Source organism: Rhipicephalus sanguineus, chromosome 5 (genome assembly GCF_013339695.2).
Source record: "Rhipicephalus sanguineus isolate Rsan-2018 chromosome 5, BIME_Rsan_1.4, whole genome shotgun sequence".
NCBI lineage: Eukaryota > Metazoa > Arthropoda > Arachnida > Ixodida > Ixodidae > Rhipicephalus > Rhipicephalus sanguineus.
The window spans coordinates 12,174,652-12,281,228 of NC_051180.1; the positions used below are offsets into that span (position 1 = coordinate 12,174,652).

Sequence of the window (106,577 nt, forward strand, 5' to 3'; positions counted from 1 at the left end):
CAGGTGATAGTATAGGGAAAAGTCACAGCAATGAAAAAAAAAATACGTAAAAGATTTGCTAGGCAGAGTTCACATATAGTCCATTTACATAAAAAAGGGGGAAACACACACATACAAGGTACAGTCTCGTCAGATAACAGTATAGTTCACATAAATGTAATCACACGGACACTGCATATGCTGTAAATAACACGAAACGTCCAGTCACAAAACAGTACCGAAATTCGCAAATTCCAGTCACATGGATACAAAATGAGTTCGCACATGAAGCGACACATGCGACACAGTCAGGTCAAAATGTATGCATCAAATCAGCTTTTGAACGTTTTTCTCAATAATTTCCAAGTACGTCACTTCTTTCTAGGAACTTTTTGACTGCTAATAGTGCACGTTTTTGCAAGGTATGTATTGGCCATGGACCTAGGATTTTTCGTAGGCTGACGGGCCTACAATCCAGTGCCATTAAATCTCTTACTAGTTGTCTTTCGTCCTGATATCGTGGGCATTCTAATAAAATAGGCTGTATATCTAGTTGAAAGCTTTACACCACCAAGTTTTCTGTGGGGCCCCTTTGCGTCGGCAACTGTCAATCTATGAATAATGTGTGTAACATGTCTGCATCCAATCTCGATCTACGTGCTTTTCCTAGGTGCCTGAAAAGTGTTTCATATGCAATCCGCAGATCCGACAAAGTGAGCTTATGTGTCTAGATAGCCGCATAATAAATTTTTTCTTTTTTCTGCACGAAAATCAAGAGATAAGATCACAGAAGGGAAAACGTGTTTGCGGCGGTCTGTATATTCTTCTAGATGAAATATAAGCAACGAGAAAGACGCGTAGCTAGACTAGCTGGTAGCTTTCAGTGAACAGAGCAGTGACAGGCGCCAAGGACTTACGCACCGCGATGAGAACATAACTAACATCATTTATTTTTTAACGTTAAGGAGATATTCTCCCTTGCAATATTTTGTCGTCTCTGAAAACACATACGTGACACAAGTTGAAGTTCAAATGCATATCTGTGTCAACAAAACTGCATATACATCACTTTAAGGTGCCGTATGTTCCGACTCGAAACAAAGTTATCATTATCAACATTCAACATAAATGTTCCACAACTAAAAAAAATTTACTAAAAAGCACGTGTGACCTATAGTTTCCACGCGTTACTGGAATTGAGAAGTACTCGACGCCGCTTTTTACATTCTTGAAGTCATAATTCTTGCCTGATCGAAGCACCTCTAAAATAGCTAGGGCTGATCGCACAAGCTGGTATAACTCCTGACAAGTTTGCTCACAGCTTGCCTTTACCACAAGAATTAGTCTCCACCGTGAACCGTGCGGCTAGCTGACTTCTTCAGAAGCTTGGAGTGCTCGCAGCGAATAAATCCTCAAACAGGGTGGCCAGATGCAGCTGAACTGTACGCGCTGCCGAACAATAATAATTAGGTGTGAAATTCGGGACAGTTTTGAATATGTTCGTACCTTCTGCGGGACCCCCCCCCCCAAGCTACACACACACACACACACACACACACACACACACACACACACACACACACACACACACACACACACGCACACACGCACGCACGCACACGCACGCGCGCGCACACACACACGCACGCACACACACACACACACACACACACACACACACACACACACACACACACACACACACACACACACACACACACACACACACACACACACACACACACACACACACACACACACACACACACACACACACACACACACACACACACACACACACACACACACACACACACACACACACACACACACACACACACACACACACACAAATTCCCGTGCATCTTGATTTGGGTGCACGTTAAAAATGCCCTATGGCCTCTCATAGCCTCAATGTTGCTTTGGGACCGTTACACGTAGTCAATTAATTTTTTCACTTCTCACGATCGCTAAACAGCCCAGTTTATACGTGTAGGGATGTGGATTAATTCAAAGACTGACAAGTTTGAACTGTCGCTTCTAGGCAAGCACTCACGTGACGCGCGTGGCCTCGGGACAGGAGTGCACCTGCCCTTTTGACGTCGTGTTCCCTGTCTCGAACATTTGTCGGAACCGCAGAGCTGCGCTTGCAAGGCCGCACTGTCGTCACCGTATTCTGTCCACACACTCCCATGTAGCGGTCCTCCGCTGGGAGGCGACGTATCGGAAACCGCTCTCGTATTTCTGTTGCGTTTGGGGACTGCGTGGCTCAGTCGCGTAACTGGCGCGTGGCGGAACGCATTGCTTTTTGCGCGCGCAACTTGTGTGAAGGCCGTAGCAACGCGTCGCCCCGAATAAGACTGTCTTCCCGCAGTGACATTTCTAAAGGGACGGAGCACAACGCAAAGGAAACGGTCGCTTCACCTGTCCGAGAGACATGACTCGGAAACCATAAGGTGCCGTATTAACGAAGATTTTCGCCCGTAATTTGAGAAAGGAACGTTGCCTCCTTTAAGTCTAGTATCAGGATTGCTTGGAGCTCTATATTACGAAACAATTCTAGCGTAAGAAATCTTCTTTAGTGAATACGAGCCCAGAAGATTCTCCAGCGAGCTAGTGTGATTAGCAGGCTGCTCACAACTTCTTGTGGCAGACTAAACAAGGAGAAAACAGGAGCTCGAATAATCCATCACTGACGCCGTCATCAGAATCAAGATAAAGCAGAAATATATCGTGCGGGCACACAGACCTCACGGACGTGGCTTCATCTGAACGAAGACAGCGAAATAGGTGACACTTTGGCCTCAGCGACGCGTAGCCCACAAAGAGCGAGCATATCACTTGACAGCGCAGGGAAGATCTTCGTCGGGTCACGGCTGAGACACTGCCTAGCAGTCGACACCGTGATCCGTTGCCGAGAAGAGAGGCGACTTCGATAGCGCGCCCATTACCGCCACAGGACCGCACGTGCGGACACGGTCGACCTTGCTCGCGCTCGCTGAGCCCTTCGGCAGCTTCCCTTTCTCGAGTGACGGTGGTCCCCCGTATTTTGGCTCGTTCGTGGTGGCCGAGGCCGAGGAAAACAAAAACCTGTCTCGGCAGGTGTACTTTAAGCCCCATTGCTTTCGCGCGGCCCTCGAGTTTTCTCTCTTGGCATCATCGCCTGGGCGGTGGTGAACAGCGATCTCACGTCGCAGTCCCCAACTTGTCGCATACCTAAGCCTTGTAAGAGAACCGTGAAGCCCGGGCAGTGTCGCGTTTACACCGGTGTGTGCCCCTTGAAGCCTGCCCCATTCCCGCGAGCGAGGGCCTGCCCGCACTGCCCTCTCATCTGGTGGCGACGACCGACCGCACCGAAGGAGAGAAGGGGTTACCTCCGCAGCGAGCGCTCCTCCGTGAAACAACTTTCCTTCGCCGAACACGCAGAGCGCGCGCCCGCTTCAACCAAGTTCGCGCGAAGTAGGGACGGCTGCAGGAAGGGCTTCGCTCAAACGACACTCGAGTCCACGACCGCCGCCATCGCCGAGCAGCGAGAGTCATGCGGTGAGAAGAAAAGTGGCGCGCCGGACTCCCGCTTTCTGCCGTCTAGTGGGTCCGCAGCGGAGGAAGTCCCGGACAGCTTCTCGCAAGGGCCGTGAAATCGGCACACATTTTCTTGTTTATTCCGTGCCACGGGCGGCCACCAGTCTCCCGCCGCAAGTGTGTGCTCCGTGAAGACGACGAGTAGGAAGGCTGGACGCCACGCTGCTTGTGGCGGTCGTGCTTGTGGCCTGCCTCGGTGAAGACTACATCCACAGGGCTGCCTTGAGCTTGTCGAGAAACCAAGATGGATTCCGGCGCAGTTCTTCTCAACGTTTCCAAGTTGGAAAACGACGCGCCGCCAAAGTGTTTCGAAAACATGGCACTGGACGTCCCAAACGGAGTTATCGACGACGTAACCCGTAAGTGTCACGAATATTATCCTTGCGTGCGGCCCAGACACACTGCGAAAAGCATTCCCCTGCAGCGCTTTTCTAGAAGCACACCTGCAATTGAGAGCAGGCATCATGTTCGCGTCTGTACCGTAAAGGCACGTTCAGTTTTGGACGGTGTCAGAACGTCGTCTCAAAAGCATAATTAGTACGCGACGCTTCTTGGCCTTAAAGCTGAAGCTGCTCGTGCTGCTGCAATACACCAGTGGTAAGACTTAGCAATGACATCGAGTACAACCGCAGTGACACAATTATCGCTATTATATGCCGACTCGCTCGCGCCCGATCGTCCTGGATGGAAATACACTTAAAACATGCCTCGGTAAAACTAGGTTGCGACGTATTGCAATTGCTCTCACCACATCGATCACAAAGAAAGTTTTGGCAAACTTGCACCCTTATATGCTCAACGCATGGAAAGACTTTGGCTCCACTTCGGCCAGAGAGCCAACGATATTGACGCGTGGATTGTATCTCGCGTTCTACTTCCTTCGTAGAACTCTGCGCTGAACTTCGGCATGGTTTTATGTTTCACCAGGCGGCTCAGGCAAACGTCCTGCTTCACAACGAGCTTTGCTTCTATTTTCATAAACATCCGGGGATCCAAAGCGCGTGTCGCGGAAGTTCTGTTTCCTTGGTTGTCGATAGGGGAGCAGCCTCGCTTCAAGTTCTTGCACCGCAAGCTGAATAGCCCCGACAAGATATTTTTCAGTGCAGTTTCTTTTACAGCCTTTCTCTGCGTAGTTTGCCAAAATCTTCGACTTTTGCATAAATTTAACTAACAAGTCATAGTTACCATGCAGAAGGCAATAAATAACACTCTCGAATAGTCATTTTCTAATGTCTTCGACTGCATGCTTCAGAGCGCTGCTGCGGCGCTTCAACACTGCATGTTATAAGACAACATGGAACATATATTAGGATACTGAACTAGTCTGTAGTGATAATCTGGCCTCATTGTTGTTACTGGAGCCCACTTAAGTACGCATCAGCGCTTCATTGATGATTCAGACTAGTAGCACTTCAGTGCCGTCGGACTGGCAATACCGACAAGCCGAAGGTACCATAACAAAGTAGCGCATGGCGCGTCGGTGTGAAGAACACTATACTTTAAAAAATAATTATTCTAGCCAGAGCCAATCCTCTGCTGCAGTTTTTTCTCGATACGTCGGAATCATTAGAAGCCAGCTTGGTTAGAGGGAGAAAGAAAGAAAGCCTGATTGCAGGACAATCTGGATGGCGTGTGAACAGCGTTAAGCAAAGTGCGCGCGCAGTTTTAATGTCCAGCTAGAAAAATGAGGCTTCAAGGAAGCATTACAAGTGAAAATGGAATAGATTGTTTCATTGCATCGTGCCCTACATGTTCAGTTCTCCCTCTATCGTGATGAGACGCGACGATATCCGACACGCACGCATGTTTCCCCGACAAATGATAAATATATTAACATCAGCAGTCGTTCAATGTATACGCCTGGGAACGGGATGGGATATTCTGTCAGAATCCGCTACGTGGGTCAACTTTCCATTTCGAGATGAAGCACAGAAAAGGAAGGCGACGGCACAAAGCTAAACTAACAACTGAATTTTATTGCAGAAAAACGTCATTTAAAGACCTCCGGCAATCACCCGGTGCATGCCCGAGAGTCATAAAAAAAAAACACAAGCGAAGCACGACGCGAAACACGTAATCAAGTACCAAATCACCCGAAATGGCTCATTTTAGGAAGCCTCTTCAGTCGTGCACTAACTGGCCCAACTCTTGACATCGCTGCTTTCATTTCAGCGCTGACAGAACACTAGAGCACACTGGTACACGCCAATGCTCCAGGTCTGTCCAATCAGCGTGCGCTGAAATGGACTATTCCGTAAGATTACACTTACTGTATTCTTAGACCCCCCTCACCCTTTTTTTTTATGACGCCACACTGGCCCTACTGCATGCTACGATGTTATCACCTTCTGCTATGCTCGGTACCTTTCTATATCACCGCACGTGTGCAGTGTGAAGAATGTGCTTTTGAAAATTCAAGAGAGAAAGAGAAATAGAAGTTTAATTCAAGAACGGTGAGCACATGCCCGGACACAGGCACTGACTCATTCAATGCGCTATTATCCTTTGACACCGAAGGAAATATGTCACCCCGCAGTGCGAGTTAAACTGCGTTAACTTGTATTAACTCTAAATTAATGCATAGCGTGACAAGATAAATACGTAATGAGCGCATAGCCGCTCTTTCGATATCTAATTTTTTTTGTTTCGAGTTATGTGCCATAACCACTTTAAATACTCCTTGTGGACGCATTTCGTACGCGTGTGGAACGGCAAAAGACAGCCGAAATTTGCGAGAACAATTGCCATTAATCTATAGTCAATTTCTTCAAAGGCATTCCGTCCTGATCTTGGCGTATGGTTAGTTCGCATTTGCTCGCACCTACTACGCCTCAGAAAGTTCTGTCTCAAAACATAATTTCAGAACCAGCGTCTGTAGCAGCTGCATTTGACTCTTCATGAGTACCTGACGTTGATTTAGACTAAAAGAAAAAAAAAAGATATGATCTTTACCGAGTGACACGGAACAGACGTGGAAGCAAACAACTTTCCGCATTGCGCGCATTCCAACCACTGACGATATCAATTACCCCATTTAGGTATCGTGCGCAGTTCGGTGCTAGCACTATAGAATGAAATGGCGCATCAAGAAACTCGCATGTTTTAGGCCTTTAAAGGGCATCTTTCTTGAGTCTCCTGCATTTAGGACTCGTAGAAGCACACAGACAGATATAGGAGTATATCAACTATGAGTCTCCGACTCTGACGTAATATAATAATATCTGGTATTTTATGTGCCAAAACAACGGTATGATTATAAGACATGCCGTAGTAGATGGCTCTAGCACTCGGTTCTCTATAGCATGTCGTTTCGATCGAAATGTGACCGCAGCTGCCGGAATCGAAGCCGCGACTTTCGGGTCGGTAGCCGAGCACCGTACCACCGAGGCGGGCTATAGTTGTATATTCAGTTATATATATATATATATATATATATATATATATATATATATATATATATATATATATATATATATCTATATATATATATATATATATATATACTGAAACAGTAAAATGTGGCGTTTTTTTTCTCAAAAAGCCAGATCCAGAAACCGAAACTGGACTAAATTTCATGGGAACGTAAAGCACGCCTAAGTGCCCTTGACATTTAAAACGTTTGTAACTGCAGTGGGGCGATTCCTGATTCCGTGGACTCAAAAAAGCGGTTTCGAATCGAAAATGAGCCAAATCCTGCACCTGATTGAATCAAACCGAGCCAGATCCATTAAACCAGCGTTTGCGTCAACAATCGTGACCAAAACAACGAATGTGGTTGCATCCAATCTGTTTCATTTGTGACCTAGTTGCTTTATTATCGTGTTTTCGCTCCACAGTTTGCTTTTTTTTTGGGCGAGTTGGTACTTACTGAAGGACATGATATTGTAGTGCAAATTTCGAATGGAAAGAGCAAGATGCCGACTTTCCTATACTCCAGCCTGTCTTTAGTGCTTCTTTTCGAGTTTTCCGCTACATATCTTTCTTTCTCTGCGAGACAGTATAATTGGAATGGAAGACAACGGAATGAAGTTATTAGGCACCTTAAAAAAGAAGCGGTCCTGAACTAAAACCACATAAGAAGAAGAAGGGCTGAAGCATTTTTGGAGAGTCCTCAATAGATGCCACGGACGCGAAAACGCTGCCGACAGTCCAGGACAGTGTGCCTGCTTCCAGGAAGGGCCATTCGCTCTTCAAGTCTAGCCATTACGCCCATGAAAAAACTTGGAGCACGCTTGAGCTTCGCCTTCAAGAGTAGAACGCGATAGCGTAATGGAGCCCCGTGCGCATTGCCTTCCACTGTGCCGCAAAATAAAGGAACATTTGTTCGCGTAACACTGGCCGTTTCAAACTATACTAGAATGCCTAATGCAGGTGCAGTTGCGAAGTGCCCACTATACGCCATAACTCTTCCTTTTGCGGATTGGCGAAGTACCCAACTACGCGTCCGTAAGGCGCCACGCGCACCAGCGCAGCTACACAGTTTGTAGTTGGTGGGCAGCTTTAAACCGCTCACTCGTTGCGCTATTCACATGTTATGACACCTGGTGCGATTCTACGATTCTGCCACCCAATATTAAATGCGTTAAGGAGACTCCTCCCGCTACATCAAATTGTTAAAGCATTTTTTTTACGAAGTGGTTCCGCGCATTGGCGTGGCTCCGTAGTAGAACACTTCCTTGCCATGCAGAATGCCCGGGTTCGATTCGCACTCGGACCGAACTTTCTTATTATTTATTCATTTGCATCTATCTCGAATTTTCGCTCACAACCAACGACGCCGCCGCCGCCGACACCGGAAGGACAACACCGACGAAACAAGCACAAGATGGTGTTAATTACGTAGCAAAACATTGCTATATTGTTCGTACGCTGCCTTCTAGACTACTTTGGCGTAGCCAATTCAAGTCCGAATGAAATGTTCCCATCTATAAGAGCCAAACCCAAATTTTACTCATGAATACCGATTTTTGTGAGCTTTTAGCCGTAATATATGTTTGAAGTATTTTGGTGACAGGAGCACACTGGCGAAAAATTGTTGGAGCAGACCCGATCATATTGTCAATATCAAACAACTGCGTTTTTCTCAGTTTCGCTTAAAGTGGACTTGGCTCTTTTAGAAAAAAAACAACACTACAATTGAGGTTGTTCTTGAGTGCCATGGCGACTCCTGGTGACACGATGAGCATATCAACGCCAATGAGATGGTTGACTGCAGCTGCGATATTGATCCATGGATTGTATCACGCGTTCTGTACTTCCTAGCCTCTTCCTAAAGTTCTGTGCTGAACTTTTGCATGGTTTAAGGTTTCATCGCCACGACACTAACCGGGTGGTGGCTGTATGCTCGAACCAATTACCATCTCGCCATCTTGTGCATCGGCAGCCCTCATTTTCTCTTACCTTCTTCCACTTTGGCCAGAATTGACTTCATCTGGCAGCTCATATTACGTGACCAAAATAAGGAAGTTTTATATGAACCGGGGTTCTCAAATTCACCTTAGTAGTGGGCCGCAGTCACGCAATTTAGTCCCGCTAGTGCCAGGACAGGGAAGATTGGAGCGGGTGAGGGGGGCGGGGGTTGAGGTGTTTGAACAAGATGTCAGCTAACGTTGCCATAAGGCCTTTCCCATATCTTTAGTATGGGTCATTTCTGAAGGGGATTTGGCATCGTGTAGGATTCGAGGAACGTATCGATACCGATCTCTTCACAATAATGCTGCCACTCGCTATGAAAACAAAGAATAAGACACAAATAGTAAGATCACGAAAGTTATTGCTCCGTGAAGAGATTTTTTACAGGAGGCGCATACAGAATGTAAAGTTGGTGCAGAAGTGAGAACAAAGTAAAAAATACGTGCTCGAAAAACATATATATATATATATAATGAATATCGTTACGGACACTTGAGTGGTTAACTAAACGCGTTGATGTGATTGACTGGCATATATGAAGCTATAGCTATATTTACGCGACCGCTCTCCGAGCCGAACGAAAAGAAAGTACTTGCGTGGCGGTCTTCAAGCGTTATCAGTATGAGGAATCTTCGCAACGGCTGCTGTGCACACATTGCGTATAAAGCAGCCGTTGAAAAACAAGGAAGAGGGGTGCCCCAAGTCAAGGACCAATTGGTGCTTTGCGGGCGCGTCTCGTCGGTCGTTTTGCAGTGGATTCGTCATTTGACTCTTTGATAGCTTTTGCTAGCTACTTGCCATCGACATCAACCACAGCCACTATCATCGTCTCAGTCATGGTAATCATGCTATCCTTGCGCTGATCAAGCGCTATACTTATTCACATGCTAGAGCCAGTGAGTGAGAGAGAAGAACATTTAAAATACCCCGAGTGACATTTTCGACCATGGCAGAACAGATTGCCAATACGTGCGTTGCGATTAATAACATCCGCAGAAAGTACGCAATAGTGGGTTATTTTTAGCGATTCACAAGCCGCCCTCGCACTGTTACAAAACGATAATCGAAATTCTTTAAACGCTGTGTTGCTGTATGAGACTCTCAAAGAACATAACGAAGCGCGGTGACCCAAATAATTGCATTGCAATGGATACCAGGGCACTGCAATATTCCTGATAACATTGCAGCGGGCGCAGCTGCGAATCGCACAATAACGCAGAGACGATTCGCCTATCCTCTTTGACGCAGTGGAATCCGTCTCTGCTAGTGAGGCGGACCTCCTGTCGTCTCGGCAAAAACAGCTGGTTCGATCAACAATCAGAGAATTCGAAGTTATTTTTTATAGGCCCACGTATAAAACTATCGATTACGTCAAATCTGAACGAAAACAGAAAATTTGAAACATTAGTTCACCTCCTGCGGCTCGGTACAGCCTTTACGCGACACTTCCTATACAGGATAAAATGTGCCTCTAATCCAAAGTAAAAGAAAAAGCTCCCTTGGAATGCTATACGAAGTAAGGCTAGCAGCTAATTCTTTTAGCATCCGACCTGGCATAACTCGACAAAGCGATGTCGTGAGGTAATGCCGCCGCTGCAACGAGAGAAGCGACCCTCGTGCTGTCTATCGCGTCAAGCAAACTGAGCGGTTGGGGATACAGCACGTACAAAGGTATGAGCCGTCTAATAGTCCCTGTCAAGATAGAACGCGTGCGACCGTGCCCGACAGCTGAAAGTAGTTGCTACCGGAGCAACGCAGCACCCCCGCTAGAAACCCCCATGGCCCTTCCGCGCTACGGAAGACGCCCCGTGCGTTTCCTCTCCGCCTGAGCCGCGATCGTCGGCTGCCCTCGCACGCTTCCACTCGCACACAGAACATACGACGCGCGGGGCGATGTTATCGTCCTTGGACTTTACACGGAACCTCACGGCGGCAACAAAAATGCACCTTAGGTGTCAATAAAAACATTGCTCTAAACATTGCTTCGGCTAGTTCAGTTTCTAGTTTCTAAATTTATTACTCTCAACCAGGGGCGTAGCCAGAAACTTTTTTCGCGGGGGGGGGGGGGGGTCAAGCATCTTTAATGTATGTTCGTGTGTGCGTTTGTATGTGTGCGTGTATATATATGCAAGCAAAATTGAAAATTTCCGGGGGGTGGGGGTGGGGAAGTGGAACCCCCCCCCCTTACTACGCCCTTGCTCTCAACTTCGGTGTTTTATAATTTATCGCTCGCTATAAAAAGGCCGCGCTCCACTTACAGCCGAACCGCAGTTCCTCAGGAGGCAAGTATTGAAGGACCTTATGGCTGCAGGGGTCATGTAAATGGATAGATATACGATAGGCTTACGGAATTTTTTTTTCTTTATATAGTGCACTAAAACTAAAAATGTCAACATTCTGCAAAATGAGCGTGCGTGCCTCGTCGTTGGTGCTGGCTTTGGAAAGTGAATTTTTCGATGATGTATTACTGTCCTTGCTTCTTACTACTACAGAGTTTCGAGGCGCATTTATAAAACGAGTGCGCACATTTGACTCACAAAACCGCGCCTTGAAATAGCAAGCTTAAGGGAGTTTGCAACCGGTAGCTTTAATTATTCGACCTCGAAAGCGACGCGATTCCAGGGTCATTGTTTACAAGGAGAGCTGTCCGCGATTACTGTCTGCAAATGAACTCATTCATTTTTACGTGAAGACTAGAGGGCTAGAAGAATTCGTGCATTTTTTACGGGCTCTTTGATACTGCATTACGAGTACTACGCCTTCAAAGGAACGAAAAATCGAAAGCCCACAAATACTTGCATATAGCATGAAAAGTGACAGCCTTAAGTAATTAAAGCAGGTTGCTGATTATCCAATGAGAGCAACGAGAGTGCTGATATATCCAGTGTAATATGTAGTTGTATAGCGTAGGCATTTGCGCAATGCGTTTCATTCATGGGTACCTTCTTCCTCTGTGGGCCGCCTCAGGCAAATCCCCTGAAGTATAGCTCGTTGAAGCTATTCACCGGGGAAACACTCAAGGTATCGCGCTCTTCGAAGTCGGTAATACGTGACGTGCCTGCGCATGAAAGTACACTCACAACGCACGAGTGGATGATAAACGCTGGACCGTACACTCGCGCATGCCGCTGTTTTGTGACGAAAGTGAAGAACGAGGGGGAGGGGGTCTCTTTTCAGAGGACCAATACAAAAGAGTGCACGGAGACGGCAAGGTCACCTGAATGGGGGGTCTCAGCTTTCCCAGCTAGGAAAGGCACTCGGGGCTCAGGCCCCATAGCGCCCCCGTTTCCGGAGACCTTGTTTTGTTGCGCTAACAATTGAAAGTACGTGCGAATACACGTATATCACGGCGTGGTACACCGATACAATGCCCTATGGCACACTACGAGGTTGTCATGGTCGGAACGGCTGTCTAAAGCCAGAGATCGGGTGCTGCGAGTGTTTCGCTCCACAATATTAAACGCCTCACGACGTCTCCTTATGTCATTGTAAGGCGCACAATTTTGACCAGAGCGTATAAATCGGCGGAAAAATTCTTAAACTTGAGAGGGCCATTTACCCGATATACTATACCAAACACCGCATTGCTCTCGGCATGAATTATGTCATAAAACTACCCCCCCCCCCCCTTTTTTTTTACCTGAATGAAGGACTGAGCAACCGGCAGTATACCGTGTCCCTGCTAACGTTAACCAGACTCCATGAAAAAGAAGAAAAACCGGCAAAATATACGATCATGATACCTGTAAAGTAACCGGTCAGCTGACCTATTCGCCAGTAGCACAATTTTTATGTGCAAGTACTTGGGTGAATAAAATACATCAATAAAAGGATAAGGTAAACAGTAGTTTGCCTAATGTTCGCTGGTACACACTATATATTTTTTCACGTAGTCATAACTTAACTCAGTAGGTATACCTTAATCTGCCACTAAAAGCATATTTCATAATCGAAGCCATTCCGTCATGCTTCGTTAATGAAAATCTCGGAATTAGAATTTCAAACGAAAGAGATGACGGAATTGCGAATTATATTGTTTTTTTTTAATGTATGTGCGGTCAGGCTAGCCAGAACAGTGATCTATTAAAGAGAAAGGTATGCCTCTGTTTCATACGTGAAGAGGTTTGATAACAAGTTGCTCCCTCGCTTGACCACACTCGACAGACGAGCGCAATTTGCTGCACGCATTCCTCCAAACGCGAAGGCTGCCGTATAGAAGACGTTGGCACGAGATTGTTGTTATGAGAGCGAATGTGGGAGCTGCAGGTGCCCGACACAATTATCATAAGTATGAGGATCGGCGACTGACTTAGCCAAGGTCACGTTACTTTCGGGATAATTATTAAGGGGCAAGTTAGAGGCAGCACACATTGCCAGCTAGGCCAGCACGCTCGGAAATGTCGTTTATTTACGCGCCCTTGGATATTTGGCACGCACCAAAGAGGCGTACCGTCGACATGTTATGCTGTGTTTCATAGAGGCGACACTAGACAGGGAAGATCAGCGGCGGACTACCAGCTCGCAATGCCTCTTCAAGACGTTTTCGCCAACCACATAGCGGCGTGGGCTCGTCGGTACTTTACCAGGCCACATAGCACGCGTCAGCCGCAGGCGGCATACATGTGGCTACCGATAGATGTGTGCCCGTGTACCTTCAATAAATCATTGTTCGTTTTAGAAACTGGAGCAGTAAATAATAGAGTGATTCTGTTTTGATCATATTCCTCTCACCTGTGGTCCAAGTAGTATCACTATAGAGTTGGTGAGTCTCGAACAGAGTATGATAACAGATGAATGCTATCATGCAGAAGGTATACTTACATTATCCTCCGAGACAGGGATGCATGTCATGAGGGTAACAAATATTTAAGTTAATGTTATGTCAGTCAGACTTGTCAAAAGTTGACGGCAAGTATACGATTATGTCCTTTCCACGCAGTTTCACGTACATCCGACTTTATATGCGGAGCTATTATTTAAGGTAATACCTTCTGAATTCGTTCTGTAAGGCGTCGAAGGCAACACGGAAGCATATAATTTAAAAGAAAGTTGCGCCAGTTTTGATTTACCATGTGATATCGCCATCAGCTACAACTGTTAGATTGGCATGTGGACGGCTTAATGTAATTAACTATTTCGCGATGTATTGAAATTAGGCAGCTAACTGGTCGGCGATGAAATTTTCTTTTGTCAGTCTCTTAGTGAGCGAAAAGTAGCATTGGGACTCGGATCCTTTGTATGTATGTATGTATGTATGTATGTATGTATGTATGTATGTATGTATGTATGTATGTATGTATGTATGTATGTATGTATGTATGTATGTATGTATGTATGTATGTATGTATGTATGTATGTATGTATGTATGTATGTATGTATGTATGTATGTATGTATGTATGTATGTATGTATGTATGTATGTATGTATGTATGTATGTATGTATGTATGTATGTACGTACGTACGTACGTACGTACGTATGCATGTATGTATGTAGTATGTATGTATGTATGTATGTATGTATGTATGTATGTATGTATGTATGTATGTATGTATGTATGTATGTATGTATGTATGTATGTATGTATTTGTATGTATGTATGTATGTATGTATGTATGTATGTATGTATGTACTGGTGTGAAACAATCATGCATCATACTTATGCTACTTTGAGCATTATAAATCTTTCTGTGCGCCACGGCATTCTAGGACGGTTAACAGAATAAACTCGGAGAACGCTTGAGATTTCGCCTTCAGGAGTAGAACGAGATAGCGTCATCGGACTCTGTTCGCATCGCATTCTCAATCGCTAGCCTGCTTCGCTTCTCGGTGGACACCGTGCCGCAAGGAAAGGAACGTTTGTGTGCCCAACAGCGACTGCTTCAAACTATCCTAGAATGCCTACTGCACGTTCACTTGCGAAGGGCCCAGTATACGCTATAATTCTTCCTTTTGCGAATGTCCCACTATGCGTCCGTAAGGAAACACGCGCACCTGCACGCTTTGTTGATACAGTTGGTGATAATGATAATTAATTATGCCTGTACGCTTTGTAATTTTAAACTAACCACTCATTGTGTAATTCACGTGTTTTGACGCACTGTGCGATTCTACGCTTCTGCCACGCAATACTACATGTTTTAAGAAGTGTCCTCGCACTACATGACATTTGGGCAGGGTTTGTCCCCGCAACAATCTTAAGCACTATAGTGTATCTCTGAGGTAGAGCACCTGCTTGCCACACAGAAGTCCTGAGTTCGATTCCCACTCGATCAGAATATTTTTATTATTTATTTGCATCTATTTCGAATTCTCGCTCACGGACAACGCTGATTTTTCGCTCACAACCAACAACGCCGGCGCCGACACCGAATTTCTGCGAAACGAGCGCTTTAACGCTATTGCGTTAATACTTTCGCGTGCCTGTCAGACGCTCTGTTAAATGGACTGTCTACCATCCTTCATCGCTTTTCTGTTTTGTACCGCAATAGAAAGCACACCGGCTGAAGTGTCCAACTTTGCAGTGGTTTCTCTGGAGAGTGAGTAGAAAATTTTAAAACAGAATGTTTCGATCTGCGTTCGGTTTTCTTCCATTGGCGTGAAACATGCCCACAACACTGGTTGGTGGACGCCATGACGATTGTAGTGCCGGTAAAAATTAAAAACCGAAAGGACATGTGATTTCTGTAGGATTACTTTATTTTCGCTGAACACTAATGTAATGAATGTAACAGTCGTTTTCAGCAAGCTAGCGGTTAACTGAAGCCTTATTATACGATTACAGGAGCAATCGCAGTCTCTGCGTTTATTTTAGCACTGCTGCCGCAATCCAAGCAAAGTCGATTCATCAAAAAGAGGCAATAAATGCACGCCTTCACAGCCAGACATGTGAGGCATCCTAACAACAATACAGCGGCGCAGTACGACCAGCGCGAGGAGCCGCATGGCATAGCGCATGAGTTGAAACAGATGAAATCGAAGATGGATGGATGGATGGATGCTATGAGCGTCCCCTTTAAAACGGGGCGATGACATGTCTGCCACCAGGCTCGAAGAAAAAAAAAACACCTTCCTTGTTTCATGTTGGCCTAGTACCTTATCTACATTGATTAAATCTATGTTATTATACCAAAAAATATAAATTCACGGTCCATCTCTCTGCCTCTTAAGGCAGAATGACCTTATTTTTCCCCCATTATTTATTTTTGTTCTTTATCTCTACTTTTCTGCCACGAATACTCTAACCGTCTCTTACTTATTTCTATCGCGGACGTGTGCAGCTTTCCATTGTTGTCCCTAAAACCCAAGGCTTCATGTAGACTCGTGCCCACACGTATACCTGGTTGAATATCGCCACATACAATCAGTACATGTTCCATCGTTTCCTTAGTTCCCCCGCAGCATGTACATTGTTCTTCTTCGTTACTGAATCTCGCTTTATAACTACGCGTTCTAAGGCAGCCCGACCTTGCTTCAAACAGTAAAGCGCTTCCCCTTGAATTATCATAAAACCTTTCCCTCCTTATTTCGTTTTTTCCCTTCCGGTACAGCGCCGCAAGCAGCGCCACCGCGCGTCTTTTTGGATGCGTGAGAAAAAAAAAGCAAAAAATTACTCTCTGACGCAACCGAAAGTTGCCTCAAGTGCGTAAAATACAATTTCAAGTTATACATGTTTGTTTTTAAGCAGAATGAGTCTACCTGCGAGGCAGGCCCGTAGCCAGGAATTTTTTTGAATTTTTTTCGGGGGGGGGGGGGGCACTTGCTGAAAACCTTGACTGTTTGAGAAAAACGCCTATTTTCATTATTTATTTTCGGTAAAACACCATGTATCATAAAAATTTCACCCCCCCCCCCCCCCTGGCTACGGGCCTGCTGCGAGGATTTCTTGTCCTACTAGTAGGTTGACCACATCGCTCTGGGTGGTGCTAGCGGTCATTCTTTCACGATTTTCACCATCAAATTAAAAATATATTTCCTTTTTTATGGGGCAAAAGCATGCTCGTTGCCGCCGATGTGACGAACGATCTTCTCATTTTCACCACAATCAGAAAATTTTTTCCGAGCGGTAGACAGTTCCTTCAAGTTTCAAACTATTATTCACAGGATGGTCTCATACACGGCAGTTTGTACGCGTTCCACATACATGTCACCCAAGTCTTGCGTGGTTTCGAAGTTTCCGGTGTTGCAACGCGTGGCATTAGACATTGTGCGAACGGTCCGGTTCTGAAGGACAAAGGCGGCGTCTAGCGGACACGTACGGAGAACGTAGTGCAGGGGCTCCCTGTCAAGGGCTCAAGGCGCCGTTGTCAAGGCCAAGGTCATAGAACGCGTCATCGGCACCGAATGGAAGCCATGCTCGCCTCAAACAACCGTTGCTTCTTGAGTTATGCCTCGTGGTATGTTGATTCAAGTAGGACGACGACTACAAAAAAGCACGAAATAAGATACGTTGTTTTTTTCTTTTCCCTCTTACTATAGTTCTTTATTTTTTGTAGTCGGTGTCTAATGTTCAACTATTTATCACGCACACGGCCGACGAGATCAAGTGGCTTCCATAAAACGCACACTTAATTAAGCTTTCTCTTCGTGTCGTTTCAGTGCGCCGTCTAAGAATACAAACATAGAAGCGTGTCACGTGACTCCTCTCGAGGGTTAAACGTGAAAAAGGAAAAGTAATGAACTAAGATAGCAATCGTTGTTGTTTGAATGCAGCGCACGGTTACTGGTGTTCCTTATCGCACGATTTTAGAAGGTATACCGCTTCAAGCATAGAATGAGCCACGTGGATATCTACACCGTCCTTTTAAGGCACACACGCACGTACCTAGAAAGAAATGCTGACACACTCCGGTGGTAAAGGCATGTTGCGCGAGTTCGCTCTAAACAGCGAGGCTTTGCACCGGTGTGTGCAACGGTTTGCAACGGGTGGATGCCTTCACGAGGCTAGTCCCTTATGAAACTCGACAATCTTACGAATGGTGCTCTTTGTTTCATTTTCTTTTTTCATTTGTATATGCTGTGAAAGTTTCTGTATTCTGTTGTTATTTGGCAAATCGCCGCGAAATATGGTCTTGGAGCTAGTAAAACAAAGTTTTGTGGTTTTGGATTTGCCGTAGAGACGACAGTTACTCGAATATCAAGAAACGCATTTTTACTTCCAGGCTTTGAGAGCCTGGAATACAGAAAAAAAAGAGAGCGAGAGAGAGAGAGAGAGAAAGAAAAAAAGTTACGCACACGCGCCAAGTTCATAACGCTCTTCTTTAAAACACTGTAGCATCATAATATTCATACCAGCTGATGGCCACTAAGGCGGGGATGGCAAGAAAGAGGTATTCTTTACAGATGAAAGCAATGATGACAGCACAACACGTGCTCATTTGAGTGCTCAACTGCTTAAAAGATTACTCATGGTTAATTCTTCCGCTTAACGACCTTTCACGCTTTTTTCTTTTTTGTACGACGAATCCCTGTCACATTATGACGGCTTCGCGGAACCTCAGCGTCTTTCGTGTGAAACCGCAGACCGCCTTAATAGGCGAAGCGCCTTCTTCTTCGGGTGTTTAAAAAGTCGGCGGCAAAACTTGTTGCGTATGCGTTACGACAGCAATACTCTTCAGGCGGATGAGGCATCTGTGCCTACATAATTACGTCATTGCTTCGTGCGATGGCTTTCTGATGGGCGCGCGATGTCGATGATTGGCGTGCCTCATAATCATACCGCGTGAAAGGTTTGAATGGACGGCGGCAGCTTTTCCTCGCTCACAGGACCCATTCCTTGTACGCTTGCGATCATATGCGTGTAGAATGCCTGTGATTTTTTTCTTGGTTATTTGTTAGTTGAGTATCGATTTCATAATTTAGGGATAGCCGGTTCTAACACCACGTTTTTACATTTAAATTAAAAATAAAAGAAACTGCTGCCCTCAGTCTGAAAAATATTTCCCTTTAGGTCTCTTAGGTGAGCACAAGGCAACGCATGACTTAATTGTTTGGTTATTTGATTACATTAAAAATGTTAATAATTTAGGTCGCTGGATTTTCACGAATACAAGAAATAACAATGAGCCTGTATTGGGGCCTATTTTATTCCTGTTGTATGTAAATTACATCAGCAATAACATTTCATCTACAGTTCGATTATTCGCAGATGACTGCGTAATTTATAGACGAATAACTACCACCTCTGATAGTGACGCTTTGCAATCTGACCTTGCGAAAATTGCAGATTGGTGTGAACAGTGGCAAATGGAGATAAATACTTCGAAAACTAAGGCTGTAGCCTTCACTAGAGCGTCTAATCCTAAGCTTACTTATTATTTGATAAGTGACACAGTCATTGCGCGTGCGCATACAATAAAATACTTGGGAGTTCATTTATCTTCTAACGTTTCATGGAGTGACCACATCGAAGCAATCTGTAGCAGTGCATGGAAAACCCTTGGCTTTATCAGGCGTAACCTTTACTTGGCAAACAAGTCTACTAAATTATTGGCCTATGCGACGTTGGTTCGCGCAAAACCAGAATATGCATCTTTTATTTGGAACCCGCACCAGTCTTATCTCATCAACAAACTCGAAGCAATTCAAAATAAAGCAACCCGCTTCATTACCAAAGATTATTCACGAACATCAAGCATAACTAACCTAAAAAAATCTCTGAATCTAAGCACCCTAGAAATAGAAGAATCATAGCACTTCTATCATTTCCACAAACTTTATCACTCATCATCGTCGTTCCGCGCATGCCACATCACGGCCGCCCATCGTATCTTTCCGCGCCTGGATCACCCGTTTAAAGTATAACCCGTTTTTGCTCGAACAAACTTCTTAAGTAAATCCCCCCTCTTTCTCGCAATATATCACTGGAAGAAGCTACCTGCCGACGTCGTTTCTTCTCAAAATCATGAAGATTTCATGAATAAACTTAAAAGTTATTTTAATGAAAGTTAATATTGTTCTTGTGCATATCTGTTTTGTTGTACTTGTTGTCGTCGTTCTTTGTACGCGGAATTTCAATGAACGGGAATTATCCTTTCTTTGCATCCTTTTCTTGTTTTGAACACTGCGAAAATTTTCCTTAAAGTTTCTGTTGTCCTGTTCTTTTCTTTTTTTTTCTTTTTAGTAGCACTTTCTTTATTTTCTCCGCGTAGCATCCCTGTTCTGTTAAGTAATAGTATCTCTACATATGTATAGCGTATGTGCATATTTATATTTATTTGTATCAATCGTTTGTATTTGTTATTCAATTTGTACACTGTACTTGTAACAGCTTTATTGTGTTATAACTCCCCTATGTAATGCCTACCCAGGCCTTTAGGGTACTTGAATAAAAAAAATAATCTTTACAACGTTGTTGTACTGCAGTGCAAACAACTTCGCAAAACTGGAATTCTTCAATGATTATCCAAAGCGAACGAAGCTCATATATTGTGCATAGCTGTGATATGCAAACACAGATATTCGAGGAAGTCACTCCAAATATTGAATCGAATGTGAAACATTTTAACATTTCTTAAGCCACATCAAATATGAAGCTTGCCTGGTGTCTGTTTCATATAAGAAACTGGGGTTATGAATATGTTGGCAGATATATGTATAATACCATTCACAGTTAGACGCCCAATAACCGAAGAGCCTATAAATGATAAGCAGCTTTATAAATGAACAGCGGCAACATATCAATAACGTTACCGAAATATGTAACCGGCTGCCGCGGTGCTACAGTGCTTACGGTGCTAGGCTGCTAACCGGAAAGACGCGGGTTCGATTCCGGCCGCGACGGTCGCATTTCGATGGAGGTGAAAGGCCAGAGACCTGCGTACTTAGATTTAGGTGCTCGTGAAAGAACTCCAGGTGGTCAAAATCATCTGCAGCCCTCCATTACGGCTTGCCTCGTGATCGTATCACGCTTTTTTTTAACGTAAAGTCCCAGTAATTATTATTTTAAATGCGTAACCATATATGTATACGCACAGTGTTGTGTTCTCTAAAGAAAGGTGTCTGCTGCAGCGCCATACATTTCTTTTAAGGAGTGTAAATATTATGACACACGTCAAATAATATATCGCAACAAAATCCTAGAACTACATATCTAAAAGCAAGTAATTATTATTGAATAACTGGAAATCACTTAGTCGATGGTATGTGCCGCACGCACTTCTTAAGGGACTATTGTCACTGTGTGACAAGCGCAGCTATCCTGTATATAAATCATTCGGAACAGTCTCTACGTCCGATTTTTTTGTCTCCCTCGTGAAGCCTGTAAATAAGTGTATTCTAAATAAACGAATACCCGACAACATACAATAGTGCGTTCTTGGACAGAAAACAAATCGATTACCACTGAATATTTGGTCCAAATTCTAGACTTAGAATATCTGCCCACGCCTAGATATACGATGCGTGATCCTGCCTATGGAAACGATTACAAAAAGACCGCGAGAAGTCTATCTGTTAGGACCGGGGCGTTCTTGTGCGCACGTTCTTTACGCTTCAGAGCGAGTATAAGCTCAGCTGAGAACTACTGAGGAAAGTTACGCAAACATCGCGGTTTGTGCGTTTATTGTGCGAGATGTCATGTCATACGTGAAAGGAAACAGCCCGGCGCCACGTCATCTTATAGTTGACGATAAAGGAAGCTTGTCGAAGGCAACAGCGAGCCATTGTCGGAGTCGCATTATTGCAAATGAGTTCTGCGGAACCCCGCAAGATGGCGGCATGGTTATGAAAGGGAGATTGACAACCACTCGTTTGTGATTTCCCTTTCATTGTCGGAGTTTGCGTGCGCTAGCTTTCCCACTGAAAAAACGGGATAACTTGGTGCCGCACTGCTCACTGATGGTCTTAACAATGCGCAGCGACGGTGGACTTCAAGACCGAAGTGAACGGCAACGGCCGCCACAACGGGTTCAGGAACTTCGAGAGCATCGACCTGACCTGGAGGAACCTGATATACAAGGTCAAGAAAGGCAAAGGTACACGCACTGCACAACGCGGAGACAAGCGAAAGCTTAGTAACCAGGAATGCGCAGAAGAATGAGGGCATGTCATGGACGAGGTTATGTTAGAGGAAGTGAAGGGTGCCCTTTCTTTCCTCCTCATGGCAACTCTTCCTCAACCTCCTCCCTTTTCTCATTCACAAAAACAATTATGCGTGGCTTTAACTGACATAACGTCAAATGTACAGCATAGCTGAGGGGAAGCCTCAGCGATGAAATGCAAAGTGATGCAAAGCTAGGCGAACGTGGACATGGTTTAGCACTGAAAGAACTTCCTCTTCGCTTGACCACCCGCGTGCCTCCAACCTGCAACTCACCTTCCCTTTCCACTCGCCTCCGCTATACTATACTGTACTCTCCGTCCTCCCCCTCAGCCTAACTTCCCTTTCCCACCCCTTGCTATACTAAACTATACATTCTATGCTGTGCTTTATCCTCTCTCCCTCCTCCTTTCCATCGTCCTCCGCCTCACTGCCCTTTCCCTACCCTTGATATACTATACTGCGCGCGGTTATGCTTCACCCCCTCCCCTACTCCTTTCCTTCTCACCCTCACTTCCCTTTACCACACCCTTGCTATACTACACAATATACATGGCTATGTTATGCTTTACCATATTCCTCATTTCATTATGATGATAGTTTTGCGCGGTCGCCCGGCACGGGCGGAATTCAAGCTTTAACATCTCCGCTGTTAAAGTTCTTGCGCTATAACTGCCCTTAAAAGCATATTCCAACCAATCTTGATTCCGGACATATCATCGAAAGCGGCCAGCCACAGTGAGAAGAACTTAAGAACGACGAGCTTAATAAATACGTCCCCTAATCTATATTGAATGACGTCCTGCCTCCGCAACCAACCTGGCCCCCAGGCCTTTCCGATATTCATGAAATAAGTGCACGCTGCACGCGTGCGTGAGTGGTGTTCCCCGCCCGTAGAGCTCCCGTTAATGGACCCTTCGCGCAATAAAAACTCACATGTTGCTCTTACTCGCTCCCGGTTCATATTGTACGATAAATTATAGTTCGATAAGTATCCTATGCCTAGATGTATGCGGTATTCAGCCCAGTTTTCTGAACAAAATATACACTGTAATCTGGAACGAAGAGGGTATCATGGGGAACAGCACAAGCTTACTTCTATATACACATGGCTAAGAAGGTCACGAAAGTGATGAGCACTCAAAGAGAAAATAATAATTGCTGACAAGTGACATTTGCGCAATACTTTGCATTATGTCATTAAATTCCTTTTCTGCTGTTTTTCAGCCCGAAAGTACTTAGTCAACAACATGAGCGGTGAAGCACGGTCCGGTACGCTGACTGCCATCATGGGTCCTTCTGGCGCAGGCAAGACGACGCTGCTCAATTTGCTCACGGGCTTCTAGTAAGTGGACTCACTCTTCTCATTCACTCGTTCTGGTTTCTCATTCAGGGATACCCTTCAAGCGGGTAGGGGCGACGTTTATGCATAGTATGAATTTGATGATAAACCATAAATGCACGAGTCATGCAGCTTGAATATGTTTGCCTACCGTTTACTCAGCCCACGCAATGTGGAATGAAGAGCCACAGAAAGCGCCTGTTTCAGTAGATTCGAAATGATCATCATTATAGACGCTTAGCCACGTTATTCCGTGGTGGGTAAGTACTGGGCGCTTCTCAATGCATTTCTTTGCCCTTAGTGCTTACGCTCCCCCTTTAAGCTTGATTAAGACGCCCCGAGATCAAGTGGATTTCCAATAAGAAGTGTCAGATAGACTTGTACGCTGCGTGGCGTTCTGCGAATAGATGAGCTTATTGCAAAAGGTCCCGCGATTAAGTCCATAGCCCAAATCTTAGGCCCGTATTCTGAAACGCTCCTTACCCATATGAGGGGGCCTTAACTGCTTGAGGACGCCTTATCGCGTATTCTGGAACGCTCCTTACTAAAGTTCCCTCACTGAGGCCCTCCTTGGTGCTCCCTCAAGTTAAGGTAGCTCTAGGGCTACCTTCAGGCCTCCTTACCTTGCTACTTGCACTGAAAGGGTGCTTCTCTGCAGTACTGTTTCAGCGACAGTCTGTCCGATTTTTTATTTTCGATCGATGCCTTGTACTTCTGCACAAGCCTGCTATAATCGTATCCTCGTCGTTGTTGGAAAATTACTTGCCAGGCGTATTTTCGAACGTGCGGCTGAACGGCTGCCAAAATTTTTCGTTAAGATTGCGCAGCGCGAAGAGGACAAGACATTTTACAGGAATAGAGAAAACAGAAAAGACTCAAGGAATGAGAAACGGTAGACCCCCTCTTCGCCCACCGTTCGTGCTGGCGTCTTCCAGAAATGACAGTTCTTGTTTGGATTATGCTAACGATGGCTTCTGATGCATGGGCATTCCCCCCACATGTCATGCGGGCTGCTTCCACAATGAGGCAGGTGCGGTCGTCCGGGTAAGAGGAAATCCCATTGGTTTTAGCAAACACGGGGGTGCAGCCGCATGCGCTACAATGTATGCCCAGGAAACCCTCCTTTCCTTTTCTGCGGATTATCTCAGCCACTAAGATTAGTAATCCGTCGTGATACAGGCGAGTGACCTGTGCCTGAAAGCTGGCGCCTACTCTGTCGCAGCATGACTATTTTAATGCGCTTGAGAAGCAAGACCGAACAATAACCCTTTTGGCAAGTTTACTGTGCGGAGTTGAGAACAGCAGGATTGCTTGTACGAGCCTGGTTCATATGTCCAGCAAACATGATCGCGTGTGAAATCGAGCTTAAGATCAAGGAACCCGACGGAATCCTAGAAGGGAATACCACGTGTTATGACGAGGAGCGATATACATTCTTCAAATATTCCGACCATTTGTGACAACTCAGAATGCAACCCCGAGGCGCCGCACTGTAAGACTACTAAAAATCGTCCTCATATATCTGAATACTTTCAGATATATGGCGCTGGCTAACAACATGAGCGCGAACTTGGCGCTGGCTAACAACATGAGCGTTTATTTCGTATGTGCACAAATATATACGCTTCTTGGGAAACGGAAATAAACAAAAGAGAGAGAGAGAGAGAGGGGGGGGGGGTTCAACGCATACGTCCCAACTAGTCCATGACGGTGCTATGATCACGTGCGGAGATACTTAATTTCCTTGTCGGTTAGTGCGATCGATGGTGTGCTTACACGTGATGGCCCAATGGAATGAATTGCGAGTGCTTCATATATTTCCCGGGCGCGGCTATCACGAGAATCTGCGCAAGATGCGCGTCTGATCAGAATTAGGACTTCAGCCACAGTCGGCACAGTGAATAACCAAATTGCTTCCAGTACGCGCCTTGAGGTTGATCTTCTGTTCTTGCAGACGGTCGTTGAGGTTCAGAATACGGGGTGTGATCACGTGCGCTCCCCCCCCTCCCCCCGAACAAGGAGCCATACCCATATATAGGAATCTGAATCGGATGGGCAAATTCTACGTTTTTCGTCGCGTGAACTAATTGATCAAAGAAGCTTCATAATAATGAGGGCAATACATTTCGAGATACAATTAACACGCGGTATTTATTAGGACACAGCGCTGTACATGCACACCTTTGTGTATACCGTATTTTTCGCCACGGTGCGACCTATCGGTTGATCGTTGGCGTTTGTGTTGCCTGTTACTCTTCTCTTATTTCCGTATCGGCAGGCCTTGATTACTTCCACGATGTATCTTTGCCAACTAGCTCACCTATTTGCCGCTTTAAGCGCTGTGCACACTACAGTGCGAACGTACCGAGTGCGTATAGCAGACGACTCGTGCTACTGTCTCAAGGAACGTTTAAGCGCGCAGAATTCCCTCTCGTTGCGCTTGGAGAGAAAAACTTGTTTCGCCACGGACTGCGAGTTGGAAGTGGTTTTGTGTCACTTCCGCAAACTTTTGTCCCACCCGCTTTTGTCCCGCCATCGTGGACTCCTTTTCGCTCGGCCAGCAGTTTGGCGCATCTTCATTACGTTGCGCAAGCGGCGTGACCTCGGCGCGCTCACGTATCGCCGCCTCCTCAAGTCCGGCTGCAGGTAGAAGTATACGTGACCGCGTGCGCAGCGCCCACGACCATGTTATGTACGCGTTCGAGAGAACCGGCTGGCGATCTACGCCCTACGTTATTGCTGCTTCGCTTGGGAGCCGTGAGAAAGCGCATCTGTGTCTGTCACGAGAGCGAAAAAAAAAAAAATAATAAAGCCAGGCCTGCGCGGAAAGCGCAGCACAGTCACAGCGAAAGCTGGAAGAGCGGCATTTCTATAGACTGTTGTAAACTCTCTTGGGGCTACTAATACAAATACACTAGCAAGGTACCCACTACGCCATAAATCACAATTTTTGTGAAGTTTGGAAGCACCTACAACGCCATTATTCGTTATTATGCACAGAATCGAGGTACCAACTACACATCTGTAAGGCATTACGTGCACTTTGTTGGCGCGCGACGACTGATGACTATGAAGAATTGTGGCTCAGCCCTTTGTAATGGGTTGGAAGCTTTAAACGGCTCACCAGTTATGTAATTCGCATTGTGTGATGCCCGGTCGCTATTTCACTTTGCCACCATGCTATATAACATACGTTGACGTGAGAAAGAGAGAGAGGGGGGTAAGAACTTTATTGAGACCCTGAGGAAATGGATCACGGGCTTATGGGTTTCCTTGGCAACCGATACAAGTGCACTTGCGAGGAAACCACTACACTATAAATCATCATAATTTCTGTGAAGTAGGGAAGCAGCCACTATGGCAGTTTTCTTAATTCTACGGGGAGCCGTTGCACACGCTAAACATGTAAGGCATTATGCGCACTTTGTTGATGCTGTGACTGATGACGATGAAGAATTATGGCAGAGCCCTTTGTAATGGGTTGGAAGCATTCAACAACCAACTCGGTGCGCAATTCGCATTGTGTGAGGCCTGGTTGCAGAATTCACGTCGTGTGACGCCTGCTTGCTATTTCACTCTTCTATCACGCTATGTTACATGTAGTAGTGTGGTTCCTTCCCGACATGAAGCCTGTATAGCGTCTTTTTGCAAAGCAGTTTCAAGCACGGGCATGGCTCTGCAAATGAAGAGAAAGAAAAACAGGAACGGCTCTGAGGTAGAACACTAGACTCCCACGCAGAGGGCCCAGGTTCGAACCACGTTCCATCCGGGAAAATTTTCTTATTTCTTTTTTTTTTCTTATTTAGCGTGATAATGTTTACGGACAACGGCGGCGGCGGCGGACAACTACGGCGCCGAAAACGACCGTTGAAATGACCTCATAACAGCTTTCGCTGTAAAAAAAAAAACACGGTTGATCCCTCCGTCATAGGAATCGGAATAACACAAAAGTAAAGCGTGCCCTTACAGAAGTAACTGAATGTTTACTGTACATTGATATAACAGAGTTTGCAAAATGTATATTGATGTCTAGCAGCTATAGCACCGTTTAACGTGGATGTGCACACTTTCATGATTGGTAGTACATCTCCATCCCGACGACTAACGTCCCTGCTAAATGATTAAACAAACCCTTGTGGTAGCTGTAGTAGTTAACGCAGGCCCGTAGCCAGGAATTTTTTTCGGGGGAGGGGGGGGGGGGGGAGGGCACTTGCTGAAAGCCTTGACTGTTTAAGAAAAACGCCTATTTTCATTATTTATTTTCGGTAAAACGCCATGTATCATTAAAATTTCGGAGAGGGGGGGGCGGGCCCCCCGCCCCGCCCCCCCTCGCTAAGGGCCTGAGTTAACGGTGAAAGCGTAATCAGAGAACTAGGGGTGATAGCCAGAAGAGCGTCGCATATTGAACGCAGAACTTGGTCGCCATCCCGCGGCGTGTTAAAATGTGATTGAACACCACGGCCGGACTCGAGGGAAACGCAAAGCGCGTCGTGCCGCCCCAGTAGCCCGGCCGCGATTTTTCTAGGAGCGAGCGCGTGAGCGGGGAACGCGGTATTATAGCTACGTGAGGCAGGCGCGCGTCGCAGAGCTATGAGCGAGGCCGACGCTTTTACGACGCTTGGCTAAGGTCGCCACCTCGCGGTGTGTTAAGGCATTGACAAAATTGAACTTCTATTGAAAACGCACCGAATGGGAGGGACGTAAAACGCGTTGCAGGTGCTAATCGCGGAAGCCACAGTAATGACGATTTACTTTACCGCTCCGAAAGGGCAACACCACCCCGCCGACCGAGAGAGTGGTAGATATAAAATGCGCGTTTGTAAAGCGCCTAGAGTCTGTGACCGTGGCGCAGTGGATAGCGTCGTGGGTTCGATGCCCGTTGACGGAACTTTTTTTCATTGCCATCTGATCGTGTATATTTTTTCGACGTCATTTCCGTGACGGAAATACGTCACTGAAGTCTTGGTGGACCCCGGCATAAAACACTTTTGTGTTAAAAAAAACGGTTAGCGCTAGCGTTTGCCTTTGCAATATACCAGAGACGGAGACACGCTTTAACAGTGAAGCTGTTTAAGGTGTCGGTAACTTGGGCTCCGTCGTGCAAAACTCCTCAGGTGGAATTATGCGCCACAGGGATCGGGCAAGCCCCACTACCGAGTACAGCAGGTGTGAGCGTTAAACGGAAACTCTGCTCCGCAAAGTGGAGCGCGTGAAACACGTGAAAGAAAGAGAGAGAGAAAGAAAGCGATGGAAAGAAAAAAATAGCGAGAAATAGAGGGAATAAAGACATAAAAAGATAGAAAGGCAGACAAAGACATAAAAATAGAAAGAGATAGATAGAAAGCAACAGACACGAAAAAGAGATAGAAAAACATAGCCAGACAGAAAGAGAAAGAGAGAAACTAAGAAAAAGAGAGAAAGAAGCAGAGAGAGAGAGAAGAAGAAGATAGAAAGAAAGAGGAATCGATAAATAGAGAGAGAAAAAAACAAATAAAGAAAGAGAGAGAAAGTTAGAAAAAGTGAGAAAGAGAAAGAAATAGACAGAGAAAGAAACAAACACAAAAGAGATACAAGGAACACAGAGAAAGAGAAAGAAAGATAAGAGGAAAATAAAGAGGAACAAGAAAGGCCACCCAGCTCCGCTCTTCCTTCAGGCTTGGCACCACTACTGCGAAGCTGCCATAATTTTTTTTAATGTGGCACCAGTAGCCATGAATGTGCATTACATTCGTATCATACAGGGTGTTTCAAGAAATGTGTCCAACCTTCTCAAAAAATCAGGAAAATGCGATACTTGCTCGGGGCTTTCAGAATTGCGTTTTCTGTAGCGGCAGGAATCTTAAGGTAGTTAAGGACATCATTTAGGACAGTAATTAAGAAAGTTACATTAACTTTTTAATTAGTGGAGTTAGGTGATTGTGTCAAATGGGAGAATTGAAGTTCTTCATGCGAGGAACCCATCCGAGCTTTGAGATTTCGAAAAAGCGTCCTCTGGTAATTGTTGTGGCGTAATGAAACTCAACGAAATGCAACGGCTTTCAACAGCGAAAGCCATCGAATTCGGTTTGAATTTTATTACTTCGTAATTATTACTAGAGGCAGCTTTTTCGAAATCTCAATGTTGGGATGGGTTCCTGGCACGAAGAACTTCAATTCCCCAATTTGACACAGTCACCTAACTCCACTAAATAAAAATTTAATTAATTTAACTGTCTTAATTACTGTCTCAAGTGACGTCTCTAACCATCTTAAGATGCCTAGCGCTACAGAAAAAGTCATTCACTCATTTTGGACGTCTCAGAAGAATATGGCAGTTGCGTTCTTCCATGTTTCTGTTTACATTTCACCATTGAATTTGGTTGAATTTCATTACTTCGTAATTATTACTAGATGCCACTTTCTCGAAATCTGAAAATTGGGTTGGGTTTCTGGAATGAAGAATAACTCCACTAATTAAAAAGTTAATTAATTTAACTTTTTTAATTACAGTCCCAAATAATTTCTTTAACCATCTTAAAATCCTTGCCACTACATAAAAACCAATTCTGAAGGCAGCAATTAAATATCGCATTTTCCTGATTTTTTTGAGAAGGTTGGACAGATTTTTTGAAACACCCTGTATTTGACAAGCATTAGCCGTGCATAAGTGGTGGCGTAGCGAGAAATTTTTTTCAGCGGGGGGGGGGGGGTCAACCATCCTTTATGCATGTTCGTTCATGAGCCTGTATGTGTATATACACACATGCAAAACTGAAAAGAATTCGGGTGGGGAGGGGGAAACTTGAAGAGCCAAACCCCACCCCCCTGGCTACGCCGGTGTCATGCATGTTGCCATAACTACTTGCATGTGTTCATGATTTCGATATCTCCAAGAACGCTACAGTATTGCGAGCGACGTAGTGTATATCAGCCTTGAAAAAAAGTTTTTGCGTAAAACTACTACTACCGACCAAAATTATGCGACAGTACGGCGCGAAACGAGGGATGCGTAAGTGCTGCAGCAGACGTCATTCAGAAGCTGAAGGAAGAAGGCGCCACTGTATGTCCTCGCGCCAAATACTAGCATATCCCGCTTAGAGAACAAGCTATGAGTGACTGGTACCTTCCCTGGATCTTTCTTCCCATAGCGACAAGGGCTTCAAAGGCGAGGTCCAGATCAACGGCTACGTGCGTGACCAGCCACTGTTCAACAAGCAGAGCTGCTACGTCATGCAGGAGGACCGACTACTCCCTGCCCTCACCGTTTACGAGGCTATCTTCATGAGCGTCGAACTGCGCATGCCCAACATGGCACCAAAAGACAAAGCGAAGAAGGTGAGCCGGGCATGGATGCTTCTTATCATACTGTCGTACAGGAAGATACACTCAAGAAAGTGAAATTGCACAAAGAAGCTGGAGTTGGCCGCGAGCTTAATTTGTCGGAATTGTAGCTTCACTTGGATGTGTAACTCTCACTTACAGATGCAAACAGTACATGTCCAGGATTCGATCCTGCGACCTTCGGGTCAGCAGTCGAGCACCATAACTTGACAACTGCAGCGGGTGGTGTATAAACTGGTGTCCTTTATCGCGATAGCAATTATATGGACACTCTCGATGGGTTTTTGCGCCGCCGTCGCCGTCATGTTCCGTATAAAGTCCAAATCGATAACATTCCCCCCTCGCATCGTATGTTCTACCAGTGGGTAAAAGCGCGCGAGTGGGGGCGACGAACGCGGCTGAAGCAGAGATGAAACTAGCAGGCCCATCTTCGTCGCACGGAGGGCGCATGCGATAATAGAGGTCTTTAGCTTGTGCGTATACTTTTTAACGTTACCGTGCTACCGGAACGCATGTTTTAGCAAAGTTTTAGCTCCACATACGTAAACCTTTACGTACTTACGTAAACGCATACGTTTACGTTTGCGCAAATCCTAAATGATGATGATAACTACATTTAAACTATATTTCGTTTAGATAACATTCAATCACCGCTGTGGCAGAATCGTAATAAATGTCTTTAGCGTGTATGGTATTCCGGTATACGCAAAGGGGTGTAGGAATAGCCTGTTACCGGGCGTTGGTATCGACATCTTTCGCACTTCGTGCAGCCACCACCATACACATGCGTAACCTCTGTGCTCTAAACGTGAAGAGGCTGGACGAAAACCGCTTTTCTCCCTAGAGCGGCCGTATTCTCTTACACCAGTCTTTTGTAGAGTTACGCGAGATCGGATCCAAAAGAGTTAGCTGCCAGCCTTACTTCGTATAACATTACAATTTGTTGCTGCATTCATTGCTTCGCCCTTGCGGTGAAACTATGATATATTTTTTTCGTCGGAGATCGTCAAGCGAAAAGAAAGTGAATCCCATTACTAGAAACTAGCAGCTCGAACCTACGCTTAGATAACTGAAATGTGCACACACACACACACAAAAAATGCATTGATTAGAATGCGGTACTTGTTAGAGTTGTCCACCGCACAACATGAAAACATGTTTGAAAATGCTTTTTTCGACACTGCTCGTCAGAAAACGGATGCGATAGAGACGGGAGAATAGGGAAAAGCCGGTAGGTTACCAGGCGCGCGTTCAATTTGCTACACGGAAAAAAGGGATCAAGGCACAAAAAGAAGAAAAGAAAAGAGAGAACAGGAAGAACGCTACTGTATCCTAAAGTGCATACTTTACGTCAAAGTTAGTCACTGAAATCTGTACAGGCCGGTTTCTGAGCTTGAGGCTTCTCAATATTAGCATGAGGCTACACTGCCCTGAAAGTGGTAAAGAAGCCGAATTCGCCAAGTTTTTGAGTCGGCACTGTCGACAGTACGGTCCTGATAACATCAGCATCAAGGATATTGCAGTGTCTACGATGTGTGGGAATAGTTATTTTTTCTTTTTTTAAAATAAGCTGCTAAAAGTTATCAGGATCAGTCTGCGCTTAGGCGCGTTTACACTAGAGCGACACGACACCGACGTAGACACGAGACAGACGCAGACGGTCGGCCGACGAGTCGCCCGCCGACGATGTCGCCGGACCGTCTGGTCACACTAGGCCGACGACGACGCCGCGCCTCCCCAAGACAGCATGTCGTAGTAGTGTCAGCGCGTGACTTTTTGACGCGGCGTCGCGCCCTCTTCCTATGGGGAGAGAGGGCCCACAGCTTCGTGTAGCCGCGCGCCCTCTCTTCTCATGGGTAGAGGGCGCGACGCCGCGTTAAAGTGAGCTTTAGCCGCGTCAAAAGGTCACGCGCTGACACGCAGCACCGCGTACGTGTGTTCAGCCCTTAACATGATGGCAGACCAAAAACACCAGCAAAACGCATCGGCAGACCTGTCGTCGGCAGGTCGTCGGGAGATCCGTGGCCGAGCGCGTTTACACTAGACACCGATTTCGGTCACGGTAGAGGAGTGAGGACTGCCTAAATGAGCAGCAGGTGGTCCCCCGTTTTAAACTTTTGCGCGCAAGTTTAGTCGGTGTCGCTGTGCGCGCCTTCTGTGTGACGAGAGAATCGGCCGACGAAAGGCTGGGAGCACGACAAGACGCGGATGGCGTCTTTCACAGACGATCGGCCGACTGTTGGCGTCGTTGCAGTGTAAATAGGACGACGACACGACAAAAGACACTCCCGGCGACAGTCGGCAGACCGAAATCGGCGTCGTGTCGCTCTAGTGTAAACGCACCCTCGAGAGTGTGACATAATTGTTATAATAACACGTAACCATATTAATAGCATGCAAGCAGACGCTACGAAAATTTGTTTTGATAGTGAAATGTGGCAATTATTTTAACGTGGTGCTGCTCACATGTCTTCAGCGTTCATGCCACACACGGCTTACCCAGGTTAGCATCATATTGAAGTTGACATGTCTTGCACTATACATGTTCAGCACAGCAGTTCAGCCAAACTTTATATTTCATGCCTCAGCGTTGAAGTGACGCAGACCTGTTTCAACATCTTCACGGCAACACCGACTTATATTTTCATAAAATATTTTGTTTATTGGACGAACATAGAGCATGATGACTGCTAAAACAAACCTAGGATAAAAAGTCATAGCCATTGCTCAATTCTTTCACACATACTGTAGTTAATCATATATTCCATGAATCGTTTAGTCGTTTAATAGTTTTATAAGCTAATACTTTAGAAGAAACTGTGTTAAAATCTTTATATTTTTATCACAACACAGGTAACTAAGGATAAGTAATTCAATGTGATATTTTGTATTGCACAAATGTGCGTTATCAGTGCGTCCACGGACCACTCATGTACAAGTACAGGCCCCGAAAACATGACTCGCTAGAGGGAAATGTGGTAAAATAATTCGTAAGAAATATTATTATGTCATAAAGTACCATTAATATTACTTCTCCTAAAGTTGTTTATCGAAGATTTTAAGATAACGTCTGTATGTCTGAGGACCATGTGTTCTTTTTTTTTCTTGTGTTTGAGAGTAACACCGAGGGTGGCATCTCGTACAGGAAATTTACGTGAGTACGCCTTCAAATACTTGCCTGCTGTGTTCTGGTCGGCGCTTGAAGATCTCTGCTGGTGGTTTGGACGCTTTGAGGGGCTCACTGCAAGCCGAAAAGAGGTCATTAAGTGGCACGAATGCGTGGGTTTTTGTTTTAATAATTTTTAATCGGGGAGTTCGTTCGTCTTCGGTGCACCTAACCGAAACGTGAGAGGCCAAGCTCGCCCTCGAGGATCTGGAAGACCAGCGACAACTCGTCGCCAGGTCCAAGAGGGTAGTCGAAGCCAGAGGGTCCATGAACTATAGGGAGCCCTCCCACCTCACGGTAATGCCGGGCGTCGCTCGGAACACTGTTTCGACAATAAACGTTCATTTCTCTCTTTCTCTCGGGGAGTTCGAAGATACTGCACGATAGACGCTGCATTCACAGAAACTTTGTAGCTGCGTGACTGTCATATTCTTAGCAAAGGAAATAATGAGAGAGACGGAGAGAAAGAGTTAGATTAAGACGCCATTTTCTTGTAAGAAAAACGATCCTTTGTTGTTCTTCCGAAACTTCCAGTCATTCATCCACCAGTTTTAGAGAACATCTTTCATAAACACTCTCATGTATACATTATTAAAATCTTAACTGTATTACTCTCAATCATATATTGAGGCTAAAAGGCACTCTGCAGCGCTGGTAGGAAGTTTTCGAGTTGGTTCATTTAGTGAGGCAGTGCCATGTTATCTGTGAGCACGGGAGCCTATGCGTCGAAACGCTACCAGATGGGAAATCAGAAAATGTTATGAATCAGTCCAGAAGTTCTCATCATTGCTAATGTGTTCAGACTCGTAGGTCAAGCTTATTATATTTCGCGTACCAATATCACTAGGACAACAACAAGGATAGGTCAAGAGGAAATCGCTGAGCCTCGCGACGCACTGCAACACATTGCTCAGCACAACACTGCCTTGTACTGCACTGGCACGACAACGCTGCACAAAGCACATCACCGCACAGAGAAGACTCCAAACTCTTACAATACATACAACATCAGTTGTCTGCATAATGTAGGTATGTATGTCATACGTTAGGTAACTTACTGGTTATGTCGGATCGAATGAACCAACTCTGACTAAAGCCTCCAATACACCACAGTGTGTATATAATTCAACGACCTTTTCGATCAGAGAAAGAAACGCTTAGTGTCACGATTAACGTTACGATATTCCGTTTACTCATTATAATTACTATTGTCCTTTCTTCCCGTAGGTTGAGCGATCGATTGAAGAGTGGGGTCTGGAGGTGTGCCGCAACACGCGTACAGAAAACCTCTCTGGCGGCCAGCGGAAACGTCTGGCCATCGCCCAAGAGTTGGTCAACAATCCGCCCGTTCTTTTCCTCGACGAACCCACTAGGTAAGCGCACCTACATTCATGTTCTACGCTTCTTATGGGCAAGTGAATCAGAGAAATACCTCTGGTACTATCGTTTTGTACTTCCTTTATACTTCCTTTATATTTCATTTTTTCAAATTTTTGGTGGTGCCTTCGTTTATCATCTTTTGTTCCCCTTACACCTTTCTCAAGAGCAGGGTATCCAGCCGGTGTTATTATTGGCTAACCTCTCTGGCTTTCCATCTACGGTTTCTCCTTTGAAGAAACTCATTGGAACAGTAGAGGCAGGCCATCTTCTGATGGCAAAAAAAAGAAAGAAAGACAAGCAGAACTTTCTCGGTTGAAACTGAGAATCATTAAACGGACCCTGAAACGGTTTTGACGATTTTGTACAAACACATTGGGCCGGTAGAGCAAGTCAAGTCCTAAGGATCATTTACAGATCAATTTAAGCTCTGTGCGTAAACTGTGTAATTTATTACAAGGCTTTAAAGCTGCGAATCGCCACCGATCACAGCGGCTCAGCCAAACGCGTTTTCAAGCCGCCCACTTCCATCCAGTGCGCGTCGTATTGGAAGCCCGACGTCACGCCGGCGGCTGATCTGATTGGATCCACAGTCCACGTAACAGGCAATTTTTTTTCGACATAACTGCGAACAAATGTTGTTCGTGATCTTTGAAACTCTTTATAATTTGTTTTCGTTAAAAACCAGTCACTGATAAAGCGAACAGAATCGCAATTTCACTGCATGTGATACCACGCGCTCCATGTTGACGTGAGCTGCGCGACCAGTGTGTATTGCAAGGTTTTTGTCTGACATCATGAATTGCCATTGCTGCGTTGTGGGCTGCAAGTCCAGCGATTGGCGACAAGTGAAATGCGACACCGTATGCCTTTGGAAGGCAGCAGGCTCGCCGCGTGGCTGCAGCGCATCGGACTCTCTGTATCGGATCGACAGCAGGATATACAGTGAAACCTCGGTGATACGATCACAGCTCATACGAATTTCGGGGAGATACGAATTTTTCGTTGGTCCCGGCCAAGGTCCATTGGCCTGCAATGTAATGGAGTACGGTTGTTGCGAACTGATTTTCACCCAGCGACATTTGATACGAACGTTCGCTACCACCCAGGTACTAAGAGGTGCTGTCCGTGCTGTCGCGCAAGACGCGCCAAGTACGTGCGAGCGCGAGAACGGGGCATGCGCGCCGCACCGCCAAATCATCAGAACTACGGTGCAAGAAAAACACTTTTCTTACGGTCAGAATAAACCTTCAGAGACGCGCCACGGCCTCCGAGTGTCGCGGGTCACAACGCACCTGCTTCACTAATTAAGTGCGCGCGTACGGGCCGCATATTTACCAGTGCTTGTATGATTGATCACATCTAAAAACTTAACTGACAATCATTCAGGATTTTTCCTGACGCTGTCGCAGCCTTGACAAACAACAAATGAAAATGTACGCCAGCTTTCTTTTGTCGCATGCTAATTTTCCATGCTTTCTGGTGATATGAATTTCGGATGATACGAATATTTTTGGTGGTCCCGTGATATTCGTATCACCGAGGTTTCACTGTACGCGTTTGCGGTCGCCACTTTAAGCCGGAAGACTACGGGCTCAGTTCCGTGTTTATGTAGTGATCCGGCCTCGGTCTGAAGAGGTATCCCCTCAAAGCCGACGCACTGCCGTCTTTGTTCCTTCCAGGTGGAAAGGTAAGTTCACAATCGATCCAGATCATGTGCTGTGTGTGCATAGTGGGCGGTTCGCACGTGGGCACTCACAAAATTATACGTAATCTCGTTAATTATAACTATAACGACTCCGTCTATTCAATGTAATGTGGCCAGTTTCGCAATAATTATATATACGCAGAATGTTCCTCACCGCTTTGCGATTTCCAGCACTGATTAAAAAGTGACAGGGTGCATGTGAATTGAAAACAGTGCATTTGAAACCTCTGCACAAGTGCGTACGTCGTAGGGCCAGCTGGAAATCCCCGGTTCAAGTGTACGGTATGCGGTGTCGTATATAATGAGCTCAAATTAAACCCCGCAATAATGCAACTCGTGTGCGACGACGTTGATATAATACTGCCCGGCGAGACTGGTAGGCGGATCACTGCTGCCGCCCTCAGCACGAAGCGCCGGATGGCGAAATGGCGTGTCACTGTATGGGTCGAAACCCATTTCGGCTCATTTGGCGCAACCGTTCTTCGAGGCCGGGGTCCATTCTCAGCAACTGCCTGGACTGCCGTGAAACAAAACACACGCTGCTCGGATGGCGCACGCAGGAGACGGACGATCAGCCGAGCCAGCGGCCCAGCGCCTGACCCACCGGTGGCTACTGCGCTGGCGTCGACTTACCGGAAGTAGACGACGCGACGGCACGCAAGCGTTCTCGCATGTCACATCGTGATTCAGAGCCTCTTGAAGGCGGAGCTTAGCCCCGAGCGCTCGAAGGAAGAGTTGAGGGTGAAAGTCGGAGTGGAGGAGGAGGGAAGCTATTTATTATACGTAGCTCTCTTAATAAAGGGTGTTTCGACTGAATTATGGTGCCAATGATTTGCCAGGCGACAAACCAGGCTAACCTCTCCGGGATTTTCATTAAAGATTATTGTCTCTCTCTTATCTCTCCAGTAATGGTCTTAGCAAAAACGAAATGTCAAAAATCCGTTTCAGGGGCCCTTTAAGATCATTACAACAGGAACTTTTAAGGCCGAATAAAGCAAGCTACCAGTTTCCACCAATCACTGCATAATCGCCAAAATCACCACCAAGATGGCTCAACACCAACGTTACAATATTATCGTTGCGGTCGGTATGTCGAAACTGGGCAGATGTAGCTGTTCATATCTAGGGGATGCGATAAAAAAGTTTTGGCACGCAATCCCCAAAGATTATTATAAAGGGGCTCTTACACGTAACTCTATTGTAGGTGTCAATGGTATCAAAAACAACCGCAGTATTGCCCGAAGGGCGAGATGGCGCTTGTTTTTCAATGACGAAGAAAAATAAATTCCCGTAATCTGTGAAAGTACAGGGAGGCAGAGAAATGTGCAAGAGATTAGTGAAAACTTAGCGCTTCACTGAAACACGTTAAAACGGATGTGAGTGAGCTCCAACATGTCGTCCATCGACAAGCCATGCCGCGGTGCCATCTTATGCTCCTACAAATTTAAGGGATAAAAAAAATGTGCACCATTATGTATGGATTTGACCGCATGGCAGCCAATTACATAAAACGTGTCATTTATAGCGACAGGCAATTTAGTACAGCTAAATAGGAAGATACGCTAATTGGTTGTCCAAACAGATCTCACAAGAACACTTGCTTCATTTTGTGTGGCAGAATGCATTATTTCCTCCGCTGATATTCTGCGTGACACACATTTAAATTCCACTCATATTACGTAAAATGCCACATCTATCGCTATTCAAAGAAAGTATACATAATGCTGCTGCTTTACTCAGCACTAACTTCATTCCCAAAACAGATCGCTAGTGGAGCTTGTTTGCTTTGGTCACAGCGGCGTGGAATGCGCTGATAGCGTTACTCTTTAAAACTGACAAAACTGTTTACCATCTTAAATTTAGCACGTAATCAATAGTGCTACGCTGAAGCGTATTCATGACTACGTCGACTTTTTGTAATTATAGCATTAAATGCTCACACATTTTTATTTATTTCTATTGTTGCTGGTGCACGAAGCTATTCTGCCAATTCACTTTTTGCTTGTCAGATCTTTCCAGCTGTGAGCGTAGTCACATGCCAATCTATAGATAGCAAAATATTACGCACGTCTAGCAGATAACCTTTTTCGGGTGGCTCTTTCTTGCATAACGTGCTCACGATCTCGCTTTCTTTCTAGCTGTGCATTATTAGGGGTTGTCATTTGCTGCAGCGCTCTTTTTTTTTTATAATGTAGCCGCTCTAACGTCCCCCTGTGTTATGACGTTTTCGCTAGAATGCACGGCACGAACGGATCAAAATAAACCTGTGGACACCTCGGCCCCGTCACTATTATATAAAGTTAGTTTCGCGTTTACTGCACGCTACGTCAGACCAGTGCATACACACACCAACTCAGCGGAAACGCTACTGTGATAGCATGCGTGCACACAACGCACAATACAGCAGCGCAATGCAGAGCGCTGCTGTGCATGCCTTTGCCACCGAACCGATTGAGCGAAACGTTGTAGGTGCTTCCACTACGATTCGTCATTTTTGCAGCCTATTGTATATCTCGTCTCTAGAAACCTTCTAAACGTATCCGCGAGTGGCGCATGTGCCGTCAATAGCGGTAGAGCACGACAACACCGACGGCGCGAATGCGCCTCGTGCGCGAGCAGTAAAAAAATTATGAGAAGTAATATGTAATAATCAAATAAAATAATTAAAAATTCAGTAAGAATTTATGCAGTCGCACTCAACGTGAAAGCTTTAGGAAGTGCGGAGCAGTGATTCGCCTGCGCTTCGGCGACGCTGGCGTTCGCGGGCAAGCATGCGCTGGCGTTGCAAACGTACAGCCTGCTCGGCGTCTATGGTGGGAAGGGAAACCTTCATTTGTGATGCAGTGGCACCTTCTCCCCTCCTTTCCCTCCTCCTCAACCTCACATCTCTCCTCCTCACCCTCACTTCCCCTTACCACCCCCTTGCTAGATTATGCTACACATGGCATGATGCTCTACCCTCCCCTCCTCCTCAGACTCACTTTCCTTTATCACCCCCTTATACGTACACGAATATGCTATACTTTACCCTCCGCCTCCTCATTTCCCTTCTCCTCACCCTTACATCGCCCCCCCCCCGACCCTCACTTTCCCGCCTGCTTGTTATACTATACTATACATGACTGTGCTATAAATGTCTATGATACACATGGTTTTGACTGGGTGCCGCTAGCGACGACATGAGATGACAGCATACGACAGCCTGTACCCCTAAAGTGCGGAGATGAAGGAGATGACGGCGATTTTCGTGATCGTGTAGTTTGTTTCTATTACATCATCAAGTGTTGCTCACGCAGCAGACACGTTATTAAGGAAACAGTGGTTACAATTTAGTCATCGCTAAAGTCTCCATAACAGTGCAACGATTTCTTTCAAAACGAGCTGTACATACTGATTTCAAGAAATGTTTAGCGCATAACAAACGCACGGACGACAAAAGGACGGACGCAAAACGAACGCTACGTGCCGTGTCCCTCCTTTTTTCGTCGGTGTGTTTATTGTGCGCTAAATATTCCTTGAAAGCACGTGCTACCACCAAGCCCGAATTCCAACCCTTGCACATATTGACGCTGCAGTGGCCTGGACAACGTGTCAAGTCTGATGTGCGTACAGATACTGAAGCGGTTGGCTTCCATGGGACACACTGTCATCTGCTCCATACACGCACCCAGTGCCAAGATCTTTTCGTACTTCGACATGGTGAGAGGTCTTCTCACTCGTCGCACGCTGTTTTAGCACGCCATTGTATTTATTTGTCCCATTTGTATGACGGGTTACTCTATGATGACACGCAAATATTGCTTTGAATAAGTGTGTGTCGGTTAGTTGACATTAAAGAGATACGCTTCTTATGTTTCGTGATTGAGTGGCTGTCGCTGAGATTTTCCGACGCACTTCGAACATATTAAGATAAGACAAAAATTAACGTGAAGAACGGCGCTAGATTTTTCGGCGTCCTTTCTGATCTGTTCTTCTTTCTGTGTCCTTCTAAGATGCCCACTCTTCCATCCTAACGATTGAAATGTATCAGACGTCTAAATTTCAAGCAGCTCGGCTTTGTGCGATAACTTCTGTTATCAGCCACAATAAATGGGGACGCGAGGAGGAAGTAAAAGCATGCCGTACTCATGAGCCATGACTCCTGTGTGGTGCAATACAAGTGCGGGCTTTGCGAAAATAATATTCTAGAGATAATCGATCGACTATTTACGGCTGGGTGTTACAAAAAGCCTTGCGTAACGCGAAGCTCCGGGATATGGGCCTTCTGAAACATTGAACCTTTACTTTTTATGGTACTATTATCGTGCACTGATAGTGAATTGCAGGGCACGAACTACCATACGGCTAAATAACGAAACTGAGTAGACCCCAAGTTATTCTGCTGAATAGTAATGGAACGCATGCGTGTGCAGTAAAGGAGCGATGCGTCATGGTTTGTATTTTTTTTCTTGTTGTGTTGCGAATGTATTTGTTTTAATGCTTCAGATTGCCACACACAACTGTCTAATTCGACAAAAGCGATATTGGCACGAGGAAATGCGTTAATGCTCGGTCTGAGACACAAACGAGCTTCAGTGTCACTAACTACTCGCGCCCTTTTCTTCGCAGCTGTACATGGTTTCTGCGGGTCGTTGCATCTACAATGGCAAGGTGGACAGTCTGTTAGGCTTTCTGACGAGGCATGGTCTGCAGTGTCCGCAGTTCCACAACCCTGCAGACTACAGTGAGTTGAACACACGAAGAGTAGACTCGTAGTGCCGTCATAACGGAAGGTACACAGTCGACGTTCACACTTCACATTTTCATGTTTTTAGCTCTAGTTTCCTAAGGAAGATATTATATTTAGAGCTAAAGAAAAGAACAATAATCTATCGGTAGATATGCTGAACACATTTCCGTTCAGTTTGTTCAGATACAACGTGTTGTTTTACTTAACCGTTGCGCAGGGAACGGAGTCAGCAATCTCTGCCGCGTGTAAAATAAAGTTGCACATCAGCCGCGGACGTACGCCGTTCAGTGAACATGGCTTCCGCGTTCCCGCCTTTTCTACAGCGTAATCTACAGATGTGAAAAGGAACGGACTCTGGCCGATGTGATGTGATGAGGTGCAGCACTAATTTGATGACCACGTCCAATTAGAACGGCGAAATCAGGCAAGGGCGTCCAATCAGAAGTGGCGAAAGCTGTTTGATCAGCGCATCCGTGGATCAGGGCCGAAAGCTCGGTTTCGTGTCCAAAGAACGCTATTCGCATTAATAATGCCCACGGTGCGTCTGCAAGTTACTTTTGGATGAGACTCGGAAACTTGGGAGTGACGCTGTCGGAGCAGCAATATATCGGCGAATAAACCATTTTTACCTCTTAGACTGAAAAGAAAGGAGAGAGGGAAAGGTTCAGTGAAAGGTTAACCGGGAGAACAATTTTCCGGTTTGCTACCCTACACTGGGGGAGGGGTAAGGGGGACGGAAAAGTAAGGAAGGAAAATGAAATTTTCTTTTCTGGTTCTCAATAAAGTTTATTCCTCCTCCTTGTCAGTATGCGGGTACACGAGAAGAATAGCTGATGTGACGACGCGCAAAAATATTATTTGCATAAATTTCTAGTTAAGATGAGTCAGTCTAATGCCTGTAATAGAAAGAAAGAAAGAAAGAAGGAAAGAAAGAAAGAAAGAAAGAAAGAAAGAAAGAAAGAAAGAAAGAAAGAAAGAAAGAAAGAAAGAAAGAAAGAAAGAAAGAAAGAAAGAAAGAAAGAAAGAAAGAAAGAAAGAAAGAAAGAAAGAAAAAGAGTCTTCGGGTTGGCTTAAGGCGCTGTTGGCCGTCATATTTTTTAGCTTGTGCTTCGTAATCAATAGGGTCAAGTGTTTAATGCAGCGCCGAACTAACATTGCTTCTTTTTTTTCTTCCGCAGTCAGCGAAGTGGCGTCTGGCGACTACGGTGACTACCGCGACATACTGAGCCGTGAGTTCGAACTGCCGATGCCCGACAGCAGCGAAGCCACTAAAGGCACGAAAACAAAGTACGGAGGTCTCATCATGACCAGCGAGGTGCGTGGAGCGATTGCTGTGTTCGGCAATGGCCGTTCCCTTCCCCCCTGTCTCTCTTTCTTTACATCCTTAATTTTCAAACCCCGCATCCTTGTATCCCTCCATCCACGTAGAATACGCCCGAATGTACATGATCGCAGCGGCCTCTTCGAAAGGCTGTTCGAAAGGCTATTCGAGAGGCTATTCGATTTTAATAACATACGTGTAATTTATATGACCAACGGACACGTAATATTTACTTAGCTTCACAAAATGTTTCCAAGGTTTTCTAAAATCTGGTGCTTAAACACGCAGTTGATCGCCCCACGTAGCGTGTGCCGTACTTTAATAGCACTGGCATAACCAGGGGGGCTTCAAACCTCCGGAAAAATTTTCAGTTTTCCATGTGTATACATACACGCACACATACAAACGCATGCACGAACACACACAACGGGTTGCTGGACCTTACTACTACTATTTAGGCTTACAGCGCACTCTGACACGCGGACGAAAAAGAGACACACGAAGATACTACTACTACTACTACCCCCCCCCCCCTCCCCCCGAGAACAATTTCTGGCTACGCCCCTTGTTAATGGTGACTAGCGTCTAATGTCAGGGTGATGTTATAAGAGACGTTGCAGGAAGAGAAATTTCCTTTCAGCGATTTCACAAGTAGGCTCATACTCACGTTGTAGATATTATAACTGCAAATTATAGAGACCATACGAAGACTGCCAATGGTAAGCAAGACGTAGTCGAAGGCAGCTGAACGCTATCGAAGCCATCGATAGGAAAGAACCGTTGTGTCAGGACCTTAAAAATACGATCATCCGTCCAATATATCGGCTGACTGAGTAAGCAAGTCGAACTGCATCCGTTCTTCTTGAGGCAAAAATTATTACCCCAAAAAATTAAATGCTTGGATTCAGTCATTCACTAACTAAGTTAACAAAACGTTCCTTTAAAATGTGGACACGGCTATTGTCATTTATCTCTTCTAAATGCACTTGCCATAGTTGAACAGCTCTCGATATTGTAATTTTTTGTAATTGGCATAATTTAAGACATTTAGCATAGCTAAGTATGGAGAGTACGAAACGTAATTTCCTCGACCATGTTATAATTCCGCAAATGATCCTGAATCACCACTGCTTACAAACGCCGATGTTTTTCAAACGTTTATGGAGAGAGAAATTATTTTTTCAAAGCCAATTCTTATACTACAGAAATAAGTGTTCGTTGTGTAAAAGTGGGGGCCATAGAAAACATGCATCCCCTTTCGTCCTTTGTCTGGGCTAGTAATACGTTAAAATCAATTTTAATTCCGCGTTATTTCTGCACAACGTTCTTTGTGTAGGATCAGAGATGTGGACAACGTAATATCAATTTCTTGTTGTTTGTTTTATCTACAGCAAAAGGCAGATGCCAACCGGATGTACTCTTTCAAAGTCAACCAGTTTCATCAGTTCCAGATTCTCCTTAAGAGGTGCTGGCTTTCGGTTTTTCGTAACAAGGTCAGTGTTTTATGATTTTGTGGTCAATATTAGCTCTGTTGTTGATATAGAAAGTATAACATCTTCTTCATAATTGCAGAACACCCGTGAGTCCGTCAGTTTATTACATCAGCAAGCATAGAAATATTAGAATGGGATAGTTTTATTATAACATCAATCTTGACATATGCTCAGGGAAACTGTAATTCATGCATGAAATTTTAGTCACTGCCTGTTTACAATAAGCCCATAAAATTGTATTTTGCGTCTTTGATCGTTATTCTTATTTTAAACTGTTGAAACGAAGGATGGTCGCGTCGGGAAGATGCATAATTAGTGATTTTGCTTAAATAGCACCACTAAATAGCAAAACGATTTTTCTCGCATTAGTAAAGTAGCCTTCCACGATACCAAAAACACCCCGCTTGCTGCGAGAAGACGCTTAGTAAGCGAGAAAACGCGCAAACAGAAAATACAGGTGGCGACGCCACTTTGGAATTCCCGCACCATTTGCCGTGACGTCACATACTTTTGACGGCGCCTGCTTGGGTCTACGTAGTTCGTAATCGGTTAAATCGAAGTACATTGTCCTCTGAGGGGGCCAGAGACTTGACATAACGAGTTTGTGGAAATTTCGTCGAGCCAGTGGCGCCAAAATACGTTAAATGCTCTTTGAAGTCCCTTACGTCACGAATTACAAAGCTCGGCGCGAAATTTAAAAAGGAAACTTTGAACTTGGTTTTCTCCTCTAATAATAAACCTATGGTGGTGAAATAAACTACACAAGAGTTCTCCGCGCACATTTTATCAATCTAAACCAATTCATTGTTTCTCTTTAGTGTCCCTTTAAAACAGTGCGTTACAGGGGTGCGGCGAGCGACAGACAGATGGACAACGCGTCATGGCGCATAAGCGTCGGCTTTCTTGCAGCACAGTTCTAGCATGAATTGTACCTGAGCAATTTTGCGTTTGTGCGCGTGCTAGACATGTAGAGAGAGACGTTAAGAGGAGGCACGATTATGTACAGTGCTGCCTTAAGTTTGCCGACATGTGATCAGTACATGCATCTGCGTGTTCACTATTGTTGGGCGCAGGTGGCTACTCCCCTGCGTATTGTAGCATACGTGGGTTTCGCGCTCATGTTGGTCATCCTGTACTACGACATCGGCAACAAGGCGAGCACGGTGACCCACAACGCCACAATGTTCTTCTCCATGTGCTGCATATGCGTCTTCCAGACCATCCTTCCCGCCGTCATAGTCTGTAAGTCTTGACATGTGCGCGAGACCGAGCACCATTTCCGGTCACAATACTGGGCGTGTATGCACTTCTATGCACAGCGAATGCACAAGAGAGCCAGTTATTTTTGTTTCAGACCAAAAAGCAGAGGAAACTAGGGGCGTTTTGAAGTTCGCACGTTTATCAAGGAAATCGGTGACCTCTTTGACAGCTTAAACCCCTTCACGTTTTTGCAGTTCCCGTAAACATCTCGGTACTGATGAGAGAGCAACGGAATTGTTGGTACAGCCTCAAAGTCTTCTACCTGGCGAATTACGTCACAGAGATTCCATTCCTGGTGAGTGATGGTGTTCATAATGGTGCACGTATAGCCGCCCTTTTAACAGCGGTGCTGTTTAAGCTTGCAGTAGCGCCGTTTGTCGCCCGCACAAAACTGGCGAAGCGGGGGAGAGCGAAGCTAAGAGAGGTGGAAAGACGAGAATAGGTATGCAACGCAACGGTAGGAAAGGTGTATGATGAGAGTAAATGCGTAATAAATCATAGTGTATAGTATAGCAAGGGGGTGGGAAAGCGAAGTGATGGTGAGGAGGATAGAAAAGAGAAGGATAGGATAAAGCACAGCATAGTCGTGTATAGTATATCATTCAAGGCTCCACGTGGCAAGCGGATGGGAAAGGGAAGGAGCGATGTGAGGGTGAGGAGGGAAAAGCAGAGAAAAAAGAGGAGGGTATACAGCATGGTATACATGGCATAGTATATCAAGGGGTGGGAAAGGAAGTTTAGGGTGAGGAGGGAAAGAGGGGAGAAAGTAAAGCATGGCCATGTATAGTAGTGTATATCAAAGGGTGGGAAAGGCAAGTGAAAGTGAGGGGGAGGAAAAGGGAAGGGGAGAAGGTACAGCATAGCCATGTATAATAATATCTGGGGTTTAACGTCCCAAAACCAAGATATGATTATGAGGGACGCCGTTGTGGAGGGCTCCGGAAATTTCGACCACCTGGGGTTCTTTAACGTGCACCTAAATCCAAGTACACGGGGCTCAAACATTTTCGCCTCCATCGAAAATGCAGCCGCCACGGCCGGGATTCGATCCCGCGACCTTCGGGTCAGCAGTCGAACGCCATAACCACAAGACCACCGTGGCAGGGCATAGCCATGTATAGTGTAGTTTAGCAAGGCGGCGAGAAAGGGAAGTGAGGGTGAGGAGCAGTGATGTAAGAGTGAGGATGATCAAAAAGAGGAGGGGAGAGGGTAACACATAGCCATGTATAGTACAATGTATCAAGGAGTGGGTAAGGGAGGTGAGGGTTGGGAGGAGGGAAAGAAGGAGGGGAGAGGGGAGCCATGTACAGTATATCACGTGGTGGGAGAGGGAAGTGAGGGTGAGGAGGAGAAGGAAGGAAGGAAGGAAGGAGGGGAGAGGGTAAATCATTGCACAGCCATGCATAGTATAGCATAGCAAGGGGTTGGGAAAGAGAATTGAGGGTGAGGAGGAAAAGAGGAGAAAGGAGGAGGGAGAGCGTAAAGCATAGTATAGCATAGTATAGCAAAGTGTGTGAAAGGGAAATGAGGGCGAGGAACAATGATGTGAGGGTGAGAAGGAGGCAAAGGATGAATGGGGGTATAGCATAGTTTAGTGGAAGAGGGAGGCGAGTTGGAGGCATGCTAGGGAAGGCCACCGGCTCAACTGTTTCATTAGTCTTCGCACCACTAGTGCGAAGCTACCCCAATTTTTTAGACCTCCGCTACCGAAGTGTACGTGAACTGTAATGAGAATTGCTTACAAGTTACCCTTCTATCTGCACTAAGTCCTTTCGCATAGTTCGCTATCTGCAGTACTTTTAAGCGTGCGTACCGGTTCTTACTGCAACCGAAAAGCGCTACATTCAAAGTTGTGTTTCATTGCATAAGGTGCCGAGACTAGATTTGTTGTAATCCTCCATTGCATACATTTGTACAGCTTAAATTAGTTTAGTAACAAATTCATGATACTGGGATAGTCGGTTCTGAAAAGCATACGTGGCGTATGCATGCACATCTAAACAAACAAACAAACATGAATCTCATTTTATTGGCAATACCTTGAATCGTGCAAATGAATAACTATTCACAAGATCTTTTGTAGCTCGAAGCATGGCCGAAGAAGGTAGCCTAAAAATCATTTCTAACACAATATATGTAGAAAGAAAGAAGATGGCTTTTAAGGGCTCGTTTTTCTTTGTTAGACACAATACTAATGAGAACTAACAGACAATAATGCCAATGAAAGTATAGGAGATGTTATTTGCAGTCCCTGCCGGCGGCAAGTTGTATTTTCGTCCACTTTACTTTCTTCCCATTTATATTCCAATTATTACAAATAACATCCCCTATACTTTCCTTGGCATTATTGTCTGTTAGTTCTCACTAATATTGTGTCTAACAAAGAAAAACGAGCCCTTAAAAGCCATCTTCTTTCCTTCATTCATAGCAAGGGTCTCGTTCTGGCAGACTTGACGCCTTCAGGTAGTATGCGAGGGATTCTTGGTCAGCTACCAGGTCGTAAAAAAAAAAAAGATCACCTTTAACGTGACGCCAACAGGCAGAAAAAGAGTGTTCCGCACTCGCGGCCATGGCTGCGATCGGCGCTGACTAACACTCCTAGGTTTAAATGCACATATATGCCCCATAAATTGGATGGGAGGATGACCACCGCCGTAGCTCAGTGGAAGAGCATCGGACGCGTTATACGAAGGTCGCAGGTTCGGTCCCTCTCAGCGGCAAGTTGTCTTTTCGTCCACTTTACTTTCTTCACATATATATTCCAATTATTACAAACAACATCTATACTTTCCTTGGCATTATTGTCTGTTAGTTCTCAACAATATGTGTAGCTGACTTCAAACTGTAGTGTCTTGTAACGCACACTAGTGTCAATGACTAACATTCAGGCTGAACATCAGCGCCGACTGTTAAGGTCATAACGTGTGTGGGAACGGGACCACGTGTGGGAGCATGTAAGAGGCCGCAGATTATTCATGAGTCCCAGCAGAATCTCTGGGACTCACACGGGGCTCATAGTAACGCGAAGGTGGCGTTATTCGGAACCGCCGTCATCCAGAAGATGAAATTCAGAGGTTGGTGCAACATGTGATTCCAGTTTTAAGGACAGAATAGCTTGCTAGACATGATCTAGTGTTACTTCTACGTCAACTCAGCACCCTGTTGTTAAATCACATTAACCCTTTTACCCTGCACCCTCTCTGAGCGCAGGTCATACCAAACGCTGTGTTGGTGGCTATCGTGTACTATCCGACGGCACAACCGAGGGAGCTGTGGCGTGTAGCAGGCGTCATGCTCTTCTGCGTCCAAATATGCGCGGTGTCGCAGGCCATGGGACTCATCGTGTCTGCAGTGTCCAAGTTGCAGGTGAGACGGCAGGGTTCCCAGCAAACTCTTTATAGAACGAGATAAGTTCAGAAAGGAGGAGTATATTTTGATAAATTCATGGCGTCGGTCTTAACTAACCATGCCTTCGTGCTGGCCAGGCAGCAGCAGTTTTCTCATCTTAATCGCTTGCGCAGATGTCGATGTACATCACTAGAGCTACAGAAGACGTACAAAGGGAAATGAAGCGTAGGCGGGGGTGGCGAAATCAGATTAAGTTGCGTAATTGGGAAGTCTCGTATAATGGACACCAGTGTTAATGTAAAACATGGGTGAGTGACATTTGCCTTTCAATGTAGCTCGGTGACGATTGTGGCCGTATCAGGGGCCATCATTGCTGCCCAAGTACTTCATACTCTTCGTTAGATGTACTTTGGTTCACTGTGCGTCAATGCGCCGATATTTTTCCCCCTGTCACACAGACGGCGGTGTTCCTGGCCCTGCCTATCGTGTCTCCGGCATTTTTCTTCTGCGGCTTCTTCGTGCCGGCCCACCTGCTGACGCACTACGCGCGGTGGTTAACGGACATCTCGTACATCTATTACGGCTACAACGGCCTACTGCTGTCGGTGTACGGCTATGGCCGACCGCCTCTGGAATGCGACCAGTTCATATGCCTCTACGAGGACCCGGCACAGTTCCTGGAGTTCGTCGGTGCAGCGGACAAGAAGTTTTATGTGCTGGTGCTCGCGCTGCTGGCTTACGAGGCCATATGCAGGACCATCGCCTTCATCCTGCTCAAGATCAGGCTAGCTAGGAAAGAGTGACGCGTTTCACTTTGTGCCGCTGCGAGGTGACTTTTCATGTGTGTGCGCGCGCTCGTATGTGTACATCATGGTGTGCGAACGTCGGGCATTTGGCTTTGTTTTTCGTTTGAGCTCGAGCCCCTTCGAAGCGGGAAGCACGGCTATTGGCCTGGAACACGGTGTCTGGAACTACCACCATCACAGTGCATTCCACGGGTAAAGAGACGCCGTTGAGGAAGCTACGTGAGCAGACGCGCTGGAGCGGAGTGTCAACCGATGGAAGTTGGTATCAAGACTACAACGCCAATTTACGCGGCAATTCATCGACGTAAAGCTGACATCACCCGATCTACGGCTACAAAGCCACATGAAGGTTTATCGCCTACTCCTTGCTGACGATCGAAATAGCGCTGAGTGAGCGCTGCTGTCGTTTTAGCGCTTCTGCAAAGTTGGCTTTGTCGTGAGCGCTCGCGTGGGCGCGTGACTTTTTGCGGATCTGGGAATTTAATCGTTTTTCTTACTTAAGCTGCATCAGTTTTTAAACAGTCTGTGCGAGTAATATACAACGTCGTGAAACATTTGTTATTGTTTGTAAAGATTGTATCACAGATCTTTTTGGTGGATTTTCGATAGGGTAATTGACGATGACATGCCCATGCACATTTTTTCTCTTCAAATGTTCATATTTCACGTTTATTTGACCACAGTTTGCTTCGTAACAATAACCAGTTTTTGAGTGAACGAAGAAAGAAACAGCAACGCCACTCGTTCATCTTGGTCTATTGCACTTGACAGCGACGACGCTCCTATTGGCTTTACACACTCTCCGTGAGTACTGTGGGGAAGGAACACGGCGCAATAGAAGACGGGGACAAAGGAGGGCAACGCACTGTGCGTCGTCCGTGTTCCTTCCGATGTTTCACCAACACGCCCAAGCTCCTACACTAAGAAGCGTAGAAGGAAACCATATTTAAGGCTTCACTAAATGTAGCATTGTACTGACAGAGATGGACTACGTTCTAAATTTTGTTGTTCTAGGCGAGCAAATCTCGGCGCTCACGACATTCGTCTTCTGGCTTTTACACCAGACCACTCGACTTCTAGTTTGCTGCACCAGAGCCACTTGTTCCATGATTACCGGATGGCCTACTAACTGCTGGCGATAGCATTATGTATACAGAGCTTAAACAGTAATCTTGCTATGCTAATTTGGAGCTTTTATGGAAGCACAAAAGAAGAAAAAGGTATTTCAGCGATCACTGAACAAGGCGAGTTCACAAGATAACCGCTGCTAAGCGTTGCACGAAAGTGCTACCGCTAAATGAGATAAACAGAGTAAGGTCGCTAAGGATGAGCAACACCACTGGAAGTGCTGAAAATGTGCTACAAGCGTAAGCCCTGAAGCAGCAAGAAACTTTATTACAGTGCGATACTTGCATATGCCACATGTCGAACTAGTCTTGCACTAAGCGCCCTTATTCGAAACGTCATTGCATGTACTAACGCTCATTCGAGTGATGAACACTAAGGAACGGAGAACATTTCACATCAATGTAAGCGCACGGACTTTATCAACCATATCTTGCACCACGGCTGACCACATGTGCTCATGCGACTGATTGCATGTGTCCGGAAAGGACAGCCTAGTTGTGGAATGCTTGCCCCAGTGCGGAATAAACTGCAGATCTGTGTTCTTGTACAGTAAACTGTGCGTGCTGATTTTCGCTTATCGGTGTCACTGTCTTCTGCATGCCACCTTAATGAAAATAGGGGTTGTGCTACCACCTCGTCCATATCATACCTCTGAACCAACCTCACCGTATAGAAACGCCGACTCCTGAGGTGGGTGGTAAGAACGATGAAAGGATGATTTTTTAAATGCGGACGCGTTGAAAAGCCCCTGTGGCAGATAATTCGGTGTCGGCGTCGGCGGCGTCGTCCGTGAGCGAAAAATCTCGATGGATGCAAAGAATAATAATCAGGGGTTCAAGCCGGAATCAAACCCAGGCATTGTGATGGGCGATCAGGCGATCCTACCACAGAGCTATGCCAGTACTTTTTCTTTTCTTTAATGCGTGAAATTATTGCCTTCAGCATTTGTCAACTATTCCCAATAGAAATCATAACTTTAGAATTACCCTCATGTGCACAAAACACAGTCGCTTGAAATCCAACTGGGTGGTTTAAAGGCACACCCATTACATCATCATCGGCTGCAGCATCACCAAAGTATGCAGGTATGTAGGTGTGCATATTGGCTTTCAGGCGCGTAGTGGGCACTTCGCTACTTCGCAAAAGGAAGAATTATGACGTAGTGTGCACTTCGCAACTGTACTTGCAGTAGGAATTCTAGGAGAGTTTTAAACGGCCACAGGCGTTCCTTAATATCATGAATCATTCGCAACTAGCGCAACTTTCTGTCGTTCTAAAACGTTCCTTTCCTAACGGCACGGTTGAGGCAGCAGCGTAGAAAGTTGGGCAAGTTGGTGAGGGTTAATGTCAAGCTGCGCGGTGGGACGGGACACGAACACGGAAGTGAGAACGAGCGCAGCTTGTCTCACTTCCTTCTTCGTGTGCCACGCAGGTTGGCCAAGACGGTTGAGGTGTCGACAGAGAAGTGAAGCGTGTCAATCGATGAGGAGGCGATGCGAACGGGGCCCGATTACGCTGTCGCATCCCACTCGTGAAGGCGAAGCTTAAGCGTCCTCCAACTTTTAAATGCGAAGCATTTCTTAGCGAACTTCTGCGACTTTGAGCGTATCTATCTATCTAGCCGCCTACGACTTTGTGCTCTCCTGGCCGTTTCGTTAATCGGATGTATACCAAAATTGGTGTGTCATAACATGGCCTTATTACGAACATAAATGACAGGTCATATCATGAAAATCATGATACGTATGTCATGAACAGCATGATTTACATTCCACGGCCTTTGGGCTCTTGCGGCCGTTCCCTTAATTTCATATATACCAAAATTGCCACGGCGTGACAAGAGTTCATGACGAACATAATGACATGTCCTAACATGCAAATCATGACGCGCATGTCATGTGCAGCATGATTTATATGACATGGTCGCGGGGCGCTCGCGGCCGTTTAAATGAAGGGATATATAATGAAAACTGGTATGACGAGACATTTCTGTATGCCGAACATAACTGACACGTGGTAATATGAAAATCATGACTTGCATGTCATGTACGACATGATTTACATGCCACGCTCATGGCGCACTCGCGGTCGTTTCGCTAGATTGATATACACCAAAATTGGTATTCTGCGATATGACTGTATGAAGAACATGAATAACAGGTGATAGCATGAAAACCATAACATCCATGACATGTATATCATGATTTACATGCCACGCTCATGGTGCATTCGCGGCCGTTTCGCTTGCACGATATACACCAAAATTGGTATTGCGCGACACGACCGTATGACGAACGTAAATGAGAGGTTGTAACATGAAAATCATGACATGCAAGTCATGTACGACCTGATTTACATGCCACGCTCATGGTGCGCTAGCGGCCGTTTCAGTAGATTGATGTACACCAAAATTGGTATTGCGCGACGTGACTGTATGAAGAGCATGAATAACAGTTGGTAAGATGAAAACCATGACATGCATGTCATGTTTGTCATGATTTACATGCCACGCGCATAATGCATTCGCGGCTGCTTCGCTAGCTTGATGTACACCAAAATTGGTATTGCGCGACGCGACTGCATGATGAACGTATATGAGAGGTGGTAACATGGAAATCATGATATGCATGTCATGTATGGCATGATTTACATGCTATACTCATGGTGCACTCGCGGCCATTTCGCTCGTTTGATATACACCAAAATTGGTATTGCGCGATGTGACTGTATGATGAACATAAATAAGAGGTCTTAACATGCGAATCACGTTATGCATGTCATGTACGGTATGATTGACATGCCACTGTCATGGTGCGCTTCCGGCCGTTTTGTTAACTGGATATATAATAAAATTGGTATGGCATGACGCGAGTGCGTGATGAACATAAACGACAGGTCATGCATTGTATATACCAGAATATGCGTTTCATTGGCATGGTGTATACTAGATTGTGCATGCATGCGTGCATGGCAAACATGCGATATATGGTGGACTAGATGCCATGGCATCAGGCCCGTAGCCAGGGATTTTTTTCGGGGGGGGGGGGGGCACTTGCTGAAAGCCTGGACTATTTGAGAAAAACGCCTATTTTCATTATTTGTTTTCGGTATAACACCATGTGTCATAAAATCTTCGGGGGGGGGGGGGTCGCCCCCCCCCCCCCCCTGGCTACGGGCCTGCATGGCAACGCGTCCGATGATTGAGGCATGGCATATCGAGAATAGTGGTAGCGCATGCGTGAGCCAACCGTCGATTAACTTGCATAAAGATGAAATCAAATGCCTTAACAGTTATCTTTCGCGTAGGCCCCCACGCGTGCGATGATTGAGGCATGGCATATCGAGAATAGTGGTAGCGCATGCGTGAGCCAACCATCGGTTAACTTGCATAAAGATGAAATCAAATGCCTTAACAGTTATCTTTCGCGTAGGCCCCCACGCGTGCCGGATGGATAGGTTCGCCTATTGCTTGGGCATGCGCAGATAAGTTTTCGTGCCTTCTTTCTTTTCCGCCGTTGTGCATCTATTCAGTTGTTAGTCGGCGTTCGTGGCGTCCTGACTTCTTTCTTGTGTCCGTGTTTGCACGCCCTGTCCTTTTAGAACCCCCACCCCACCCTACGTAGCCTTCAGCGCGCTCGCTAGTACGAAAGGAGAGAGAAAGCGCTTAAAACATGCGGCAAATTGCTTTAACTCCGCTCGTAATCGACGGATCCTAAAAACTTTTGCGGCAGTCGATTCGTGAGGCAGTACGCTATTTTAATGAAACCATACGATGATTACTTGGAAAAGTGTTGCAGGGTCCCTTTAAAGGTGCATGTTAATGCCCCTTGCAGACCACAAGCATAGTCTGCACGATCTGTGTGCTCACAATCACATTTTAACGCAGCGCAAGTTGAAAGACCGATTGCAATGTGCAACGGCAACGCAGTGTGCAGCGCTGCGGCAAGTGCAGCTGGAATAGCAGCGCCTCTAGGATTTCAACAGCGGAGCTATTCAAGCCGACCTTTAGAGCGTGCAGAGCGAACAGAAATGATCACCATCATGAACCGGCACGCGCACTCTTCGTCCTCTTCTTCATCTTCTGCTTCGCTCCCAGAACACGTGCGCCGATTGCTCCGGCGCGGGATGCAATAACTCTGATGGGCAAGAAGACGAGTGCAGAAAGAGAGGAAGAAAAGAAAGAGAGAGAGAAATAAATATAGAGAAAAAGAGAGATGCTTGGGGAAAAACTTTCTTGGCGAGGCGAGATTCGAACCCGCCTACGCACGATCCGAAGGCGAGCGCCTTAACCACTCGGCTATCCAGGCATGCTAGCAGAGCATGCCTGGATAGCCAAGTGGTTAAGGCACCCCCTTGTATAGCATAGTATAGCAAGGGTGTGGGAAATGAAATTTATGGTGAGGAGGACAGATTTTAGGGTGAGGAGGAGGGAAGTGAGGAGGGGAGAACGAATACAGAGAGAGATCACGAAAGAGATAGAAAGAAAGACAGAAATAGATAGAAAGAAAGGGAAGAAAGAGAGAAAAAGATAGAAGCGGAGAGCACGACTACAGAGAGAGCGAGAAGGAGAGAGAAAGAAAGACATAGGAACAAAGAGAAGTGGAAAATTACTGAGAAAGAAATGGAATAAAGAGAGAAAAAGATAGAAAGACAAACAGAGGAATAGATAGAAAGAAAGGGAGAAAAGAGAGAGAAAGACATAGAAAGAAAAGGAAAAGAAAAATATTGAGAAATAAAGGGAATGAAGAGAGAAAGAAATATAAAAACAGAGAAAGAAATAGAAAGACACATATAAAAAAGACAGAAGAAAAAGAGAGCATGCATATCCATGTTTAGCATAGTATAGCATGGGGTGGGAAAGAGAGAGGTGAGAGGATAAAAGCCTAGCCAAGCCAGCTGGGACCAGCTACGTGCCCACCAGCTCTGCTGTGACCCAGCCTCGTGCGAATTAGTGCAAGCTTTGCTAAGAGAGAGAGATAGAGGAAAGACAGGCAGGTTAACCAGGGGAAGCCTCCTGTCTGCTACCCTCTACTTGGGAAAGGGAAAGGGAATGTAAAAGAATAAAAGAGAAGAGTCTGTGACGACAGTAGGCGACAAAACAATGTCATGTCCGTCCAATACTACACAGCAACACTGTCTATCGAAATGAACAAGCACGCTCTTGATTAGCGCCTCCGAGACTGAAGGCTCAGCTAAAGGCCCGCCCTCTTTTGTCCTTGCTCCTCTTTGTTTTCATCGGTAATCTATGGGTAATGATAGGAAGGAAGGAAGGAAGGAAAATAACTTTATTGTGTCCTGCAGAACGCGACATAATTTTCATCGCTTGTAGGGGGCATCCATCTTTGTCCAGGGTCAGGTGCAGCGACACACAGCGTTCAACCTGTCCTCATCGCATGCTTTCCGCCACTGTTCGCTCGCTATCAGCTTTGACGTAACCAAACCCGTAGCCCATGTGCTGACCGCGCCGACAGGTGATTACTGAGGTCAAGGTTACGTGTACTTGCTCAAAAAACCGGTGCGAGGGTAAAATAACATGGTCTACACACTACGGTTGCTATTTGGATTGGAAGGGACATTCTATATCAAATGTGTCCCAGGTGTTCTTATCGCCATGTCAGAATTTCATGAAAAAAAAATGTCGCTTTTCACAGTCTCGCGCAGAGTCCTTCCCCAAAATATTTTCCTGAATAAAATTTTCTCGTCCCGTGACGCATTTTCAAGGTTCTCTGATATGTGTGAAACATGACCTTATGAAAGCTAATATAGATGTATTGGACCATATTATAACGTTTCGTGGGGCCGGCCGGCCCAGTCGGGCCCTGACATGTTGCTAGAATTATCGGCACACCCCAGTGATGGGCGTGATATGCGGTGAAACGTTGATGCAGAAATACGACAACTGTATTGCGGTTGCATTTCGAAAATTCATAACTCGCCCCATACAAGAATTGAAATGAGATAATGACAGAAATGTAATGTTAACAGGCGGGCCTATCAAATGCACTACTGTTCGTATTTTTGCTAGGACTAGTTCCGTACGAAAATCACGACTGAAAATGGACGTAAATATAAATTTGTTATGTTGAAGCGCTTTTGCAGAAATTGTGTGTGGTGTAATGTCTCGGAAGTATTTTATACTACGTAGTACCCATTGAAAACGGCGCATTCTATCAAAAACAGTAAGAAAACCTGTCGTATCCTCCTCCTTTACTTTTGCAAAATTTAAATAAAATTGACGGCACTTTATAAACAATTCGGCGCCGCATTTGCTGACAAACCATAGCGCATATGGAAGACCACTTAATTAACAATCCACGGGCGAACTTATGTTTCGCTCTGCCTAGAAAAAAAAAGTTATCTCATTTATTGTGGTCAGCGAAATATGAAAAAGCATCACGCAACGGGAATATTCTTTTTTTAGAAAAAAATTTTTTTGGGAAAACATTCTGCACAAGCTGGCACCTTGTTTTCGTGGATGGCATGCAGGGCTAGCAAGGTGCATAAGACCGTCCGTCACCCGAGTATTTCATTTCCCTTAAAAATAAATTCAGTACGCCCAACAGGCCCGCGAGGTGGCGGAGAGGCAAGACCTCGACGTCCCCACGTGGGAGACCTAAGGCCCGATCGGCGAAAGCTCTGCAGGACTATAGCTGTCACCGTTTACTGCTGAAGGGAATGAAAACCATGCTCATTAAAACGACGAGCTACAACATTTTAGTGCAGTTAATTTCTGTTGATCTATATAATCTGCTCACTATCGAAGCCTTGGCAGCAGCGACAAAACTAGAACCACAACACGGAGATTTATTCAGCAAGGCCTCAGCATCGTACTAACGCTCACGTAGAAAAAAAAACGAAGAAAAAGGAAAAACGGTCGTCGCGAGTGGAAAATAGATGCGATATTATAACCGCTCCCTGCTCGCATTAGTAAACAGTGCTAGTGCTTGTGACGCTCATACAGACTGCTTTAATATTTGAAGCTGCTTCATTACTGAAATAGAAAGGGCAGAGAACTGCATGCGCATTCGCTATACGTATTCGCTCGCCTCGTCCATTTTCTCTATAGATATGCATCACAGATTGTCTCCAGAGATCCTCAGAGTTCATCCGCGAGCTGGAGATGTGCTCTCTACAGCACAAGTACGTAAACAGCGCTAATGCGTAAAGCCGCGAATATGTAAAATACAAATACAGCGCAAATGGGCAAAGGCTCAGACAAGGCAAAAATACGATGCAGAAATTCCCGCCGCGACAAACAGGTAGCCCTTGCGACAGAAGCATTCTACAGCGGCAACAGCAACATCGCGGGTGGCAAAACCAGCATAAAAATATTTAAATTAGAAGAAGAAAAAAATAAAGAGACTAAACCCTTCGAATACTCAGGAATGATATATTCTCTCTCTTTTTTTATAAACTGTTCTGCATCCATGTAAATGGGAGCCATCGGCGTCAAGCTAAACTTTTCATTTATATATAGTTTACAAAGAATGGTAATTATAATTTCATCTTTCTCGTCAGCCAACTTAAATCCTGTGCAGGAGGAAGGCTTCTCCGAATGGCCTTTAATTTACCTTGTATTCTGCGAGCGGATTCTATTTTGTGCCTGCGAACGTCGTCATTTCTCCCCCAAACAGTCTGCCGCTCTCGGCCGCGTTTTCCGTCCCTTCGTGTCGATTACGTTGTCCGAACTCACCAACAGTTATTTGGCCTACGCATTACGAAACCCGCCTAGGTCGCGTAATTTAGCCATGATCAATATACTGCAAGGTGAGTTGTCGCCTTAACTCTACTCTCCATCTTTAAGTTACAAAACTTGCCTCCTTTGTTCACGGGAATGAAAAAAAAAATCCTTCAGAAGGTTCATGTGAGAATTCAGGCTATCCAGGCTAACGTCTCCGGGGGTATGTATTATTTGGATATTTTGCCATGTTTTATTCACAACCGCTTGCAGCTGAAAGATGCCTGTTTTTTAGCCTTCTACGAGACCCGAAGACAGCTGCGTGAAATATTCGCTTTTCAAGTTGGTTTTTAGCATTGCCTGACACGTCACGAACGTTGAAAACCGATTTTCACTTAACTCAAATCGTTAGATAATGAAACAAACATCTCCGTAAACTTGGACAATGTAACTGTATCTTCACGTGAATTGCGGCGAAAATAACCTGATAACCTTCTCTTCAGAGGAACACCTAAGGACGTGGGGCGAATCGTGATGATCACGCAGCATGCTATATTTTCATATTGTCTTAGGGTATTCAAAATGCATTAACCGGGTGCTTTCTGTCACAGCGGTGAAGAAATAAATGGTTTACAGACCAGACTAGTCTCAATTTTTTCGAACAACATTGTAAAGAATACGAGAAAACTTCTTCCACATAAAGTCACGTGAACCTGACTACTAGATGAATACATCGCATAATCGCTTCCGAATTGACAGTTAAAAGCATTGAAGTGAAAGTGCAGAAGGTTGAGCTTAACAACAGTCTTAATCTCTAAAGTTTTAGCTAAGTACGTGAAAGTGTGTTGCTCGACATTGATTTAAAAGGGGGAAAAATAGATTCAATAAACAGACTGTAGTAAATCATTTTTTTTATTTATGCCGTCAATTGTTCAGCAAGAACTGCTAATGACTGCAAAAAATTAGGCGTGGCTTTGCTATCGCAAACATCAATGACCAGCGGAGCTGAGAGGAAGCCTTAGCAGAGTCGTGCAAAGCTAGGGGAAGAAGAGCGTGGTTTAGCAAAGCAGGATCAAAGCTAAGCAAGGTTCTTCCTCTCCCTCGCCTTGACACTCCATTGCTTTACCCTCACCCCTTCCCTCACCCTTGCTACACCAGGCGAATGATATGCCTTCCTTCTCGCTATACACTTGCCCTCTCTCCCGAATTGGCCATGCTGCGAACATCGCTGCGCACGGACCAAGCTCGACTTTGACAGCTCCGCTGCGAAGGAAACAAAGAAAGGACAGAAGCAAACTCATTTCAGCTTTATCTCTCAAACGCAATTATATTCATACTGATCATGCGGTTTGCTCACGAGAAAATTCCGGTGATTTAGATGCACCTGGCACGCAGTAATTGGAGTAGAAGAGACTAGGCATAAAGGCATATACTACAGGCATAACTAACTCGTTCAGGCCAAAAGCTCATTTCATGGCCGCATTTGAAGAAAATTCGTGTCATGCAGCTCACAGCGGGTGCACAGAGACACCCCGTTATCCCCCCACCTTTCTTTCTTTCTTCTTTTTTTCCAGTAGCTGAACAGGACTCGGCAATGCGAAAAGTCTAAACAGTAAGCCACATCGGCCGTGAAAGTATAACGCGCCGGAATGACGCATTATCGTCCCTATCTATAGCGGTGCGTGGTGAACTGTTAAACTGGTTGTGTCCGTGTGCATAGACCGGTCGCGAACAGGTTTATCTACGTCCTTTCCAACGACGTTCCTTTTCTTCTTCTTCGCCGTAGTTTCTACAATTCCCGGGCGTTCCATTCCTGCGTTTAATTCTGCCCCTTTCCCGGCACGTGTACGACAGCGTGTTCGTTTTACCTCTGCATATTAAGCTTTCCAATGCCATTTATATATTCCTTGAATATTCTGCCACACTTAACGACCATCTCTTAATCTTTGTCCCTTGTTCTCAACCATGACGAACACACTATGTAGCTGAAGGCGTATCAATAACAATATAAAGCAATATTTCCGATATTTTGTCCTTGAAAACGAGAATTCAATACGTAGAGCCGTACACGAGTCAGTCCAATGGTGGCTTACACCGAATGCCCTTTTGATGAAGTGCAATCGGCGCCAATAGCAAACGCAAAATGGATAGGATGGAACGGGCGCACCACGCAATGCTTTGGAAGACGTGCGAGAAAAAACGCACGTGCAAAACAAGCAAGAGACATGGTGGGATCATTTGAACGGCGTGTGCTGACCTCGAATCAGACTCGGGGCGTCTCGGCGATGTCCCGCGACGGTCCTCCTCACCTCACCGTAATTTATTCAGGATGTGAAATCGTACAGAAGTATGCGCGAACACCTGGATCTCTAGCCAACATCTAGTTGGTATTCATTCAAAATATACTTAAGAAATACAAGCAGGGCATAAATATATACTCTGCAAGGAAAGCAAAATGGTAAAGCAACGTAACGTGGGTATAAGGGATCGAAAAAGAAAAAGGGACACTAAAGTTCAGGGTTACAGGGAATTCCTATGAAATATATTTTTGAAGAAGCATTGGGATTATAGAAGTTGGGATTATAGTTCATATCAACAGGAAGATTATTCCGCATAGTAGTTCCAGCACTACAAATACACGTGTTCACGCATACATTATCTCTTAGTGCGAGTAAAAGAAATTACAATGTTGTTGATCGCGTGTGTTGTACCCCGATGAGGCAACGCAAGAAGATTAAAAGGGATGGATGTTAACAATGCTCGCACGTGGTAGTAAAACTGTGTTAAAATTTAGTATCAAACGATAAGGCATTACACTTAGTGCTTGAAAATGAAGAGACTTAACAGTATGAACCGACAACGTCATGATTAGAACTACTATTTGTTTGCAGTGTTATGAAGATCAAGATCTATGCTATAGGTACGACCCTGAAACGCTACACAATATGACGGATGGCAATGAAACATACTGAAATAAATTAGCCGGAGTGTAGGCAAGTGTTGTCAGCATTGGACAAGTAGGTAAGAGGTTTAGGCTAACTTATTACCCAGTGCATCAATGCGTTGCCTCTCTCCAATGACAAACGTCAGCCAGCGTCACCTTCTCGGCTATAGACCCTCTGTATTGCTTTGTCTGAGTGCAGCGCCATCCGAGCGTTACGAGTGTAACTCTGTGCAGAGGCATGTACGTACCTACACAGTTAGACTGCTTGGATTCACTGCGGACGTATTGTGGCCGCTCAGGGACATTTGGATAAGCTACGTTCGCAGGTCATGTATCGTAGTGCAGTTGGCTGTGCTTCGTAGACGTTTAAGCACGCCATCTTGAAACGTAAGAGCAAACGGCTAGTTTAATCAGATAGGAGAAAGCAAAGGGGACTGTAGAAGACAGAAGACGCGGACAGTTGAGAAATCTAGGGCGTCAACTAAACAGAGAGCCTCGTCTGGGCCCGCTGAGCACCGAGCGGTGCTCAAGTATGTGTGACACAACGATGCGATACAAGATTGTGAGCGTGGAAACAAGCACTTCGTACTTATGTAAAGAGAAATATCTCAATTTTCGTTTGCTGCATTGGTTACACAAATCAAGCAAAATATGTCAGTTACCTTCAACGGCGTAAATTGTAGCGCAAACAAACTACAGTTTATCTCTCTGCTACAAAGCGTCGAAGAAAGCGCATGACAACGAAACTGCGGTAAAATAAAAAAAAGCAGAGGCAGGCGCTATCATGCAATGCGCCAAAGCTCAGACGCGTATATCTAAGCATTTTCTTGTGAAATTTATGCGGCTGTTGTGTTGCCATTTGTTGCGCAGTTAGTAAAATTAAGCAGTGCTCTGAGCCACGGGGAAGCAACCGGTGACAACGACAAGCTGTATGAGAAACCGCGGATGAGGTCCGTGACTTCTAATGAAGAAGAAGAGCACGCCCCTTCGCTCACCCTTCCCACTCTACAACGCTTACGCAAGAAAGAGGTCGCGGGATCGATTCCCAGCCACGGCGGCTGCATTTCGTTGGAGGCACAATGCTAGAGGCCCGTGTGCTATAGGTACACGTGAAAGAACCCTCCACTACGGCGTCTCTCATAACCATATCGTTATTTTGGAAAGTAAAACCCCAACAATTATTAACTCTTACGCAAGACAGGTGCCCGGCTGCGAGACCACGTGTGCCTGAAGAGAAAGCAAACGTTGCGTTTCAATCGCAGAGACCGTGAACTCGCTAAGGGACGACGCCTCGTTGCCCTCCACAGACTCTGCGCATGCACAGCGCCTGGTGTCCTTCTAACCATATTTCTTGCGGCAGCCCATGTTGTTTGCAAGCTGCATGGTCTGCGTCTAAAAAAAAAAAAAATGTAAACGTCCTGCGGGCGGCGGCCGTTCATGAGGCGGTGCATGCGGTGTCCCCGGTTTGCCGGTGGAGACGGTCCGTCGGTTTTTCCGTCGCTGTTGTCGACGCAAACACTCGCGCTGCCTTCCGACTCTCTCACACTCGTTTTCTTGTCGACGATGGAGAGAGAGAGAGAGCGAAAGCAATCCGAAGCGGTGCGGGCATCATTTGGTCAAGAGCAACGCCCTTTTGCAAAACAAAGCGGTACATTCCAGCAGCATCTGCCTGAAGTGCAAAGCAGAGGAACCGGTTCCGTACTGTTTCACATTCGCAAAGGTTGACCGCGATGAGGGTTGGTACACGCGCGAGAAAGCTAGCGAGATTTTACGGCTCGCGCGAATTCGTCCCTGGATGCGTGCAGTGAAAGTACGCCGCGCTTGTTGACGTCACTTGTTGGTTCTCCCAAAGGAAGACTTCGGACGCCCTGAGCGAGGACGTTAGCATCAACCGACCTCTCTGCCTCTTGCACGTGCAAGGAGGAATTCGCGCCGCGCTGTTGGCGTCAGTGGTTCGGGAGATCAACGCCGTTCGTACGCCGACTTCATCATCGCATGCGATCCTTGCCTTTGTTTGCTCTCTGACTTCGCGTGTGTGGGTGGGCCAGGAACGTGCACAATATGGATTCCGGAGCAGTGCTTCTGAACGTTTCGCGGCTGGGAAACGAGTATTCATTGAACGGTTACGATAACCTGGCGCTGGACTTGGAAACCAAGGCGACCACCCTGAATGGAACACGTGAGTTAAACCCAATGATTAGCTGTGCCCTCATGCAGTTATATCGAACAAAATGACCGTGCGGATGCTATCGCGGGGAGCTACATCACATTTGTACCTGCTTCTAATAGCGAAGCTGTCGAAACATATAGATCATTGAATGAATCGCTCATGTACATATACATCATATGCTATGCTCTGCATTACATAGGACACTTAAGCAAAATTCTAAGCTATAACGTCCGGTAAAATAACAAAATTCGCATAAGTGATCGTTGCTTGGCCTAAACAAAACAAAGTTGGCTATAATGGAAGGAGAGACCAAATCGGAAACAAAGCGAAACAACGCTACGTATTGGCGTGATTGATACCGACGAGCTTTTCCGAACATGTCATAGTCAATGAAAACCAAGGCTAGCATAACACTGCAACAGTGGCGTAGCAAGATATTTTTTCCGGGGAGGGGGGGGGGGAGTTCGACCACCCTTCATGTATGTTCATGCGTGTGTTTGTATGTGGGCGTGTATATCTACGCATGCAAAGTTGAAAATTTTCAGAAGGACGTTTTGCTGGGCGAGTTGGTAATATTCCATTATTAAACTTAGCGCAAAAATGCGCTGTGTATGTTACCACTTCACTTTGTCCGTGTTTTTTTTTTGCGCTAAGTTTAATAATGAAAAATTTCAGGGAGAAATTTGACCCCCTCCAACCCCCTCCTCTTTCGGCTACGCCAGTGCGCTGCTATGACCTTGATGTGTAAAATCAGTTTCTAAATAGCTGGTGAAGGCGAACCACAGCGCACCTGTCGTGACGAGGACGATAACAATCCTAACAAACAAGGCGCTGACTAGTTTATTAAATACGAAGCATTTCTTAGCGAACCCAACGCACATTGAGCGTTGCTGGGTCATGAAGGCCTCAACGTTCAACCAGGGGTCCCCAACGGTAGTGCGCTGGCCCATAACCTCGCGCGAGATCTCACGCACCGCCCGGGGACGCGGGCCGGCTCACTGGCCGGGGACCCCAACACGCACCGGGAGCCACTCCTCTCCTATCACGAGATTCGCTCGCACTATAAGTTATCTAGAAAGGAATTCCCCTCACCTCACTCAACACTAAACAAAGCACAACAATTAACGCTTAGACTGCTGCAAACACACAGTTACCCCAGCCCCTATATCTGCAGCAAATACCTCCCAGATATAAGGCCAGAATGCCCTAAATGCCAAAATCCATAGGTGCGACATGGGTGGCATGGGGGGACATGCTGTGGCAGTGTCCCGCGCTAAACGCTAGCTTCGGGTCTCCTGCCTCCGAGAACGACTGGATCAACCACCTTAGGAGCCCCGACAGGGCCCTTCAACACCAGGCCGCCCAGAAGGCCCAAAAGGTGGCTGGCGAGCTCCGACTCCCAGTACCCATATGGGCGGAGCCCCCGGAAGGGGTGCCCAGGCCCCTTCAGGACCTTTAATACAGTCAATTCTTTCTCTCTATCAACGTATCTATCTATCTAGCCGCCTACGTCTGGGTGCTCTTGTGATCGCTTCTTAACTTTGTTTAGACCAAAATTGGCATGGGAGGGTAAAGGCCCGAACACACGTACGCGTTGCAGCGCGTCAACGCGTGGACTTTTTGACGCGGCGCCGCGCCCTCTCCCTATGGAGAGGGAGGGCGCGCAGCTTCGCGTAGCCGCGCGCCCTCTCTCCCCGTAGGGAGAAGAGGGCGCGGCGCCGCGTCAAGAAGTCACGCGTTGACGCGCTGCAACGCGTACGTGTGTTCGGGCCTTAAAGGGACACTAAAGAGCAAAACGATTTTTCTCGCATTAGTAAAGTAGTCTTCCACGATACCAAAAACACCACGCTTTCTGCGCGAAGACGCTTAATAATCTAGAAAACGCGCAAAAAGAAAATACAGGTGGCGACGCCACCTTGGAATTCCAGCACCATTTGCCGTGACGTCACATATTTTTGACGGCGCCTGCTTGGGCCTACGTAGTTCCTAATCGGTTAAATCGAAGTACATTGTCCTCTGAGGGGGTCAGAGACTTGACATAACGAGTTTGTGGAAATTTCGTCGAGCCAGTGGCGCCAAAATACGTTAAATGCTCTTTGAAGTTTTTTACGTCACAAATTACAAAGTTCGGCGCGAAATCTAAAAATGAAACTTTGAACTTGGTTTTCTCCTCTAATAATAAACCTATGGTGGTGAAATAAGCTACACAAGAACACAAGAGTTCTCCGAGCACACTTTATCAATCTAAACCAATTCATTGTTTCTCTTTAGTATCCCTTTAAGAGACTTCGACGAGTTTGACCATGCGAAAATCCTGTCGCGTAAGTCGTCAAACCCTTTCCTCGAGTCACGTGACACATACCCATGTATACCACGGGCCACGGTAAGCGGGTGTGCTCCACAGATGATTGACAGTTTTATATCTACCCAGGAACGGCGAGAACAGATATTGGTTTTTTTAAATGTGAGAGCGTTAAGAAAAACCGACATCGGCAGCGTTGACCCGACGAATTAAGATTCCAGCAGGCATCGAACCCAAGCATTCTGCGTGGCAGTCAGGTATGCTACCACAGAGCCACGCCAGGTCTAGAGACTGCTTTGGAGAGACACTCTACGCAGGCGCAATGTCGGTGCAACGTCAGTTGTGGTTGTAGTGCTGGCTATCTAATTTTATAACAAAGCAATAAACACTACATATGTACTCCTACGATACAGTCATCATATCAGGTTAATGTCAATTGTAGTTCCAGTGTTGGCTCCGCTTTTATAGCAGTGTAATAAACATTACACTTGTATTCCTATGATTCAGAAAGCTATATTCAAGCTTTGCTCGGCCCCAGAGGAATACGCTAACGAAAGCTACACATGATATTCACATCATCGTACCGTAAGGTGTACTTCTTTAGCAGCCGAGGTGACCTCAGACTCTCCACAGCAAGCCAGTTCAAACAGAAAATATAGATATGGAAACCCCATATTTCACATTGACAGCATGAATGGAAGCAGGAACGGGAAAAGTAATTCGGGCGGTTCGTGAATTGGGTAATACATAAAACCAATGGATTGAATTCAGAAAAATTACGAACAAGAAAATAGTTAAAAATTGGTTTATCGTTCAGCTTCCAGTTCCTTAAACATCACGTGCGACGTGAAGCCACCTGAAAAAAAAAAAGAAAGGGAAAAAAGGGCTGTTTCTGATTCGTCACCGTGGGCACGAGCGGCGCTGGGTAACATTTCCAAGGTTACATCTAGAAAAATAACCACAATAAAGACGGGAGAACGACAGCCGCCATAGCTCAGTCGGTAGAGCATCGCACACGTACCGCAAAGGTTGTAGGTTCGGTACCCACCGGCAGTGAGTTGTTTATCGCCCACTATTATTCCTTTATCATTTACCTCATAATTACTATGCCGCAATTAAAACCTACAAGTAACGACCTCTGTGCTTTCCATGGCGTCGCTATCAGTTGGCTACATAAGGTCGTGCCTAACAAGAAAATAAGTCGTTCATTATTGCCGGATGGATGGCTGTTAAAACACGCAAAAGATGGGCTTGCCAAGGTTTTTTACGAAAGGTGTGGATGAAACAATACTTAGGTATAACAGAGCGACACATAGAAGGCAGGGCATTGTCAAGACTCTTGGCTGTCATGCTCGGAGTCAGCGAAGCGGCGAAAGCCCCTTATTTCACGCTTGGAAGGAGACGTGCATGTATACGATAAACAACCGACGGGCCTACGCTAATGATCGAGGAAGAGAACTTGGTTCCGCTTCGGCATTGAACGTTATGTTCGGAACGGTTGTAGTCAATGACAAACAAGGGTTGACTGCTGCGCGGATGCAAATAGAACCGCTGTTAGAATTACAAAAATAAATTCAATATATGTTGAAGCCACACCTGTTAGGTAAGGAAACACCGGATTATATACGGGGAATAAACATTACTAGGGCGAATACTTCGGTAGTCCTGGACAAAGTGCAACTGGCTGCTAATTATGTTTTAAACTCAACATTACATTTTAAAAAGTCAGGAAAAGCTTGAAACTGCAAGCAAGAAGTTAGTAACGGCACAGGTCACTACGCCCCAATGTGAGTTATTGTGAGTTAAATCGAGATAAATCGGATGGATGAATGTAAACTATGTGAAACATTTATTGAACTGTTAGGGAGCACTACAATCACGGCGCGCATAAGCGGGCAAGTGGGCATATCACGAGGTATTTTTTGGTATTTCGCGGGTACCTCCGGTAAGCAGAAAACACTAATACTTATTAGATAGAAAGTTGGAAAGTGTGTAATCGGACATTTTGAAAACTGATCTACAACTTTCTCATTGAAATTTTTCTCCAGCTTTGTTGCTTCAAAGGTTGGTTAACTAATCTTGCCTAATTAGGCAATTAAGCAGAGCACAAAAATAGTGTGACTTACTCCAAGAAGTAGTCAGGAACATGCATTTCATCGCGTTGTCATAAAGTGCGGCGGCATATTTTTAAACTCTTGTCTAGAGTTAGCTGGGGCACCCTTTTTATGTCTGTTTGAGATCTTAATGTGATGTGACCATAGGTAGGCAAACTCATTCATGAGTCGACTCACTCACACTCACTCAGACTCAGATCGAGCTGTGAGTCTGAATGAGTCCGGGTGAGTAATTTTTTGGTGAGTGTGAGCCCGAGTGAGTCCGGTTGAAGAAAATTTGCGTGAGTGTGAGTCCGAGTGGGTCCGGTTGAGGTAGATATTGGTGAGTGTGAGTCCGAGTGAGCCCTAAACGCCAGGTATATTTCATGAGTGAGTCTAAGTGAGCTCCACCTTTAATTGCAGACCTATGATCCTATCCACTCAGCTATCTGCATTACTATCAACCTTATATCGGCTTACGTTTATACTCAGATCTATTCCCACACACCTCAACACACTAGCGTTCATGCACCACCTCAGTGTTTATTGATCAGAGGCGTGAGTAAGGGCGGGGGGGGGGGGGTGTAGGAGGTGCTGTGACCTTCTAACTCTTTCACGGGACTTTCTTAATAGAAATATGTCGTATGAGTCACATATTTCATAAAAACGTCCTTACTACATTGAAACCCCTGAAATCTAGTATTTGAAGGTACAAGACCCAAAGGCGTATCGTAGAGCATCCATTATTTGAGATTTTGGCATTCAAGAGCATTTGCACCATAATCGGAATAGCTCACTTAATGCCAGCGGACTCATGAGTCGACTCACTCAGGCTCACTCCGGCTCAGGTCAAGCCGTGAGTATGAGTCTGAGTGAGTCCGGCTGAGCAAAATGTTGGTGAGTTTGAGTCCGAGTAAGTCAGGTTGAGAAAAAGTTCAGTGAGTCTGAGTCCGAGTGAGTTCGGTTGAGGAAAATTTAGGTGAATCTGAGTTCGAGTGAGCTCTCACAGCAAAATATATTTCTTGAGTGAGTCTGAATGAGTTCTAAAATTTTTGCCGACCTATGGATGTGACATTATTATTCATATTTTGAAAATTCTTATTGCAGTGTCCTTCCTGGTGTTACGTTAGTTTGTACGTGATATTGAATATGAATGTTGTATATGTTGTGCTACCAGACTTTTTTAACGTTCTCGTGTTCATTTGCTAACGTCATACGATACAAAGTTTTGAGACCTGTACGTCGTATGGTGCACCGGTTTAATAGCAAAGGGAAATCCAACGCCTCACCAATGTGCCAACATCTCCTTACGTCATATCAACAAAACTATATCAACGGCCATATCAAATTCATATCAACAGTCAATACAATTTAGAGTCATCGAATGTTGCTAAAACTGTACTTACTCACTATTATTTTATTACGCTAGTAAGATGTCTGACAAGCGCTGCATCTGATAACCGATAGTTGGTAACTACGGTAGCTTTTTTTAAGAGTGGCGAATCATTGTCTTTGAATGGTTCTCATTTCCTTAACAAAAGAACCCGTGAACGTTGGAAGAAAGCTATGTGGTCCAGATTTTCTGGTTTCTATTTCATAATTTCATTACGGATTGCCCACGTTTGCGCAGTTATGGTGTATTAGAGATCAATTTTTCAGAAACAAAAGCGTACGGCTTTATGCTGCATATTGCAGGTGAAACAGCGCTGCCGATCCATACAGAAGTGAATGGAAATAGCCGCCAGAACGGGTACAGAAACTTCGAGAGTATCGACCTCACCTGGAAGAACCTCACCTACAAGATCAAGAGTGGCAAAAGTGCGTACATTTCAATTCATATCTCTTGCTTTAGGATTTCATCAATATCAGTGGTGGACTTGGACATTATTTGAGATAAGTACGTGTCAGGCAGCGCATTACAGCTATAGAAGAAAAAGGAACTCTTGTTTAGAAATGAATTATCATTGGGGTGCACTCTGAGGTGGCGTGTGGACTACTGCCAAACTATTTTAATATCATTAATATCGGAATGGTGAAATGATAATTGAATGACTTAAAAGGTAAAGAATTACCTTTGGGTCAAAACGAAAAGGCGAATACGGGAAGCTGCCAACTCGCGAAAACTGAGATAAAAGGCGCTTGCAGACGAAGCTTATATTAAAAAACGAAAAAAAAAACAAATAACCAATTTAGTTATCACACTTTTTCTTTAGCACCACTTTCAAACCCCTTATTCGCTACTTAATGATGCATGCATGAAAGTGACGTTTGCTATGTTTCCAGTGGCAACGGTATCGTTGAAATATGAACTTGCCTTGCGCAAGTTTATGCCCAAAGATGCGTGCGCCATAAATGCATGCTGGTATTTCAGCAGTCAGTGACTTCCGTTAGTGACGCAAAGAACATTTTGTGGCTTTTATTAAAGAGAGAGCCAAACTGAGGATGGTACGCATGCATGTCTGCGAATGGTTTAAGCGACTGCGCGCTTAGTCACCGGTAGAGCAGTAGGGGCTTTTCCTTAATTATGTCCGTACGGGCCGTCGTAATGGCAATGCCTTACGATGACTCAGGTCTTCGGCAATATTAAAAATAAACAGGATGATTTCATCTCGCATGTGGTCCTGAAGGTACGTGACGAATAGCGGGTGCGTATTAACAGCGTTTTGTGCTTAAACTACAAAATGCCTCCTTTTTCTTAGAACGCACGTTTTGTTTTCTTGGAAATTGAGAGTAGGTATTACTTTGTAGAAATCCGAGATGAATGGATGAAAGAACTTTATTGAGGTCCAATAGGTCGTGCTAGTTTCCTAGCCCGAAGCGGGCCGCTCCCGAGAGATTCAGAAAAATAGATGGGCTCAAACCCTAGTAGCACGCAATGTGGCCACATCTACTGTGCTGTACCCGGCAATTCGGCCTTCTCGGGCGCGTTCCCGCACTGTGCGGAGGAGTCTTCTGACACCTATCACATGGTGTGGGCATGCCCCTCCAATCCTGCCTACCCACTCCACTCCCACCCCACCTGAGAGGACTGGGAAGCTGTCCTGCTCGGCTGCTCCGACCTCCAAGCCCAACAGGCATTGGTGGCTAGAGCCCGGGCCGCCGCGGCAGCTACAGGGATACCGGACTAGGGATCCCTCCTAGTGTTTGTGAAGGGCGGGCCCATTCGGCTCACCCCGTCCACACCTCTCGCTGTATAGCGTAATAAATGTTTTCCACCACCACCACCACCACAGCGTTGAAGCTACTTTGTCAACGTTGCGTCGACGTTGTGGCAACATTTGGTGCTACTTGTGAATATTTCATCTGCAAGTTTAAACCGGCCTATCGTTGCCACCGTGACGTTAAACACTGCTTATCATTTGCAGTGTGTACGCAATAATGGTAAGAAGCCAGAGAGAAAAGTACCACGTACTTAAAGTGTCAGTGATGTGATTATCTTCTGGCTCATTTCAGCGAGTAAGATCCTGGTGGAGAACATGAGCGGCGAAGTGCGTTCCGGCACACTGACGGCAGTCATGGGTCCTTCCGGTGCCGGCAAGACGACATTGCTCAACTTGCTTACCGGTTTCTAGTGAGTGCTGTCCTTCATTTTAATGCGATAGCGTTAAGAAGCTCGTTTCGCAGAAATTCCGGTGTCGGCGACGGCGGCTGCGTCGTTGGTTGTGAGCTAAAATCAGTGTTGTCCGTGAGCGAAAATTCGGGATAGATGCAAATAAAGAAATAACAAAAATCTTCGGTTCGAGTGAGACCGGGGATTCAAACCTGCGACCCCTGGCTCCGTGGCGCGATGGGTTTAGCCGTTCGGCCACCACGCATACATCCTCTAGCATACTAACGGCGAGCTATTTATATAAACCATCTACCGTTGCTGGAAGGCACATCCCAGACGTGCTTCAGCGTGGCAGAGGCTTGACTATCCCCCGCGAGACGGTGAAAAGGGCCCACGGGCCGGTGGGCGTCCGCACTTCGGCTTTCCTTGCGGCAAGGTTTAGGTGTCCATCGAGAAGCGAAGCCAGGCTAGCGATTGGGAAGGTGATACGAACACCGTCCGATTACGCTATCACGTTCTACTCTTGAAAGCGAAGCTCAAGTGTCCTCCAAGTTTATTCCAAGACACTATCAGCACTGCTCCAGCAACGTTACTACTTGCATGAAGTCACTATTGCATGAAGCCTCCCAAGAGATTCAGAACAGTAATGCCAGTTGATAAACGTCTCATGTAGAAAACCTCGGACAGGTTTCGCTGGGGTCGAGGTCTAAGTGCCAGAGACAAAGTGAATTTGTAACCGCGCCTGGCTACACATACGAAACATGGACATTGTCTCTAAGCTCCGATCTTGTGCTTCATCAAAGCCTTTCCCACGCCTGCTATGGGGCTCTGATATTTGACACAGCGCTCTGTGTCTCTCTGCTAAAGGTGACAGGTAATGAATGGTGAGGGACGACAGTAGGTTTGAGTCAAAAATAGGGCAGTATTTGAACCATGGTATATCTTTTCTGCGAAAGTACATTCAAACGATAGAGATACCGTTAATTGGTAGGCAGGGGAATTCACAAGCAAGGTGTTTAAAAAGCGTGGCTGATCCCTGCGTCATAGGAATTGGTATAACACGAAAGTGAAACGTGCCTTCACAGAGGTAGTTGAGCGTTTATTGTGCATTGTTTCGCCGAAACGGCGAAGCAATGAATGCGATAGCAACAAATTGGAATGTCACGCGAAGAACGGCAGCAGCTCGAACTTGCAGCGTGCTGCTCAAGCACAAAGGACGCACGAAAAGAACACACACCGGAGGAGCTCGAACTAACAACGGTCACAGTTATAACTACTTTGTGTTTGAGCAACGCTCTCCATTAGCAAACGCGGTCGCTGCAGCGAGCGAAGGGACCTTCGTGCACTCTGTAACTTCAACGTAAACTTGCGGTGAAAGCACAAGACGTACAAACCGCCTCCATCACGAGATAAGCGCGCGCGCACGAGCGACCACGCCCTGTAGTGCAAAGTACAGGTGGTCGCACGCGCGCATCGCAACGAGCGGGGCGATGATCTTTAAAGCGCGTCGTTCGCGCCGCGCGCTGCGGAGCGAGGGGTCGTAGGTTCGATTTCCAGCGACGGCACTTTTTCTGCTAGTTTTTTCTTTGTTATCTGTTGGTGTATATTTTACAACGTCATATTCGTGGCGAAAATATGCCAGTGAAGTCTTGGTGGTCCCCAGCAAAACACACTTTCGTGTTAAAAGGGAAGATGCATTGCATGCGTTTTTTTCCCCCTTAAGAGTATACATTGAGACATTCGACGTATGAAGGGCGGCGCGGATTCTCGTGCCGCCGAAATGCCACGTCATTTCTTGATATGTGCTTTTTTAACACGAAAGAGTTTGATGCCTAGGCCAAAGAAGATTTTACTGACGTCATTTCGTTACGGGAAAAATGTTGGCCCAATATGGAAATGACATTCGTCAGGATATGACGTTGGCCCGAGCCGGACCAAGATGCTCGTACATTCGGCGAAGCCGCTAGCCAACAGGACGCCGCGTGACAAGCAAAGCCTCAGGGTGGTCATCTACCTGCAAATATAGAGTGTGCATTTCGCGGCAACGGATTTTGAGTTCGCCAAGCGATTTACGGACAACCCTTCGGGCTCCGCTTCTGCAACCTGCGAACGAACGTGGTAGTGGCATCTACTATCCGCAGTGTCCGGCTGTTATATGAATAACTTACTGCACGGGTTTGCCGGTGGTCATCAACGTCAGTAGTCGGCATAGGGGAGTCATGACCGATTCCTACAAAAGACGGATCAACCACCATTTTTATTTCATTTTAAGCAGTAATTCGCTTAAAAATATTGCTTCATTTTCGCCTTACGTTATCCTGTTATGTGAAGAAGGTCAGTGAGGAGTTGGTTAATTCTGACACAGCCTACGTGGGGGCCGTGAGAATATACCCCTATAGTTCTTCCGTAGAGGATGAGAGCAAAATAGCTGACTTGGCTAGTTGGTTGTGCATACTTGAAATAAACAGCGCAAAAAACGGATGGCCACGGAAACGAAACACACCGTGTGTTTCCTTTCCGTGGCCGTCCGTTTTTTGCGCTGTTTATTTCAAGGAGGATGAGAACTCGCGAAGTCACTTTGCCGATATTGTTGCCATATTGCTGCACATCTGTCCAGCATCTTATTTTAATGCGCTCGTTAAACTTCGCTGATGCTGTCGTGAGCAGGGTGTCGGAACGAAATGTTTTTCGTTTCGGTTTTAGTTTCGTTCCACCGCAAAAAGTTCCGTTCCGTTTCTGTTACGGAACGAAAAAAAAAATGTTCCGTAACGGTTCGTAACGGTTTTCTTTAAGGAAAAATTTAAGGTTAAGGTAATCATAAAGAACATTGGATTTGTGATGTAGTTACTTGCCCTGTTCTTAGGAAAGTGGGACAAGGGTAAAATACGTTCTTCAGAGGAGCGGAAGTAACTGTACCACGAATTTCTACCAACTAGCACAAACCAGTATTAATTTCAAAGTCATAGTATTTATTTTCTCAAAAGACAAATACGAATTTTTTAGTGGGCTCAATGCTTTGTGTCAAGGGAGTGAGCACGATCTCAGAAGCAGCACGTCACTGAGTGTACTCTCTGATGTGCGAGACCGCTGTTCTGATAAAGAGATCGCCAGGCCTGCGCGGAACACGCAGCACAGTCACAGCGAAAGCTGGAAGAGCGGACTTTGTAGAGCCCGCTGGAGAGTCTCTTGGGGCAATAATACAAGCACACATGCAAGGTACCCACTACGCCATAAATCATCCCAATTCTTCTGAAGTAGAGAAGTTCCCATTATGCCATTTTTGTCATTCTTCGGAGTCTCGTGGTACACGCTACACATCTGTAAGGCATTATGTGCACTTTGCGCTGTGACTGACGATGATAAAGAATTATGGCTGAGCACTTTGCAGTGGGTGGTAAGCAGTGTGGCGGAATGGGCGCCTCCATTCCATTTCAATTCCATTGCGGGGAATTAGAACTTGCCGCAATTCCATTCCTTTCAATTCCTCGGAATGAAAAAACTTAGCCCATTCGCACTCCGGGAACGGCCGGGCAGTTCAATTCCATCAATGTAATTCCTCCACGTAAGAAAGGCATTTTGATAGTTTTATTGAGTTAAGAATGAACGACCCATAAAGCTGATGTCATCAGATGCATTAAGAACTGCAACAGTACGCAAAACAGATTACCAAGGTCGAGGGATAGTAGCTTGGTTACATATCTCGTGCAGTACAACCACCCTACTAATTCCCATAGGGGCAGTTCTCCCGGTACCTATAGTATTTGCATGGTCAGCATGCATGAACGAATGGTGGTGCTTTAATATTGTTTATGCTTAAATGTGTTAATGCTAAAATGACGACGTAGCGTATTTTTATGCTGACAAAAGTAGTATGCAAGAAGACTAAGCAGTTTTGCCACGCGTCTGGAGCGGTTGTGAATATGGAGAAAAATAAGATTTGGTTAATGGGGAATAAGACCCTCTAGATCTGCTGGTATTAGTTGGAACAGTGCACCGCTCGGGCACCTTGTGCCTTTGTATCGAATACGGAACACTGGGCCGCACTGTTCGTCAGCACTCACGCTTGTCAAACGCTCCTCGTAAGCATAGAAGCACTATAGCGAGACACTGTGGTGGAAGACCCGACTGCCACGCAGAGGGCGCGGGTTGAATTGCCATCCGATCCTAGAAATTTGTTTCTCATTTATTTTTTTATATCACGCGATAGCGGTCATGGACACCGGCGGCGGTGGACAACTATGGCGCCAAAATCAGCTGTTGTGATCTCATAACAGCTTTCGCTGTAACAAACTTCAGCGCCGACAATGCCCTCTCTACGCTGGCCTGCGTGAAAGGCGCGCAAAAATCCACTTGCGTCAATATAAACATCTCTGGTTGCCACTGTTATCGTTTTTCGCACAAATTCAACATATCTTTGCTTTGGAATTCCTGCCTGAGGTACGCGCTAATACCGTACCCTGAGATATGCTCACACTGCACGAGCTCAGTTGCTCCGGATTGCGAAGTTTTATCGTGAACCGAAAAACGATTGAAAAAATTTCGTTTTCACTCCGGAACGAAATAATAGATAACGTTTCGGTTACGTTTTCGTTCCGGTCCAAAATATCGTTTTTTTCGTTTTTCGTTTTCGGTTTTCGTTTTCGGTTTTCGTTCCGTTCCGACACCCTGGTCGTGAGTATGTGGGTCCGAAAATATTCAGCAGACTAACCAATGGCTTTTGATTTTCTTCTTGCCTCCGTTTCCGCTCGCCTTGTACTCACAAAGCAGCCTGTGTGCGTAAGCGCATTGTCATTTTGTTTGCTCTTAGCAAACAAGATTACAGCTGAAGAATCAACCTTTGGAATAAAACTTGAACGGCATTGGAACACAGGCAACCAGTAAACGGCAACCAGTACGCTGCGTACTGCGACACACCGAATCCTACGCTTGTCCATCCTTTTACATTTTTTGACCGAGAGAGAACGTAGCCTGTTCGCCGTTTTTGTTTTTGTTTTGCTCCCGAACAAATGTTGGAAGACGTGCCAGAGACGCTTTCGCAAGCCGCTTCAAACAGCTTCCTTCTATTTGTTTTGTGCCGACTTCAGCTTTCCCTCGCCCCTCTCGGCCGCGCACGGTCTCCGTTTCATACAGCGTGACTGTTTCCACACAGAGCTGGCCGTGACCTTGCACCACTCAAGGTCACCGCAATTATCTCCCAGCACACCTTGCGTGGCCGACGCGCTGCGCCTTCGAAAAGCTCGTCGTTGCGTCGAATGCCATACTGCGTTCTCACATATTGACGATAATTATACTGCTGGAAAGAAATCTAACGCTAAGGTCTTTGTAGGCCACAATTGTGACGCAGCAATGTCAAGTATAGATAGATTTGTGTAAACTTCGCATTGGTAGGTATTGTTCATTATTTGATGCTTCTATGGCGTCGACTGGAAACATTGCGAATATCTCATTTCGACATATATTTAGGAAACAAGAGAGGTATTGGCATCACATCAAAATTACTCTAGTCAACTTACGAAGACACTAGGCCTTCTCTCCTATTGTGACACATGAAACTCTTGTCTTATAATGTTTAGTTGCTGCTTTTGTTTATTCCAAACTCCTTTCTTTGGCGTCAGATTGCATACCGGACGCCCGTTTGCCGGACCAATTTATCCTGTGAACCACCTCTCTCTCTCTCTCTGTTCAGTCATTCGTTTTATTAAATGCGAAGCATTTCTTAGCGAACCTCAGGCACTTTGGGCGTTTCTATCTACGTATCTATCTATCTATCTATCTATCTATCTATCTATCTATCTAGCCGCCTACGTCTGGGCGCTCTCCTTGTCGTCTCCATAACTTGTAATACACCAAAATTGGCATAGCAGGGGATCAGTGTATGGCGAACACGATTCACTGGTCATGACATGAATAACGCAAAATACCTGTCGCGTACGTCATGAAACCCTTTCTCTCAGTCACGTGTGGCACATACCCGCTTACCAGAGTTCATGTTATGCGGGTATGTGCCACAGGTGATACAAAGTCTCAACAACACAGTAACCGCGAACACACACATCGACACGCAAGGAAAGTGGTAACAATAATAATAATATTTGGGGTTTTATGTCTCAAAACCACAATATGATTATGTGAGACGCCGTAGCGAAGGGTTCCGCAATTTAGACCATCTGGTATTCTTTAACGTGCACCGAGATCGTACAGCACATTGGCATCTAGCATTTTGCTTCCGTCGAAATGCGACCGCCGCGGCCGGGATCGAACCCGCGACCTTCGCGTCAGCAGCCGAGCACCGTAACCGCTACACCACCGCGGCGGACGCGAGGAAAGTGAAGAAGCTGAAGACAGAACGCCCCTAGAAGACGCTCAACTACTATGCACTCGTCGATTACGCAGAAATCAGAGTCAATGTTTCCTACAATAAATCTGAGGAGGGAACCAGGCCTCTCATCATTACCGATGACTTCAACATGGATTTATCAAGACCCAACAACGCCTCTTTATATTGCGTGAAAGACGGCTCGAATGTGGACAGGGCATCGAAAGACCTCGCTGCCACGTCCAGGACAGGAGGCGTCATAGATCATTTCATCGTAAGAGGCATCCAGGATTTCCACCAGCTGCACTATACCTTGCACTTCACTACACTTAGACCCCTCATAGCTGCGATCACGAACGAATCCGATAACAAGTCTTGTCCAGCCTCTGGTGCTCATTGATAACAGTGATGATGACCTTGCTCAATAACTGTCGAGAACCCCTCCTATACATACGCACAGGTTTGTGAAACGTGCGTGCGTTCTCCGTCATTCATAACGGACTAGTATAAGCATAACAACTGTAACGCAACTGTAACAACTGCAACTTACGTGCAGTGGCGCCTGCGCGTGCCACTCGGCTGCGTACCACATATCCCGGGAAACTTTCCTAAATGAAGCTTAGTTGCGAGTAACGCCTGTCCTGTGCGTGTGTCTCTTCTTTGTCCTGTTCGGATTCGCTCTATTCAGTATTGAAGAATATAAGCACTACCTATCAGCTTACCGCGTCTGGTGTTGGGAACACCCATGTTGCTGTTGGCATCGCTACGCAACTGTAAACAACTGGTTATATAATACATATGCGACTCTTCAACATATGAGTTTACGTATACCACTTCCACATTTCTCTAGCGTCATTTCGTAACGTTTCGCTCAATGTGAAAAATTACGCCAGAGTCACCATCCCGCGCATGCTTCGCATAACATCGATTCCCACGGTACGTGGGATCTGCCGAATTTTTTTTCTGGAACATTTCAAAATTTTGTGCGCTGTGATATACGTGAACAGAAATGTCCTCGTATAGCGCCAGAGCGCATGCAACTGCATTCTGTTTACAACAAAAGAAAAACTACCTTGAGCAATAGAAACGGAAGAGCCAGTTATTTCAGTCTACGTTCAGTGAGAAATGGGGAGCGAAAAAAAAATATCCGGGAAAAAGTACGAAAACGTTTTCATGTGAACAAATGTATACATAATTTAGGTTGAATAAATATGACTCATAACATTTTCTTGTCTTTCATTCGTCCCTCAGGCTGCGCTGTGTCGCTATTTGAATGTAAACCAACCAGCCCAGCTAAGGACCCCTGAGACATCGAAGTCAACGTAGCGGCAGTGAATTAGCGCCATTAAACTTAAAGAAAAGATTCATAGTCATTATACATCAGTTTCGCTCGCGAAGCGGCCTGCACTTTGGCAGACATCAAAACTACAGCAGATTTTTGACTTCGTGAATGAAATCTCGTCCATCAGCATAAAGATGCCAGTGGCGGCTGGTTGAGGCAATCGGTTAAAGCCTCAGCTTCTCTAGATGCATCGTACACATTATCAAGGCCAAATTGTGAAGAGCTGCGAACGAAAGGTTACACCATTAGCATAAATACCTTGCGAAACGTACTGCTGTTTGTGAACATTCATAATCATTACGAACACGTTGTACTTCATAAGGGCTAAGAGAGATAATAATCTTTAATGAAAATCCCGGAGAGGTTAGCCTGGTTTGTCGCCTGGCTTACTAGTCCGGGTGTCGGGTGATGACTGTGGTATATACAGTGAATCACATATACACACACACGGTATGTACAGTCACGCGCGCACATATATACGCAAAAAGCGTAACCTTACCACGTTGAGTTATGATTCGTCGTAGTAATAGCAAACAAGAGATTTTACCCTATTCCGCCATGTTATATTGCACACAGATACTTCCCCCTCCCCCTTCCGCTTTTCGGCCTCATAAGCAGTGATGCCAACCCTGGGGATTTATCCCTAGATCTGGAGATTTTGTACCTCTTTCAGAGATTCGGCGTCTTTTTATTGAATCTAGCTATTTTTCTGAGGCTCTTGAAATGTTACATTACGCAGCCTAATGACAGGCTTTACTGATTAATCTGCGTCAACTAGAAAGGCTATAAAAAGGGAAATTTTCGTTATTTGCTCTTTTTCACTCAGGAAAGCTTTGTTCTTCTGCTGGGCCGGGTGAAGGCGAGATTATTATATGCTGGATGCTGGGGGAACTAAAACTTTGTCTGTCAACGTGGTTTTTGGGCTAGTTTGTTAAATGCATAAAAAGGTGTCGTAGCGCTAGTAGACACGGACAAGGAAGACACAACAGCGCTCGCTCCGTTGTGTCTTCCTCGTCCGTGTGTGCTAGCGCTGTGACAACTTTTCAAACTTTGTCGTGGTAAGCGTTTAGCATGCACGCGCATATCATTATGAGCGTCCTGAGTGACTGCTTCTCTGTGAAACAAAGAGAAATTTTTCTTGTAACGTACATGAAAACGTGCCGAGTTCACGCTCGCCGCGTGCCTTCACCGTACAAAATCTCCATGTCTAATAACTTCTGGACCAGCAGAATTTAAGAGAAAGAGAGCGAAATTATAAGACTGACAGTTGGGCGAGTTGGTACTGATACATTATTATGAAAACGGCGTGACGGAAAGAGACGAAAATGCTGTTTGTGTGTTTTCAGTCTTTCCGTCCCGCCGTTTTCATAAGGGCGGAAATAGCGACAAATATATTTCGCCAAATGTGAAGCTCATTGAAAGTACACAGGGTGGCTATCAGCCATTAAGAAAGGGCCCGTGTATAAATCAATTGCCAATCATGCAACATTGATTGCAAATGTAGAAAATTAGAAATTGACCGCCACCTACGGCAAGCACAGGAAAGGTGCTACAAAGTTGCAATTAATCCGAACGATCATATCTATGCCTTCAATGAATGGGAAAAGAGAACTTGACAAATCTGTCTGTCTTTGTAACAACTGGCGCCATCTGCAAGCGCTTTATGTGCAGAAAATATAGACAAAGGACCTTCCGTAGTTGTCAATATGTTGCTTTTGACGTCCAATAAGGTTCAGAAGAATTGGGCCAAAGATCGACCTATCTTTATACTTTTTTAAATATGAATTTGCACGAATAACGACATTAAAAAGTGAATCTAGGGTTTTTTTATTGCAATCTAGGGTATTTTCAGCGGTCAATACAGGTATCAGACGTTAACTTTGGTTGGCATCACTGCTCATAGCAGCACACATGATTACGACCGAATGATTCTGAAAGCACTGCAATCACTGGCAACCTTCCCAATGACCAATCACAAGCTTTCTTTTTGCAGCGACAAAGGCTACGCGGGAGAAGTTCATATGAACGGCTACGTGCGCGAACGAGAGCTGTTCAACAAGCAAAGCTGCTACGTGATGCAGGAGGATCGCCTGTTGCCGGTTCTGACGGTATGCGAGGCCATCTCTATGAGCGTGGAACTGCGAATGCCTAACATTGAGCCAAAGGACAGGGCCAAAAAGGTATGCACGGCGGGGCACTTTGCATATTTACTATATATTCTTTAAAAACCCAAATACAGGAACGAAATGAAAATTCGGCAACATGGTGTACTCACAGGGGCTACTTCGCTTAGTGCATTAAGCAGCGCACCTGGCGCTTGTAATGGCAGATGTAATTCACTCAGCAATATATTACTTCTTACGCGTTTGGCAATTTTGAGTGATAACTTTTAGGGGGAACTGCGAGCGCTTGTCAGAGGCGTGTGTGGATGTGTGTTTGTGGTGCTGCGTAAAATTTCACAAATTTTTGAATGATTATAACTGGGCAGTGTGGTGCATCGTGCGAAAACAATACAAATAATCAATCGCATAATATTTCTGTATACATTTATATGCACAACGAAATCAGAGAATTTCCAGAACAAAGCTAAACTTATGTCAACAACGTGACGGTAGAAACGATGCAAAACAACGGAAATTGTTGAATATGACACTGCAGTTCAGTTTCACGCTATAAAACCAGGCCAGTGGAAATGAAGGAGGGTTGTTTTTAGCTAATAAAAAAAGTGTGCGAGCACCTTAGCGGTCTGAGATTCTCTAAAGATTCCACATTGATAGAACCTTTCTCGCTCTTTCTTTTCATACCTTAATCCCTTTCACCCACAGGAGGGTAGCAAATCGCACGCGCGTCTGGTTGACCTTCTCCCTTTCCCTTCTTTTCTCCTCCGCTAAAAGAGGTGGAGAAAGAGGCCGCCAATCTATCGGTTGTCCCGTCTGCTTGTGTGTTTCAGTTTCAATGAACTACGCCGCCCGTATTAGCGGCGCAGTTAATTGAAACCGAAACACTCTTGTCTGTTCAAAAACCCATCTTTCATGAAGAATACTTAACAAATACCTCAACTTTCTTTCGTCCTAAGCCTTCTTCTCTTCTCGCATCTTGGCTAAAATGTTATAAAATTGATTGGTCAAATGGATAACGTTGAAAACAGTGTCTGGCCCGTGCTTTGTACATAGCGCCTTATAAAATGAACATAGTGAATACTTTACACCCCGTAGTGCTAAGGCAAGAAAATGCGCACAACTCTCGGTCCTGTCAGGACTGTTGAAAGCTTTATTATAAACGTCTCCTTGTGAGCATTCTGATAGAAACTGCTAATGATGTTATATGTACCTGCTTCCTGACCATACAGCGGCTTGCAGTCAGGTAGCATATACGAGGAAACGAAAAAGCAGCCTTTTCCTACGCTGCCGCCCGCAGGTTGAGCAATCAATACATGAATGGGGCCTGGAGGAGTGCCGCCACACTATCACGGAAAACCTGTCCGGTGGCCAACGGAAGCGGCTGGCCATCGCCCAAGAGCTGGTCAACAACCCACCTGTTGTCTTCCTCGACGAACCGACCAGGTTGTCCCACGTTCAGATGTCTTGACCCAGCCGCATAACCAACCGGCCAGCTTCATCACGAGTGCCTTACATAAGAAAGGGCAAGAAAATAAAAAGAAACTAACATGAGGCGGAAAAGATGACCGAACGCTTCAAGAAAAAATCTTAGCTCTCGCACACCGTTGGTTTTGGCTAATCGTAACATGACCTAGTTTGATAGTTTATCTTTCTGCCGACGCCTCATATCGTTAGATGCATTTCTGTAGCGGTGTGCTACACTGTACACGGTAATTTTTTGACCGCCATTCACAGAATTCGTTAAAATCACGTGCAGCCAACGGACACTGAATAAAAGAAAGCTCGGGGGAACTTGACGAAATACAGAAACAGTTTCTTTAGCCTCACTGTCTTTTGGCTTCACCATGTGGTTGTACAGACAATAGTCTGACGGAATGCCGTCTGGTCGAGGACGAACATAGTAAAATAAAAGAAAATGCCGACCAAGGCAAAAGACACAACTTTTAAAAGACGTATCGGCTCCCGTACGGGAGCATTGTTCACAATGACAGCAAACGGCGTCCTATGCGCTTCGTAAGTACGTGCTATCGCGTGTAGCAGGTAGAATATGGGACAACAGAGGCGCGGCCATCTCCCACACTATATATATATGCGTTTATACATTTTAGCAATTGCTGCTTGCAACATGTCCTTTCCCGTCTTGTAACGTAAAAAGAAAGAGGCTTACAGTATTAGGAAGGAAGAAAGCTGTTTGCAGCAGTGCAAATACTCCGACAGTGAGTTGCAGGAAGAACACAAGGGGAAGGAAAGAACCGAAGCAACGAAACTAAGCATAATACAAGGCAACACTTTGGCGCGATGCATGTCGAAAGCCACGGGTAAGCCAGGAAAGCGAACCAGCATACGTTCACGGCAACACGAAAGGAAAATAAATAAAACATAGCTGTAAAGATATGTAACAAGAAAGCGCACGCATTCTCTACGGTGATATTCACGGTGTCGCGCTTTCGGCAAGGAGGATAGATTAACAAACGTTTAACGAGGACTCGTCTCAACGACCTCAAAACTATTCTTTCTTTCTTTTCTTGCATAGGCCGAAGAAAGTTCATGCGTCCGGCCGTCTGTCTTTTCGATATCTCTATGTGCACTCCCGTCTTCACAGCAGTGTTACGACAACACTGTGCCATGGCACCAACTATATTTTTTATTAATAAAACACGAGCGTTATACATACATTTCACGCTGACCTAGTAACGTGAGAGTCATTTCGACGGCTTTAGTTCACTGCGAGCTTGCTACACAATTAAGACCAGGCAAATATGATTTACACGCATGAACTTAAGTTTTGGATAAGAGAGATAAGATTCTTTAATGAAATGCCCGGAGAGGTTAGCCTGGTTTGTCGCCTGGCTTGCTACTCCAGGTGTCGGGTGATTATGGTATATACAATGATCACATATACACCATATACACACAAATAGTACATAGAGTCACAAACACACTTATATACATAAGAAGAGTCCTTCACAGGCTTTGGCTGAGCTGAGTGTTCTTCAAAAACGTAAATCACGAAGAGATATATGGGTTAATGAGCAGATACAAATACTGCTTTCACTTGATGGTCGTGCCGGAGTGGAAAGCAGCATAACAGATAAAAACTTTCGCTAGCCTATTTATGCAAGGGCCGCCAGATATTGTTACGGTTATGTAACTGCATGAAGACTTCGACAACAGATTTCTTGTTAGCGTTTCCTGTGCTCAGTTCGTTCGACCATAAAGAGACGAACATTTTACAAGCATGTTTCCGACCTATATATCTGTTATTTCGCTGAACGTGCAGAAAAAAAATGCCAGTATTGAGGTGCACGTTGAAGCCTACCCAGTGGTTTGTTTAACACGCTGTAATACTTTGTTGTTTCTCTTGAACGCAGCGGTCTGGACAACGTATCTAGTCTTATGTGCATACGGATCCTCAAGCGGATGGCATCCATGGGGCATACGGTTGTTTGCTCCATACACGCCCCCAGTGCAAAGATATTCTCTTATTTCGACATGGTAAGAATAATAATAATCTGCTCACTCACCTAGACAGGAAAAAGTAATTTAGGAAATCCGCAAAAAATGATCATCAGGCTGTTCCTTTTCATCGGCGCAGTAGGCGATGTTTACAAGTTATGTAAAAGGTGTGTTTACTTAATCTTAGCCCATCTGGTGACGCTGCGGGTTGTTTAATATGTTTGTCCATGGGATCCGCTTGAAAGTCATCGCAGTGATTATTTAATGCGAATATTACGGACGCGCTTATGTCAAGCTGATAGGACAATGCTAACTGCCTCTATATCGAGTGACATAGACTGGTGGGGAGGGGGGGGGCGTGATACGCAGAGAAGTCACTCAAGCGGTCGCATTCTTTACAGCTGTATATGGTCTCCAAAGGGCGGTGCATTTATAACGGTGAAGTGGATAACCTTCTGGGATTCCTTTCGAGGCACGGACTGGAGTGCCCGCAGTATCACAACCCAGCCGACTACAGTAAGTCTGGCTACAAGAAGCACCTTCTTAAAACATCGATGCATTGTGTATACTCAATATTAACTTTTCTTTTTCTCAGTTAAGACGCCATTTTATTACTGGTGCGCAACTTATCTACTTATCTTGTTGTGCATAAATTAGGCGCCATAAGCAGCTTGAAATTCATCTTTACGTAGGCTTTGTTAATAAATGTGCTCACTGTGTTTATCATTCTGGCCACAGTCTGCGAGATAGCATCCGGCGACTACGGCGACTGCTGCGACAGGTTGAGCCGCGAGTGCGAGATCCCAGAGCCGGATAAAAACGCGGTCGTCCAAGGAACACGATCAAAGTACGGCGGAGTGATCATGACTAGCGAGGTACGTCGTGCAGGTATTGAAAGCCCACTGATCTGGAAGACACGAACTTGCATTTGCTGGCTTAAAAATAGATGTGGTAAAGCAGTGCGTTCCCTACAAAAGAATATTGAAGCTGCCACTTTTTCCCCTTGCAGCGTTTCGAGACCATCATTATATCTGCTCACGGTCGCGGAATTCATTGAATTAACAAAAATGAGAGGACGCTTAAGCGTCGAATTTAAGAGTGGAATGCAATAGCGTTTCGGGCACCATTTGCATCATCATCTCATTCGCTTGCCATGCTTCTTTTCTCGGTGGAAACCTCAACCGTGCAGCAAGGAAGGAACGTCTGTGCGCGTGACGTTTGGCGTTGTAATCACTTAATGCAAGTACAGCTGCGAAGTACACAATACGCCATAATTCATATTGAAAAGTAGCAGTGGTGTAGCCGGGGGGGAGGGTGCACACCGCCCCCCACCACGCAAATTTTTTATTTATTTATTTATTTATTTATTTATTTATTTATTTATTTATTTATTTATTTATTTTTGCCATGGCATACACAGCACAAGATGACACTCGACCACATTAAGAATCAGCAAACTCACAGCTAGACTCAGAACTTTACAGACTTCCCCATTACATCATTTCGCTTTCATCGTCACGAAGTCACACGAGAAGAGTACAGCTGTGAGTGTACAGCCAGTTTCAATTAGCAACACTTGTGTTTGCACGCATTAAAATGACAATGAAATGGTCCTGTGCGATATGTCGTTACAGCCGCATAGATATTAGCCGCGACAACTGTTGGCAACGTTCGGCGGTTTTAAACGTGAGCAAATTGTCGATAATTTATCTTGTGTTTCTTTATCACGCTATATCTGTATTTTCATATTTTATTCAAATGAAACAAGTAATCAGCGAAATTCGCCCCAGGCGTCGGCCTTTTTCACGCTGTTCCTCTTATTATATTAGATTTAAATAGCAAGTTCAATATATTACTATTCATTTTGCCCTGCAGCGATTAACGCTTATTTTCATTCGACAGCAAAAAGCAGAAGCCTACAGAATGTACACCTTCAAGGTCAACCAGTTCCACCAGTTTCGGGTCTTGCTGAAACGGTGCTGGCTTTCAGTTTTCCGCAACAAGGTGTGTACCCTCTTCAAGAGTAATATGCTGTTCTTGAGTAACGTTTGCCTTAGCCTTTCATGCCTTAAGCATAGTTTTTGGACAAGGGATCCTTCATTATTTTTGGACACATCAACGTTGGAGCTAGGGAGTAGCCGGTGCCTATTTTTGTGCCAACATCTCCTTACACCATGCCAATAAAAAAAAAAAAAACATTGGCGTTGTGTGAACACCAAACTATAGACCTTTATAACGTGGTGTAACCTTCTCTTGCTTTTTGTTTTTTACCGCATAGCGCTGACAAAAATAATGCTTTCAGTGAGAAAATCTTTCTTTCGTTCATCGTCGACGGAGGCTGGGACGGGACAGAGGGGACAATCCCATTCCTCCGTCTGGGCCCGGAGGAAAACAGCCCGAATGCTCATACAGCATAACACTCATAACACAGAAGCTTTAAACAAACTACAGGTCACCGCACAACAAACAAGACTTCTAAGTAGAAATGGCCACTAAAAACCAAGGAATGAAGGAACCAGACTTACGCAAATTAATCCATGCCTTTGTAATCAGTAGAGTCACCTACTCGTTCCCCTATACTACCACCTAAGAAAGAGGGATCTGGAAATACTAAACTGTCTGATTAGACAAACCTATAAGCGTGCTCTGGGACTTCCCAGGTACGCAAGCACAGGAAAACTACTGCGTTTGGGTAACCACAATACAGTAGAGCAATTAATCGAAGGACACCTAACGGCCCAAGAAGGCTTTCACGCACCAAGACAGGCTTGCAGACACCCAGCCGCTTCGGCCGACGCACTAGTCACACATTCAACAATATGCTTTTCTTACCAGCGGCAACTCGTGCACACCATACGATTAAACCTTTGCCCAAAAATATGCTGGCAGGAATACATGATGAAAGAAGAAATGCAAGGGCAGAAACACTCGAACAAACCTTTCAGGATCGCCCAAATGTTGACGCTGCTCGACAGGCGAGAGGCCGTTACACCGTATGCGCGGTGACCGGCCACGGGGAGCCACATTAAAACAGCCCCAGCTTTAGAGGCAGAGGAAGCCGTCATCGCGCTGGCCACCTCAGTCCAGACAACTAATTTTTTATTATTATTTATTCAATACTGCGGACTCATGGTCCATGCAGGGTAGTTAATACAAATACAAATACAAAAGAAGTAGCAGTGACACAAGAACAATAAAGGGTGAAGAACGTTATTTTGCAGTTTGATTACATGTATCGGTAAGGCAGTTCCATTCACTAATGATCCTCGGAAAATATGAAAACCTAAATAGGTCAGTGCGAGCAAAATATGGGGTTAAGGCGTTTGGGTGTTGGTGTCAGGTGGGCCTGCTAATTAGGGGCGTCAAATACGGGGATGGATCTAGAGCTAGTCTTTTGTTCCAAAGTTGATAAAGAAATTCTAATCTAGCTTTTTGCCTTCGTGCCTCTAATAATGGAACGTAACTGGTTTGCATTAAATCTGAGGGCGAATTAATATTACGCTTAGTGTAAGGGTCCCATACTATGCACGCGTACTCTAGTCTTGGTCGCACAAGGGCAGTGTAGCAGAGCAGTTTGTGGGAGCAGTTTTAAGTTTATGTTTAAGGAGAGATAGTTTGCGAAAGGCAGGTGAACAAATATTATCAGTATGGAGATTCCAAGATAAGTTAGAAGTAAGTGTCACGCCGAGGTACTTGTAGAAGCGTACTTGTTGAAGTGGTGAAGTATATAAGTATATGATATTGGATTTTTTTTACGAGTTACTGGAAGGCAGACGCATTTTATCGCGTTAAGACACATTCCCCATTCATTGCACCATTCATGTATATTGCACAGGCTACTATTCAGGTCGTTGTAATCGTCATTGGAACTAATTTCTCCAAAAAAATACAATCATCTGCAAACAATCTCATTTCTACACTAGGGTGGATAACATCAACAATATCATTGATATACATTAGAAAAAGCAAAGGGCCTAACACACTGCCCTGTGGTACGCCAGATGTGACCGGAAGACAGTCTGAACGTTGACCCCGTACATCAACGTACTGTTTGCGGTTATTTAGATATGCGGGAATTCATGAAACAAATATTTCTGGTACACCTATTGTTCTAAGTTTATAAATCAGTTTATTATGAGGAACTTTATCGAAAACTTTACAGAAATCTAAGAAGAGCATATCTATCCTACCGTGTCTATCGAGAGTAAATGCAAGAGAATGAAACAATGAGACGAGTTGAGTTATGGTTGATAATCCTGTCCGAAAGCCACGTTGATGTTTGGTCAATATTGAGCGCTCTTCGAGGAAGGTGGTTATACTAGTAGCTATGATGTGTTCGATAATTTTGCAACATTGCAAATTTAGGGAAATAGGAGGGTAATTTCCTAGTGCTGAGCGGTCTCCCTTTTTAAAGATTGGCACGATTCGGGTTGTCCTCCAAATTACATCTTGAGTGATTCTAAAAGGGCGCTAACGAACTTCATGATGGGCTGTGTTGGGCCGATCGCGGCCAACATCCTCAAAAATAACAAACGCAGGAATAAGATGCAACTTGTATGGGTGCCCGCTCACGCTGGGAATCCGGGGAATGAGGTGGCCCACCGTGTAGGCCGAGGTTTAATAAACCGGGAGGTGCAATCCTCAACCCACACTTCCCGCAGGAAGGAATGACCACATATAATGAAATTACAGCATATTATAGAGAGAACCGCAAAACATACGCGGCTCCACATGCAGACCTCACAAGGTAACAGACTACGATCTGGAGGCAAATCAAAGCAGATTCTTTTTCCAGCCCTCATCGGCTGTCTAAAATTTACCCAGTAGAAATTCAACCAAACTGCCGACATCGCGGCTGCCTGAAGGCTATCCAAAATCACATTCTTTGCGAATGCGAGGGGAACCCACCTCCAAGAGCAATACTGCCAGCTTCATCCCTCCACACGTGGGAGTCACTCCTGTCAACTGACCACCGCATTCAGGCAGAAGCGATTAACTGGGCCGAAACGGTCGTGGCAAGCTGCTGGCCACCACACTTCGAACCATCGGCAAGCTAAATTCAACGACCTCGTTGTGCCGTCAAGAAAGTTGTTTCTCTCTCTGCCGGACAAGTTTTGTAATAGTTTATTCTGCTCTACTCGTTCACCGACGCCGTTGATTACTCTGCTCCACTGCGTAAACATTAGTGGGAGCCAACTTGTGTTAGACATCACTCATTTATCACTGCCGGCTGCTTATCCATAAAGTAATATCAATGGGCCAAACAACCCGTCTATTCTGTCGTATTTCTGCAGTGGGTAATATTATTCCTAAAGCGCATAAGGAAAGTAACGCTGTAACTAGATACCTCATAGCTTCAAGATACCATGACGTGAGATTAGAGAAATAGAAGACCTGCGGCGCTGTTCCTTCTTTTTTATTGCAAACAATATTCAAGCAATAACAAGCCCGAAGGTGAAGAAATGATTGCAAGCTCAGACACCTTGTTAAGGTTTGCTTTGGGTGTGAAAACTTGAAAAGAAAAACAAAACAGGTAGTACACAATACCAAAGAATTGCGAATACTTTTATTGCGTAACGAACAGAGATGTTAGCACCACTTTGTGTCAGTTTGCGTCTATTTATTGCACATTTAGGATGTGTCCTAGCATGTAATCGCTATGCAGCCAATACGAAAAATCTCTCTTTGAACCAAAGTTGAAGTTCGAATAAAGCGCATGAGCAGTGGTGAGCATAAAAGAGAATTCGTTGTCTGCGTTGCATGTTTTGTTTAGAAAAAAAATTGGTGAAGCTTGCATTAAGCAGTAAGCACTAAGGCCGGGCAAGCCTTGAAACAGCGAAACTAGACGATTCTGAACACTAATCTGGTTGCTTCTAGGTTATTTCTAGGCCTCAGCTAGGTGATGAGGGCTGTTGCTAGGTTGCTTCTAGGTCGTTGCTAGGCTTTAGTTATAGGTGATGCTAGTTTGTTTCTACTTTGATTGTCAGCGCAGAGAGGTTCGAGTTAAACCACACACAGTCACAGGATGTCCAAACTCTAGAGACAGAAACTCGCGCTGAAACCAAGCGCTCACACCTCTCATACAGTCACAGACAGGACACGGATGTCCATACTCAAGTGACAGAAACTCGCGCTGAAACCAAGCGTTCGCACCTCTCATAGATCTACGGGCAGGTCGTCGTTGGCGTAGGCCTTCCATCGCTTCGGGGTCTTCTGCCGCTGCCGTTGCCTTTCCCGTTCCCTAGTGTTGCGCTAACTGTTGCCTTCTTCCTTTTTATTGGACAAGTGGTGAGTAATGGGATTCAACCAACTTCTGTGGCACATACCCGTTTGATGGGCTAACTGTTGTCTTCTTCATTTTTAGTGGACCAGTGGTAAGTAGTGAGATTTAGCCAATTTCTGTGGCACATAACTGATTGGCCGCACAGGATACGCCGCACAAATTACCGCCGCCTTAAACAGCTTCGCTGTTGAAATGGAAACCAGGGAGAGCCAGTTGTCTCTGAAGTAACAATTGTGTACATATGTGTACAATAACGTGCACAATTGTCTCTGAAGTAAAGCCACGTTGATTAATATTGTGCTCATAAAAAATTTGCATTGGCTTAGCTCGGCTATGCCAGGATATACGTAGCGTTAGCAAAGGTTCAGCTGATTATTCTTAGCTTTCCAGATTGTCCAGGATTATTAGCCTTCTTCTGTTTATTCTTCGTACGCTGAACCGTTAATTGCCAGGCGACTACTTCGGGATCCGATGAGATAAGCTTCTCGGCTCTTCTGCGCCGTTGAGCAGCCTTTGCGCAGCCTTTGCGCTCTCCTTCTCCATGACGTTACCCACCTGCAAACGCCAGTCAGAGGCGCTATCACGCGGCTCCAGCGCAGTGTAAGACGGCGACTGCACAGCGAAGGCGAATAGCTGCGCGCGCGCCGGCGCCAGTGTGTCTACCATGGCTACGACGTCAGTCCTCTCGAATTCGCAGACCAGCAGCGACAAGTCACGCGCGTCGGTGGCGGAGTATGCGCGCGCGCCGGCGCCAATGTGTCTGCCGCGGCTACGACGCCACTCCTCCCGAACGCGCAGACCAGCAGCGGCGAGTCGCGCGCGGGGGTGGCGGAGAGCGCGTGCGATCGCGGTGGCGGAGAGCGCGGAGTGCGGTGAGCCAGCTGTGTGACATCACGGATCCTTGCGCATGCGCAGCACGGCTCATGAGAATCCACGCGAAATCGGCTCCGGCTAGGCAAGTGTAGCTACGCTACAAAAAATGTAAATGATTTTTGGAGTAGTTGTACTCAGCTGTCCCTATAATGAGATCGCACCCCGTCGTATATATTACAATTTGACGACGTATTGTAAGGTATGCGATCAACTAGCAACGGAGGCACTGTTGGCAACTTTTTTGGACCTGTCTTCACGTCCATATTTTGCTTACATCTGTTACTTCTCAGTATATGGAGCCTCTGGTGATGGCACTTGAGTTTACGATGCGCCGAATTTAACCAGCTTGACTACGCCACAACTTCAGCTGCAGCGCATGCATTAAAATATTATATCTCAGTGTACTTCAGTTGTTCGGCACAGTGTTTGTGAAATCTCCTGCGCGCACCTATTCAGGTGGCCACACCACTGCGACTTCTGGCATACGCTGGCTTCGCTGTATTCATTGTGATGCTGTTCTACGACATCGGTCGCAAGGCGACCACAGTGACCAACAACGTCACCATGTTCTTCGCCGTTACCTGCATCTGCGTCTTCCAGTCAGTCCTACCCGCCGCCATTGTATGTGAGTATCTGGCAGTTTCCTTTAAAGGGACCGACAGCTTATCACAACGTGTGATTAGATCCTGGTAAAAATTAAAAGACAGTGAAATATAGTGACAGATTCTAGCATCCTTTTCGCCTTGTGAGTAGGATTTACACGTTTGAATCGTGTTTAAAAGTAACAAAAACCGGTATGTGGTGCAGCCTAGAGGAAGAGCCTTCAAGCTGAATTATGGAGTCGATCATTTTTTGCTGAACATAGTCACGTAGTCTGATGCTGTCTTGCGTGCCATAATTAGTCCTGAAAATTAGAGTATGTATATTATTATCTATCCCCGCTCTATATTGTGCTGCTTACGAGGTAAAAGGAGTTACACGGTGAGAAGCGGCGCTGCCTTCGCGGTAACCAGTGGAACATGTGGAGCCGCGGCGCATGCTCGCGGAGTGCACGCATGCGCAGCAAACCGCCGTGCGTGAACACGAACCGCTCTCGCTCTCGCTCTCACTGTTTGCAGCAAGGGTTGTCACTTGTGTTTACGACTTCATATTCGCCGCAGATTCAAAAATTCTTATTACAAGTGTTTCACGGCGTTTTCCACGTTACCGTTCCGTGATTAGACACTCTCACCGGTAAGCTTTCCATTGCGCTAAAGAAAATGGGCACCATAAAAATTGGTTGTCGGTCCCTTTCACACAGGCTTAACTTCCATGGTGTGACTGTTGATGAACTACTTTTGAAGTTTTTGAATGCTAAAACTCGTATGTGATTGGTGATAAGTGACACTTACATTGGGCTGTGGTGCGGTGATATGAGAGCACGGAATAGCACCGTACGCGGGATAGCTCAAGGAACACCGGAATGTACATTTTCGCGTCGCGCTGCGCGCTTCTTCATAGCGTGCCCGCGCCTCGCTTAAAAGAATAAATAAAGAAACAAAGAAAAGACTCACAGGGTCTGTTATGCACCCGCCTCAGTCGAAAGCCTTCTTCTTCTTTTTCTTCTAAGTCGATGTACTGAACCTCCCTCCCACGCCCCCCTCCGAAAGCTTTCTGCAACTAACGTGATTTTGCAATGCCTCCAGGATCGGAGGCATTGCATGCTTTCTCCACTACACCTTGTTTCGCACTGCCTGCGGGATCGGCCCACCTTTGAACATGCAATGATGTCATGTGATGACGTCACAATTTGACGCCACGTTATGTGACGTCACGATGACGCAACAATTCGGCGATCTGTGACGTCATATGGTAGCGTCATCACGTGATTTTTTACATCACTCGTGCTGACGCCGCCGACGGGGACGCCGATGCGGGACGCCGGTCAATTTTCGCGTTATGTGAGGCATCTAAGACTTTCGCCCTAAAACGGTCATGCCTTCAAAATAACCTGAAAGGAGGAAACCGGGTGGGGAATTTGCCTGCAGATATCGTAAGGCAAGATCCGCCGGCAACCTCCAACATCCTCCTCCTCTAAGTATAGTCGTACCATCGTAGAAACAAGGAATTTTCTCGCTGATGCATTCGTGCACTTCGTGGGATGAGGACAATAGACAGTAATTCAATCGTGGGCCCAGCATCATAATCATCAGCCAAAGCATCACCACCGTGTGCAGCTTAGAGCACTGCACGGGCTCGGGCCTATCCGAAAACCCGGGCCCTATCCAGGTGCCAGGCCGGGCCGGGCCCGTGTCTGAAGTTTCGGGCTTAGGGTCGGGCTCGGGTTCGTGGTGGCGGACTCGGGTCGAGCCAGGCTTGGTTTGTGCTCAGTTTCCAAGAGTTTTCCACATATGTTGCGCATATATGTCCCACATATTTTATCTCGAAAAAACGCAGTTTTTATGTGGGGCAACGCATTTGGAGAAGTTCTGTGACGGTCAAGTACTGAACTTCTTTCGCTTCTTGCATGTGGGGTTACCTTTTATGTGAAACGGGCAGGCTAAAAAGAAATAGATAGGCGCTTATACATTTAGCATCTCACTATGCCGTGTTTTGTTTACATTTATCATAATTTAAATTGGAAATATATATTTTAATAGCAGTAATAAAAGTAATATAATAAATTTTTACCTATAACTCATCGCCACAAGAGCGATCACAGAGCTCCAATATGGGGAAACGTTCTTGAAAGTTCCAGCCATCCACTAAAACAAAATGTCTGCGCGGAGACACGCTGCACGGAATCACTATATAGAGAAACATTCTTTTTCCGTGGCTTCTTCACGGCTCGCAGTGGTCATGCGACGCGATAAGGAAGCGCAGAGCCTGCTTTGTGTGCCCACATTCTTAACGTTGAGCTTTCGTCTTATTCCGCTATATGGTGCGACAGCTACATGATACGTACGACCGCAACGTCGTTGCAATATGGGGGAATAGCATAGATCCATTAAAGGGACACTAAAGAGAAACAATGATCGATTGCTGCCGCCGGGTGCCCACCGGTAAAATATATGTACAAGCGCACTTCCGGCCTGGTGCTCGGCAGAACGAAGTACATAGTCGCTTGGGAGGGCACCCACCCTGTGGGAAATTGGCGACATGGGACCGCCAGACCTAAAAATAAGGTCATCCTCTTTTTCCTTCTTTCGGTATTTTGAGCCAGCGATAAAACAAACCCTTACGTACGCTACCTTTCCGTATTGTTGCAGTTCCAATGGAAGTATTAGTCCTGGCAAGAGAACAGCGGAACTGCTGGTACAGCCTCCACGTTTACTACCTGGCAAACTATATTGCCGAGATTCCTTTCTTGGTGAGTAACAAAATCATTGTTACTGCTCAACAACTAGGCAGCAGAAGGGGTCAGTTGGTGATCCCGTACACCACCTTGCTACAGGCGTTGTGTATTTGCAGCTTGTGCGTGTTACATACAATGTCGGGCACTACTTCCTGGATACATGAAAGTAATTCTACGTATAAAACGCCTTTTTATTTACGTACTTTTGGTACCTGCTTTAATTTCTTTTCAGAAGAGCCTCTAAAAGTACGACAGATGTTCTAACTGCATCATAGGTTGCATTACATTGGATAAGGAGTTCAGTTTGTTTGCAACTAAGAACTGTCACTTTTAATAAGACACACAGAAGCCACGAAAACAGAAATCTAGACGTGCCGTTTTGTTTTGACCAAACCGTGGCTATAAGGTTGCCGATGGCGCTATGAAAGCACATATCGCAATGTGTTATGATAGCTAGGGCTTGCCTATTCTGCAAAAGAGTGAATAAAAAAGAATAAAACAAGGCTGCAATAACCACTTCACCACTTGTCATTGTGCTCCACAATAAATGTCTTTTCCGGAGCATTTGGGGCGCTTTGTTGTGTGCATTCAAACTTCTGTACGCTTAGTTATGACGTCAGTTATGCGTGATAGCTGTTCCCACCTAATAAGTTATTAAATAAAGTTAGGTGTGCTAACTAATAAAGCTAAGTGTACTAGATGATTCGCACTTAATATATACGAGCAGTCCGCGTTTGTAACCGCGTCCAAAATCCTTTCTTCGCAACTCTGTTCTTTCTCAGGTCGTGCCCATAGCTCTGTTGATCGGCATCGTCTACTACCCGACGGGGCAGCCATTGGAGCTCTGGCGCATTGCTAGCCTGTTGCTGTTCAGCGTCCAGATCTGCTCCGTGTCGCAGGCCATGGCTCTCATCGTTTCCGCAGTCTCCAAGCTTCAGGTGAGATGACAAAATGATCGAAAGAACGTGTACGTTACGAGACGACGAACGCAGCAGTGGAATAACGACTGCGTAATTAAGCACGTATGAAAGGTACAAAAGTGGGAAATGAATGACAGGCTGTAATGGTATGTGCTGAACCAACAAGAGGACCGCACGAGCTACACGACATGTGCATTCCCAGGATTTGGGGACATCTGTGCGTGGCGCCATCTCCCAGCGGCAGCAACTGCGTCCTTCCATAACTTAATGGGGAATAGGCGAAAAAAAAATTATATCCCTTGAAAAAAGCTAGTTATCGAAAACGACACCGGGTTCTATACAGCGGAGACCTACTGGAACATTTCGGTAAAATTGCAGTATCGCACTACAAAGCGTTTGGCTCCCAAGGACAATTAAACACCGCCTATTAGAAACACATGGGGCCCCATTGTAAAATATTAAACACTATGTGACGCCACGCGGTTTGTAACGCGACACTGTAATTTTAACAGAATGTTCAAATAAGTCTCTGCTGTTAGAACCGGCAGTCGTTTCTCATAATTACCTTTTTTCGTCAGATATTATTTTTTTTTCGCCTATTTCCCATTCAGTTACGGCAGGCCACCGCTCTCTTCGACGAGAGATGGCGCTACGTGCACATATCCCCAAATCCTGGTCATGCAAATAAACTAATTGCCTGTCAATCACTACCTTGTTTTAACAAAAAAATAGTAGCGCAAAATTGAGACACGGATAGAACTTGCAGGACACACAAAGGTTTTTCGACAAGTAAAGGGTCTGCGTGTTTTGTTATCAGGCATTTCGGGGCAAGGCTAACACCATTAGGGTTTTCGAGTTCGCATCCCTCCATGGCTTCGCTTAATTTGTATGCATAAAGTATGCGTACAAGTTGTTTTCAACATGCATGTTCGCTTTAATAAGTTCCCAAAAGTCAGTTCTCTCCCAGTTGCAAGATTTGCATGCTCGGATCGATATAGACGTTTTAATGATACGTCGGCTGCTCGACAGCCGCTCTCTTTGGTATTACTTCAAGTCAGCTGCATATTACAGAACGTGGCGTGGCGCACTTGATGACTTGCAATCACCCTCCTTTGCCAGCCAGTAAGACCCCTCTTGCAGTAAAGCATCGCCAGCGAACACATGGGACCCGACGAAGTGGAACGACACGTATACACAGCCAGCAACTGACAGTTGTTATTATCAGTTGTTAGTGCGCCCTGTGTACATGTCGTTCCTCTTCGTCTGGTCCCTTGTGTTCGCTGGCGCTGCTTTACTGCAGGTATGAAGCAACAGTACCTCTTGACAAGTGACCCTCTTCTCTCTCGCTCCATGCACAGACTGCAGTGTTCATGGTCCTGCCAGTGGTGTCACCGGCCTACTTCTTCTGCGGCTTCTTTGTGCCGGCACATCTCCTCAGCCCGTACATACGATGGATGGCGGATGCGTCGTACATGAATTACGCGTACAACGGCTTGCTCCTGTCGATATACGGATACGGTCGTGAACACCTCGAGTGCGACGATTTCATCTGTCTCTACGAAGACCCCGCGCACTTCCTGGAGCTGGTCGGCGCTGCAGACAAGAAGATCCACGTGTTGACTCTCGTTTTGCTCGCGTTCGAGCTGGCAGCCAGGCTGACGGCTTTTGTCCTGCTCAAAATGAGGCTCTCCAGGAAGGAGTGAAGCTTGTGGTCAAGTTCCCCTTCTATGCCTGCATGTGTGCTGTGAGCGCCTGCCAAGACTCCTAGTTGACCAGCCATCGAGCTGGCAAATAATGTGGAATGTATAGGGCTCCGAGAGAGAGTGCAAATAACATTTGGTTGCTATGTCTGCATGTTTTGTACTGACTCTGTGATGTATATAACCGGAAGAGAAAAATTTTGATCCGCACTTGGCTCAGGCTGTATAGGTATGGAACCTTCAAATATCGCTAACAGTATCTGTAACACATGCTCGGTGTTGCTTAGCAGCGTGTTTCCATATTCTAGGGAATGCTAGAGCGGAACTTCCGGTCACCTTCACGTTCCGGAGAGTCACGTGACCTGAGCAGAAACGTAACGTGTGACGTCATACCAGCGCAGTAAAATTTGAATGAAAGGGAAAGGTCTTACAGTACGTTATGTTGGGCTAGTTGGTGCATCGTTACTTGAAATACGTGGGCCAACGTTGCAACTGAGAACAAACAAGAAGAGAAAGAAAGAACACCGTTCTTTCTGTCTCTTCTTGTTTCTTCTATGTCGCAACCTTGCGCCACGTATTTCAAGTAGGGAAAGGTTTTACCTGGCGTTGCATAAGTAACGCTATTTTGCCAGTGTCAGCGGTTGGCCCGTGTCAGTGGCGGTCCAGTAACCTACGCATTGGCGCTTGGCTATTTTGCCAGCGTCCCTATACTGCCAGAACCAGAGTCAACAGCGACGTGCCGCTCTACCACTGACGTAATATGTGACGTATCTGCTCAGATCCCGTGACTCTCCTGAATGTCACTGTGACAGGAAGTTCCACCATTGAGCTCATTAGGATATGGAAAAACACTGCTTAGTAATCCGTATCGTGACGCTCTACCGCCTGTCGTTATCTATGGCTGGATAGTTTCATGTCGTATATATGAAATATCACGCAGCGCAGCGAACGATCTGTGTGACGACCTCTAGTGAAGACAATTAATCCGGTGGGAAAGAATAAGCGCAGGGAAGCTTGGCGTGAATATTCCGCTCTAGTGAACGCAATACTAAGCGTGATATCTTGCTTGATTATGGCAAGATCAAGAAGGGAGCCGACGGATGGATACACGTTATAGATTTCAAAACAGGAGAAAGTGCCTCAGATCAGGCTGGCCGACGTTTCGATAGGGGACCTATCTTTGTCAAAGGCGCCTTGTCATCCCTGGCGTGTTAGTTTTATGGGGTTAGTGATGACGTCATGTCCAGCGGCGGCGTGTCTGTTGCTGTTGGTAATTGATGCCTGGAAAGAGAGAAACTCGAAAGCAGAGGAGTAGAGCCCTTGCCACATTTCAAGAGAGTTTGCAAACACGTTCGGGTCTGTCATGTCAGAGTTCAAGGTAGCTGCAAAGAAGGAAAAAAAGAGAGAAAAAAAAAACAAAAAGAGGGGGGGGGTCGGGTACAACCAAGCGAGAGGGCGAGTGCAGCCATCACAAAGAGCTGCAGAAGGTGGTGAGGAAGGGAACTACAGGCGGGGAGAAAAGAAAAAAAAAAAAAGAGAAACCGGGCGGTTTACGTTTAAATGTCCGCCAAGGAGCTGCAGAAGGTGGTGGGGAAGGCAGCTACAGACGACAAAAAGGTACTCGGGCGGCGTACGTTTAAAATGCCGCCTGCCTACTTTAAGTGATATTGAAAGGGTTGCCTGAAAAGCAAGCTCCTGCTTAATGGGTGAAGTAATTGGCTGGCATATGCATCCAGTGTCGTCGGTGGCTTCAAAAATTGGGCGCCCGTCAACTAAGGGGGTGAAGTAATTGGCTGGCATATGCATCCAGTGTCGTCGGCGGCTTCCAAAAATTGGGCGCCCGTCAACTAAGAGGGGAAAAAAAAAAAAAAAGTTGAAAGGAACGAGGGGCGGCCGGGGGGGAACAATCGGAATAAGACTCGTAGAACTTCCTGAGAAAGCGAGGGCTGTGACAATGCTGGCCAGGAGCGACCTTTGGAGCGCGGAAAGGGGGAAGGAAACCGTGGCTCGGATTCACTGGAAAATGAAAATATCTTAAGAGAATAATATCTACACGTATGTGCACATTTTTACATGCAAGGTTAAGAGATATTAAAAAAGAATATTGATAGTGTATTATGGGAGCTGGTCGGGATTTTATTTGCGAATAGGTTAAGGTTTTTGAAAGCTGAGCGTACTTCATGTCTCTTAATATTATAGGAATCATGCTATGGCTTTTAACGATTCCAAATTACCACGAGCTAGATTTATTCCTGATGGGTGTAGGGATTGAAATTTGTGTATCAAATACGATTCCATGTATTTCCTCTCACGTGGTGACCGGAAGTTTGTTTGTAGAATGTAAAGTTTGGCTTGATCGAAATTGTGGTCTTGTTGATTGAAGTGGCTGGCTACTGCTTTTGGTAAGTTGTGCTTTGTGTCTGCGCGGTGGCCGTTCAGTCTTACATGAATTGGTTGTCCAGTTTCGCCTATGTACTGTTTTTTACAGGTGGCACACTCAATGCAGTAGATCAGGTTGTTTGAGGTGCACGTGAAGTTCGATGTTACCTTGTGAAGGTAATCGGATGCTGTGCTTTTTACGTTGGTGGCTGGCTGTATATGTTTGCACGTAGAACATCTTGGACGCCCACAGGGTCCAGACGTTGGTGTAGTTTTTGTTGCGAGTTTTGCATGTACGAGCATATCTTTAAAATTGGCGTTGCGTCTGTAGGCAACCTTAGGCGGTTCGGGGAAGATTTTTTTAAGTTTCTGGTTGGTTGTTAGAATCGGATAGTATTTTGCGAGGATGTTGTTTATGTTCGGAAGTGCGTTGGAAAATTTTGTAGTGAGAAGAGGCGTTGTTGTTGTTGTGGTTTTAGGGCGTGGTTTGAGTGTCTCAGTGCGATCTAGTTTTAGTGCGTCCGTGTAAGCCTTATGAAGGAACGCGTTTGGATGGCTTCTGTTTGCTAGTGTTTCTTTTAGGGTAGTAAGTCTGTTTACGTAATCCTGATCCTCTACGCATATGCGACGTAACCTTGTTGCTTGGCTCCTGAAAATGCCCTGTTTACAATGTTTTGGGTGATGGCTAGTATAATCTAGGTATTGTTGCTTGTCAAATGGTTTCTTATACAGCGTAGTCTTTAATATACCATTCTCAAGATATATGGTTGTGTCAAGAAAGTTGATGCTCTCAGCTGAGGTCTCGGACGTGAACTTTATCGTTGGATGAAAGGAGTTTAGGAATGATGTAAATTTAGCTAGATTGTCCCTGCCGTGACCCCATATTATAAGTATGTCATCAATGTACCGAAGGTATGTGTGGGGTTTGTCTGCGCAGCGAGCCAGGAAGTCTGTTTCCAGAATTCCCATGAATATGTTTGCATAAGTGGGTGCGAATGGGGTGCCCATGCTTGTTCCTTGTATTTGAAGGTAGTAATTTTCTTCAAATTCAAAATAGTTGTGTGATAGTACTAGTTCGAGTAATGATAAATATACTTCAGTAGAATGCTGTACATTATGTTGATTTAAAGTTTGCTTCATTGAGGTTAGGCCCTCTGGGATCGGGATATTCGTGTATAAAGCGGTAACGTCTAGTGTGACGAGGATGGCGTTTTGTGGGAGTGTGCCTTTGCTATTAATCTCTTCTATTATTCGCAGTAGGTGTGGGGTGTCCTGTACAAATGACGGGAATGTCTTCGGAATGTCCCCGAGAAAGTGGTTAAGGAATTCGGAGAGGCTCTCGGTTGGGGTGTTGTTATTTGATACTATTGGGCGCCCTGGAATATTGGCAGTGTATAATTCGGTGGATGGTACTTTGTGAATTTTGGGGAGGAGGTAAAACCGCCCTGCTGCTTTGTTGTTTGGTTTCAGAAACTTGAATTCTGATGGAGTTATTAATTCATCAGCAAGGAGGGATCTAAGTGTGTTAGTGATTGTGAGTGTGTATTGTTCTGTTGGATCGCTGTCTAGTTTGCGGTAGTGTTCTGGATTATTGAGTTGTCTGTAAGCCTCGTGCTTGTACTTCTGTGTTGGCCAAATGACTATGCTTCCTCCCTTATCGGCTTCCTTGATGATAATGTCTTCGCGCGACTTGAGGTTAGAGATGATGCGACTCTCCGAATAAGTCATGTTCCTAGGCTTTTTAGATGATTTCGATTGATTAATGATTTCTGTAGTGATAGCTTTAAGATATAAGTCGAGTTCTATTGCCTGTTCTGGTTCGGGAGTCCAAGTAGACTGAGCCCTGAGCGTTGTAGTACCTGTTTCTGCTCCATCGTTATCTGCAAAAAAGTGTCTAATGCGCATTCTTCGTGAAAATTCTGTGAGGTCTCTGTGGAGTTCGAATTCATCTATTGTGTTGTTGGTTGGACAAAAGTTTAGGCCCTTGCTAAGGACCCTTGTTTCCTCCAAGCTTAATGTACTTGAAATGTCTACAACATTGGACTGCTCTATTTGTGTGATGTTAGCTGTGCTTGGTATTTCTCTGTTTGTACTGTCAGTTGTTAGCGGGACTAGGGTGGTTGTTCGGGAGGGTGTTCCTTGATTGGAAATCATTTTCTTATTCTGCTTTTGCCTCAATTTTTTATTCTGTTTTTCTTTATATTGTTCTAGGTCCCTTTTTTCTTCGGTTGTTAGAATTATGTTCTCGAGTTTTTGGGAAAATTCTTCAATTTGCTCCATGCAGTGGCTCTTGAGTATATTTAAGAGAGAAAATGAAGCGTTGTCTAGTGCTGCTTGCCAGTTATCTTGATATTGGGTGGAGAGAGTACCCTTAGTTGACGGGCGCCCAATTTTTGAAGCCACCGACGACACTGGATGCATATGCCAGCCAATTACTTCACCCATTAAGCAGGAGCTTGCTTTTCAGGCAACCCTTTCAATATCACTTAAAGTAGGCAGGCGGCATTTTAAACGTACGCCGCCCGAGTACCTTTTTGTCGTCTGTAGCTGCCTTCCCCACCACCTTCTGCAGCTCCTTGGCGGACATTTAAACGTAAACCGCCCGGTTTCTCTTTTTTTTTTTTTCTTTTCTCCCCGCCTGTAGTTCCCTTCCTCACCACCTTCTGCAGCTCTTTGTGATGGCTGCACTCGCCCTCTCGCTTGGTTGTACCCGACCCCCCCCTCTTTTTGTTTTTTTTTTTCTCTCTTTTTTTCCTTCTTTGCAGCTACCTTGAACTCTGACATGACAGACCCGAACGTGTTTGCAAACTCTCTTGAAATGTGGCAAGGGCTCTACTCCTCTGCTTTCGAGTTTCTCTCTTTCCAGGCATCAATTACCAACAGCAACAGACACGCCGCCGCTGGACATGACGTCATCACTAACCCCATAAAACTAACACGCCAGGGATGACAAGGCGCCTTTGACAAAGATAGGTCCCCTATCGAAACGTCGGCCAGCCTGATCTGAGGCACTTTCTCCTGTTTTGAAATCTATAATTGATTATGGCAAAGGCACTACAAAATGCTGCTTAACTTTTTCATGGCCAGTGCATTCTTTCCGCTGTATTTTCTGCAGCGGGTGAAAGGCACAACAAAGAAGGACGCGTAATATTGTCATAGGATTCTCTCTATTGATGTGGCAAAGAAGGATGGCTATGGAAATGCTTAAGTAGAGGCTTGTCCTTGGGGCTTTCCAGCAAAGATATTTGGAATTTTTTAGCATCAAATGCTTCTTTGTTATATGTTGTTTAGGAGATGTCGCCGCTTTTATATAGCACTGGGCTATGATAGCATTAGTGAAAATCACAGCGATAAAAAAATAGACCTACACAAAATCACACCTAAAGACAGCTTGTATAAGTCAGTCAAGCCTGACTTTCACAAAAACATTTTCTTGTCGCATAGGGAAGGCCGACTGCGCTCTTTGCGACGTCTGCGGTATCGAGGAGACTTTGCCGCACATCTTCTGCGACTGTCCTCGCTTTACGCTGTGCAGAGACGATCACTCGCAATCGATCACTCGCTCGCCTTGACCACAGACCGATGTCGCTAGCAACAATCCTCGAATGTCATCGCCAGAAGTCTTCGTGAATTAAATTAACGAAGGTGTAGGAACAAAAGGCTCGAAGCAAGCATTTATTTGCGGGGTAATTAAGCTGATGTCGCAGCCATGATGTCCGAGCTGTAGTTGTTGTATCCTCTGCCATATGGCTCATACCCACTCCGGGGGTTTGGCCAAGAATTAATCTTATGAAAATTTTTTAGAAAATATTTTGAGAACCGAATGCTGATGCCAATAAATGTCCGAGCTTCTCTGTCTCTTCTTCTTTTTCTGCGGACCGAAGCACACTTTCCGATACAGCGCTATCGCATGTCCGATGCCCACTACAAAGGTATTGTTAAAACTTCTAAGGACAACATACTTTCACAAGCTTCTATAGACTCATAATGATGACGTATACCGCACAAGACTGCCACTCTGTGACGTTGTGCGTGTCTGTGCTTCCCCTCTTTTCTCTTTCAAGCTTTCCCGTCCCTTTCCCCTGTGCAGGGTAGCATACTGGTTATGCTAAGCCGGTTAATATCCGCGCCTTTCCTCTCTCTCTCGTGTTTTCCTTCCTTTCAGTAAAACCATAGCCATTCACTTAAGCACGAAGTCCGTTCGCAGGGTGACGCTAAAGACACATTACGATTGAAAATTGCGATTCCGCGAGCTCGCCCAAATTTCGGACCGCAAACGTTCGTCTCTCAGGTCAGCTCTTTACTGAACCCCAATTCCTCGGCATAAATGGAAGTGCTCAAGCAGGATATATCGGCTACTTTTTTACCTTACGAAGATGAACAGCGGCTGACAGCGTTTCGCTAAGGCGAGAATTGAAGTATAAAAGCAGCTTCGTTAGTCCTGACTTAATTCTTACTTTCTATTACAGGTCAGCACTACACCGCTATTATAGCAGGGGCACGAATAGTAAACTCCTATGGGCCTCGACATTGTTGCACGCGATAGCTGAATCATGTTCGAGTTTTCAAGCCTGAAAGAGCATTTCGACTTAATTTTCCCTGGACGTAACGCACAGAGCACCAATTAAGGTACTGTTGCCATGGCGGTGTCTACACGCAGTGGCCGATAGTACGGGGACAGGTCGAACGACGGTCGGAAGTCCTGTCCACACCACGACGACTCGCACTCATCGGTTGCGTCGCTGTCAGCGTAGTCCGATGAAATTGACATATACTGTGAAACCTCGGTGATACGGATCTCATGGGACCACCAAAAATATTCGTATCATCCGAAATTCGTATCACCAGAAAGCGTGGAAAATGAGCATGCGACAAAAGAAAGCTGGCGTACATTTTCATTTATTGTTCTTCAGGGCCGCAGCAACGTCAGAAAGAAACCTGAATGATTGTCAGTTAAGTTTTTAGATGTCGGCAATCATACTAGCACTCGTAAATATACGGCCCGTACGCGCGTATTTAATTAATGAACCAGGTACGTTGTGACCCGCGACAGCAATAGCCCCTTCCAAATTTTGGTATGCTTTTTTGCATTACACCGGAGCAGTGCAGCGAAAGTCACAAAAGGAGCGCTTTGATGCGATGGATCAACGCCACAAAATTACACAACCACGGTCCTGTGTTATGATTTTGTTATCCCGGAGATGTTGGGGATGTTTTTTGGGAGATTTACGGCCGTGCCCGCACAAGTGCGACCTCAACGGTCGCGCATGTTGACGATGTGAGGCCTGATTCCTTCGCCAAGATCGTCCTCGCCTTCTTTCGGTACTCGTCCACCTTTCATAGGATGTCTGATGCACGAGGCAGGCACGTGTAAACACGGTACAACGACAGCAGCCCGCGTCGACACGTTCGAAAAAAAAGCATGGCGCTATCGTCCTCTGTAATCTAAACGCGAAGGCACAAGGCGGCCCATAAGAACCCCAAAGATTCGCGCACAGAATCTCGGAGGCCGTGACGCGTCTCTGACTTTATTCTGACCGCAAAAAAAAAGTGTTTTTCTTACACTGTGATTCTTAAGATTTCGCGGTGCGGCGTGCATGCCCATGCTTGCGTTCCCGCGCTCGCACGTGCTTGGCGCGTCTTCCGCGACAGCGCGGACAGTACCTCTTCATACCTGGGCGGTAGCGTACGTTCGTATAAAACGTCGCTGGGTGAAAATCGGTTCGCAACAACCGTAATACATTACATTGCAGGCCAATGGGCCTTGGCCTGGACCAACGAAAAATTCGTATCAACCCGAAATTCGTATGAGCTGTGATACTATCACCGAGGTTTCACTGTAGTCTTCGCTGCATTTTCCCCTGCAGTCAACTGCGCCCGTGGCCTATGGTGCGCTATCAATGCGGGTCGTTGCCATGCTGGTGTCGCCCGAAAACAACGTTCTAGGGATGGCTACTGTGGTGTATTGGTTTCGGTTCCGCTTTCGGAACCCCTTCTTCCGCCCTCAGGGGGCGCAGTTCCATTGTATATAGGCAGACGCACTGATGTGAATAAACAGTTCCGCTTGGCTATTCCCCCTCCTCCATTTCTTCAGTACAACCTGCAAT

General features: G+C 45.6%; 1 protein-coding gene across 1 annotated transcript; it reads left to right on the plus strand.

The window, feature by feature from the left end:
• Positions 1 to 3,075: 3,075 nt before the first annotated feature.
• Positions 3,076 to 98,492, plus strand: LOC119393105 (uncharacterized). Its single transcript, XM_049415862.1, has 26 exons — positions 3,076 to 3,920; positions 21,831 to 21,947; positions 23,240 to 23,357; positions 30,482 to 30,668; positions 35,068 to 35,213; positions 40,501 to 40,624; positions 41,534 to 41,648; positions 42,833 to 42,969; positions 44,367 to 44,468; positions 45,542 to 45,710; positions 45,923 to 46,023; positions 48,939 to 49,094; positions 49,535 to 49,876; positions 63,658 to 63,811; positions 69,893 to 70,015; positions 71,651 to 71,768; positions 81,399 to 81,585; positions 82,823 to 82,968; positions 84,897 to 85,020; positions 85,383 to 85,497; positions 85,720 to 85,856; positions 86,884 to 86,985; positions 92,594 to 92,762; positions 95,386 to 95,486; positions 96,254 to 96,409; positions 97,750 to 98,492. Exons 1-26 carry the CDS (start codon positions 3,806 to 3,808, stop codon positions 98,092 to 98,094), a joined length of 3,906 nt encoding a protein of 1,301 aa, XP_049271819.1. The 5' UTR covers positions 3,076 to 3,805; the 3' UTR covers positions 98,095 to 98,492.
• Positions 98,493 to 106,577: the final 8,085 nt, after the last annotated feature.

Bases quoted from the DNA above. Each gene is read 5' to 3' on its own strand.
- LOC119393105 (XM_049415862.1), top strand. From the start codon at position 3,806: ATGGATTCCGGCGCAGTTCTTCTCAACGTTTCCAAGTTGGAAAACGAC. The intron at 3,921-21,830 runs GTAAGTGTCACG...AACAATGCGCAG, and splicing joins AGTTATCGACGACGTAACCC to CGACGGTGGACTTCAAGACC. The intron at 45,711-45,922 runs GTAAGTCTTGAC...ACGTTTTTGCAG, and splicing joins CCTTCCCGCCGTCATAGTCT to TTCCCGTAAACATCTCGGTA.